This window comes from Scyliorhinus torazame, chromosome 4, assembly GCF_047496885.1.
Source record: "Scyliorhinus torazame isolate Kashiwa2021f chromosome 4, sScyTor2.1, whole genome shotgun sequence".
Lineage (NCBI taxonomy): Eukaryota > Metazoa > Chordata > Chondrichthyes > Carcharhiniformes > Scyliorhinidae > Scyliorhinus > Scyliorhinus torazame.
The window spans coordinates 42402573-42546294 of NC_092710.1; the positions used below are offsets into that span (position 1 = coordinate 42402573).

At 48.4% G+C, this 143722-nt stretch overlaps 1 long non-coding RNA gene across 1 annotated transcript; it reads left to right on the plus strand.

The window, feature by feature from the left end:
* Nucleotides 1-5346: 5346 nt before the first annotated feature.
* LOC140411592 (uncharacterized) lies at nucleotides 5347-57277 on the plus strand. Its single transcript, XR_011940885.1, has 6 exons — nucleotides 5347-5778; nucleotides 6118-6223; nucleotides 7415-7520; nucleotides 51361-51561; nucleotides 53450-53604; nucleotides 55777-57277. It is a non-coding gene; the product is annotated as an uncharacterized lncRNA (long non-coding RNA).
* The last annotated feature ends 86445 nt before the right edge of the window (nucleotides 57278-143722 follow it).

Genomic DNA, 143722 nt, shown 5'->3' on the forward strand with positions numbered 1-143722 from the left:
ACACAGAGCGAGGGAGGCGCACAGAGTGAGGGAGGCGCATAGAGCGAGGGAGGCGCACAGAGCGAGGGAAGCGCACAGAGCGAGGGAGGCGCACAGAGCGAGGGAGGCGCACAGAGCGAGGGGAGCGCACAGAGCGAGGGAGGAACACAGAGCGAGGGAGGCGCATAGAGCGAGGGAGGCGCACAGAGCGAGGGAGGCGCACAGAGCGAGGTACGCGCACACGGCAAGGGAGGCGCACATAGCGAGGGAGGCGCACAGAGCGAGGGAGGCGCACAGAGCGAGGGAGGCGCACAGAGCGAGGGAGGCGCACAGAGCGAGGGAGGTGCACAGAGCGTGGGAGGCGCACAAAGCGAGGGACGTGCACAGAGCGAGGGAGGTGCACAGAGCGAGGGAGGCGCACAGAGCGAGGGAGGCGCACAGAGCGAGGGAGGCGCACAGAGCGAGGGAGACTCACAGAGTGAGTGTGGCCCACAGAGTGAGGGAGGCGCACAGAGCGAGGGAGGCGCACAGAGCGAGGGAGGCGCACAGAGAGAGGGAGGTGCACAGAGAGAGGGAGGCGCACAGAGCGAGGGAGGCTCACAGAGAGAGGGAGGCTCACAGAGCGAGGGAGGCTCACATAGCGAGGGAGGCGCACAGACTGAGGGAAGCGCACAGAGCGAGGGAGGCGCGCAGAGCGAGGGAGGCTCACAGAGCGAGGGTGGCCCACAGAGCGAGGGAGGCTCACAGAGCGAGGGAGGCACACAGAGCGAGGGACGTACAGAGCGAGGGAGGTGCACAGAGCGAGGGAGGCGCACAGAGCGAGGGAGGCTCACAAAACGACGGAGGCGCACAGAGCGAGGGAGGCTCACAGAACGAGGGAGGCTCACAGAGCGAGGGACGTACAGAGCGAGGGAGGTGCACAGAGCGAGGCAGGCGCACAGAGCGAGGCAGGCGCACAGAGCGAGGGAGGCGCACAGAGCGATGGAGGCGCACAGAGAAAGGGAGGTGCTCAGAGCGAGGGAGGCTCACAGAGCGAGGGAGGCGCACAGAGCGAGGGAGGCGCGCAGGGCGAGGGAGGCGCACCGAGCGAGGGAGGCTCACAGAGCGAGGGACGTACAGAGCGAGAGAGGCGCACAGAGCGAGGGAGGCTCACAGAACGAGGGACGTCCCGAGCGAGGGAGGCGCACAGAGCGAGGGAGGCGCACAGAGTGAGGGAGGCGCACAGATCGAGGGAGGCGCACAGAGCGAGGGAGGCTCACAGAACGAGGGAGGCGCACAGAGCGAGGGAGGCGCACAGACCGAGGGAGGCGCACAGACCGAGGGAGGCTCACAGAGCGAGGGAGGCTCACAGAGCGAGGGAGGAGCACAGAGCGAGGGAGGTGCACAGAACGAGGGAGGCTCACAGAGCGAGGTAGGTGCACAGAGCGAGGGAGGTGCACAGAGCGAGGGAGGTGCACAGAGCGAGGGAGGTGCACAGAGCGAGGGAGGCGCACAGAGCGAGGGAGCCTAACAGAGCGAGGGAGGAGCACAGAGCGAGGGAGGCGCACAGAGCGAGGGAGGCGCACAGAGCGAGGGAGGCTCACAGAGCGAGGGAGGCGCACAGAGCGAGGGAGGCGTACAGAGCGAGGGAGGCGCACAGAGCGAGGGAGGCGCACAGAGCGAGGGAGGCGCACAGAGCGAGGGAGGCGCACAGCGCGAGGGAGGCGCACAGAGCGAGGGAGGGGCACAGAGCAAGCGAGGCGCACAGAGCGAGGGAGGCTCACAGTGCGAGGGAGGCGCACAGAGCGAGGGAGGCTCACAGAGCGAGCGAGGCTCACAGAGCGAGGGAGGCTCACAGAGTGAGGGAGGCGCACAGAGTGAGGGAGGAGCACAGAGCGAGGGAGGCTCACAGAGCGAGGGAGGCTGACAGAGCGAGGGAGGCGCACAGTGAGGGAGGAGCACAGAGTGAGGGAGGCGCACAGAGCGAGGAAGGTGCACAGAGTGAGGGAGACTCACAGAGCGAGGGAGGCTCACAGATCGAGGGAGGCGCACAGAGCGAGGGAGGCGCACAGAGCGAGGGAGGCGCACAGAGCGAGGGAGGCTCACAGAGCGAGGGACGCGCACAGAGCGAGGGAGGCGCACAGAGCAAGGGAGGCGCACAGATCGAGGGAGTCGCACAGAGCGAGGGAGTCGCACAGAGCGAGGGAGGCACACAGAGCGAGGGAGGCGCACAGAGCCAGGGAGGCACACAGAGCGAGGGAGTCGCACAGAGCGAGGGAGGCGCACAGAGCGAGGGAGTCTCACAGAGTGAAGGTGGCTCACAGAGCGAGGGAGGCACACAGAGCGAGGGAGGCGCATAGAGCGAGGGAGGCGCACAGAGCGAGTGTGTCGCACAGATCGAGGGAGGCACACAGAGCGAGGGAGGAGCACAGAGCGAGTGAGGCGCACAGAGCGAGGGACGCGCACAGAGCAAGGGACACACCAAGAGAGAGGCACGCACCGAGAGAGAGAGGGACACAGGGAGAGAGAGGGAGACACAGCGAGAGAGAGAGGGACACAGCGAGAGAGAGGGATGCACCGAGAGAGAGGGACACAGCGAGATAGAGAGGGAGACGCACCTTGAGAGAGAGGGACACACCGAGAGAGAGAGGGACACACCGAGAGAGAGAGGGATGCACCGAGAAAGAGGGACACAGCGAGATAGTGAGGGGGATGCACCGAGAGAGAGAGGGACACACCGGGAGAGAGAGGGACGCACCGAGAGAGAGGGACACAACGAGGTAGAGAGGGGGACGCACAGAGAGAGAGGGACACACCGAGAGAGAGAGGGACACAGCGAGAGAGAGAGGGACGCACCGAGAGAGAGGGAGACACAGGGAGAGAGAGGGAGACACAGCGAGAGAGAGAGGGACACACCGAGAGAGAGAGGGACACAGCTGGAGAGAGAGGGACACAGCGAGAGAGAGGGACGTACCGAGAGAGTGGACGCACCGAGAGAGAGGGACAGAGAGAGAGAGAGAGGGACGCACAGAGAGAGAGAGGGACACTGCAAGAGAGAGAGGGACACTCCAAGAGAGAGATGGACACAGCGAGAGAGAGATGGACACAACGAGAGAGAGATGGACACAGCGAGAGAGAGAGGGACACACCGATAGAGAGATGGACACAGCGAGAGAGAGAGAGGGAAACAGCGAGAGAGAGAGGTACACACCGAGAGAGAGATGGACACATTGAGAGAGAGAGGGACACACCGAGAGAGAGAGAGGGACGCAACGAGAGAGAGGGACACAACGAGAGAGAGGGACACAGCGAGAGAGAGGGACAGAGAGAGAGAGAGAGGGACAGAGAGAGAGAGGGACACAGAGTGAGAGAGGGGGACAGAGAGAGCGAGGGACAGAGAGAGAGAGAGAGGGACACAGAGTGAGAGAGGGGGACAGAGAGCGCGAGGGGGACAGAGAGAGAGGGGGACAGAGAGGGACACAGTGAGTGAGAGGCGGACACAGCGAGAGAGGGACACGGCGAGACAGGCAGAGAGAGGGGGACACAGAGGGAGAGGGACACAGAGAGAGTGACGCAGGTAGAAAGAGGGACGCAGTGAAAGAGGGGGATAGAGTGAGATAGATGGACACAGAGAGAGACAGGGACACAGCGAGAGAGAGGGACACAGAGAGAGAGAGACACAGCGAGAGAGGCAGACAGAGGGGGACACAGAGGGAGAGGGACACAGAGAGAGAGAGGGACACAGCGAGAGAGAGGGACACAGCGAGAGAGGGGCACAGCGAGAGAGGCAGAGAGAGGGGGACACAGAGGTATAGGGACACAGAGAGAGTGACACAGATAGAAAGAGGGACGCAGTGAAAGAGAGGGATAGAGTGAGATAGATGGACACAAGAGAGAGACAGGGACACAGCGAGAGAGAGGGACAGAGAGAGCGAGAGGGACATAACGAGAGAGAGGGACACAGCGAGAGAGGGACACAGCGAGAGAGGCAGAGAGAGGGGGACAAGGAGGGAGAGGGACACAGAGATAGTGACACATATAGAAAAAGGTGCACAGTGAAAGAGAGGGACACAGCGAGAGAGGGACACAGCCAGAGAGAGGGACACAGCCAGAGAGAAGGACACAGCCAGAGAGAAGGACACAGCCAGAGAGAGGGACACAGCCAGAGAGGGGGACACAGCCAGAGAGAGGGACACAGCCAGAGATGGGGCACAGAGGGAGAGAGGGATACAGAGATGGACAGAGAGAGGGGGCCACACAGAGCGAGGGACACACACAGAAAGAGGTACACAGCGGGTCAGGATGTGAGGTTTCAGGGACGTGAGTGGGTCAGGATGTGAGTGTTAGGGGACATGAGGGTGTGATGGTGTGAGGGTGCCAGGACGTGAGGCAGTCAGGACATTGGGGTTATCAAACTGACCGTTTTCATTGAATCCAAATTGTTTAATTAAAAATCCTAATCTCAGGAATTGACATCAGAGGATTTCAGTGAAAAATCCCTTTGAACCTCCTTGTCTAATAAAATGATGTTGCTGCCGATGACACTGTATTGATTCAGGAATAAACTTTACATCTCACAGTGAGAAAAAGTCAAATTGAATCCATATTTATAGAGCAACTCATTGAAGAAATCTGTCTGTGAACAACACGCAAAATATGAAGTTGAACTTTGCAATGAGCTTTGTTTTTGTGGCCAGGAATCTTCTCTTAAAATGGAGGCAGAAATGAAGTTGTGTTTAACTCACATTCTATGATTTCTTGCTGGTTTTTACTCATTCTATGGAAAGCCTTCCTAAGGCGACAGACGAATGGTCATTCTAAAGATGTGGGAAATTCAGAGGGAAACAAATGTTAAACCAAAGACAGAAATAATGACAGGACATTGTTGAATCTCTTGTTGACTGCTGAATTAACATAACCATAGACAGGACAAATATCTTCCTTAGCAGACACAGGAACCACACCGAGGGGGACATTCCTGACAGAACGTCGGGGGTGGGGTCTGTACACAGGTCACTGAGAAGATCTCAGTCGAAACTGTTTCTAATCATTTCCCAATACTATTTTAAATTATGATTCAATCCTATTGGAGGGGAGTGAGTGAGTGAGTGAGAGATATGGCAGATGCAGTATAACGTGGATAAATGTGAGGTTATCCACTTGTGTAGAAAAAATAAGAACGTCCCTGTCTAATAATTACATTTCATCCAATTTTTTCAGGCCTGCTCAGTGAACAACACTGGTGTGGGGAAGGCCAAGGTTTGGCTGAAGTCACATTCTTTGTGTGTGGGGCTGAGCAGCAAGGAGATCAGTATCTCTTGTCCATCATTTACATGTCAATAGAGAGCTGTCCTCTGAGACAGACATTCCACACATGGCAGAGACTAGGGGTGGAGTCTGCTCACAGCTCACTGAGGATATATCTGTGTCTGAGGGACTTCAGTTCACAAACCAAAAACTCACTACACTGAAAACATTACCCCTCTGCTTCAGTGTGTGTGTGTGTGTGTGTGTGTCGCTGGGTGTGTCAATCTGTCTGGTTTGAGCTGTGCATTTTGGGTGTTGACATGCTACTGATTGACTCGAGATTGGAAATGTTGGACTCCTGTTGTGCTGTTTTGTATATTTTATTAAAATGTCCCTGTTAATGCCTTTATAATCAATTTTATCTCCTTTTTTTCTCCAGAGGCATTTTTATTTGGAAAACTCGAAGGAGGTTGGGAATCCAGTGAGGAGGACGAGGGAGTGTGAATTCTTCCCGAGGGAGCGCTGGCTGAGGCCTGTTCCGCAGGCTTCACCCGGGTTATTACCCTGACTGAGGTTTAATTTTAATATTGCAGGGATCAAAGAGAGTGAGGGAGGGAGGGAGACAGAAATATGTATAAGAGGGATAGAGAGACAGCGAGAAACACAAGAGAAGGGGATTTTCACAGTAACTTCATTTCAGTATTAATGTAAGCCTAATTGTGGCAATAAATCGATTTTGAGTATTAATTGTCACTCAATCTTTTTTAACCTCTGGTTGAAAGCTGTGACTTATTTATATTTGGATGTTGCTGAGGGGTTGTAAAACTGAAAAGGGCACCCTGTGCTCTCGCTGTATTAAATAGTTTCAATCTTTTCCTGCGGTTTCGTAAATTTTCTCCCTCTTTTCCCCAGGAATTTGAACTTTGAAGACTGCAATGCGACCAGGAATCTTTGGACAAGGGATGTTCTCCAGAGGACAAGTGGATGGACTGAGGCCGACTCCACAGGCCGCACTCACGTCAGTTGTCTCTTTATTGCCACCCCGGCCTTGCACTTAGACACAAACACATTAAACCTTTGGTGGGCGGCAAAGAGTAAAATACAAATCTGGAATATGAAGCTGTCTAATGTTGTTCCAAAATAACAGGGGTTATATTAATTCTGAGTGTCCCAGGGGTGGGGGTGCGGGGTGGGGGGTGCGGTGGGCATTTCACTGTTTCAGCCACTCTCTGCAATCTGGTAGAGAGAGAGAGAGAAATCTCAGATCAGAAACTCTGAACTCAATTTTGAAAGTGGTCATCATTTGTTGGGCTCTCCCTGTGCCCAGGTTGCCTGCAGAATTCACAAAATTAACGATAGTGGGGTCACTTTTAAAATGAATCCATTGACTGTAAAGTAATCTCGATTGCCTGGAATTAAAGTCCCTTAACTTGAAGCGGCTATTCTTCTGGAATGAAGCCTGTGTTTTTGGCCAAGACAGAAGTATCAGGGTGAAATTAAATTCGCAGGAGGTCATTTGAATTCAGTTTCCTGTGGTTGTGAATGTTGGATTCCTGTGTGTGACCCTGTCTCTCTCTTTCTCCTTCCCAACTATTAGAATGATAGAGAGAGAGAGAGAGTGAAGTACAGAAAGAGTGTGGGGCTTGGGGGGTAATGGAGATTAGAGAGAGGGAGAGGAGAAAGACAGAGGGTGGAGGGGGAGGGAGGTCGTGAAAAAGAGAGGCTTTCTCTCCCTTTCTGTCTTCTTTCCATTCTTGCCTCTCTCTCTCTCTCTCTATCTCCCCAGCTTTCTGCCGCTATCTGTCCATTTCTCTCCAGCTTTTTAGTGTCTCTTTAAACCTTTAGTCTCAGAAAACCACCCCACAAACTGCAACGGGGAGTCTCATCACATCTTTCTGGGGAGACCCTGATTAGGGAAATAAATAGAAATAAATGCTGGGAGGGTGATGAGGGATAACGAGGGAGACAGAAATATGAATGAGAGGGATAGAGAGACCGAATGAGATAGCGAGAGAGAGAGAAAGAGAAACACAAGGGAAGCGGGAACTGTCTCTCAATCTTTTTTATTCTGTGGTTTATAACAGATTATTGTAGGTGGATGTTGCTGAGAGTTTGGGTGTGACTGAGAGGGGGAATCTTGGCCTCTTGCTGTGCGACAAGTTTAAACATTTTCCTGCGTTTCAGTTAATTTTCTCCCTCTTTTCCCCAGGAATTTGAACTTTGAACACTGCAATGCGACCAGGAATCTTTGGACAAAGGCTATTCTCCAGAGGACAAGTGGATGGACTGAGGCCTACTCCACAGGCCGCACCCACGTGAGTTGGCTCTTTATTGCCGCCCCGGCCTTGCACTTCGACACAAACATATTAACCCTTTGGTGGGTGACAAAGAGTAAAATACAAATCTGGAATATGAAGCTGTCTAATTTTGTTCCAAAATAACAGGGGTATATTAATTCTGAGCATCCCAGGAATGTGTGGTGGGGGTGGGGTGGGGTAGGGGCGGGGAGGGCGGGGGGATTTCACTGTCTCAGACACTCTCTGCAACCTGGTAGCAAATGTCAACGACACTCAACACTGCCGACTGCACCTTCTGGGATCTTTCTGTGTGGAACATCTTCAGGGATGTTCCAATCCACACATGACACGGCGGTGGGGGTCGGGTTGTTAGGTGCAGTGGGGAATGGGGCTCCCAGCAGGAGTGAGGGGGTGGGGGAGTGGGGGGGAGGAAGCACAGTGACCCATCTGGTTATGTCCAGATTGCTGCTGCTGTGGGATGTTGCTGTTCACTCACAGGCCTGTGGCCTTTGCCCGCGCAGCAACAGTGACTACAACTCTGAAAATAAAATAGCTCTCTCCCAGTGTTTGCGTGGGTTTCGCCCCCACAACCAAAGATGAGCAGGCTAGGTGGATTGGCCATGCAAAATTGTCCCTTAATTGGAAAAATGGATTAGGTACTGTAAATTTGTAAAAATAAATAAATAAATAAATATAGAGTACCTACTTCTTTAAACAAACAATGAAATAGCTCACGGACTGCAAAGTGGGTTCGAAGGTCTCGAATTTTAAAGTCTTAAACTTGAGTGATTGGGAACGAGGGAGTTAATGAACTCTTTCTGCATGCACTGACGGGATATACAGCCATGATCTCATCGCTGCTGAGAGAGAAATCCACCATCAGAAACTCTGAACTCAATTTGGAAATTGTCACCATTTTTGGGATCTCCCCGTGCACAAGTTGCCTGCAGAATTCCTGAAATGAACCAACAGTGGGGTCACTTTAATAGCGAATCCATCGGCTGTAAAGTAATCTCGAATTATAGTCCCTTAACTTGAAGGGGGTATAATTCTGGAATAAAGCCTGTGTTTTAGGCCAAGACTTAAATGTGAGGGTGAAATGAAATTGACAGGGGGCCATTTGAATTCAGTTTGCTGTGGTAGTGATTGTTGGATTCCTGTGTGTGACCCTCTCTCTCTCTCCTTCCCAACTACTGGGATGAGAGAGAGAGAGAGAGAGAGAGAGGACAGAAAGAGTGGGGTCGTGGGGGTGGGGGGTAAGAGTGAGATGTGAGAGAGAGGTTGGAGGGAGAGGGAGGTCGTGAAAAAGAGAGGCTTTCTCTCCCTTTCTACCTTCTTTCCATTCTTGCCTCTCTCTCTCTCGCTCTCTGTCTCTGTCTCCCCAGCGTTCTGCCACTATCTGTCCATCTCTCTCCAGCTTTTTAGTGTCTCTTCAAAACCTTTCATCAATGAAACCTTCCCACAAACTGCAGTGGGGAGTCTCATCACATCCTTCTGGGGAGACCCTGATTTGGGAAATAAACAGAAATAAATGCTGGGAGGGCGATTGTAAAAAGTCTCCTGCCGGACCAGGCAGCTGGTTTCCCAGTTTAAAGAGGGAAGTGTAACTCTTTCTGGGGACAGTGGATGTGTCTCCAGACTCAGAATACCCGTGGTGTTCAGGGGTGGGGGTATTTGTGGGGGGGTTAGGGGATGGAAAATAGAACATAACAGGCAAGAGAAGGAATATGTCTTCCCCCCGCCACCCCCAACCCCCCGCTCACCTGCCTGTCCCACCCTGCCAGGATCACATTGCTGGTTGTGGGATCCTGCTGTGCGTCAGTGGCCTGCAGCCTTTCCTGAACTGTCAACTTAGTGACGACGCACAATTTAAAATTGAACTGGCTCACTGAATGTGAAGCAGTCGGGAGGGGGTGAGGGAGTGGGTCTGAAATGAATAGGCCGCAGCCTGGGTACAGGTTTGTCCTCAATGGTGGTGTTTGTGTTTTAGACAGGGCGGTGGGATAGGAAGGATTTCTGAGGGGGGTTTGGGGTTAAATGTCTCTGCCTCAGTCACTCCAGCTTTCTATCTCTCCCTCTCTCTCTCTCTCGCTCTCTCCTACTTTCCAGCCATTTCTTTTTACATTTCATCTTGTACTAAATGTAAAATAGAACCCCAATGTGATTTGTCAAGAGATAAGAGAGAGTGGAGGGAGAGAGAGAGAGAAAAAGAGTGGGGGGAGTGAGAGAAAGAGAGAGTGGAGGGAGAGAGAGAGAGTGAAAAAGAGAGGGGGGAGAGAGAGAGTGTGGAGGGAGAGAGAGTGAAAAAGAGAGGGGAGAGAGAGAGTGGAGGTAGAGAGATATAGTGAAAAGGGGAGGGGGTCAGAGAAAGACAGGGTTGAGGGAGAGAGAGAGTGAAGAAGAGAGGGGGGGACAGAGAAAGACAGAGAGTTGAGGGAGAGAGATTGAAAAAGAGGGGGAGAGATAGAAAGACAGAGAGAGGACGGTGAGTGTGTGAAAAAGAGGGGGAGAGAGAAAGACAGTGAGGTGGGAGAGAGTGAGTGAAAAAGGGAGGGGTGAGAGAAAATGGGGAAACGGGGGGAGAGATGTGGGGTGGCGTGAGGGGGTGATCAGGCACAGGGTCTGGGGGTGGGGGTTCTGCTGTGCACAGTCACGGCCCAGTTACATTATCTTTTAGAAAGTGCGATTTTACACAATCCTGAGACAGTCGATGTGAAAATGTCCTGAGACAGCCCTGTCCTGTCCTGAGACAGTCGATTTGAAAATGTCCTGAGACAGCCCTGTCCTGTCCTGAGACAGTCGATTTGAAAATTTCCTGAGACAGCCCTGTCCTGTTCTGAGACGAGTCGATTTGAAAATGCCTCCAGAGGGAAAGAAACCCCGAGAGAGAAAGGGAGGGAGGGTGGGAGAAATTGCCTGTCTCACTCTTCCCCCTCGCATCCCCCTCCCCTCACCGAGCCTCTCTCTCCAGCTATTTCCCTCTATATTTCCTCTTCCAATAAAATTGTTAAAAACACCAATGTGATTTGTCGTTATTTGAATGGGGAGGCTGGTGGGGGTGGCGAATGTGTGTGTGTGTGTGTGTGTGGGCGGGGGGGGGGTGGGTGGGGCTGGTTAAGAGCGATGCAGGATCTGGGCTGGGCTCCTGTCCCCATCATGTTTATTTTTGTGGGATCCTGCTGTGCACACTGCAACATGTAAACATGAACGTATCGACTTTCATCATGTTGCCGAGGTGCTGGGATTGAATTTGTAAATGTGAGGCTGTGTAAGGGATTGTTTCTAATCCCGGAATATCTCCTGTGCTGAGGACGGACTGATTAGTGAAGTGTTGGTGATGGGGGTGGGGGGGTTAATTCAGCTCACTGAGTTCTCCAAATTCTCCAAACTTTGCCCCACTCCCCTCCCCCACTGTCAGCTTTAAAGAGGGACTTTTCATTGAGACAATTTGCCAATTGCACAGTGCCCGTGTTTGACCGGAATGTCACTGTTGTGTGTGGAAAGGCCCACCCAGGGCAGCGTTTGAATCGTATTGGACTAAGTTTGTCTGTCTCTTTCCCCATCTTTCTCCCTGAACCGGAGAAATGGGTGAAGAGAGAGAGAGAGAGAGAGCAAGGGAAACAGGAATAGAGAGCAGAATAGAGGTGGAGTTTGGTGGGAGGGTCAAAGAGGGGGTGGGGGGGGGGGGGTTAGACACCTGGGGGTCTCAGGGGAGTGCGGGGGGAGGGGGAGGAGGGGGGGGTGGGGTCTGTCACACCCTGTGGAGATTCCCGGATTTGGGAATAGGAATAAATGCAGGGAGGGCGATTGTAAAAAGTCTCCTAACGGACTGGGCAGCTGATTTGCCCAGTGTAAAGAGGGGAGGGTCACTCTTTCTGGGGACAGAGCGGATGTGTCTCCTGACTCGGAATCCAGATGCTGTTCAGGTTGGGGGTGGGGGGGGGCTCGGAGAGAGAGAGTGTTGGTACGTGGGTGAGGGAAGGACGATGACAGCAGACAGGGGAAGGAAACTGGTTTCACCCACGGCCCATTTTGTCTGTTTCTGACCCCCGATCAAGGGTTGATTTTAATATCTGACGGACAAAGAGAGCATGAGTGATGGAGGGTTGGGTTTGGAGGTGTGAATGAGGTAGGGATAGAGAGACAGAGAGAAACACAAGGGAAGGGGTCGGTCTCCCAATCTGTTCTCCTCTGGTTTGTAACGGTGATATTGTGTGTTTGAATGTTGCTGAGATTGTGTAACTGGGAGGCTGGGGGAGCTGGGCTGTTATAGGGAGAGACAGGGAGAGGTGTAGGAAAAGAGGGAGAATGAGGGTAACGGGGAGAGAGAGAGAGAGCTTCCTGGTATCTTGCTATGCATGTAACAAACTGGAATTGCAACAGTGAGCAAAGAAATGGATCACGGTCAGAAATATACTATTGAATTTTTGAATTAAAAGTTCCTAAATCTGTATACTGGAGGCAGAGAGGCAGACAAAGAGAGGGTGGACGGACAGAGAGACAAACAGGGTGGAGGGAGAGAGAGACAGACAGACAAAGAGAAAGTGGAGGGAGAGAGAGAGAGAGAGACAAAGAGGGTGGAGGAAGAGAGAAATATGTAAAAAGAGAGGGAGGGAGAGGGAGAGATAGCCAAACATAACAGATGTGGGATGGGGTGAGGGGGTCAACAGGCACGGGCTCTGGGGGTGAGGGTCTAGTGTGCAGTCCCTGCCCAGTCACATCTTGTTTAGAAAGTGCGATTTTACAGAAACTCCAATCCCGAGTCGGTATGAAGATGTTTCCTGAGGGAATGAGCAGATTCTTCCCAGTTGTACCTCTCTCTCTCTTTCTGTAGATTTGTTCCTGACCTGCATCCCCTCCCAGCTTTCCTCTCCCTCACGCTCTCTCTCTCCAGCTATTTCTCTCTCTATATTTCCCCTTCAATAAAATGATAAAAACACCAATGTGATTTGAAATTATTTGTATTGGGAGCCTGGCAGGGTGAGTGTGTGTGTGTGTGTGTGTGGGGGGGGGGGGGGGAGGGGGGTTTGTGTGCGTGTGTGGGGGGTGTGGGGGGGGGCGGGGTTAAGAGAGACGCAGGATCTGGGCTGGGCTCCTGTCTCCATCATGTTTATTTTCTGTGGGATCCTGCTGTGCACACTGCAACATGTAAACATGAACGTGTGGACTTTCATAATGTTGCCGAGGTGCTGGATTGAATTTGTAAATGTGAGGCTGTGTAAGGGATTGTTTCTAATCCCGGAATATCTCCTGTGCTGAAGACGGACTGATAGTGAAGTCACTGTCAGTTTTAAAGAGAGGCTTCCATTTAATCAGACAATTTCCCAATTGCACAGTGCCCGTGTTATACTGTGATTAATGTCACGGTTCCTTGTGGAAGCCAAGGGGACCGTTTCAATCGACTTTTACTGAGTTTCTGCTTGTCATATTCTCAGCCCCTCTCCCTCTCAGCCTCCCTCTCCCTCTCAGCCTCTCTCCCTCTCATCCTCTCACCCTCTCAGCTCCTCTCCGTCACAGCCCCTCTCCCTCTCAGCCTCTCTCCCTCTCAGCCTCTCTCCCTCTCAGCCTCTCTCCCTCTCAGCCCCTCTCCCTCTTAGCCTCTCTCCCTCTCAGCCTCTCCTTCTCTCAGCCCCTCTCCCTCTCAGCCTCTCTCCCTCTCAGCCCCTCTCCTTCTCAGCCCCTCTCCTTCTCAGCCCCTCTCCCTCTCAGCCTCCCTCTCCCTCTCAGCCTCTCTCCCTCTCAGCCCCTCTCCCTCTTAGCCTCTCTCCCTCTCAGCCTCTCTCCCTCTCAGCCCCTCTCCCTCTCAGCCTCTCTCCCTCTCAGCCCCTCTCCCTCTCAGCCCCTCTCCCTCTCAACCTCCCTCTCCCTCTCAGCCTCTCTCCCTCAGCCTCTCTCCGTCTCACCCTCTCAGCCTCTCTCCCTCTCAGCCTCTCTCCCTCTCAGCCTCTCAGCGCCTCTCCCTCTCAGCCCGTCTCCCTCTCAGCCTCCCTCTCCCTCTCAGCCTCTCTCCCTCTCATCCTCTCTCCCTCTCATTCTCTCTCTCTCTCTCAGCCTCTCTCCCTCTCAGCCCCTCTCCCTCAGCCTCACTCCCTCTCAGCCTCTCTCCCTCTCAGCCCCTCTCCCTCTCAGTCCCTCTCCCTCTCAGCCCCTCTCCCTCTCAGCCACTCTCCCTCTCAGCCCCTCTGCCTCTCAGCCCCTCTCCCTCTCAGCCCCTCTCCCTCTCAGCCCCTCTCCCTCTCAGCCCCTCTCCCTCTCAGCCCCTCTCCCTCTCAGCCCCTCTCCCTCTCAGCCCCTCTCCCTCTCAGCCCCTCTCCCTCTCAGCCTCTCTCCCTCTCAGCCTCCCTCTCCCTCTCAGCCTCTCTCCCTCTCATCCTCTCTCCCTCTCATTCTCTCTCTCTCTCTCAGCCTCTCTCCCTCTCAGCCCCTCTCCCTCAGCCTCACTCCCTCTCAGCCTCTCTCCCTCTCAGCCCCTCTCCCTCTCAGACCCTCTCCCTCTCAGCCCCTCTCCCTCTCAGCCCCTCTCCCTCTCAGCCCCTCTCCCTCTCAGCCACTCTCCCTCTCAGCCCCTCTCCCTCTCAGCCCCTCTCCCTCTCAGCCCCTCTCCCTCTCAGCCCCTCTCCCTCTCAGCCCCTCTCCCTCTCAGCCCCTCTCCCTCTCAGCCCCTCTCCCTCTCAGCCCCTCTCCCATTCAGCTCCTCTCCCTCTCAGCCTCTCTCCCTCTCAGCCCCTCTCCCTCTCAGCCCCTCTCCCTCTCAGCCCCTCTCCCTCTCAGCCCCTCTCCCTCTCAGCTCCTCTCCCTCTCAGCCTCTCTCCCTCTCAGCCCCTCTCCCTCTCAGCACCTCTCCCTCTCAGCCCCTCTCCCTCTCAGCTCCTCTCCCTCTCAGCCTCTCTCCCTCTCAGCCCCTCTCCCTCTCAGCCCCTCTCCCTCTCAGCCCCTCTCCCTCTCAGCCCCTCTCCCTCTCAGCCCCTCTCCCTCTCAGCCCCTCTCCCTCTCAGCCCCTCTCCCTCTCAGCTCCTCTCCCTCTCAGCCTCTCTCCCTCTCAGCCTCTCTCCCTCTCAGCCTCTCTCCATCTCAGCCCCTCTCCCTCTCAGCCTCTCTCTCGCTCTCAGCCTCTCTCCCTCTCAGCCCCTCTCCCTCTCAGCCTCTCTCCCTCTCAGCATCCCTCTCTCCCTCAACCTCTTTCGCTCTCCCTCTCAGCCTCTCTCCCTCAGCCTCTCTCCCTCAGCCTCTCTCCCTCAGCCCCTCTCCCTCTCAGCCCCACTCCCTCTCATCCTCTTTCCCTCTCAGCCTCTCACCCTCTCAGCCACTCTCCCTCTCATCCTCTTTCCCTCTCACCCCCTCTCCCTCAGCCTCTCTCCCTCTCAGCCTCTCTCCCTCAGCCTCTCTCCCTCAGCCACTCTCCCTCTCAGCCACTCTCCCTCTCAGCCCCACTCCCTCTCAGCCCCACTACCTCTCATCCTCTTTCCCTCTCAGCCTCTCTCCCTCTCAGCCTCCCAGCCCCTCTCCCTCTCAGCCCCAGTCCCTCTCAGCCCCTCTCCCTCTCAGCCCCTCTCCCTCTCAGCCCCTCTCCCTCTCTGCCTCTCTCCCTCTCAGCCTCTCTCCCTCTCAGCCTCTCTCCCTCTCAGCCCCTCTCCCTATTAGCCTCTCTCCCTCTTAGCCTCTCTCCCTCTCAGCCTCTCCCTCTCAGCCTCTCTCCCTCTCAGCCCCTCTCCCTATTAGCCTCTCTCCCTCAGCCTCTCTCCCTCTCAGCCCTTCAGCCTCTCTCCCTCTCAGCCCCTCTCCCTCTCAGCCCCTCTCCCTCTCAGCCTCCCTCTCCCTCTCAGCCTCCCTCTCCCACTCAGCCTCTCTCCCTCTCATCCTCTCACCCTCTCTCCCTCTCAGCGACCCTCTCTCCCTCAGCCTCTCTCCCTCTCAGCCTCTCCCCCGCACTCAGCCCCTCTCCCTCTCAGCCCCTCTCCCTCTCAGCCCCTCTCCCTCTCAGCCTCTCTCCCTCTCATCCTCTCTCCCTCTCATCCTCTCTCCCTCTCATTCTCTCTCTCTCTCAGCCCCTCCCTCTCAGCCCCTTTCCCTCAGCCTCTCTCCCTCTCAGCCTCTCTCCCTCTCAGCCTCTCCCCCGCACTCAGCCCCTCTCCCTCTCAGCCCCTCTCCCTCTCAGCCCCTCTCCCTCTCAGCCCCTCTCCCTCTCAGCCCCTCTCCCTCTCAGCTCCTCTCCCTCTCAGCCTCTCTCCCTCTCAGCCTCTCTCCCTCTCAGCCTCTCTCCATCTCAGCCCCTCTCCCTCTCAGCCTCTCTCTCGCTCTCAGCCTCTCTCCCTCTCAGCCCCTCTCCCTCTCAGCCTCTCTCCCTCTCAGCATCCCTCTCTCCCTCAACCTCTTTCGCTCTCCCTCTCAGCCTCTCTCCCTCAGCCTCTCTCCCTCAGCCTCTCTCCCTCAGCCCCTCTCCCTCTCAGCCCCACTCCCTCTCATCCTCTTTCCCTCTCAGCCTCTCACCCTCTCAGCCACTCTCCCTCTCATCCTCTTTCCCTCTCACCCCCTCTCCCTCAGCCTCTCTCCCTCTCAGCCTCTCTCCCTCAGCCTCTCTCCCTCAGCCACTCTCCCTCTCAGCCACTCTCCCTCCCAGCCCCACTCCCTCTCAGCCCCACTACCTCTCATCCTCTTTCCCTCTCAGCCTCTCTCCCTCTCAGCCTCCCAGCCCCTCTCCCTCTCAGCCCCAGTCCCTCTCAGCCCCTCTCCCTCTCAGCCCCTCTCCCTCTCAGCCCCTCTCCCTCTCAGCCTCTCTCCCTCTCAGCCTCTCTCCCTCTCAGCCTCTCTCCCTCTCAGCCCCTCTCCCTATTAGCCTCTCTCCCTCTTAGCCTCTCTCCCTCTCAGCCTCTCTCCCTCTCAGCCTCTCTCCCTCTCAGCCCCTCTCCCTATTAGCCTCTCTCCCTCTCAGCCTCTCTCCCTCTCAGCCCTTCAGCCTCTCTCCCTCTCAGCCCCTCTCCCTCTCAGCCCCTCTCCCTCTCAGCCACCCTCTCCCTCTCAGCCTCCCTCTCCCACTCAGCCTCTCTCCCTCTCATCCTCTCACCCTCTCTCCCTCTCAGCGACCCTCTCTCCCTCAGCCTCTCTCCCTCTCAGCCTCTCCCCCGCACTCAGCCCCTCTCCCTCTCAGCCCCTCTCCCTCTCAGCCCCTCTCCCTCTCAGCCTCTCTCCCTCTCATCCTCTCTCCCTCTCATCCTCTCTCCCTCTCATTCTCTCTCTCTCTCAGCCCCTCCCTCTCAGCCCCTCTCCCTCAGCCTCTCTCCCTCTCAGCCTCTCTCCCTCTCAGCCTCTCCCCCGCACTCAGCCCCTCTCCCTCTCAGCCCCTCTCCCTCTCAGCCCCTCTCCCTCTCAGCCCCTCTCCCTCTCAAGCTCTCTCCCTCTCAGCCTCTCTCCCTCAGCCTCTCTTCCTCTCAGCCCCTCTCCCTCTCAGCCTCTCTCCCTCCCTCTCCCTCTCAGCCTCTCTCCCTCTCAGCGTCCCTCTCTCCCTCAGCCTCTTTCCCTCACACCCTCTCAGCCTCTCTCCCTCAGCCTCTCTCCCTCAGCCTCTCTCCCTCAGCCCCAGTCCCCCTCAGCCCCTCTCCCTCTCAGCCTCCCTCTCCCTCTCAGCCTCTTAGCCCCTCTCCCTCTCAGCCCCTCTCCCTCTCAGCCCCTCTCCCTCTCAGCCTTTCTCCCTCAGCCTCTCTCCCTCAGCCCCAGTCCCTCTCAGCCCCTCTCCCTCTCAGCCTCCCTCTCCCTCTCAGCCTCTCAGCCCCTCTCCCTCTCAGCCCCTCTCCCTCTCAGCCCCTCTCCCTCTCAGCCTCTCTCCCTCTCAGCCTCTCACCCTCTTAGCCACTCTCCCTCTCATCCTCTTTCCCTCTCAGCCTCTCTCCCTCTCACCCTCTCAGCCCCTCTCCCCCAGCCTCTCTCCCTCTCAGCCCCTCTCCCTCTCAGCCTCTCTCCCTCTCAGCCCCTCTCCCTCTCAGCCCCTCTCCCTCTCAGCCCCTCTCCCTCTCAGCCCCTCTCCCTCTCAGCCTCTCTCCCTCTCAGCCCCTCTCCCTCAGCCTCTCTCCCTCTTAGCCTCTCTCCCTCTCAGCCTCTCTCCCTCTCAGCACCTCTCCCTCTCAGCCTCTCTCCCTCTCAGCCTCTCTCCCTCTCAGCCACTCTCCCTCTCAGCCCCTCTCCCTCTCAGCCTCTCTCCCTCTCAGCCCCTCTCCCTCAGCCTCTCTCCCTCTTAGCCTCTCTCCCTCTCAGCCACTCTCCCTCTCAGCCTCTCTCCCTCTCAGCCTCTCTCCCTCTCAGGCCCTCTCCCTCTCAGCCTCTCTCCCTCAGCCCCTCTCTCTCTCAGCCCCTCTCCCTCTCAGCCCCTCTCCCTCTCAGCCTCTCTCCCTCTCAGCCCCTCTCCCTCTCATCCTCTCTCCCTCTCAGCCCCTCTCCCTCTCATCCTCTCTCCCTCTCTCCCTCTCAGCCCCTCTCCCTCTCAGCCTCCTGCTGCCTCTCAGCCCCTCTCCCTCTCAGCCCCTCTCCCTCTCAGCCCCTCTCCCTCTCAGCCCCTCTCCCTCTCAGCCTCTCTCCCTCTCAGCCCCTCTCCCTCTCATCCTCTCTCCCTCTCAGCCCCTCTCCCTCTCAGCCTCCTGCTGCCTCTCAGCCCCTCTCCCTCTCTCCCTCTCAGCCCCTCTCCCTCTCAGCCTCTCTCCCTCTCAGCCTCTCTCCCTCTCAGCCTCTCTCCCTCTCAGCCTCTCTCCCTCTCAGCCCCTCTCCCTCTCATCCTCTCTCCCTCTCACCCTCTCAGCCCCTCTCTCTCAGCCTCTCTCCCTGTCAGTCTCTCTCCCTCTCAGCCCCTCTCCCTCTTGTTGATCTCCAAATTTCTTTCTCTTTCAGTCTGGCCTCAATAAAGGTTGAGACGGATTCGCACGTAAACAGAAGTTATTTATTTAGCTTGCAAGCTTAATCATCTTACAGAAATGTAAGAGACATCCAGCCTCTTTCATTCCAGAAAACGACTGAACTAACAGACAAAGGGATCTCTGCAAAATCAGTTCAAATGGTATCAAGTTTCACATACTCGACGGACATAGGTCAGCCTATGTCCCTCCTGACCTGTTCGATCTATTCTGATTGGCTCACTTCCAATCCCTTTCTCTGGCCCCTATCAATGAAGCATCACCCTCATAGACACACCTCTTCCTGCTTTTTCCATGCGGTCTCAAATTCCTTTGTCCCTAACTGCAAAAATCAAAGTGGCTTATTTCTACATTACATTAACTAGTAACTCTAAAGTAACTATTTTATATCACATTCGTCATTCCCTCCTTTTATCATTCCATGATAACCGAACTATCCAATCTATAGCTACGGTTCCTCATCTAAAAAGATCCGTCGCTGCATTTCCAATTCCTGTCTTAGCCCCCCTTCATCTGCTTCACCCTCATGGATTTTAACAGTTAAATTTTTGCTCGGTGATTGGGGCGGTGATCTGATCCAGTGCACCCAGCATTCTACCCATCACACATTTAAGGATGGCCAGGCCCACAAAGATGCAGCCGATAGCTACCACTAGATACATGGCCATATTTATCAACCAGTCCTTCCATCCTCCAAATCCCCAGTTACCCCAAGAGTCAGGATCCTGCATCCCGTCCAAGTGATCACGTATGCGATCCATAAATTTAGTAATGTTAGCAGTCAAGTCCTGAATCCCCATAATACACTTGCCCTGTACTATGGCGCATACCCCACCCTCACGGGCCAGAAGATAGTCAAGAGCATACCGGTTCTGCATTGCAAACAACCGTAGCTGAGACAACTCCTTAGTTATTGCCCCGAGGGCTCCCAAGGTTTCATTTCCCAAGATGGTAAGGCCGCAAATAAAATAATTCCGATCACTAACAGCCAAGGAACCCCCCACACCTCCCAGTATCAATACGCTCAGAATGCCCCACCCGGCTGAGTGGCCCCGGTTGGGTGCAAGAACCTGAGGTTTTTTCCAGTTCTCGCAAAATTCAGCAGAGACTGCCCGGCGTGCTAACTGATTATGCAGGTTCCACGCCGAAGGGCAGGGGACTGTGGTAGGGACTAGAGTCCCTATAGCAATTCGGCGGGGAAATGGGGTGACAAAACGTTGGTCGCCGTACCATTAAATAAAAAGTAGTATCCTTGTTCCGTGTGGAGACTAGCATCACAATCAGCATATCGGTTGCGTAAGGACCTCCCAGTAGCCCAGTTTATCCAATTTTGAAATGCCCATTCGGGCCGCCCAGCAATGCAGAAAGCCCTATTCCCAACAGTGATATGAGAGACATTCGCCCAGCCACAAAGGGGCTGGAGGCCAGCGTTCAATGGAACGCAAGTGATGTTGTAACAAACGCATTGGCCAGACGCCTGGGTGATATGGCACCTCCTGTCCGTACAGGTGGGAAACAGACATGTTATATTTGTGTCCACCTCTACCAGCAAACAGCCGTACACTTCACTGCTGAAGCAATTCTCGTACGACCGGGAATCCCTATTGGGAGTGAAGTGGCTAGGTATGTGCGCCCTCCACCGTCGCAGCCTATCGTACTGTGAGTGGGGATTACCCCAAGGAAGGGGAAGGCAAATAGCCGGTGGTGCTGAATCCGGATCGTAAGGAAGAGTGACTTGCTCGGGCAATGGCTCGGAACGCTGACAATGAACCACCGTTTGGGGAGTGCCCCAAAGCGGTGAAACAGAAAATAACCTAGACACCGCTGCGGGGTTTGGGTAGCAGACAACCCGTCCCTGGCCATACAGACGGTGGTAAATCTGGTAGAAGAGATTCATACTACCCGGGTTTTCCTCAGTTTGGCCTTTAATTAACTTAAGTGCATCTCCCGGTAACCTACGTTCTAGCTGTACTTCCCTTCTCACACGCCCCGTCCTCTCTCTAGTCCCTTTCTCTTTCTCATGGTCTCTTCCTACACTCTTCTGACAGCCTGATGTTACCTTTATTGTACCACTTTTAACACATTCAAAATCAAATTTACATGTATTCCAAAAACAAGGCAATGTCCATATAATGTTCCCTTCCCGTCGCCGGGGCCGGTGCAGCTGCTTCATGACTCCCGCATTCTCCTTAACTTTGATGACCTTCCATGAGTCGATACCATGTCCTCGTATATGGGGGCAGTGAAGAACATCACCTTTGCATAGGTGATGTATCCTTGTAGATTGGTTGGGGCTACACAGATACATAATATTCCCCTTTTCCATGTCCATCGCCAATAACACGCCAAGCGAAGTGAGGCCAAATATCAGACAGACGATGCGTAGCCACTCCATCATGCTCCACACCTGTAAAATAGCACTGGAGAAGGGAGGCAGGTTAGTATCCGACCTTTTACAGTAGTGGAGATGGACTCAATTTACAGTGATGTAGGTGGACCCAAGCACTTCGCCCCTCCACTTTAACTGCTGTGGGGGTGGTAAGGAGAACTTGGAAGGGCCCATCCCATCGCGGCTCCGACCCCTTCCTAGTCCAATTTTTGACCATTACATAACTACCGGGCTGGACTGAAAGTGAGCTAGGTACTGGGGCAATGGCTGGTGAGCCGCACGGACTGGGCCATGGAGTTCCTTGAGCACTTGCGTAAGGGCTAGAACATAGGTGGTCATTTCTTCAGTCATCTGATGAAACTGAACCAGTCTGGGAACCTGCAGGCTCCAGGGAGTTCTAAGAGGCCTGCCATAAAGAATCTTGGCGGGAGAGAGCCGGGCCGGTCCCGCAGGTGTAACCCGCAGCTGGAAGAGGGCAACGGGGAGCAACTTAAGCCATGTCAGTCCCGTGTCTGCTCTTAATTTAGCCAATTTAGTTTTGAGGGTCTGATTGTGTCTCTCAACCACCCCGGCTGCCTGCGGTCTGTAAGCACAGTATAACTGCTGGCGTATGCCCAACTGGGAGCAAAACTCCTTGTTAATTTGTCCAATAAAATGAGGCCCATTATCTGAACTTAACTGAGCTGGTATACCGTACCGGGGAATGATTTCCCTCATCAAGACTTTAACCACAGTAGCAGCTTTACTATAGATAGTCGGATACGCCTCAACCCATCTGCTGAACACATCCACAATGACCAAAACATATTTATAACATTGACACCTTTCCAACTCAATGTAATCCATTTGGAGCGTCTCAAAGGGACCACTGGGCAACGGGGTTTGCCCCTTCCCACAAGGGATACCTTTTCCGGTGTTATATTGCTGACAAATCAAACACCGATTACTGATACTTTGGGCCACCCCTGCATTTTAGGGTGCCACCAAGTGTCCAGCAACAAATCACTAGTCCCCCGAGCCCCACAATGAGTTGCAAAGTGTACACATTCAATGACCCATAAAGCCAGTACATCAGACATACAAGTCTGATGTGCAGGCGTGGTCCATAAAGAGGAAACAGAATCATATGTACAACCTAACCGTTTCCACATTTGTTTATCACTCTCAGGAGCGTCCTCCTGTAACCTTATGACGTCTTGGATGGTTGGCATTGGCTTGTCAGAAGCAGACACATTCATAGTAGATCGTTTAGTCTGACTTAACATTTTAGGCACCATCACTTGCTGAATTTGTGCGGCTGTGCGCGCTGCACAATCTGCTCGTTCATTACCAACGTCAACTGGGGTTGTACCATTCGTGTGGGCAGCGCATTTAATAACGGAAATCTGCGCTGGCAGAAGGAGGGCCTGCAGTAGGTCATTAACTAAACCCCGGTGGGATATTTGACCACACATAATCATGTCAGGTTGTTCTGACGAAATGTCACTCAAATCGCCCCTTATTGTGGTAGTTTCCTGAATCAAGGCTAAACAGTCGTGGCCAGGTGCGTCTTCATGGACAGGGGGACCACTAAGAAAACAGGCTGGATTGATAGTGGTACAGTATTTAAATGTCAGACGTGGATTGTTCAAAAGGTATATCTCATACCTATTCTGACGAGCTGCGGTAAGATGCTGACCATTCGCCCCATATCCCTGGCATGGTACTGGTCATGGACCTGACGTGTAATATGAGGGCTTACCGAAGCTGACTGTGGCCATAAATGTGGTGATATTGTAACAAAATCGGCTGTACCTTCTTTTCCCGTGACTGTGGCTGTAACCTTGACTGGCCATTCGGTCTCAAGTAATGGCCGGTATTTGTCCTCCAACTCCCTGTTTCGTCCAGTTCTGTCATAGGCCAGGGTAACGTGATGCAGTGATAGTGGCTGTTCAATGTCTAACGTCCACCACTGGGGGGTGATAGAAATATAGCACTGTTGTCTCATCCTCCTCTTCGCTGATCCACCCACCCAAAGTCACTATATTGGAGCTCCTGCTGGTAAACTACCATTTCTGCCGCTTGTTGGGATCGCAGATCATCCTTTTTCATTACATACTCAGTCTTAACCTTTGTAACTGAGCCTCCTTCTTGGCCTACACCCTCCTTCCAGTAAAATCTGACTGCCCTTGCCAGCTGGGAAGGGTCGTTCTCTGTCCAATTCATGTTATTACATTTCACAGCAGTAACCACAGAAGGTGGTAGGCAATGCATTAACATAGCACAGTATTGAGGGGAATTCTGACCATTTTGATACAGCAAATCGCCTGACTGCCCCCGGTAGATTTCATTAAAACGCCCCAGACATTCCTATGGCTCATCAATCTTCCTAGGTTTTAGGTCTAAGATAACAGAAAGATTTATGGGCCTTTGAAATGTGCTATTCAACGCATTCAAGATCTGTGTCCTTCTTTTCTCTATTTGCTCTCTTTTTTTTTAAAACTTAAAAATGTTTGAAAATTCAAATTGAATTACTGCAACTTGCAAGCTTAGCTCTGATCTCAACTCAGAACTAAATTTACAATTTGCTTAACACAAACTTGTATAACATTTACAACTTAATTATTTCTTTATCTTAACAATTTTTTCTTTTAACAAGTTTTTTTTCTGTTACATACACATAAGTATTAGCAAAATCAACTATCATAAGTATTAGCAAAATCAATTATCATCTCCAGATTGACACTTTTAAAATGGTGTCCATGATCTTCTTTAAGTTTCTATTAATCTCCAGATAAAATGAGATAAACCTTATTTCAAGTAAGTAAAATTTAAGATTCTGGCAATTTCAATCAATTGCTTTCGAAAATAATAACTTTTATCAAAGAGGTGGAGAAACCCACTGGTTTCCTTTAATTAATTCAAAACGTAACTTTGCTGGTGTTCACTGACTCAAAGGAAAGGTATCCGATTACACTACGGCTGCTGCTGTTATCTCAAAGCCTGAGTGAGAAGCACTGTCTGTTTTCAACTCCGCCTGCTGCTGTTAACCCTTTGAGAGACTTCTGCTTCAACCTCACAATCTCAACTAGACCTCGGAACTTTACAGTCCAAGGAGACAATTTTAGCTTAATCAACTATATATTTAAAACACTCACACATAGAGTTGAACCATCTTCAGATTTAAAAACAGTTATACTGGACTGAACCCCCATCTATTGAAGTCCCATCAGCCCCTGAACCCATATAATAGACTGAACCTTTATTATTTAAAGTCCCATCAGCCTCTGAACCCTAATAATAGACTGAACCTTTATTATTTAAGTCACATCAGCCTCTGAACCCCGATAATAGACTGAACCTTTATTATTTAAGTCACATCAGCCTCTGAACCCTAATAATAGACTGAACCTTTATTATTTAAAGTCCCATCAGCCCAAAACCCTAACCCAAGCCGAAACAACAATATGAAATCCCATCAATTAAAGTGCTAATCCCCAGACTGACCTGTGATTTCGTCGAGGCGGTCTTTCTGTGCCAACCGCGAGTGACCAGACTAATCAGACGATAAGAAGAGGGGAACAATCAATGCTGGTCGTTTTCCATTTCTACATTGAGGGCCCTTTGTTCCCGTCCTCCTGTTCATAATCAGTCTAATTCTGATTTCGCAGTTGGAACAGGATCGCCCAGAGAAATCCCGGTTTTCGGCACCAAATGTTGATCTCCAAATTTCTTTCTCTTTCAGTCTGGCCTCAATAAAGGTTGAGACGGATTCGCACGTAAACAGAAGTTATTTATTTAGCTTGCAAGCTTAATCATCTTACAGAAATGTAAGAGACATCCAGCCTCTTTCATTCCAGAAAACGACTGAACTAACAGACAAAGGGATCTCTGCAAAATCAGTTCAAATGGTATCAAGTTTCACATACTCGACGGACATAGGTCAGCCTATGTCCCTCCTGACCTGTTCGATCTATTCTGATTGGCTCACTTCCAATCCCTTTCTCTGGCCCCTATCAATGAAGCATCACCCTCATAGACACACCTCTTCCTGCTTTTTCCATGCGGTCTCAAATTCCTTTGTCCCTAACTGCAAAAATCAAAGTGGCTTATTTCTACATTACATTAACTAGTAACTCTAAAGTAACTATTTTATATCACATTCGTCACTCTCAGCCCCTCTCCCTCTCAGCCTCCTTCTGCCTCTCAGCCCCTCTCCCTCTCAGCCACTCGCCCTCTCATCCTCTCTCCCTCTCAGCCCCACTACCTCCCATCCTCTTTCCCTCTCAGCCCCTCTCCCTCAGCCACTCTCCCTCTCAGCACCTCTCCCTCTCAGCCACTCTCCCTCTCAGCCACTCTCTCTCTCAGCCTCTCTCCCTCTCAGCCTCTCTCCCTCTCAGCCTCTCTCCCTCTCAGCCCCTCTCCCTCTCAGCCTCTCTCCCTCTCAGACAGCGGGGGGGCTCTGTCACACCCTGTGGGGATTCCCTGATTTGGGAATGGAAATAAATTCGGGGGGGGGGGGGGATTTTAAAAAGTCTCCTAAAGGAATTGGCAGCTGATTTCCCAGTGTAAAGAGAGCAGTGACTTGATGACTTTGCATTTGTCCCTGTGTCTGTCGCTCTCTCTGTCGCTCTGTGTCTGCGTCATTTTCTCATTCTGTCGATACCTCTCTGACTGCCTACCTCTGTCTCTCTCTTTGCCTCTCTCTCTCCCTCTGTCTCTGTGCCAGTTTCTCATTCTGTCTCTCGCTGACTGCCTGACTCTGTCTGTCTCTCTCCCTCTGCCTCTATCTTCTGTCTGTCTGTCTCTCTCTCCCCCTGTCGGTCTGTCTCTACCTCTCTCTGACTGCCTGACTCTGTCAGTCTCTCTCTCTCTGCCTCTATCTTCTGCCTCTCTCTCTGCCCCTGTCGGTCTGTCTCTACCTCTCTCTGACTGCCTGATTCTGTCTCTCTCTCTCTGCCTCTATCTTCTGTCTGTCTCTCTCTCCCTTTCGGTCTGTCTCTGCCTCTCTCTGACTGCCTGATTCTGTTATTCACTTTTCCTCTCAACCTCTGCCTCTATCTTTTTCTCTGTCTGTGTCTCTCTCCCTGTCGGTCTGTCTCTACCTCTCTTGACTACCTGTCTCTCTCTTTACTTCTCTCTCACTCCCTCTGTCTCTGCCTGCCTGTCTGTGTGTCGTTGTGTCACTCTCTTTCTGTCTGTCTCATGTTTTAAAGTGCTCAACACAGCTGACATTGCAATAAATCCAGGTTCGAGTTAAATGCACTGGAAATATTTGGATTTGAGTTTTAGTGATTGTAGCGCACAAAGACTCCGAGAGACGAATAGAGTGAAGTCGATGAGGCTTTATTAAGCGTGACTGTTCCCCTGCAGTTCAGTAGTAGACTGCCTGCGGGGGAGGACTCCTGGTACTTATACTCCACCTTCAGGGCGGAGCTAGAGGTCAACGTCCAATCAGGACAAGGGATCTGTCAGCCAATGACATCACGGCTTCACAGTCCCACATGACCCCGAATGCATACTACCACATTCACCCCTTGTTACAAATGAACCCGGCGGGGTGATGCTTCGCATGGTGGTAAGGGTTTACAAGGCTGGTCCTGGGAGGAAAACTTTTGCATGTTATTACAGTATGTACAAGGTTTTTTTTTTGTTTCGAACTATTTACAGTAATCGTCAGGAAAAAAAAGACAAAATGTTCTCGTTAAAAGTCCACATATTGTAGTGTTAGATCGACGCCACGAGTCGGTCGGGTGGTCTGATCGTCCGTGTCGATCGCCTCGGCACCGGTGGTGGTGGTGCTTGTTCCGGTGTTGTCGTCTCCGGGAGCCTTACAGTTTCAGCTTGGGCTTCACTCCTGGTCGGGCCTGGGAGGAGGACCGCTCCTCCTGGGAAGGGGGCGGTCACGGGGTGCGGCGGTGGCAGGAAGGGGGTGATTGGTGTCGGGGGGTGTGTGTGTTGGCGGCGGGCGCCAGATCTCGCAGGGAGACCGTGTCCTGTCGGCCGTTGGGGTACTCCACGTAAGCGTACTGCGGGTTCGCGTGAAGGTGGTGAACCCTTTCGACCAACGGGTCCGACTTGTGCGCCCGCACATGTTTTCGGAGCAAGATGGGTCCTGGGGCCGCCAGTCAGGTCGGCAGCGATGTTCCAGAGGAGGACTTCCTGGGGAAGACAAGGAGGCGCTCATGAGGTGTTTGGTTAGTGCTAGTACACAGTAGTGACCGGATGGAGTGGAGGGCGTCTGGGAGGACCTCCTGCCACCGTGAAACTGGGAGGTCCCTGGACCGTAGGGCCAGTAGGACGGTCTTCCAGACCGTGCCGTTCTCCCTCTCTACTTGCCCGTTCCCCCGGGGGTTGTAGCTGGTCATCCTGCTCGAGGCTGTACCGTTGCGGAGCAGGAACTGGCGCAGCTCGTCACTCATGAAGGAGGACCCCCTGTCGCTGTGGACGTATGCGGGGCAACCGAACAGTGTGAATATGGTGTTCAGGGCTTTAATGACTGTGGCCGCGGTCATGTCAGGGCATGGGATGGGGAATGGGAAGCGGGAGTACTCGTCCACCACATTAAGGAAGTATATGTTGCGGTCGGTGGAGGGGAGGGGTCCTTTGAAATCCAGACTAAGGCGTTCAAAGGGGCGGGAAGCCTTAATCAGGTGCGCACCATCCGGCCTGAAAAAATGCGGTTTGCACTCTGCGCAGATGTGGCAGTTCCTTGTGACTGTACGGATCTCCTCTAAAGAGTATGGGAGGTTGCGGGACTTAATAAAGTGGTAGAACCGAGTGACCCCCGGGTGGCAGAGGTCCTCGTGGAGGGTTTGGAGGCGGTTAATTTGTGCATTGGCACATGTGCCGCGGGATAGGGCATCGGACGGCTCGTTCAGCTTTCCGGGACGATACAAGATCTCGTAGTTGAAGGTGGAGAGCTCGATCCTCCACCTTAAGATCTTGTCGTTTTTGATTTTGCCCCGCTGTGCATTATCGAACATGAAGGCTACCGACCGTTGGTCCATGAGGAGAGTGAATCTCCTGCCGGCCAGGTAATGCCTCCAATGTCGCACCGCTTCCACTATGGCTTGGGCTTCCTTTTCCACTGAGGAGTGGCGGATTTCTGAAGCGTGGAGGGTTCGGGAGAAGAAGGCCACGGGTCTGCCCGCTTGGTTAAGGGTGGCCGCTAGAGCTACGGCGGAGGCGTCGCTCTCGACCTGGAAGGGGAGGGACTCGTCGATGGCGCGCATCGTGGCCTTTGCGATATCTGCTTTGATGCGGCTGAAGGCCTGGCAAGCCTCTGTCGACAGAGGGAAGGTCGTGGTCTGTATTCGGGGGCAGGCCTTGTCTGCGTACTGGGGGACCCACTGGGCATAGTATGAAAAGAACCCCAGGCAGCGTTTTAGGGCTTTTGAGCAGTGCGGGAGGGGAAATTCCATGAGGGCACGCACACGTTCGAGGTCGGGGCCTATTATCCCATTGCGCACTACGTAGCCCAGGATGGCTAGCCGGTTTGTGCTAAAAACGCACTTGTCCTCGTTGTACGTGAGGTTCAAGGCTTTAGTGGTCTCGAGGAATTTTTGGAGGTTGGCGTCGTGGTCCTGCTGATCGTGGACGCAGATGGTTACATTGTCGATATATGGGAACGTGGCCCGTAACCCGTGTTGATCAACCATTCGGTCCATCTCTCGTTGGAAGACCGAGACCCCGTTTGTGACACCAAATGAGACCCTTAGGAAATGGTATAATCGCCCGTCTGCCTCGAAGGCTGTGTACTTGCGGTCACTTGGGCGGATGGGGAGCTGATGGTAGGCGGACTTGAGGTCCACGGTGGAGAAGACCTTATATTGGGCAATCCAATTGACCATGTCGGATATGCGGGGAAGAGGGTACGCGTCTAGTTGTGTGTACCTGTTGATGGTCTGGCTATAGTCTATGACCATCCTTTGCTTCTCCCCTGTCTTTACTACTACCACCTGTGCTCTCCAGGACTATTGCTGGCCTGGATTATGCCTTCCTTTAGTAGCCGCTGGACTTCGGACCGAACGAAGGTCCGGTCCTGGGCGCTGTACCGTCTGCTCCTAGTGGCGACGGGTTTGCAATCCGGGTTGAGGTTTGCAAACAAGGATGGGGGTTGCACCTTGAGGGTTGCAAGGCCGCAGATAGTGAGTGGGGGTATTGGGCCGCCGAATTTGAAAGTTAGGGTCTGTAGATTGCACTGAAAATCTAATCCCAGTAATGTGGGGGCGCAGAGTTGGGGAAGGACGTAGAGCCTGTAGTTTTTGAACTCCCTCCCTTGCACCGTTAGGGTAACTATGCAGAAGCCTTTGATCTGTACGGAGTGGGATCCTGCAGCTAGGGAAATCTTTTGTGCGCTGGGACGGATGGTCAAAGAACATCGTCTTACCGTGTCGGGGTGGATAAAGCACTCCGTGCTCCCGGAGTCGATCAGGCATGGTGTCTCGTGCCCGTTTATCAGCACCGTTGTCATCGTCGTCTGGAGCGTCCGGGGCCGTGCTTGGTCCAGCATCATTGAAGCCAGACGTGGTTGTAATGGTTGAGCGTCTTCTTCGAACCCCGTGGAGCCGTCGACACTGGGGTCCGTTGTTGCCGTCCAAGATGGCGTCGGGGGTGAACAAGATGGCTGCCCCCATGCATCGCACATGGCTGGGGGGGTCACAAGATGGCGGCGGGGGTGGACAAAATGGCCACCCCCATGCGTCGCACAGGTCTGGGGTGGTCCAAGATGGCGGCGCCCTTCCTCCCCTCGTGGTGGCCGGGACCCAAAATGGCGGCGCCTGCGGGTCGCACATGGGGCGCTGGGGGGGTTGGGGAGCGTTAGGAACACGCAGGACTCCCTCTTCTCTGCGGACAGCGGTGGCCGGGACCCAAAGTGGTCGCGCCAGCGGGTCATACATGGGGCGCGGGGGGGGGGTTGGGGAGCGTAAACGGCGTGCAGGGCTCCCTGTTCTCCGGGGAGAGCGATGGTCGGGACCCAGAGTGGTTGCGCCTGCGGGTCGTACATGGGGCGTTGGGGGGGGTTGGGGAGCGTAAACGGCGTGCAGGGCTCCCTGTTCTCCCGGGACAGTGGCGACCTCGCGGGACCGGCACACATCCGCGAAATGGCCCTTTTTCCCGCAGCTCTTACAGATCGCTGCGCGGGCCGGGCAGCGCTGCCGGGGGTGTTTCGCCTGGCCGCAGAAATAGCAGCGGGCTCCCCCGGTGCGACTTGGTGTTTGAACCGCGCAAGCCTGTGGGGTGTCCGGGGGGGGGGGTTGGGTTTGTCGCGACGGGTGCGTACGGAGCCCAATGGGCTGCCGCGCGGTCGGGGCCGTAGGCGCGGGTATTTCGTGCGGCCACGTCTCGGGAGGCTGCTAGGGCCCGTGCCTCTGAGAGTCCTAGCGACTCTTTTTCTAGAAGTCTTTGGCGGATTTGGGAGGAGTTCATACCTGCCACAAAAGCATCGCGCATTAACATGTCCGTGTGTTCATTTGTGTTCACCGGCGGGCAGCTGCAGGCCCGTCCCAAAATTAGTAGCGTGGCGTAGAATTCATCTATCGATTCTCCGGGACTTTGCCGTCTCGTTGCGAGTTGATAGCGGGCGTAGATCTGGTTTACTGGGCGAACATAGAGACTTTTTAGTGCTGCGAACGCCGTCTGGAAATCCTCTGCGTCTTCGATGAGGGAGAAAATCTCCGTGCTTAACCTCGAGTGCAGGACCTGTAGTTTTTGGTCTTCTGTGACCCGGCCGGGGGCCGTTCTGAGGTAGGCCTCGAAACAAGTCTGCCAGTGCTTGAAAGCGGCTGCTGCGTTCACTGCGTGGGGGCTGATCCTCGGGCATTCCGGGATGATCCTGAGCTCCATAGTCCTTTAGTCACGCTTAATAAATTGTAGCGCACAAAGACTCCGAGAGACGAATAGAGTGAAGTCGATGAGACTTTATTAAGCGTGACTGTTCCCCCGCAGTTCAGTAGTAGACTGCCTGCGGGGGAGGACTCCTGGTACTTATACTCCGCCTTCAGAGCGGAGCCAGAGGTCAACGTCCAACCAGGACCTGGGATCTGTCAGCCAATGACATCACGGCTTCACAGTCCCACATGACCCCGAATGCATACTACCACAGTGATGTACTGACTTTGCATTTTTCCTTTCTCTGTCTGTTTCTGTCTCTCTGTCTGTTTCTCCCTCCCTCCCATCTTTGTCTTCAGCTTGTGAAGTATCAGAGAGAGACAGAGAGAGAGAGTCAGAGAGAGAGACAGAGAGAGACAGAGAGAGACAGAGAAAGAGACAGAGAGAGACAGAGAAAGAGACAGAGAGAGAGACAGAGAAAGAGACAGAGAGAGAGAGACAGAGAGAGAGAGACAGAGAGAGAGAGACAGAGAGAGAGAGACAGAGAGAGAGTCAGAGAGAGACAGAGAGAGACAGAGAGAGAGAGACAGAGCACGAGAGACAGAGAGAGAGACAGAGAGAGAGACAGAGAGAGAGACAGAGAGAGACAGCGAGAGACAGAGAGAGAGTCAGAGAGAGACAGCGAGACAGAGAGAGACAGAGAGAGAGAGAGACAGAGCGCGAGAGACAGAGAGAGAGAGAGACAGAGAGAGAGAGACAGAGAGAGACACACAGAGAGAGAGACAGAGAGAGACAGAGAGAGAGACAGAGGGAGAGAGACAGAGAGAGAGAGACAGAGAGAGAGACACAGAGAGACAGAGAGAGTGAGAGAGAGACAGAGAGAGACAGAGAGAGAGGCAGAGAGAGAGACACAGAGAGATAGAGAGAGAGACAGAGAGAGAGAGAGACAGAGAGAGAGAGACAGAGAGAGACAGAGAGAGAGAGACAGAGAGAGAGACAGAGAGAGAGAGACAGAGAGAGAGAGACAGAGAGAGAGACAGAGAGAGAGAGACAGAGAGAGAGAGACAGAGAGAGAGACAGAGAGAGACACAGAGAGAGAGAGACACAGAGAGGCAGAGAGAGAGACAGAGAGACAGAGAGAGACAGAGAGAGAGAGAGAGACAGAGAGAGAGAGAGATGCCAGAGGGGCAGGGAGCGGGAAGAGGAGATTTTTGGATGAGGGTCTCTGCTGCACAGCCAAGGCAGATCCCCACCTCCCCACCCCATATTCCTCACCCCGCCATGGTGTCCACACTGTAAACCTAAATAGACGGAGGGAAAGGGCGGGGGGAGAAACAGGGTGAGGGAGAACCAAACTGAGAGGGGGTGGGGAACATTGGGGACTCAGTGGGGGAAATCGATGCTGGATCTTGGAGCGGTTGAGTCCTCCTCCGTTGTGGGGCTGCCCGTGGGATCGTGCTGTGCAGAATGGTCTTCATTGTAACTTTAGTCATTAGTACATTGACATTGGGGGGTAAGATTTTAGGTTTTAGTTCTGTAATCATGAAAATTAAACATGTCCAGTGTGGTGGGACACTTATTCTAAATGGGAAGACAGGAGATTTTCCGAGGACATTTCAATCCAGCTCTCACAAAGAGCCTGGAATTGGAAAGGCTGCGATTGAGGCCTGGCTTAATTTACCAATTGCACAGTGCCCGTGTTTTACTGGAATTAATGGGAAAGGAGAGAGAGAGAAAATGGGAAAGGAGAGAGAGAATGGGAAAGGAGAGAGAGAGAAAGGGAAAGGAGAGAGAGAAAGGAAAATGAGAGAGAGAGAGGGAAAGGAGAGAGAGAATGGAAAGGAGAGAGAGAAAGGAAAGGAGAGAGAGAATGGGAAAGGAGAGAGAGAAAGGGAAAGGAGAGAGAGAATGGGAAAGGAGAGAGAGAATGGGAAAGGAGAGAGAGAAAGGGAAAGGAGAGAGAGAATACAGTAAAGGGGGAGGGAGAGAGAGAAGGGGACAGAGATTGGTAACGGTGCCATGGAGTCTTGCTGGGCAGAGATGACCCAGAAAGTACTTCCCGAAAGAAGCAGCCGCTGTATTTTAAATCCATCCTCCACTTGTGAAGCTGGTGGGAGAGGGACGTGAATTGAAAGTTATTGAAAGTTGTTTGCGGTGAAGTTTTATTCCTGGATAATTCTGCTGCCAGTTTTCCCCACACAGGGATGAATTGAGGGAGTCAGTGCAATGTGCAGGAAGCATTTTGAGTTTATTGAGGTGTTGACTGGATTTCTCTCTCTGTCTCTCTGTCTCTGTCTGCCTGTCCACATTTTGGACCATCTGTGAATTTTGTGTTTATAAAGATCCACCCTGGATAATGTTGCTGTCCAGCTTGTTTTAAAGGATAAAGCTCTGGGGAGAATCAAAGGATGTGGGGGGGGGGGGGGGGGAACAGGTCACTGAGTTGGATGGTCAGCCGTGATAATGAATGGCAGAGCAGGTTGGAAGGGCTGAATGGCCTGCTCCTGGTTTCAGTGTTTAAATAGTTCCCCTGTCCGTGAGCAGGTTGTGTGTGTGTGTGTGGAATCGTGCTGTGTACTCACCTGGTCTGGCTCCCTATTACTTACAAACACCCGCGAGCTCACTGTAAATGTAAAAGATTGAGGGAAAGAGGGAGGCTGGGAGAGGGAGAGGCAGACAGAGAGAGAGAGATGGAGAAATGGAAGGAGGGTAGGGCAGCTGAACAGGGAGGGGCTGGGAGGGGGTGTGAGGGGCTCAGGAAGGGTAGTGGAAAGAGACAGAGTGTAAGTGGGGGGTGTCCACCTCTGCCGTGGGACTGTTACTGGGATCTTGCTGTGCAGAACTGCCTTCATTGTGACTGTAATTGATTCATTGACTGGAGATGGTTTGGGATGTGGTTGTGGAATGTTAAACATTAAAACATGTCCAGAGTGGCGGCACTTTATTCAGGATGATAAGACAGAACATTTTAAAGGACATTTCGATCGAGCGTTGACAAGGGCCTGGAATGTAAAAGGCGGTGACTGGAAGCGGGCTTAAATTGCCAATCAGAACGTTAGTCATGTCACATTTACATGGAAAAGGCCAGGGACCATTTTAATTCACTTTACTGAGTTTCTGAGTGCAGAATGTTCTTGTCTCTCTGTCTCTTCCAGATTTCTCTCTGTTGGAGAGAATTGGGCGGTTGCGACATCCAACGTGTGGTGACATTCAAGGCTCTGGGCCTAGTGCTGGGCAGAGGGATGAGAGCAGATTAGAGAATTTACACTTGTCTCTCCAGGCTTGGTGGGTGGAAGGGCCTGTTCTGTACGGTTTGATTCTGTGGAGATCCGGCTCAGAGAGGGAGAGGGAGAGAGAGAAATGAAATGAGAGAGAGGGAGAGAAATGAAATGAGTGAGGGAGGGAGAGAAATGAAATGAGAGAGAGGGAGGGAGGGAGAGAAATGAAATAAGAGAGAGGGAGAGAGAGAAATGAAATGAGATGGAGGGAGGGAGAGAAATGAAATGACAGAGGGAGAGAGAGAAATGAAATGAGAGAGGGAGGGAGAGAGATGAAAAGTGAGAGAGGGAGAGAAATGAAAAGTGAGAGAGGGAGAGGGAGAAATGAAATGAGAGAGAGGGCGAGAGAGAAATGAAATGAGAGAGGGAGGGTGAGAAATGAAATGAGAGAGAAAGAGAGATGGAGGCAGAGGTAAGTGATGGAAGTTGAAGGCTGGGGATGTGAAGGGGATCTGGAGGGGTGGGGGAGAGAGAGACAGAGTGTTGGAGGGGTGCCCTGCACCATCATGGTACTGCCAGTGGGATCTTGCTGTGTAGAATTGCCTTCATGGCTCATGTACACTGACTGGAGGGGTGATTGGATCTGATTGTGCAATTAGGACAGAGATAGGGGAGAGTGCAAAGCCAGAGGGAGAGGAGAGAGAGACAAGAGTCATGAATGGGGGGTTCCTGGTGTAGAGTCAGGGTCCAGCGCCCTCCCTCCCGGCCGACACAACCCGCCCCATATTCCTCGCATGGCAACAGTGTCCACACTGGGGGTGGGGAATGTTGGGGGCTGTGTGGGTGAAAGAGCCAGTGAGGCGATGGGGTGGGAGGGGGTATCCAGAGACAGCAAAGCAGAGGTGGACACTGGTTGGTGGGTCAAGGGAGGGGGGGGGATAAAGTCACAGGATCTGACGGTCTCCAGTGTGGGATCTTGCTGTGTGAGGCTGAGGGAAATATTGACGTGGGGCGGTGGGACTGGAGAATCAATCTCCACTTGGGAGAGGTGAGCTTTGATCAGGAATAGTCAGCGTGGCAGAGGGAGGCCGTGCTGAACCAATGGGACTGAATTATTTGAGGAGGTGACCAGATGAGGGTGGTGCAGTTGATGTAGTTTACCTGGATTGCAGCCAAGCCTCTGGCACATGGGAGACTGACAAAGATGTTAAATGCACAAGGGAGATCGGGTAACTTGGAAGCAGAACTGAGTTAGTGATAGGACACAGAGGGTGGTGGGAGAAGGCTGTTTGTGTGACTGGAGGCCAGTCATAGAGTTAAAGATGTTTACAGCACGGAAACGGTCCCTTCGGCCCAGCGTGTCCATGCTGCACAGTTTCTATCACTAAGCTAGTCCCACTTGCCCGCATTTGGCCCATATCCCTCTGTACGCATCCTGCCCACGGATGGGAGGGTTCCTGCCCCCCTAGACACCGCCCCACATTCCTCGCACAACAACTGCGGCAATTCTCACCTCAAGCACCTTTTTTTTCAAATCCGGCCGATACCACATTGCAGTGTGTGTGTGGGATCCTGCTGTGCAAGGATGAGGGACATATTGAAGTGGAGTAAGAGGGGGTAGTTTGTTTGGAGACAGGTAAATGTTTTCGGGTGTTTGTGGGATTGGACTGTTCGCTGCCACTGTACCATGGAACATACTGACTTCCAAGTGTTTGTGAGAGAGGGAGAGGCGACTGATGGAAGGGAAAGGGTCAGTATTAATACTGAATGAGGAAACAGCAGCAATCCTGGAGCCAGTGGCTTGGGAGACATCATCTTTGACTTTAATGCGTTTTTGACAGTAAAATTCTCTCGTCCCACATTGTTGTAATGAAGTAAAGATGCTCCATCTGTGCAGTAATTGAGTAGCAGGTGCTACATCGGTGTTGTAATTAGTTAGCGGGTGCCCCAATTAATCATTGTGCTCCCTCAGTGTTGTAATTGGGTATCACGTGCTCCGTCAGTGTTGTACTTGGTTTTCGGCTGCTCCGTCAGTGTTATAATTGGGTATCGGGTGCTCCCTCCATGTTGTAATTGGTTATCGGGTGCTCCCTCAGTGTTGTAATTGGTTATCGGGTGCTCCCTCAGTGTTGTAATTGGTTATCGGGTGCTCCCTTAGTGTTGTAATTGGTTATCGGGTGATCCCTCAGTGTTGTAATTGGGTATCAGGTGCTACCTCGGTGTTGTATTTGACTACCGGGTGCTCCCTCAGTGTTGTAATTGGTTATCGGGTGCTCCCTCAGTGTTGTAATTGACTATTGGGTGGTCCCTCAGTGTTGTAATTGGGAATCGGGTGCTCCCTCAGTGTTGTAATTGGGTATCGGGTGCTCCCTCAGTTTGTAATTGGTTTTCGGGTGATCCCTCAGTGTTGTAATTGGTTATCGGGTGCTCCCTCAGTATTGTAATTGGTTATCGGGTGCTCCCTTAGTGTTGTAATTGGGTATCGGGTGCTCCCTCAGTGTTGTAATTGGTTATCGGGTGCTCCCTCAGTGTTGTAATTGGTTTTCGGGTGCTCCCTCAGTGTTGTAATTGGTTATCGGGTGCTCCCCCAGAGTTGTAATTGACTATCGGGTGCTCCCTCAGTGTTGTAATTGGGTATTGGGTACTCCCTCAGTGTTGTAAATGGGTATTGGGTGCCCCCTCAGTGTTGTAATTGGGTATCGGGTGCTCCCTCAGTGTTGCAATTAGGTATCTGGTGCTCCCTCAGTTTGTAACTGGTTTTCGGGTGATCCCTCAGTGTTGTAATTGGGTATCGGGTGCTCCCTCAGTGATGTAATTGACTATCGGGTGCTCCCTCAGCATTGTAATTGACTATCGGGTGCTCCTTTAGCTTTTTAATTGGTTATCGGGTGTTCCCTCAGTGTTGGAATTGGTTATCGGGTGCTCCCTCAGCGATGTAATTGGTTTTCGGGTGATCCCTCAGTGTTGCAATTGGTTATCGGGTGCTCCCTCAGTGTTGTAATTGGGTATCGGGTGCTCCGTCAGTGTTGTAATTGTGTATTGGGTGCTCCGTCAGTGTTGTAATTGGGTTATCGGGTGCTCCCTCAGTGTTGTAATTGGTTATCGGGTGCTCCCTCAGTGTTGTAATTGGGTATCAGGTGCTCCCTCTGTGTTGCAATTGGGTATCGGGTGCTCTCTCAGTGTTGTTAATGGGTATCGGTTGCTCCCTCACTGTTGTAATTGGGTATCAAACAAAGAACAAAGAAATGTACAGCACAGGAACGGGCTGTTCGGCCCTCCAAGCCCGTGCCGACCATGCTGCCCGACTAAACTACAATCTTCCACACTTCCTGGGTCCGTATCCTTCTATTCCCATCCTATTCATATATTTGTCAAGATGCCCCTTAAATGTCCCTATCGTCCCTGCTTCCACTACCTCCTCCGGTAGCGAGTTCCAGGCACCCACTACCCTCTGCGTAAAAAACGTGCCTCGTACATCTACTCTAAACCTTGCCCCTCTCACCTTAACCTATGCCCCCTAGTAATTGACCCCTCTACCCTGGGGAAAAGCCTCTGACTATCCACTCTGTCTATGCCCCTCATAATTTTGTATACCTCTATCAGGTCTCCCCTCAACCTCCTTCGTTCCAGTGAGAACAAACCGAGTTTATTCAATCGCTCCTCATAGCTAATGCCCTCCATACCAGGCAACATTCTGGTAAATCTCTTCTGCACCCTCTCTAAAGCCTCCACATCCCTCTGGTAGTGTGGCGACCAGAATTGAACACTATACTCCAAGTGTGGCCTAACTAAGGTTCTGTACAGCTGCAACATGATTTGCCAATTCTTATACTCAATGCCCCGGCCAATGAAGGCAAGCATGCCGTATGCCTTCTTGACTACCTTCTCCACCTGTGTTGCCCCTTTCAATGACCTGTGGACCTGTACTCCTTGATCTCTTTGACTTTCAATACTCTTGAGGGTTCTACCATTCACTGTATATTCCCTACCTGCATAAGACCTTCCAAAATGCATTACTTCACATTTGTCCGGATTAAACTCCATCTGCCATCTCTCCGCCCAAGTCTCCAGACAATCTAAATCCTGCTGTATCCTCCGACAGTCCTCATCGCTATCCGCAATTCCACCAACCTTTGTGTCGTCTGCAAACTTACTAATCAGACCAGTTACATTTTCCTCCAAATCATTTATATATACTACAAAGAGCAAAGGTCCCAGCACTGATCCATGTGGAACACCACTGGTCACAGCCCTCCAATTAGAAAAGCATCCCTCTATTGCTACTCTCTGCCTTCTATGGCCTAGCCAGTTCTGTATCCACCTTGCCAGCTCACCCCTGATCCCGTGTGACTTCACCTTTTGCACTAGTCTACCATGAGGGACCTTGTCAAAGGCCTTACTGAAGTCCATATAGACAACATCTACTGCCCTACCTGCATCAATCATCTTAGTGACCTCCTCGAAAAACTCTATCAAGTTAGTGAGACACGACCTCCCCTTCACAAAACCGTGCTGCCTCTCACTAATACGTCCATTTGCTTCCAAATGGGAGTAGATCCTGTCTCGAGGAATTCTCTCCAGTAATTTCCCTACCACTGAAGTAAGGCTCACCGGCCTGTAGTTCCAGGGATTATCCTTGCTACCCTTCTTAAATAGAGGAACAACATTGGCTATTCTCCAGTTCTCCGGGACATCCCCTGAAGACAGCGAGGATCCAAAGATTTCTGTCAAGGCCTCAGCAATTTTCTCTCCAGCCTCCTTCAGTATTCTGGGGTAGATCCCATCAGGCCCTGGGGACTTATCTACCTTAATATTTTTTAAGACACCCAACACCTCATCTTTTTGGATCACAATGTGACCCAGGCTATCTACACCCCCTTCTCCAGACTCAACATCTATCAATTCCTTCTCTTTGGTGAATACTGATGCAAAGTATTCATTTAGTACCTCGCCCATTTCCTCTGGCTCCACACATAGATTCCCTTGCCTATCCTTCAGTGGGCCAACCCTTTCCCTGGCTACCCTCTTGCTTTTTATGTACGTGTAAAAAGCCTTGGGATTTTCCTTAACCCTATTTGCCAATGACTTTTCGTGACCCCTTATAGAACATAGAACAATACAGCGCAGTACAGGCCCTTCGGCCCACGATGTTGCACCGAAACAAAAGCAATCTAACCTACACTATGCCATTATCATCCATATGTTTATCCAATAAACTTTTAAATGCCCTCAATGTTGGCGAGTTCACTACTGTAGCAGGTAGGGCATTCCACGGCCTCACTACTCTTTGCGTAAAGAACCTACCTCTGACCTCTGTCCTATATCTATTACCCCTCAGTTTAAAGTTATGTCCACTCGTGCCAGCCATATCCATCCGCGGGAGAAGGCTCTCACTGTCCACCCTATCCAACCCCCTGATCATTTTGTATGCCTCTATTAAGTCTCCTCTTAACCTTCTTCTCTCCAACGAAAACAACCTCAAGTCCATCAGCCTTTCCTCATAAGATTTTCCCTCCATACCAGGCAACATCCTGGTAAATCTCCTCTGCACCCGCTCCAAAGCCTCCACGTCCTTCCTATTATGCGGTGACCAGAACTGTGCGCAATACGCCAAATGCGGCCGTACCAGAGTTCTGTCCAGCTGCAACATGACCTCCCGACTCCGGAACTCAATCCCTCTACCAATAAAGGCCAACACTCCATCGGCCTTCTTCACAACCCTATCAACCTGGGTGGCAACTTTCAGGGATCTATGTACATGGACACCTAGATCCCTCTGCTCATCCACACTTTCAAGAACTTTACCATTAGCCAAATATTCCGCATTCCTGTTATTCCTTCCAAAGTGAATCACCTCACACTTCTCTACATTAAACTCCATTTTCCACCTCTCAGCCCAGCTCTGCAGCTTATCTATATCCCTCTGTAACCTGCTACATCCTTCCACACTATCGACAACACCACCGACTTTAGTATTGTCTGCAAATTTACTCACCCACCCTTCTGCGCCTTCCTCTAGGTCATTGATAAAAATGACAAACAGCAACGGCCCCAGAACAGATCCTTGTGGTACTCCACTTGTGACTGTACTCCATTCTGAACATTTCCCATCAACCACCACCCTCTGTCTTCTTTCAGCTAGCCAATTTCTGATCCACATCTCTAAATCACCCTCAATCCCCAGCCTCCGTATTTTCTGCAATTGCCTACCGTGGGGAACCTTATCAAACGCTTTGCTGAAACCCATATACACCACATCAACTGCTCTACCCTCATCTACCTGTTCAGTCACCTTCTCAAAGAACTCAATAAGGTTTGTGAGGCATGACCTACCCTTCACAAAGCCATGCTGACTATCCCTGATCATATTATTCCTATCTAGATGATTATAAATCTTGTCTCTTATAATCCCCTCCAAGACTTTACCCACTACAGACGTGAGGCTCACCGGTCTATAGTTGCCGGGGTTGTCTCTGCTCCCCTTTTTGAACAAAGGGACCACATTTGCTGTCCTCCAGTCCTCTGGCACTATTCCTGTAGCCAATGATGACATAAAAATCAAAGCCAAAGGTCCAGCAATCTCTTCCCTGGCCTCCCAGAGAATCCTAGGATAAATCCCATCAGGTCCCGGGGGCTTATCTATTTTAAGCCTGTCCAGAATTGCCAACACCTCTTCCCTACGTACCTCAATGCCATCTATTCTATTAGCCTGGGGCTCAGCATTCTCCTCCACAACATTATCTTTTTCCTGAGTGAATACTGACGAAAAATATTCATTTAGTATCTCGCCTATCTCTTCAGACTCCACACACAATTTCCCATCCCTGTCCTTGACTGGTCCTACTCTTTCCCTAGTCATTCGCATATTCCTGACATACCTATAGAAAGCTTTTGGGTTTTCCTTGATCCTTCCTGCCAAATACTTCTCATGTCCCCTCCTTGCTCATCTTAGCTCTCTCTTTAGATCCTTCCTCGCTACCTTGTAACTATCCATCGCCCCAACTGAAACTTCACACCTCATCTTCAAATAGGCCTCCTTCTTCCTCTTAACAAGAGATACCACTTCCTTGGTAAACCACGGTTCCCTCGCTCGACGCCTTCCTCCCTGCCTGACCGGTACATACTTATCAAGAACACGCAGTAGCTGATCCTTGAACAAGCCCCACTTATCCAGTGTGCCCAACACTTGCAGCCTACTTCTCCACCTTATCCCCCCCAAGTCACGTCTAATGGCATCATAATTGCCCTTCCCCCAGCTATAACTCTTGCCCTGCGGTGTATACTTATCCCTTTCCATCATTAACGTAAACATCACCGAATTGTGGTCACTGTCCCCAAAGTGCTCTCCTACCTCCAAATCCAACACCTGGCCTGGTTCATTACCCAAAACCAAATCCAACATGGCCTCGCCTCTTGTTGGCCTGTCAACATATTGTTTCAGGAAACCCTCCTGCACACACTGTACAAAAAACGACCCATCTATTGTACTCGAACTATATCTTTTCCAGTCAATATTTGGAAAGTTAAAGTCTCCCATAATAACTACCCTGTTACTTTCGCTCATATCCAGAATCATCTTCGCCATCCTTTCCTCTACATCCCTAGAACTATTAGGAGGCCTATAAAAAACTCCCAACAGGGTGACCTCTCCTTTCCTGTTTCTAACTTCAGCCCATACTACCTCGGAAGAAGAGTCCCCATCTAGCATCCTCTCCGCCACCGTAATACTGCTCTTGACTAGCAGCACCACACCTCCCCCTCTTTTGCCTCCTTCTCTGAGCTTACTAAAACACCTAAACCCCGGAACCTGCAACATCCATTCCTGTCCCTGCTCTATCCATGTCTCCGAAATGGCCACAACATCGAAGTCCCAGGTACCAACCCATGCTGCCAGTTCCCCTACCTTGTTTCGTATACTCCTGGCATTGAAGTAGACACACTTCAAACCACCTACCAGAACACTGGCCCCCTCCTGCGTCGTCAAATCTGTGCTCCTGACCTCTATACTCTCATTCTCCCTTACCCTAAAACTACAAACCAGGTTCCCATGCCCCTGCTGCATTAGTTTAAACCCCCCCAAAGAGCACTAACAAATCTCCCCCCCAGGATATTTGTGCCCCTCAGGTTCAGATGTAGACCATCCTGTCTGTAGAGGTCCCACCTTCCACAGAAAGAGCCCCAGTTATCCAGAAATCTGAATCCCTCCCGCCTGCACCATCCCTGTAGCCACGTGTTTAAATGCTCTCTCTCCCTATTCCTCATCTCACTATCACGTGGCACGGGCAACAACCCAGAGATAACAACTGTTTGTTCTAGTTCTGAGCTTCCATCCTAGCTCCCTGAAAGCCTGCCTGACATCCTTGTCCCCTTTCCTACCTATGTCGTTAGTGCCAATGTGGACCACGACTTGGGGCTGCTCCCCCTCCCCCCTAAGGACCCGGAAAACACGATCCGAGACATCACGTACCCTTGCATCTGGGAGGCAACATACCAAACGTGAGTCTCTCACGCTCCCACAAAATCTCCTATCTGTGCCCCTGACTATAGAGTCCCCAATTACTAATGCTCTGCTCCTCTCCCCCCTTCCCTTCTGAGCAACAGGGACAGACTCCGTGCCAGAGGCCCGTACCCCATGGCTTACCCCTGGTAAGTCCCCCCCCCCACAAGTATCCAAAGCGGTATATTTGTTTCTCAGGGGAACGACCGCAGGGGATCCCTGCACTGATTGCTTTTTCCCAGTCCCTCTTACAGTTACCCACCTATCTCCAATCTTTGGTGTAACTAATTCCCTGAAGCTGCTATCTATGACCCCTTCTGCCTCCCGAATGATCCGAAGTTCTTCCAACTCCAGCTCCAGTTCCCTAACTCGGTCTTGGAGGAGCTGGAGATGGCAGCACTTCCTGCAGGTAAAGTCAGCAGGGACACTAACTGCATCCCTCACCTCAAACATCCTGCAGGAGGAACATTGTACTCCCTTCCCTGCCATTCCTCTAACTTTCTACCAAGATCTGGCTAACAACTAAATTAAATTTTTTATAAAAAATAATAATATAATAAAATATGGTACTTACCTCAGACCAATGGGTTTTATTATGAGGTTAGAGGAAGAGGGCGAGTGGGAGACACTACACGTGTAGTGTCTCGGGTTTCCTCTCCACCAGAATTTATTGGTGAGGGTCTTCCCAGACGTCCGCGGGTCGACTTCCTGTTCCCGCCTAAAACACTAATTTAAAAAAAAAACCTTCTAGCCCTCCTGACTCCTTGCTTAAGTTCCTTCCTACTTTCCTTATATTCCACGCAGGCTTCGTCTGTTCCCAGCCTTTTAGCCCTGACAAATGCCTCCTTTTTTTTTCTTTTTCTTTTTCTTTTTCTTTTTCTTTTTTCTTTTTCTTTTTCTTTTTCTTTTTTTTCTTTTCCTTTTTCGGGTGCTCCGACAGTGTAATTGGGTATCGGGTGCTCCGTCAGTGTTGTAATTGGGTATCGGGTGATCCCTCAGTGTTGCAATTGGTTATCGGGTGCTCCCTCAGTGTTGTAATTGGGTATCGAGTGCTCCGTCAGTGTTGTAATTGTGTATTGGGTGCTCTGTCAGTGTTGTAACTGGGTTATCGGGTGCTCCCTCAGTGTTGTAATTGGTTATCGGGTGCTCCGTCAGTGTTATAATTGGGTATCGGGTGATCCCTCAATGTTGCAATTGGTTATCGGGTGCTCCCTCAGTGTTGTAATTGCGAATCGAGTGCTCCGTCAGTGTTGTAATTGTGTATTGGGTGCTCCGTCAGTGTTGTAATTGGGTTATCGGGTGCTCCCTCAGTGTTGTAATTGGTTATCGGGTGCTCCCTCAGTGTTGTAATTGGGTATTTGGTGCTCCGACAGTGTAATTGGGTATCGGGTGCTCCCTTAGTGTTGTAATTGGGTATCGGGTGCTCCCTCAGTGTTGTAATTGGGTATCGGGTGCTCTCTCAGTGTTATTAATGGGTATCGGTTGCTCCCTCAGTGTTGTAATTGGTTATCGGGTGCTCCGTCAGTGTTGTAATTGGGTATCGGGTGCTCCGACAGTGTAATTGGGTATCGGGTGCTCCCTCAGTGTTGTAATTGGTTATCGGGTGCTCCCTCAGTGTTGTAATTGGGTATTGGGTGCTCTCTCAGTGTTGTTAATGGGTAGCGGTTGCTCCCTCAGTGTTGTAATTGGCTATCGGGTGCTCCCTCGGTGTTGTAATTGGGTATCCGGTGCTCCGACCGTGTAATTGGGTATCGGGTGCTCCGCCAGTGTTGTAATTGGGTATCGGGCGCTCCCTGAGTGTTGTAATTGGGTATCAGGTTCTCCCTCAGTGTTGTAATTGGGTATCGGGTGCTCCCTCAGTGTTGTAATTGGGTATCGGGTGCTCCCTCAGTGTTGTAATTGGGTATCGGGTGCTCCCTCAGTGTTATAATTGCCTATGGGGTGCACCGACAGTGTAATTGGGTATTGGGTGCTCCCTCAGCGTTGTAATTGTAAACCAGAGGGGCTGAAAGGGTCGCAGTCCTCAGCAACGGCAGGGAGCTGGATAGACACAATAGGTACAGCTGCTTCAGGAGGGACAGAGGTGCAGGAAAGGGGAGTTGCCTTTTTCATTCAGGGGAATTCACGGCAGTATGAAATAACTGAGGAATCATCCAGCGATGTTTTGTGGGTGGAACTAAGGATGGGATGGTGACCTCATTGGGATTGTACCCAAGTAGTCAACAGGAATTAGAAGATGAAACATGCAGGGAGATTGGGGAAACTTGCAGGAGTAATAGGGTGGTCACACTGGCGGATTTCTATTTTCCTAAAATAGTCTCTGTCAAGGTTGGGGAGGGTGGGGCGGTGGTGAAGGAAAGAGTGAGTGTGCAAGAGGTTAGGGGGAGTCTGAGGGAGAGAGAGTAGGGGGAGCCTGAGGGGGAGAGGGTAGGGGGAGTCTGAGGGGGAGAGGGTAGGGGTTGAGACAGAGGGAGAGAGGGTAGGGGGAGTCTGAGGGAGAGAGAGTAGGGGGAGTCTGAGGGGGTGAGGGTAGGGGGAGTCTGAGGGGGAGATGGTAGGGGTAGAGACAGAGGTGGAGAGGGTGGGGCAGAGACAGAGGGGGAGGGAGGGGGAGAGGGTAGGGTAGAGACAGAGAGGGAGAGGGTGGGGAGGGGAGACAGAGTGTGGGGGAGAGACAAGAGGGGGAGAGGGGGAGAGGGAGAGGGGGAGGGGGCAGAACCCAGCAATGGGTGGGGGGAAAGCCAGCAGGGGGGCAGAGAAAGACAGAGAGAAAGAGAGAAAAGACAGAGAGAAATAGAGAAAAGAACTAGAGAAAAGATAGAGAGAAGAAAGAGAGAGAGAAAAGACAGAGTAAGAGAGCAGCACTCTGAAGGGTGCGGGGGGGCGGGGGGTAGGTGCAATATGGTTAAGGGGTGTACAGAAGGGGTTGGGTGGGAAATGTCTAGTTTACCATGTTGATGGTTATGTTATTATTGCTTTTGTTATAAAAATTTTGCAAATACTTCAATAAAAATATATTTTTTTAAAACAACTAAATTGTAGCATCGTCTGGCAGTGTTTATAAAATGGGTTTTATAAAACAGATTGGGGGCAGTCCCAGAATGTTGCTGTGCCTTTATTATTTCAATAACACTTTGCTTTAATCAATTTCCAGCTTTCTCTTTCTCTCCCCGAGGAGAGTTGATTTTGAAGCTTGGACGACGCAAAGAGAATCTTTCCTCGGCGAGGAATCCTCAGACAGGAGTTCTAACCTGAGAGAAACAGAATAAATGTCAATGTGTCTTTGTCCGTCATTATTGGGGTTTCATTATTCTGATCGGCACTCAAGCGTTGGGCTCGATTTTGTTTTTTTGGGAGGGGGGGTCAGGAGTCTCAGTGACTCTGGGGGTGAGGCGGGGGGGGGAAAGAGGCAGGAGACAGTGTCTCTGGGGGGAGTGGGAGACCGGTGACATTTGCACACCAAGGGTTGGGTGAGTTATTCCAGTGAACAAGATGTCGTGTGGGAGCTGGAGGGAACGCAGCCTCAGGAGGGGATTAAGGAGGTGGAGTGGGGGAGCAGGAGGGAACGCAGCCTCAGGAGGGGATTAAGGAGGTGGAGTGTGGGAGCAGGAGGGAACGCAGCCTCAGGAGGGGATTAAGGAAGTGGAGAGTGGGAGCAGGAGGGAACGCAGCCTCAGGAGGAGATTAAGGAAGTGGAGAGTGGGAGCAGGAGGGAACGCAGCCTCAGGAGGGGATTGAGGAGGTGGAGTGGGGAGCAGGAGGGAACGCAGCCTCAGGAGGGGATTAAGGAAGTGGAGAGTGGGAGCAGCAGGGAACGCAGCCTCAGGAGGAGATTAAGGAGGTGGAGTGTGGGAGCAGGAGGGAACGCAGCCTCAGGAGGGGATTAAGGAAGTGGAGAGTGGGAGCAGGAGGGAACGCAGCCTCAGGAGGAGATTAAGGAAGTGGAGAGTGGGAGCAGGAGGGAACACAGCCTCAGGAGGGGATTGAGGAGGTGGAGTGGGGAGCAGGAGGGAACGCAGCCTCAGGAGGGGATTAAGGAGGTGGAGAGTGGGAGCAGGAGGGAACGCAGCCTCAGGAGGGTATTAAGGAGGTGGAGAGTGGGAGCAGGAGGGAACGCAGCCTCAGGAGGGGATTAAGGAGGTGGAGAGTGGCAGCAGGAGGGAACGTAGCGTCAGGGGGGGATTAAGGTGGAGAGTGGGAGCAGGAGGGAACGCAGCCTCAGGAGGGGATTAAGGAGGTGGAGAGTGGGAGCAGTAGGGAACACAGCCTCAGGAGGGGATTAAGGAGGCGGAGAGTGGCAGCAGGAGGGAATGCAGCGTCAGCGGGGGATTAAGGAGGTGGAGAGTGGGAGCAGGAGGGAACGCAGCGTCAAGGGGGATTAAGGTGGAGAGTGGGAGCAGGAGGGAACGCAGCCTCAGGAGGGGATTAAGGAGGTGGAGAGTGGGAGCTGGAGGGAACGCAGCCTCAGCAGGAGATTAAGGAGGTGGAGAGTGGGAGCAGGAGGGAACGCAGCCTCGGGGGGATTAAGGAGGTGGAGTGGGGGAGCAGGAGGGAACGCAGCCTCAGGAGGGGATTAAGGAGGTGGAGTGTGGGAGCAGGAGGAAACGCAGCCTCAGGAGGGGATTAAGGAGGTGGAGAGTGGGATTTGGAGGGAATGCAGCCTCAGGAGGGGATTAAGGAGGCGGAGAGTGGGAGCTGGAGGGAACGCAGCCTCAGGAGGGGAGTAAGGAGGTGGAGAGTGGGAGTAGGAGGGAACGCAGGAGGGGTCTGGTGTGTAATTAATTAAATAGTGCATTTGCAACTTCATTTCATTTGAACTCTCCCCCTGTGGGTCAGTGTTTTGTAAGGGGTGGATCGAAACCCCCAGCTCTGTATCCACATTGGCAAAAAAATGTGTACAATCAACCTGACCTGAGGATTATGTTTTTTTTCCAGGGGGGATATTTTTGGGGGAAGAATGTGGGGGGGGGGGGTGGGCGGGGATTATATTTGGGTGGAAAATATTTGGAGGGGGCGGTTAGGGGGGCAATTTGGGCCGGGCAATTTTTGGAGGACAAATTGGGAGGGTGGAATTTTGGGGGGCAAATTGGGAGGGGGTAATTTGGGGTGGGGAATTTTTTTGGGGGGGGCAATTTGAGGGGGGTAAATTGGGCAGGGGGAATTTGTGGGGGGCAAATTGGGAGGGTGGAATTTGTGGGGGGGGCAAATTTGGGGAGGGGCAAATTGGGGAGGGGGAATTTTTGGGGGTCACATTTTGGGGGGTGCAATTTGAGGGGGGCAAATTGGGAGAGGGGAAGTTGTGGGGGGCAAATTTGAGGGGGCAAATTTGGGCAATTTGATGGCTCAAATTTGGGGGGGAAATTTTTTTTTGTGGGGGGCAATTTGAGGAGGGCAAATTGGGGAGGGGGGAATTTTGGGGGCAAATTTTGGGGGGCAATTTGAGGGAGGGAATTTGTGGGGGGGGAAATTTGAGGGGGCAAATTGGGAGGGTGGAACTTGTGGGGGGGGAAATTTGAGGGGGCAAATTTGGGGGGAAATGGGGGCAATTTGAGGGTGTGAAATTGAGGGGGAAGTAATTTTGGCCGGGGGAGGGGCAAATTTGAGAGTGGGCAAATTGGGAAGGACGAATTTGTGGGGGGGGCAAATTTGAGGGTACAAATTGGGAGGATGGAATTTGTGGGAAGGGGCAAATTTGGGGAGGGGCAATTTGTGGGGCAAAATTGGGTGGCAATTTGAGGGGGGCAAGTTGGGAGGGTGGAATTTGTGGGGGGGACAAATTTGGGGAGGGGCAAATTGGGGAGGGGGGAATTTGAGGGGTCAAGTTTTGGAGGGGGGGCAAATTGGGAGAGGGGAATTTGTGGAGGGGGCAAATTTGAGGGCGCAAATTTGGGCAATTTGTGGGGGCAAATTTGGGGGGGAAATGGGGGGGCAAGATGAGGGGGGTAAATTGGGTGGAAATGGGGCAATTTGAGGGGGGAAATTGAGGGGGGCATAAAATTGGGGGGGACGTAATTTTGGAGGGGGGAATTTTGGGGGTCAAATTTTGGGGGGGCAATTTGGGAGAGAGGAATTTGTGGAGGGGGCAAATTTGTGGGGGGCAAATTGGGAGGGTGAAATTTGTGGGGAGGGGGCAAATTTGGGGAGGGGCCAATTGGGAGGGGGAATTTGTGGGGCACAAATTTGAGGGGGCAAATTTTTGGGGGAAATGGGGGGGCAATTTGATTGGGGGGGGAAGTAATTTTGGCCGGGGCGGGGAAAAAATTGAGAGCGGGCAAATTGGGAGGGGGGAATTTGTGTGGGGGGGGCAAGTTTGGGGAGGGGCAAATTGGGGAGGGGGGAATTTGGGGGGGCAATTTGAGTGGGGCAAATTGGGAGGGGGAATTTGTGGGGGGCAAATTTGAGGGGGCAAATTGGGAGGGTGGAATTTGTGGGGGGGGAGAAATTTTGGGGGGCAAATTAGGAGGTGGGAATTTGGGAAGGGGAATTTTTTTTGGGGGGGTCAATTTGAGGGGGCAAATTGGGCGGGGCGAATTTGTGGGGGGCAAATTGGGAGGGTGGAATTTGTGGGGGGGGGAAATTTGGCTAGGGGGAATTTTGGGGGTCAAATTTTGGGGGATGCAATTGGAGGGGGGCAAATTGGGAGAGGGGAATTTTGGGGACAAATTTCAGGGGGCAAATTTGGGCAATTTGAGGGCGCAAATTTGGGGGGCAAGTTGAGGGGGGCAAATTTGAGGGAGCATAAAATTGGGGGGGAAATAATTTTGGCCAGGGGGGCAAATTTGACAGTGGGCAAATTGGGAGGGAGGAATTTGGGGGGGGGGCAAACTTGAGGGAGGCAAATTGGGAGGGTGGAATTTGCGGGGGGGGGGATATTTGAGGGGGCAAATTTGGGGGGGAAATGGGGGCAATTTGAGGGCGGGAAATTGAGGGGGGCATAAAATTGGGGTGGAGAAGTAATTTTGGCTGGGGGGGGCAAATTTGAGAGCGGGCAAATTGGGAGGGGGAATTTGTGGGGGAGGCAAATTTGAGGGGGGCAAATTGGGAGGGTGGAATTTGTGGGGAGGGGGTAAATATGGGGAGGGGCAAATATGGGGAGGGGCAAATTGAGGGGGGCAAATTGGGCAGGGGGAATTTGTGGGGGGCAAGTTGGGAGGGTGGAATTTGTGGGGGACAAATTTGGGGAGGGGCAAATTGGGGAGGGGGGAATTTGGGGGGTAAAATTTGGGGGGGCAAATTGGGAGAGGGGAATTTGTGGAGGGGGCAAATTTGAGGGAGCAAATTTGGGCAATTTGTGGGGGCAAATTTGGGGGCAAGATGAGGGGGGCAAGTTGGGTGGGAAATGGGGGCAATTTGAGGGGGGCATAAAATGGGGGGGAAGTAATTTTGGAGGGGGGAATTTGGGGGCTCAAATTTGGGGGGGCAATTTGGGGAGGGGCAAATTTGTGGGGGGCAAATTGGGAGGGTGGAATTTGTGGGGAGGGGGCAAATTTGGGGAGGGGCAAATTGGGGAGGGGCAATTGGGGGGGCAAATTTGAGGGGGCAAATTGGGAGGGGGGAATTTGTGGGTGGCAAATTTGAGGGGGTAAATTTGGGGGGGCAATTTGATTGGGGGGGGTAATTTTGGCCAGGGGGGGAAATTTGAGAGCGGGCAAATTGGCAGGGGGGAATTTGTGGGGGGGGGCAAGTTTGGCGAGGGGCAAATTGGGGAGGGGGGAATTTGGGGGGGCAAATTTTGGGGGGCTCATTCCAATCTCACGGCCGGAACAATCGGGAAGGAACAGGGCAGCTGGTACAGGTGAATACCATAATATGGAAACGGCCGTCGAAGTCACTCACCATCCTGACTTTCACTGTCTCTGTATAGAAATCTTCGATCTCCCTCCCGAAAAGAACTGAGGGTGACTTACACCGCAATCATGCATGGGTTCAATTAAGCAGCTCATCACCTTCTCAAGGGTAATAAGGGAAGACCATAAGAGCTGGCCCAGCCATAAATGCTCACATTCCGGAAGTGAATATATGTTTTTTAAAAAGCAACACACATCTCGCTATCTCCATAAACTCATCGAGGCAGGGAAATTAACTTATTAATAGTAAGCTTATCCAGCCTCCAGGTCAATCCCTTCTCTGCAGCGTTTCGGCATCTAGCACGTTGCTGATAGCTATACCTGTTTCCAGGTCACAGGTTACTCCCTCTCCCTGTGCCCTCCACCAACTCCTACCACAAACTACACCACAGTAAAATCCTTAAGTCCAAAAAAGATCTCTATGCCTAGAATCAAATCAGCCGCATCGCTGCCTCCTACTGCTGTCTCAGCAAACCTTAATATAGCTGTCAAATTATTCAGCCACCACTTAATTCTATTTCAGCCGCTTAAAAAAATCAAAGTCTTAGTAACGTCCTCCAATGTATACAGTGTGCAGTGTCTCTATAAATTTCCTTAGCCCCTTCAATGATTTATTCAACAACAATAGCCTGTAAGCCTCTAAATCATCCCTATCACCAGAAACCTTTTTCCAGCCCTCACAACACCCCTTATTTTAAAATGTTGATGCAGTGTTTCTCACTCTGTCCATCGCTGTAAGTTCCTCCAGCCACTGCAATGTCCCTTTTCTCTGCCATATCCTCAAACTCTTGTCAGAATTTCGCTTGAGCGGAAGTGTTTTGCAGGAATGGGGCTTTCATTCATGGGGCTTTTCGAGTTGGTCAAATGATTGTTTTAATTTGAGTCGCACTTGAATTAAATTCTGTGCATCAGCAACGCAAAGTTCTGTACTTCCCAATCAGAAATAACATTTATTGCTCAAAGCCAAACTGAATTTAGATATTTAAAGAGCACAGCTCCGGAGAGAGGTTATTTGACATTTTGAATTGCATTACTCAATGGTGGCAGTAAAGTGAGATATATTACGAAAGCAATATGAAAAATGGTAATCTTGACTTATGCTGTTTTATTGCACAGTAACGTTGCTGGGAGAACGATTTCCTCATGTGGCCTGGATTCTATTATTTAACCTCCTTGCTAAATATGTTCTATTGTAACAGGGCATTTGCTCGCTGAGGTAATGAGAAAAACAACATTGTAACTTCCATATCCCCACGGAATTTGCAGAGAGTATAAATGAAAGGATTAGAGTGATTGCCTGCAACCGAAACGGACAAGTCACGACACACAGAAAATGCATTTACCAATTCAACAAGTGGAAAAAGTATTCTACACAGTCATTGCCATTATTGGCGTCCCTCGTAAGTGGTCATAACTTCGGAAATTGTGTGAATATTTGTGTAACGTGCTCTCTGCCTTTACTCTGTGTCTGATAATGTTATGTGCTGATCTCATGGTGACCTTTGTGTCCAGACAGAATAAGTATTATCATTTCGCTGATGGAGGAAAGTTCACTAATGTTACAAGATGTTATTTGTGCAAATTCTGTTTCAACCTTCTTGTCAAGTCCAATCTGCACAATAGATCCTCAGTGCTGACTAGACGCTACCATAATAGGAAATCGATACCCTTTTGTACGCTGCTTGTTCATGCTCAAAAGATTAAAGTACAGTGCAACCTGAAATCCCACGACGTGATCGCATAGGGAAAGAAAAAATGCTTTGTTAAGTAACTGAACAAAGTTTTATAGAGATGATTTCGCGCTGCAGGAAGGGACAGATCACTTCAAAGGGAATATGCTTGCAACATATAATACGTTGAAGGAAATATACTACCTGATACTGGAAATCACTGCAAGGGTTGGAACATGTTACAGAGATAGACAACACTGTAACCGCTCGAAAAGGTTGCAGTGATAGAGGACATTTTAGAGATTAGAGACATTAGACATTTTAGCTTATAGAGATCGGAACATTTGTAAAAGACATTATCACGGATGTGAGCGAACATCCATTTCGAAAGTTTGCAGGTTTTTGAGAACGCATTTAATTACAATAGGGATATTGTAATTTCTGGAATAATTTACAGAGATAGGGCACAATGTAACAGCCGCAACCAGTTAAAGGATAGGAGATACTGTCAAAGCTGGAGCAGGTTCCAAGGATAGAGAATATTGTATCAGCTGGAACAGCTTACAGAGATCGGGGATCGGAGAAAAAGTGTTTTATTTTCTGGTTACAGCTGGTTTGGCTAGTAATGGGGTTATGGTTCAATGTCACAGTGGTCAGCACTGCTGCCTCACAGCAGCAGGGACGGCTGTTCAATTCTGGCATTGGATGACTGTGTACAGTTTTCACATTCTACCCGTGTCTGCGAGGGGTTCCTCCGGGTGCTCCGGTTTCTTCCAAAATGTTAGGTGGATTGGCCATGGTGAATGCATGGGGATAGGGTAGATAGAGTGCTTTTTCAGAGGGATGGTGCAGACTCGCTTGGCCAAATACCTACTTTCTGCACTGCAGAGATTGTACGGATCAGGTGTTCATGTAGCTGAGGTCTGGATGCTCCTTTCTCTTTAATTTCCATTGCCCTCCGGGGCCAGGAAACACGGCGCTTCTGAGCTTGGAAAGAAAATCATCATTCAAATCACAGAGAATCGCAGAGTCATTGCCTAGTGTTAGATTATTGTTAGGGAAGCTGTTTAGGCTCCGAAAGATTAGGAAAAAAGAATTAAAGGGTAAGTAGATAATTAGATCTAAGTAAGAAGCAAAAGGAATTCGGAAGTCAAGTTATGTTAAGATCAGATACAATGCCGGAGCATAAGCAAACGAAAGGAAACTGCACCTGGCAAAGGGGAAGTACGTTGAAGCCATTGCGGGACAGCTCGGTCACATGGAATGCGTGTCCTGTAATACGTGGGAATTCTTGGGTGATTCAGCTGCCCGGCTACACCACCTTTATTGAAAGCTGCAGAAACCTGAACGCGGGAATCTGGATCGAGCGACAGCTGGAGCCAATATGAAACATTCTCCAGCTGAGAGCCACATCGATTATCCTTTCAAAGAAGTGATGACATGACAGTGTAAAGGCCTGACGGTGTGATGGGTGACCTCAAGGAGTCCAAGAGAAAGAGGTGCAATGGGCAGCGGTCCACTAGTGCTTCCTTTGTCAATCTGTTACATATATTCTTTTGCTGGTGCGGGTGTTACGTGCTCGGAGCTTCATACTCAGAAGCATATTTGTGCCCCACAGGCGATTGTGTTACAAAGGATAGAAGGAAGAAGAAGTGAGGAGCAGTCGTAATGGGATAATTAGCTAGCTGGGGAAGCAAACCGGCGTCGATGTGGCCAAGTCAATGACTGCAAGATGGATTTCAGCTTCCCGAGTGCGAGAGTTAAAGAGGCCAGGTGATGTTACAGTTAATTCCTCAGGGGACGTTGATCACACAGATAGAATTCGAGATTGGTACCAAGGGCCTGGTTAAGCAAGGGGGTAGGTTGCTGAGGCGATATTCTAGAAAGATAGGTCGGTGATCGTAGATCAGGAAATCGTATGCAGTAATCTTCAGATTGATCCAAATCACACGTGCAAAGTAAATGTAGAAAGAGGAGAATAAAATAATTAATTGCGTTGCCAGGAACATGGTTTAGGAGGGAGAACAGAAGATGATTGGTAAATTGGGAAGGTAGCATCTGTAATTGGTGGAAATTCTGTACATCAACATGACTGGGACAACGGACCTCGCATGTACAGTTGTTAGTGGTGATGAGAGGAGGGATGGGAGTGGGGTATTTTGGATTTGACAGTTAAGTTAGACTTTCAGAGGCATGAAGGAAGATGAGAGTATGCCCAATGATTTGTAAGTGGTGGGTGACTGAAAGATAAAAGATGTAAAGATTCAAAAGAGTGCAGCAGATGAAATTGACGGTTTAAACTTTATATTTGGAAATACAAATAGTCAGCAGGAGCAGCTGATGTGCTGAGGGAAGATAGACACACGCCAGTATGATATCATCGCTAGAACGAATCATAGAGGTCAACATAGCAACTCAAATTTCCCGGATGTTGTTTTTTAGGGCAGGATAACGGAGAGACAAATTGCTGGTTCAGGAATATTGGTGAGCGATTAAATTGCAGCTGCAAGGAGGCGTCTTTATATTAAATTAAACATCAAATGTTTGCCCAGGAATTTAGCCCACAAATCCAAAATGCCAATCACAATACTGGGGAGTGCTGCAAACCTAATTAGACGCCATAAATATGTAAACATTCTCTAAGCGCAAAAGAAAACAAGGAGACTGTAATAGACGATCTTTACCCAGACAAATACCAGCTGGGAAACGATTAGTTTGAGGAGGATAGGGGTCATAAAGGCCCTTACCGGAATGAGACAGGGTGCAGAACAGATTTACCGGGATCTTTCCTGGGTTGATCATTTCAGCTGTAAGGACATAACATAAGAAGTAGAAGCTGTATTCGGCAATTCAACCCAGCAGGCTCGCTCCGCCATTCAATATGATCATGGCTGGTCTCATCTTGGCCTCAGCTCCACTTTTATGCCATTTTTCCGTAACCCTTCAACCCATTACTAATTAAAAATCTGCCTATCTGCTACTTTGTAGAGGTGGTCAGGCTGGGGGTTTCCTGACAGCAAGGAAAGTTGAGGGAGGACATGATTAATGTGGTCTACATTATGAGCCACATGGATACGGTTGATTAGAAGGAACATTTCCGCTGAACTGAGGAGTTAGCACCCAGGATGCTTGGAGGAAAGCAGTGGAGCTGTAAAATGATGTAAGAGTTCTTTACTCAAAGTCTATTGACAGTTGTTTTTTCAGATGAAGCCCAATAAATCTTGTTTTCCTTAACCGGAGACAACCTGATCGAATATCAGGACATCCCATTTTGAACAAAATGTGACCAAAATGGGAATCAATGATGGGAATCCGAAAGGGTTGTCAGATTGTAATTGGAATTAAGTATATAAATGCTTTGTTAAAATGGAGCAACACAAATGGAATACCCGAAGATATAGACATAATAGATTACCAAAGTTAAATCCCTGAGCGTTCTCTCAAAAATTATCTTGTTAAGGCAAAGTGCATCTATTTGGGAACTGCCTTCGATTCAATTGTTTCCCAAAGTAGCTGCAGTCAAGAAATTCTGATATTTCCCGAAAACGAAAAAGACAATGAATGCAATTAAGTCGCTTTAAGAAAAAACAGAGAGGGAATTCCGGATGGACTGATCAGAGGTTTCCAATCCTCACTGGATACAGATGAATTGAGGTGGGATTAGAGTTCTGCTAAAGTTGTCGTCTTCTCTAAAAGATTACGAATTACAGTTTAAATCCCATGTCGGCGGTGGTAGAATTATTGGAATCAATTTTGAAGTTAATAAGAAATACATTCGAATTTATTAGAAGTTAAAATCGCCTGTATTATCACTGCATTGTTATCGCTGCTGCCTCAAATGAATCGATCTAAACCAGTGGCTTTGACATCTCCTAAATTACGACAGCAAATGTTTGCATTCAAAGTGAAAACGTTTTCATTATAATTCAGACTTTTTTTTGACAGCTTGATTCCTCCGGTCAGAGATACCTCTCCTTTTTCCACGCTTGAAATGTACGCCCGCCAGTTCATTCTAAAACACAACATCTTATATCCCAAATGATCTTCTTTATTCTGAGCTCAGATGTGTGCTCCAAAACATACAATTTGTCAACCTCAGTTTGCTTCTCTCTGGCCTCCATACTCCACAGAACTCGAGCGATTTTAAAATGCTTTTCGGGAAATACTTTGCCAGAGACGCATAACGATCCGTTCTTCCGATGAATATCCATGCACCATCTCTCTCTGAGAAATTCCAAGGACAACGTTTGGAATTGATTAGTTCAGTTTTTGCCATATTTTTTCAAATTTGAAATCATTCCTTCTTCGACCGCTCTGATTTGGATAATCGACGGAGCTCACACTTTCCTGACCCTAATCGCTGATCCATTGATTGCTGTAGAATGTATGCCTGGGAACACGTGGTGTAAACATTCTGGACACTTTAACTGTAGTTGTGCCGCTGTGTAGCTTGGATTTGTCCAGTTATTCTAATGTTGTGTAGAGTAAGTGCACGTGTCCAGCACAAGGTACCACCTAGACATATTTTACAGGACTGCGATGACGCTGTTGGTGCTATTTCCTCCTTTTTCCGTTGAACAATGTCAAATCAACATTTCTCCTTATTTGCAGCACTTTCGTCTTGTAGTATTGCATCACTGATTCTCCCTCGACTTCCATACCACCATGTCAGAGAATCTTTTGACCAGCTAACTTTATCGTGAGATTACATTCTCCCCTGCTCACGTGACCATTTCCCTTCCCTCCCCAATTTCCGAGCATGATTTGTCTACACTATGTGTTTTACCATCGCAATTAAATTCCATCTGCTAATGCCAACTTGCACGCCAGTGCTTCAGAAATGTGTTCATTATTCCAAATCAAGGGCTGTCCTTCACTGAGGACCTCGACCCTGTTCATCAAATTTCCTGATTTGATTCGCCAGTTCCACTGCCTCCATGAACCATGATATTACTCCTTGTTTCCCCAATTTGCATCCCAACAAACTAAACCTTGGTGGCATGTGACATGTTGAGCCATGCTCATCACTCATTGAACATTCCACTCTCTTCCTCTCCTCGTCCTCTGCAAGAACTCAACCTACGTTTTCTCAATTAAGGTCGGCATGTTTACATTTGCACTGAAAATTATTCCATCACTGCAAAAGTTGCAACATTTGTCCCTTCAACGCCATCGTTTCTTTTCTCCAGAGCTTGCCGGCAATGAATCGAGGGGACGCGGTCTGGGGAGCACTCGATCCTGTTGGAAACCTGATCTTGTAGTTATGTGAGCAATTTGAAGGCCGGATTTTAGATTGTGTCTTATTCCGGGTAGTTGAGATCAGAGCCCGTGGCAAAGGGAAAGGTTTGTTTATTTACACAGTCCAGATCGCAAATTTTGTTTCTATTTTGGGATATATGTCTACGTCTGTCAGCCTAATACTTACCGTTCTTTCAGACCTAATGATGTAACGTGAAATAAACGTATCAACTAAGTAAACAATGAGTTGTTCTTTCATATACTTTCCAAATTTAATTTAAGACCATAAGACCATAAGACATAGGAGCGGAAGTAAGGCCATTCGGCCCATCGAGTCCACTCCGCCATTCAATCATGGCTGATTTCAACGCCATTTACCCGCTCTCTCTCCATAGCCCTTAATTCCTCGAGAAATCAAGAATTTATCAACTTCTGTCTTAAAGACACTCAACGTCCCGGCCTCCACCGCCCTCTGTGGCAACGAATTCCACAGACCCACCACTCTCTGGCTGAAGAAATTTCTCCTCATCTCTGTTCTAAAGTGACTCCCTTTTATTCTAAGGCTGTGCCCCCGGGTCCTAGTCTCCCCTGCAAATGGAAACAACTTCCCTACATTCACCCTATCTAAGCCATTCATTATCTTGTAAGTTTCTATTAGATCTACCCTCAACCTCCTAAACTCCAATGAATATAATCCCAGGATCCTGAGACGTTCATCGTATGTTAGGCCTACCATTCCTGGGGTCATCCGTGTGACTCTCCGCTGGACCCGCTCCAGTGCCAGTATGTCCTTCCTGAGGTGTGGGGCCCAAAATTGCTCACAGTATACTAAATGGGGCCTAACGAATGCTTTATAAATCTTCAGAAGTACATCCCTGCTTTTATATTCAAAGCCTCCTGAGGTGAATGACAACATTGCATTTGCTTTCTTAATTAAGGACTCAACCTGCAAGTTTACCTTTAGAGAATCCTGGACTAGGACTCCCAAGTCCCTTTGCACTTCAGCATTATGAAATTTGTCACCGTTTAGAAAATAGTCCATGCCTCTATTCTTTTTTCCGAAGTGCAAGACCTCGCACTTGCCCACGTTGAATTTCATTAGCCATTTCTTGGACCACTCTCCTAAACTGTCTAAATCTTTCTGCAGCCTCCCCACCTCCTCCATACTACCTGCCCCTCCACCTATCTTTGTATCATCGGCAAACTTAGCCAGAATGCCCCCAGTCCCGTCATCTAGATCGTTAATATATAAAGAGAACAGCTGTGGCCCCAACACTGAACCCTGCGGGACACCACTCATCACCGGTTGCCATTCCGAAAAAGAACCTTTTATCCCAACTCTCTGCCTTCTGCCTGACAGCCAATCTTCAATCCATGTCAGTACCTTGCCTCGAATACCATGGGCCCTTATTTTACTCAGCAGTCTCCCGTGACCTTATCAAAGGCCTTTTGGAAGTCAAGATAGATAACATCCATTGGCTCTCCTTGGTCTAACCTATTTGTTATCTCTTCAAAGAACTCTAACAGGTTTGTCAGGCATGACCTCCCCTTACTAAATCCATGCTGACTTGTCCTAATCTGACCCTGCACTTCCAAGAATTTAGAAATCTCATCCTTAACAATGGATTCTAGAATCTTGCCAACAACCGAGGTTAGGCTAATTGGCCTATAATTTTCCATCTTTTTCCTTGTTCCCTTCTTGAACAGGGGGATTACAACAGCGATTTTCCAATCCTCTGGGACTTTCCCGGACTCCAGTGACTATTGAAAGATCATAACTAACGCCTCCACTATTTCTTGAGCTATCTCCTTTAGAACTCTAGGATGTAGTCCATCTGGGCCCGGAGATTTATTAATTTTTAGACCTCTTAGTTTATCTAGCACTTTCTCCTTTGTGATGGCTACCATATTCAACTCTGCCCCCTGACTCTCCGGAATTGGTGGGATATTACTCATGTCTTCTACTGTGAAGACTGACGCAAAGTACTTATTTAGTTCCTCAGCTATTTCCTTGTCTCCCATCACAAAATTACCAGCGTCATTTTGGAGCGGCCCAATGTCAACTTTTGCCTTCCGTTTGTTTTTAATGTATTTAAAGAAACTTTTACTATCATTCCTAATGTTACTGGCTAGCCTACCTTCATATTTTATCCTCTCTTTCCTTATTTCTCTCTTTGTTATCCTCTGTTTGTTTTTGTAGCCTTCCCAATCTTCTGACTTCCCACTACTCTTTGCCACATTATAGGCTTTCTCTTTTACTTTGATGCATTCCCTAACTTTCTTTGTCAGCCATGGCTGCCTAATCCCCCCTCTGATAACCTTTCTTTTCTTTGGGATGAACCTCTGCACTGTGTCCTCAATTACTCCCAGAAACTCCTGCCATTGCTGTTCTCCTGTCTTTCCCACTAGGCTCTGCTCCCAGTCGATTTTCGTCAGTTCCTCCCTCATGCCCCTGTAGTTACCTTTATTTAACTGTAACACCTTTACATCTGATTCTACCTTCTTTCTTTCAAATTGGAGATTGAATTCTACCATATTATGATCACTGCCTCCTAAGTGCTCCCTTACTTTAAGATCTTTAATCAAGCCTGGCTCATTACATAACACTAAGTCCAGAATGGCCTGTTCCCTCGTGGGCTCCATCACAAGCTGTTCCAAAAAGCCCTCCTGTAAACATTCAATGAATTCCCTTTCCTTGGGTCCACTGGCAGCATTATTTACCCAGTCCACCTGCATATTGAAGTCCCCCATGATCACTGTGACCTTGCCTTTCTGGCATGCACTTTCTATTTCGTGGTGCATTTTGTGCCCCTGGTCCTGACCACTGTTAGGAGGCCTGTACATAACTCCCATTATGGTTTTTTTGCCTTTGTGGCTCCTCAACTCTACCCACACAGACTCCACATCATCTGACCCTATGTCATTTAATGCTATTGATTTAATTTCATTCCTAATTAACAAGGCAACCCCGCCCCCTCTGCCCACCTCCCTGTCTTTTCGATAGGTTGTGAATCCCTGGATGTTTAAATGCCAGTCCTGAACCCCCTGCAACCATGTCTCTGTGATGCCTACCACATAATACCTGCCAGTCACAATCTGGGCCACAAGCTCATCTACCTTGTTCCGTACACTGCGCGCATTTAAATATAGCACCTTTAATTCTCTATTGACCGTCCCTTTTTGTTTTTTTAGTGTGGTGGACCTTGGTTTACTGAGCCTTTCCATACACTGTGTCATATTTTGTGGGATGGGGACTATCGTAACCTCTCCTGAGTTTTGTCTTTTCATGCTTTTTTGTATTCCTAAGCAGCTACGCTTCCCACTGATTACTTCACCTCTTGGTTCCCTGACTTTCCCTTCCCCCCCAATCTTTAGTTTAAAGTCCTATTGACCACCCTATGTATTCTTTTCGCCAGATCACTGGTCCCAGCTCGGTTCAGGTGGAGACCATCCCAACGGTATAGGTCCCCCCTTTCCCAAAACTGATGCCAGTGTCCCATGAAAAGTAACCCCTCTTTCCCACACCACTCTTTCAGCCACGTGTTAACTTCCCTTATTCTTGCCTCCCTATGCCAATTTGCACGTGGCTCGGGCAGTAATCCGGAGATTATGACCCTTGAGGACCTGTTTTTTAATTTGAATCCTAGCTCTTTATAATCTCAAAACAGGTCCTCTTTCCTAGACTTGCCTATGTTGTTGGTACCGACATGGACCACAACAACTGGATCCTCCCCCTCCCTCTCCAGTATCCTTTCAAGCCGATCAGAGATGTCCCGCACCCTAGCACCGGGCAGGCAACATACCATGCGGGCCTCTTTATCCTGCTCACAAAGGATACTATCTATCCCCCGGAGAATAGAATCCCCTACAGCTACAACTTGCCTATTTACTCCCTCCCCTTGAATGGCCTGCTGAACCATGGTGCCTTGGTCAGCTGACTCATCCTTCCTGCAGCCCTGTTCGCCATCCACACAGGGAGCAAGTGCCTCATACCTGTTGGACAGAGTCAAGGGCTGAGGCTCCTGAGTTCCTGACTGCTTGTTCCCTTCACCTGCCTGACTTGCAGTCACACCCTGCTGTCCCTGGCCACTGGCAGGATTTAAACTACTTACTCTGACAGGTGTGACTGCCTCCTGAAACACAGTGTCCAGGTAAGTCTCCCCCTCCCGGATGTGCCGCAGTGTTTGAAGCTCAGACTCCAGCTCATCAACTCTGAGCCGGAGCTCTTCGAGCAGCCAACACTTACTGCAGATGTGGTCGCTGCAGCTCGCAATGGGATCTGCCAGCTCCCACATCAAGCAGCTCAAGCACATCACCTGACCAGCCATCACTAATTAATTAATTAGTTTAATTTAAGTTTATGAGTTTAGCTGTGTTTTTATAAAAATTTGGGGCAGATTTGCTATCAGCCACTCAGATCACAGCTTCCCTCTGACGTCACTTTTGGGAAAAAAAATCTGGAAAACAGGAAGTTTCCGTTAGGTTTTTATACTCACAGAGACTGCTCCTCCTCCTCCAAACGGCTCCCGAAATTAGGCCCGAAGAAAGAGAGAGAACAAAACAGTAGGGAAAGCACCTTCTCCCACTCTTCACCGAATTCCCTCACTGCACCAAATTACCAAATTCTCACTCGGTCTGTATCTCTCTCACTCAGGCTGTGTGTCCTTGACCTGCGCAATGCTTACTAATGTGCGCTTTCTGTCTGTCTTTTATACAGACTTTAGGATGACTCACACTAAAACTTCAAAGAGAAGAAAACAATGTGTACCTTTGTGCCCCTTAACAGGCCTCAGGTGACTGCAGGTTAACTGCCTCTCAGCAATTAGGGTGGGGGCAGCTTCAGCCAATCAGACACTAATCTACACTGCACTTTTAACTGAAAAACAGCAAAATTAGATGAACCACTTACCTTTCCTGGTTACCTCAGTGCACCAAATTACCAAATTCTCACTCGGTCTGTATCTCTCTCACTCAGGCTGTGTGAGCCAATAGTAGGTTGATGTGACTAGAATTGAGTGTAAATTACGTTCTATCTCTGACCTCGTCCCTGACCCAGCTCAGTAGATGTTTGTGCTACTATTCTCTATTTCCTAACTGTATCAGATGTGGTGACAATTCTCCTCTCCCTTCTCTCTTTGCTAGTTAATTCACTGGCGGTTTTGATCCTGTCTCGGGGACGATGTGGCCTCTCCGCCTGCATTACTCGCTACCTTGTCTCCATGGCAACTGCGGATCTAATGTTCATTATTGCAGAGGTAATACTATGGCGATTTAGATCTTATTATTATCCACGATGTTTCCTGGATATCACTCCTATTTGTAGTGTAATCAGTGTATTGCGTCGTACAGCCAGAGACTGTTCTGTCTGGTTAACCGTCGCTTTCTCCTTTGATCGATTTGTCGCCATGTGTTGCCAGAAGCTGAAAACAAAATATTGCACAGAGGATACTGCCACTGTGGTCCTTCGTACAACGTGCCTTCTGCTCTGCGTAAAGAATATCCCCTTCTATTTTCAATACCAACCTGTGCGGATAATTGAAAATGTGCCTTTCTACTGCAAGACAAAAGAAAACTACGATACTGATATAGGGTGGGTGTGATTGAATTGGTTTGACACGATTTTAGTACCATTTCTCCCATTCGCTTTCATCTTGTTGCTCAATTCTTTTATAGTTAGACACATTTTAGTGGCCAGTCGTGTCCGTGAGGGCCTTATCGGTCAGAGAAAGGGGGAGAATCACAGTGACCCAGAGATGGAGAGCAGAAGGAAGTCTATGATCTTGCTCTTCACCATATTCGGTAGCTTCGTACTTCTGTGGTCAGTAACTGTTATTAATTTCTTATATTACAGAATTACAGGATCAGTGACAGCGGATTACCAGGGCTTCTTGTTCATATTTAGAATCGTTGGATATATGATGCGCAATTTGAACTGCTGCACAAATACATTTATTTATGCAGCGGTGCTCTCAAAATTCAGAAACAAGTTCAAGAATGCGTTTAAATCTCTGCTAAATTGAAGTTTGCCATCAATTAATTAAGGATATTGTTGTCAACAGTTCAAAGCATGTCCTTTCTTCCAGGTCCATCAATATAATATTTTCCCCCTAGAATTCGAAAGTCGACTGGCTGTGGACATGGAAATCCCCCGGTGTTTCTCACACAAAGGGTAATGTCCAAGCACCAGCTGAGTTTGAGACACTGGACTGTCGCCAATGAGAGAAGAAGTGTTGGCCGCCCAAATCCTCACGTATTTCCAAGTATTCAATAAATTAATGTCAGACCTGTTTGTAACCTCAACTCCACATTGGCGACTGCTTCCGGTAACTATCCACAGCCTCTATCGAAAAACATGGCCTTGTCAATTAGCTGCAATTGTAAACAGGGGCAGCTCGATTGAAGTGAGAGGTCCCTCAGCAAAATAACTGAACGTTGAAATTGCCCCATTTATTAAATGTCAGTGAGTGAGCCTCACTCATTCAAATTCACAGTGACAGATACTCCCAGTAATACATCGTCACAGCCGTCATATGTTCCACTCAAATGGCAATGCATACATACAATCCGGGTAATCTGTATAACACATCAATAACAAGGCAGTTCTCAGTTAAATATTTTTCAAAAATGCTAAATGTTTTTTTCATTTTCAATGTGAAATGATTTTTTTCCCCTTTATGTGACAAGCGAACTCTCTCTACTAATCTGATTCACTGCAATCCAACACCCTTAGATTGATGCACTGCAGGATCACACATAAAGTTGCAGTTTATAAATTAATCGAAATCATATGAATAAACACATGCTATCATTGAGTTCAGTTTGTTGTGATAGGATACCAATACAGCCGGCAGCAATGATGCAAGGGATATAGACCAACCAAATGTTGAGGACCTCCACTTGATTCAACCCCTACAACCGATAATTACTCTCAAAATGAATACCCCTAAAGTTCATACCGCCAATTCCCCTATAATGGAATTATGCATTCTGACGACGAAAACTGCCCAACAGATCAAGACCTTCCATGTGATACTGACTGTCATGCACATTAAGACCCTCGATTTGAAATTATTCGATCCAATCACGCCTATAGATCCAGTCCACCAGCTGATACTGACAAACCAAAAAATGTAGTAACTACAACCAACGCAAATCTGAAACTGCTAAACACCACCAGCCAATTCTGCAATTCCAACCAAGACAGTCAGCTACAGATCCTCCAAATAATGCAGCTAATTCGACCAATACCGACCCTCTAACAAATATTATCTAACCAATCAGTACTCTGTATCAAACTCCGTGCTGACCCTATGCTGGTATTGCTTGACAGAGATAGTGGAGAGGGAGATTTAATCTGCATTTAACCCAATCCTGTACCATTTCTGGCAGTGTTTGGTGGGGACAGTGTCAACGGAAAGTTTCCTTGTATCTTCTCTTGTTGCACATTGTCTGTGAGTTTTGAGAGTTGACAACATTGATGAGCAGAGTGAATGCTTCAAGTTAATATGTTCTGAAATGTTTCCCGTTTCTGCTGCTTTCAATTCACCATCCATTCGTCATTAACTGGGCTCCTCATCATGTTTTTCCAGGCAATTATATTTTCTTAGTGCTTGCAGAGGGTGTTCTAATGAAACGGACAAAATTCTGAAACAGATGAAGTGATGCGTTTTGGGAAAAATGTTGAGGAGAAAAAATATAAACTCAACAGCAGGAAGTAAAATGGGCGCAGGAACGTGGCAACATTTTGTACCTATCGCAATCTGTCTCTCTCGCTGCTTGTCTCGCAGTAGTTCCATTTGTCATCTGTTAACCTCTTCACCTCTGTCTATATGGAAATCCATCAATAAAATCCACAAGCTTAAGACAGCTATTTCAAGTTTCTTCATCGTGGTCAATTTATGTGAGAAAAGCACTAAGACATTCATTTCTCATGTTTTTTTTCTGAAGTCATAATTAAAGAGGATTAGAAATCCTCTCCCCTCCCAAATTCTTGTCCAAGCCCCACATTGATCCCACATCCATTTGGCCCCGTTTGGTGGTTGGGGGGTGGGGCGCGGAGTTTGATATTTGGAGAGAGTGTTGAGGTAAATGCGCTGCTGTCACAACGCACTCTGGCTTTAAAAGGCCTCCATTGATAACACTGGAGAAGTGAAGAGTAGAGGGGTAGCATTGTATCTTCCATTGATACTGGAACTGTTGCTCCATCTCCTCACCAATGCCAATAAGATGCAATGCGGCAATGTTAACAATGGGCTGCAGAGACGTCTTCATTACGCTTCCGCGCTAATGATACTCATCTCAAAGAAAATGTTGCGTTGCCATGGACGACCATCGATGGCAACGATGAGGTACCAGCGGAGACACGTGGTCATCTTTCATTGCGAGGAGAGACGGTCGCCGGCCATCTTGTGTTGTGTTGACGGCCGTCGGTCACCTGAGGAAGAAGCTGCCTCCGAAAGCTACTGATTCTAAACAAACCTGTTGGACTTTATCCTGGTGTTGCAAGACATCTTACTGTGTTGTTGGTGTTCACAGTCGGCGGCCATCGTGTGTTGGTTATGACTGTCGCCGTCCATCTTCCTTTTCCAGGAGAGGGGACGTTCGCAAGACGATGTCTCATGTGCGGTCCTCTGGGAGAAGGACCTTCCACATCTGCGCATAGATAGCTATATTTTAAACTTTCTTTTTGAAATGGTTATTATTAAATACTCACATTCTCGCCGACAGCCGTTCGGTTCCCTCAACAAATCACCAGGCAGAACACTAGAAGGTGGTCTGACACTATAAAACACATGAGGCATCAACACTCTGCCTCTTTCCACTGGTGACAACTGTAGTGACAGTCAGGGTGTAAAGGTCAGTTAGCACCTTCCATACGTGGCTCAGAGCTAGTCAGGTCCAGTTAGTTATAGTAAGCACACTTAGATTAGTAGAGTGTCAAACCCACAGCGCACTGTGTGCACTGCTTACCAATTTCAATAAAGTGTATTGAACTAACGTCAAAGTTTGGAATCTACTTTCAAGTACGTTTTCCAGGGGCATATGCATGCGCAACACGAACAAGAGAACGAAGCGGCCGAAAACCAAACTGCGCCGGTGCGAACGTCGGCTGAACGCACTGCGCATGTACGATGACACACAGAGCGTAATGACGTCAACATCATGACATGCCCGAACTGCGGCACTGCCCACTTCCCTGCAAAAGGCAGGCGATGGTTAAATTGTGTGAAGCCTGGACATTATGCAGCCTTGTGCAAGTCTGCACCACCAGCCAAGGGTCAGCGATCCAATTCCAATGAAAGCACGTTCAATGTGCACAGCAAGGTTTACTGATTTCTGATCCTGGTAGCAATACAAATCCAGAGGACGACTGTCTGGAGACCCCCTACCGTGTGGGCATCATCACTACATGTGAGTATGCCTCCTCAAATTCAGCAAGGCACCTATCTATACTCAATGTGGATTCCGCGGATGAATGGCGTGCTGTCATACACGTAAATCAATGCAGCATCCAGTTAATGCTGGACACTGGTGCTTCTGCCAATCTCATCTCGCAAGCTAATTTTGACCACATTAAAAAGCAACCCAAAATTCTTCCGCCAGCCTGCCAGCTCCTCGATTATAATGGCAATGCTGTAACTGCACTAGTATCTTGTCATCGATTCGTCACCAACAAGACACCATCAATGTTACACTGCGATTCAAAATCGCCAAGCCTGATAAGGCATCCTTGCTCGGTGCCCATGCATGCAAGCTACTCATCCTCGTACAGGAAGTCCATGCCATGCTTTCTTTCAACGTGTATCTTCAGCCTGACATTGATGACATCCTTGCTCAATATCCTGATGTGTTTGATGGAATGGGCAGTCTGCCACACTGCTACAAGATCCTACTCAGGCCTGAAGCCAAGCCTGTAATCCATGCCCCACGTCCGTTGCCGGCTCCCCTGAAGTAACATTTAAAGGCAAAGCTGCAGGAGCTCCAAGACCAGGGCATCATCTCCAAAGTCATGGAACCAACTGACTGGGTCAGCTCGATGGTCTGTGTGAAGAAGCCCTCAGCAGAGTTGCGGATATGCATAGATCCCAAAGATCTTAACCAGAACATAATGCGGGAACACTAGCCGATCCCGAAGTGGGAGGAACTGACCAGTGAGATGGCGCATGCCAAATTCTTCACGAAGCTAGATGCATCGCGTGGTTTCTGGCAGATACAACTGGACGGGTCCAGCAGGAAGCACGTTCAACACACCATTTGGCAGGTACTGTTACATCTGTATGTCGTTTGGCATTGTCTCAGACTCTGAAATCTTCCACAGGATCATGGAGCAGATGATGGAGGGCATTGAGGGTGTGCTTGTCTACGTAGATAATGTATTCATATGTCCCACGACCCCCGAGGAACATATATCTCATCTCAAACAAATCTTTCGACGTGTCCATGCAAACAGCCTCAAGCTGAACACGGCCAAGTACTCCTTTGGCATGTCAACCATCAAGTTCTTGGGCGACCAGATATCCCAGCAGGGTGTGCGACCAGATCCGGACAATGTCCAGGCTATTCACACCATGTAAGACAAGAAGCGGTACGAGGCTTCCTCGGAATGGTCATCGTCTTGGGAAAATTCATTCCCAACATGGCCTCACACACCACGGCTCTCAGGCATCTGGTGAAGAAGTCCACTGCATTCTAGTGGCTACCCACACATCAAGCAGAGTGGCTCGAGCTCAAAGCAAAGCTCACCACTGCTCCAGTACTAGCGTTTTTTGACGCGGACAGTGAAACAAATATCTCCACAGATGCAAGACAGGACGGCATTGGTGCAGTGCTTCTCCAGAGGGATGAATCCTCATCCTGGGCTCCAGTTGCTTATACGTCAAGAGCCATGACTCCTACTGAACAGAGGTACGCCCAAATAGAAAAAGAGTGCCTGGGCCTCCGAACCGGCATTGTAAAGTTCCATGACTACATCTACGGTCTACCAACATTCACAGTGGAGACTCTTGGTCCATATCATTCATTGAATGAATCATATCATTGAATGACATGAAGCCCAGGCTTCAGTGCATTCTCCTTCAACTCCGAAGGTACGATTTTGAGTTAGTATACACACCAGGCAAGGAGCTGATAACTGTGGATGCCCTGTCCCGCTCCATCACCTCGCCCTGTGAACAGGTTGGCTTCATCCGCCAGATTGAGGCACAGGTGCAGCTGTGTGCCAGCAACCTCCCGGCCTCCGATGAAAGAGTGATCAGCATTTGTGAAGAGACTGCCAAAGACCCTCTTCTGCAGCGTGTAATGCACCACCTTGCAAATGGCTGGCAAAAAGGGCAATGCCCTCAGTTTTTCAATGTGAAGGACGACCTGACAGTCATCGAGGGGATTCTCCTCAAGCTAGATCGTATCGTTAATCCTCACAGTCTGCAGAGCTGAGTGCTCAAACAAATCCACGAGCGACATCTAGGTGGCGAAAATGTAGACGCAGGGCCCGGCAGGCTGTCTATTGCCCTGGAATCAGCAAGGACATATCCAACATGGCCCTCAATTGTGCGACCTGCCAGCCTTTCCATCCTTGTCAAACAAAAAAAAACACTCCAAAAACACGAAATCGTGACCTCTCCGTGGTACAAGGTGGGAATCGATGTTTTTAATGCCAATGGGCGTGACTATGTGCTCATCATAGATTACTTCTCAAATTTCCCAGAAGTTATCAAGCTGTCTGACCTCACATCAAGGACAGTCATCAAGGCCTGCAAGGAGACAATAGCCAGGCATGGTATTCCACTCACTGTCATGAGTGACAATGGTCCCTGCTTTAAGAGTGGTCCAATTTCGCCAAGTCGTACCAATTGAACCACATCACCTCAAGCCCACACCACCTGCAGTCCAACGGGAAGGTTGAAAAAGGGATCCATATAGTGAAGCAACTGCTCTTCAAGGCTGCGGACTCTGCTTCTGACTTCAACATTGCGCTGTTGGCGTACAGGGCAACCTCTCTGTCCACTGGATTCTCTGGCTCAACTCCTCATGAATAGAGACCTGCCGACTACTGTTGTAGCCATACACTTACCAGACCTGGATCACCTCCCAGTGCTGCAAAAGGGGCAGCAACTCAGGAACAGGCAAAAGCCGACGTACGACGCTCATACTACCGATCTGCCTGTGCTATCTCCGGAAGATGCTGTTCGGATCAAGCTACCTGATGGTGGCTGGACAGCCCCAGCTGTTGTTGTTCGACAGGCTGCTCCAATATTGTTTGTAGTTCATAGGGCTGATGGCTCCCTTGTCAGGCGCAACAGAAGGGCACTGCACAAAGTTGCCTGCCCACCGCCGGATCCTACTATTCCATTTGTTGTTATGCCTCCTCGTGACACCTCGCACCACGAGGCCACCAATCTGGCAGCAGTCCCGCCTGTCAAGGCGCCGTCGTCCTCACCTCCACCTCTCAGGCGGTCCACAAGGGTCAGGCGCAAGCACCAAAGATTGGACTTATAGACATTTCTCTTGTAAATTTTGTCCTGTATCTGCACACTAGACACCTCTTATGTATATATTCATCCACTCGCTTTCATCCACTCGCCATTTAATGTAAATAGTTCTACATGTAAATACAGTCACATATGCTCCAAGCGACCAACATCTTTTTTTTTTAAAAGGGGGGGATGACATGATATGCTGTCATGCACATAATGAGATACAGACAGGCAGTGACAGACACCCAGTACAGCCAATCAACACACAGGACAGAACGCAACCAATCACCAGGCAGAACACTAGAACGTGGTCTGGCACAAAGAAAACACACAAAGCATCAAAACTCTGCCTCTTTCCACTGGTGACAACTGTAGTGACAGCCAGGGTGTATATATCAGTTAGCATCTTCTACACGTGGCTCAGAGCTAGTCTGGTCTCGTTAGTTATAATAAGCACGCTTAGATTAGTAGAGTGTTATACCCACAGCGAACTGAGTGCACTGCTTAACAAGTTCAATAAAGTGTTTTGAACTAACATCAAAGTTTCGAGTCTACTTTCAAGTACCACTGCAGCCAGTTGCAGTCCGTGTTGCTCCAGCGTGATTACCGTGACACCGGGAACCTCGTCTAACATGAACACCTCTGGATACAGAGGGGCAAATTAGAATTAAAAAATTTCCCAACCTGCACATATTTGGATTTCCATCAGCTCACCAAATCTTGGTGTAAGTTGGAAGCTTTGCAAAGGTATCTGGCAACAGTATGGAGACTTGGCGAAGCACGGAATCTTAGCGTATGGAGTGAGTTGTAGAGCTTTTCTATCGTCCAACTGAACACACTAATGGGGGAGTGTCTGAAATTGGGAATGTGCAATGGGGCAGGATTGGAAGGAGTACAAATATTGCAGATGGTTACCAGGCAGAAGGGGATTCCTGGAAATGTTTTAGATTGGTGTCAGTAGGTAGCATGGAGCAATTCGGTCATGGTGTAATTGGATAGCAAGATCCTAACAGAATGCAGTTCATCGGTTCGGCCTTTATGGTCTTTGTTGTATTTCTGAGGAGATCTGACATGATGTGTCGGAGCCTGCGGAACAGGGGAATGCGAGGTCAGACTCTGAAATAAGGAACCGGTTATACTATTTCCCTGTTATAAAATGCCCTGACTGAGAGTTTGTTATCCCTTTGGACGTGAGAATGTTAGGAGAGAGATGATGGAGAACATTCGGGGCGAGAGAATTTGGCTAAACCGTTTGCCAGCTGTCGGTGGAAAATGGAGGGGGAGTTGTGGAAGCCTTGTGGCAGGCATGTCCACGTGTACTGCTGTGCTTTAAAGGTGAAGGCAAATTTGTACTGGCACGCCTTTGCCAATGGAATGGACCAGAATCCATTACTGACATCCAATACCGTAAAGAATCGGGAATTTAGTCCCTGCTTGAGCACGATCTCGGGACTTGTGGCTACTGTGGGGGCTGCTGCGGGGGTGACTTTGTTGAGTTCCCGGTAATCGATGGTCAGTCGCCATGATCCATCGGGCTTTCTCACTGGCCAAATCGGGGCATTATTAGTGGAGGCTACTGATCTAAGTACGCCCTGCTCTAATAAGCTTTCTATGACCTTTGAGATTTCTCCCTCAGCCTCTTGGGGAAATCCATACTGTTTTTGGGGTCTAGGGTCAGGTCCTGTTATTTGTACGGAGCCAGTCATCCGTCCACAGTCGTGCTTGTGGGTCGCGAATACTGCCCTGCTCTTTTGCAGAACTGCCCTAACCTGCTTGTCCGTACTAAGCGTGGTCGGGTTGAACCAAAATTCGCCTACGGTGCTAATTTTGTTCATGTACTCTCCTATGTTGAGCGTTGCGGGGGCTCTTGTGGATTTTGCCATCTTCCAGACACACTGGTTGACTGGATCGAATGAAAGATTATGGGAATTCATGAAATCAATTCCCAGAATGTGTTCTGCTGCGTGGGGCAGGTCTACAAAAACTACGGGGTGCTTGGTGGTAATGGTGCCGATTTGAATGGGGACAGGGGCTGTGATGTGTCTCTGCTGTGAGTGGCCTGTAAAGCCACTGAGGGTGATGGTGGCTGTAGTGAGCTACATGTCTTTTTGAAACAGGGTGGAGGAATTTATTGTGGTGCGGGACCCTCCTGTGTCCCATAGAAACTTGATGGGCTGTCCCCGAATTTTCGCTGCAACTACCGGTCATCCTGACCTATCCCAAAGGGTGCCGCAGACCCAACTGGGGGAGCCCGTACACCGTCAGTCCGTTCCGGTCAAGTCCGTCTGATCTGAAGGGGCGCTAACGCTATGAATGTGCTCTGTCTTTTTCTTACTCAGAGTGCCCGTCTGCTGGGCTCTCTGTGGCTTTTTAGGGGCATTGCACTCTCTTGTGAAGTGTCCCAACTGTCCGCAGTTATAACACTCCTGTGACTTGGGTGGGGGCTGTTCTTTCCCTCATTCACCCATGCGGGGTTCTGGTAGGTTTTTACTGCCTGCATATCTGCGCCGGCCTGCTTTTCCTCGGTATTCTTAACTGCGGGTTTACTTTGAACAGATTGCCCCCAAGCGCGGGACAATCTTTTCACGACCCACTTCTCGTTATGGGCCTCCTCTGAGGGGTCATAACTCGCGCAAGCTGTCTGTCCTGTTTCTGTGGCATAGGAGATAAGGGTGCGGGTCCATTTGGCCACGTTGTCTGGGGACAAATGGCCACGGTCTAAGTCTCCAAAGACTGCTGCAAAGTGGATCCACAGGCGTCCAGCAAACGCTGTGGGGTGCTCGGATTTCTTTTGCCTACATTTGTTGAGGCCATCTATGGGGTCACCCCGGTTATACCCGATCGCATCCAGGATCGCGGTATGCATTTCTGCAAGGGTGCCTCCTCCTACATTCTGTGGATCGGGAAGGGCTGCTGCTACCGACGGATCTAAACTTAAAACCATGAGCTTTGCATGCTCTTGGTCATCCAGGGCGTACATGTCCGCCTGACGTCTAACTGTGGCAAATAAATGGTGGGGGTCTGAGTTGGGGAGGAACAGTGTGATTTTATCACACGCATCCCGTAATTGGGTCACTGTTAAGGGGGTGGAATATAGAAATTCCGCATCGTCTGGTGTGGCTGTGCGGCGGGTGGTTACTGGGTTTGTTGGAGCATGAACTATCTGCTGTGTGGGGGGTTGGGGTGCTTTTCTCTTTTGGGGCGTTCCCTGCGCACATGTCCCCTGAACATATCGCTGTGCTGTTTCATTCAGTTCTTCTCAATCAGGGCAGTCTTCCTGATCTAATTTTTTCCCAAAGGTTTCCTGAAAACCCTTTTGAACAGAAAGCAGTGATTGCAGCTCTGAAATTTGCTTCTGGTACTTTGCGTGGTCTAACGTGCTTTGTCTTTGTTCTGTGGTTGCAGCATGGAGTGCTCTTAATGCTGCCTTGAGGTCACTACACTGTTTCTGGAATGCCTCTACCTGTTTTTCCGTTTCCTCACGTACCAGGACTGCACGTTGCGTGTCCTGATAGGCCTTTTCGCATTGAGACTGGAAGCTGCTTAAATCCGTCAGACAAGACAGGTGAGCCCTTTTGGCATCATCCACCTCTCCATCTTTCGCTGCCAATTTCCTCCTCAATTCCATATTCTCCTTTTCTACCTCACTTACATCGACCTTACTCATCTGATGTATGCCCTCAACTTCTTTCCGGAGCGTCCTAACGACATCCTCTGTGCCTCGCAATTGTGCCAAGCAGGACACGATTTCCATCGGCTTGCGAGCTGTCCCTAAGCTCTTTTTGTGGATCTCGCTCAAGTTCTCCCACCAAGTATGTCCTATACTCCCGGGACCTGATTCCTCATTGACACAGAATTCATTCCAAAAGGGCCATCCTTTCCCTTTGAGATATTTCCTGATCTCTTCCTCCCAAATGGGACATTGTCCCACTCTACTGCTGCTGGATCTGAGACCGCAAATTCCTCAGGGTTCATGAGGTGCTGCATTGCCTGCATTGACATCTTTCCTATCCGGATGCTTCTTTTAAATTTGGAACAGGGGAGCTAAGGTGGTGCTGTAAATACGGGTATGGATTTCGTTACTTTCCGATACACAAACGTCCGACAGTTTTGACGCAACAAAACATCTATCGGTTTTACCTTATAGCCCTGTTAGTTACGCATGCATACAAACACTTCCGAATTATGAGTATTGATCAGAACTGCTTGGACACTTGGGGTTTTCTGTTTCCAATTTGATCTCTAATTCAAATTCTTGGATTCTCCCGGAGTGGTTTTCCACTTCTAGATCAGGTCCCGTCAGGATGTCGCCAAATAATGTTGCTAACTTTTGCCTTGCGCTGTTCTATCACCTTTGCTCTTGAGTCGCCAGGTATCTTTCTGATACCGCCACGTGGTTCAAGTCCGAGTAATGATCAATAATCCAATACACCGCTTAGTAAGAGTTAAATCAAAGCACATTTATTATACACAGTAATCACTACTCATGCATAAATTCTATGTCTAAGCTACTTCCTACAACTAACAGGCCAATACTTAACTTGGAAATGGCCCACCAGGTCAGGGAACCGAATGGCCTTCCGTTCGGGTTCTGAGCCTGCGGGACTCGAAACTGGCACAGATTGATAGCTAGGAGAGCCTATCTCGTTGCGAGCGTTGAAATAAGACTTACTGGATGTTTCGCAATGGCTGGACCGGTCACTGTCAAGGGGTGTTCGCGTTGCTGAGTGACCCGGTCAAGAACAAGAAGAAGCACAATTTGAACTTGGACTCTATTCTTATAGTTCCCAGGGGCTTCCCGCCTTTCGGGGCGGAGCCTGAACCTGGTTCCAAGTGATTGGCCTTTGTCCCAATCACTTGGTTCGATATTCTCCAATGCTGGAGCGGTTCCCTGATCGATGGGCGTTCTTGAGGTGGTCGTTCACCTCCCATTGTGTAGGCTTCTGCTGCCGCCGAAGAGTCTGGTTTGGCTTTATGTTTCTAAATGTTGTTCATTGTTCCCGGGGATTGCTCATTAGTATGCAGATGGCTGGTGTTTTGTTATGCTGATGGTTGCCGGAATTGATCTTGTCTGGCCTTTCCAGAGGTAAATCCACACTCAACCTGCAGCTGCTCGTTTGTGTCCTGTTGGCTGACTTTCCCATCAGCCTTTGCCGTTCGCCATTTTAAATCGGGAGTTAGCCATTTTAACAGGCTACACCCTACCCTGCTCCAGCACCGAACCGTCTGTGCATTTGCCGTCCAATAATAAAACAATAAATTTGGAAGGCGTACCCCATCGCCCAGCCTGGCGTCCACTCTGCAGTATCAACTTCCTAATCCTGGCCACCTTCCCTGTTCCAAAAAACAAGGAGACCAGCCTGTCCACTTCGTAAAAAAACACCTCGGACAAAAAGACCGGCAGGCATTGGAAAATTAACAGGAATTGGAGCAAATCATTCATCTTTACTGCCTGCTCCCGACATGCCAGCGACAGAGGAAGATTGTCCCACCTCAGCCAGCACCTACCCACCAAGATAAAGAAGTTAAACTTCCAAAGCCCTGCCCAATCCCCACCTGCACCCCTAAATCCCTATATATGAGTCAACGCCAGGCGAAATGGCAAGCCCATCCTCCCTCCCACTTCCGGAGGGAACACCACAAAATACATACTTTTCCCTAAATCAATTTGTATCCTGAATTCGTCCAGCATCTCTGGAGAAATCCAATTATACTCCTCACTGAAGAGCTTGACTCAGAAATATATAGCTACAAATCATCTGAAAAAAGGACACAACACTATCCATCCACTTCGCAATCATTCCACAACTCCGAGCACCTCAACGCAATAGCCAAGGGCTCGAGAACCAAATCCGACAGAAAGGGGAACATGGGGCATTCCCTGCCGCTTACCACAAACAAACAAAGAACAAAGAAATGTACAGCACAGGAACAGGCCCTTCGGCCCTCCAAGCCCGTGCCGACCATACTGCCCGACTAAACTACAATCTTCTACACTTCCTGGGTCCGTATCCTTCTATTCCCATCCTATTCATATATTTGTCAAGATGCCCCTTAAATGTCCCTATCGTCCCTGCTTCCACTACCTCCTCCGGTAGTGAGTTCCAGGCACCCACTACCCTCTGCGTAAAAAACTTGCCTCGTACATCTACTCTAAACCTTGCCCCTCTCACCTTAAACCTATGCCCCCTAGTAATTGACCCCTCTACCCTGGGGAAAAGCCTCTGACTATCCACTCTGTCTATGCCCCTCATAATTTTGTATACCTCTATCAGGTCTCCCCTCAACCTCCTTCGTTCCAGTGAGAACAAACCGAGTTTATTCAATCGCTCCTCATAGCTTATGCCCTCCATACCAGGCAACATTCTGGTAAATCTCTTCTGCACCCTCTCTAAAGCCTCCACATCCTTCTGGTAGTGTGGCGACCAGAATTGAACACTATACTCCAAGTGTGGCCTAACTAAGGTTCTATACAGCTGCAACATGACTTGCCAATTCTTATACTCAATGCCCCGGCCAATGAAGGCAAGCATGCCGTATGCCTTCTTGACTACCTTCTCCACCTGTGTTGCCCCTTTCAATGACCTGTGGACCTGTACTCCTAGATCTCTTTGACTTTCAATACTCTTGAGGGTTCTACCATTCACTGTATATTCCCTACCTGCATTAGCCCTTCCAAAATGCATTACCTCACATTTGTCCGGATTAAACTCCATCTGCCATCTCTCCGCCCAAGTCTCCAGACAATCTAAATCCTGCTGTATCCTCAGACAGTCCTCATCGCTATCCGCAATTCCACCAACCTTTGTGTCGTCTGCAAACGTACTAATCAGACCTGTTACATTTTCCTCCAAATCATTTATATATACTACAAAGAGCAAAGGTCCCAGCACTGATCCCTGTGGAACACCACTGGTCACAGCCCTCCAATTAGAAAAGCATCCCTCCATTGCTACCCTCTGCCTTCTATGGCCTAGCCAGTTCTGTATCCACCTTGCCAGTTCACCCCTGATCCCGTGTGACTTCACCTTTTGTACTAGTCTACCATGAGGGACCTTGTCAAAGGCCTGACTGAAGTCCATATAGACAACATCTACTGCCCTACCTGCATCAATCATCTTAGTGACCTCCTCGAAAAACTCTATCAAGTTAGTGAGACACGACCTCCCCTTCACAAAACCGTGCTGCCTCTCACTAATACGTCCATTTGCTTCCAAATGGGAGTAGATCCTGTCTCGAAGAATTCTCTCCAGTAATTTCCCTACCACTGAAGTAAGGCTCACCGGCCTGTAGTTCCCGGGATTATCCTTGCTACCCTTCTTAAACAGAGGAACAACATTGGCTATTCTCCAGTACTCCGGGACATCCCCTGAAGACAGCGAGGATCCAAAGATTTTTGTCAAGGCCTCAGCAATTTCCTCTCCAGCCTCCTTCAGTATTCTGGGGTAGATCCCATCAGGCCCTGGGGACCTATCTACCTTAATATTTTTTAAGACACCCAACACCTCGTCTTTTTGGATGACAATGTGACCCAGGCTATCTACACCCCCTTCTCCAGACTCAACATCTACCAATTCCTTCTCTTTGGTGAATACTGATGCAAAGTATTCATTTAGTACCTCGCCCATTTCCTCTGGCTCCACACATAGATTCCCTTGCCTATCCTTCAGTGGGCCAACCCTTTCCCTGGCTACCCTCTTGCTTTTTATGTACGTGTAAAAAGCCTTGGGATTTTCCTTAACCCTATTTGCCAATGACTTTTCATGACCCCTTCTAGCCCTCCTGACTCCTTGCTTAAGTTCCTTCCTACTTTCGTTATATGCCACACAGGCTTCGTCTGTTCCCAGCCTTTTAGCCCTGACAAATGCCTCCTTTTTCTTTTTGACGAGGCCTACAATATCACTCGTCATCCAAGGTTCCCGAAAATTGCCGTATTTATCTTTCTTCCTCACAGGAACATGCCTGTCCTGTATTCCTTTCAACTGACACTTGAAAGCCTCCCACATGTCAGATGTTGATTTGCCCTCAAACATACGCCCCCAATCTATGTTCTTCAGTTCCCGCCTAATATTGTCATAATTAGCCTTCCCCCAATTTAGCACATTCATCCTCGGACCACTCTTATCCTTGTCCACCAGTACTTTAAAACTTACTGAATTGTGGTCACTGTTACCGAAATGCTCCCCTACTGAAACATCTACCACCTGGAAGGGCTCATTCCCCAATACCAGGTCCAGTACTGCCCCTTCCCTAGTTGGACTGTTTACATATTGTTTTAAGAAGCCCTCCTGGATGCTCCTTACAAACTCCGCCCCGTCTAAGCCCCTGGCACTAAGTGAGTCCCAGTCAATATTGGGGAAGTTGAAGTCTCCCATCACCACAACCCTGTTGTTTTTACTCTTTTCCAAAATCTGTCTACCCATCTGCTCCTCTATCTCCCGCTGGCTGTTGGGAGGCCTGTAGTATACCCCCAACATTGTGACTGCACCCTTCTTATTCCTGATCTCTACCCATATAGCCTCACTGCCCTCTGAGGTGTCCTCTCGCAGTATAGCTGTGATATTCTCCCGAACAAGTAGCGCAACTCCGCCTCCCCTTTTACATCCCCCTCTATCCCGCCTGAAACATCTAAACCCTGGAACGTTTAGCTGCCAATCCTGCCCTTCCCTCAACCAGGTCTCTGTAATGGCAATAACATCATAGTTCCAAGTAGTAATCCAAGCTCTAAGTTCATCTGCCTTACCCGTAATGCTCCTTGCATTAAAACATATGCACTTCAGGCCACCAGACCCGCTGTGTTCAGCAACTTTTCCCCGTCTGCTCTGCCTCAGAGCCACACTGTCCCTATTCCCTAGTTCTCCCTCAATGCTCTCACGAAATAATGCATGATGCCCTGCATTCATACCATTTCTGTAGACGTTCCCCATTGGCTCCAAACATAGCAGCTGCCCCCCACAACACAAACTACAAAAAAGTCACAGATTTCGCCAACACCGCCATTAAATAACTACACTCCATCCGATCAAAATCCTTCTCCGCATCCAGCGATAGAACCACTTCCAGCTCCCACCCCTCTGCCGGAGAAAGCACCACGTTCAGCAACCACCTCACATTCGAGGGCAACTGCCTTTCTTGTATAAACCCCGGCTGATCCTCCCCATCACCTTTGGGAGTCAACCTTCCAACCTTAACGCCAGCATCTTTGTCAGTACCATGGCATTTATATTTGACATAGAAAAGTGCCTAAATAACCCACATTCCACCGGTTACTTTTCCTTCTTTAGCAACGGCGAGATGGTGGCCTGCCCCACTGTTTGCAGCAAGACACACCCCTAACTATCTCTTCCTGAAATATTCCCACCAAAAACGGCACCAGCCAATCCTTAAACCTTTCATCAAATTCCACTGGAAGCCTATCGGGCCCTTCGCCTTCCCTGTCTCATCCTCACAACCACGATTTCACATCCGCTTCCACAGCTCCTCCAAGTCTCCCCTCATCGCCATCCTCATCAGATCACCCAGAAACTCCGTCATCTCCCGCTCCCCCTTCGGTAGGTCGCACCTATAGATGTCCCTATAGAAGTGCCCAAACATCTTATTAATCTGTTCCAAAGCCATCACCAACTAAGGTGTCTTATCCCGCACCTGAACTATCTCTCTTGCCGCGATGACCCTCCAGAGTTGACTTGCAATATACGACCTGTCTTCTTCTCGTGCTCATAGACAGCTCCCCTCGTCCGTCCCAACTCATGTACCGCTTTCGCCATGAACAATAGGTCGAACATTCCCTGAACCTCCTTCTGTATCCCCATAAGCTGTTAGTTGGGGGGAATTGGAACGTGGTGTTGGAACTGAAGGTGGACAGGTCGCAGCTGCACTCGCTGACCCATTCGCAGGCGTGGGAAGGGGGGAACAAAGGTTTTGGCTGGGCTGATTAGTGAGATGGGAGGACCTGGTTCCTGGTCTCCCGTATACCTCCCATTAATGTCCAAGATTTATTCTATTAGTCGCTGGCGTTCCTCCCTCTCCTCGATGTCCACTTTATCCTTAAACGAGCTCACGCCTCACCACCACATCCTCCAGAGCATCCCAGATCACCTAGGTCTGAGATCTCCACCTTGCCATTAAACCCAAATACTCCTCAAACATCTTCCCTATCTTGCAACAGAAACTCCTGTCCGCCAGCAACCCCACATCCATTCTCCACCCCCGTATCTGAACTTCCCCTTCTTCATCAATCGAATGCAGAGTGTGATCCGAGATCACAATTGCCGAATACTCCAACCCGTTAACACCAGCAAACGGTGCCTTTTCCATCACAAAAATGTCACTCCTCAAAAACACCTTGTGCACCGTGGAGAAAAACGAAAACTCCAGCAGATCCCTCGGCGTAAAACCCTTCACGGATCGACCCCTCTCATCTCACTCATCTGCCCAGCTCCTTAGTTACCCCTACCCCGTCCCCGAATGGGTCAACGAGTGCAGCTGCGGCCTGTCCACCATCGGTTCCAAAACTATGTTCCAATCCCCCCCGCCCCCGACTATGAGCTCATGGGTATCCAAATCCGGGATGACATCCAAGGCTCTGTTCACAAACCCCGCATCATCCCAATTAGAGCCATATATGTTTATCAGCACCAGCAAGCTCCCCTCTGACGCACCTATCACATCACGCATCTGCCCTCGATCAGCAACCACCTCCCTCATGTGAAACCTCACCCTTTTCCCAGCAATATCGCCACCCTCCAAGCCCTACATTCGAGCACTGAACGAAACACCTCACTAACCCAACCATTCCTAAGCCTCACTTTATCGTTCACACTCAAGTAGTGGTGCTTTGCTTCCTCCTTCCCAACTCGGTGGGTCAGCCGCCTCTCCTCCACAGCGTCCAGCAGAGTCACCAGTGCGGTGTCCATCAAACAGGGATTTTGTCCATCTCGTTGACTGGGATGGGTTTGCGTGGGGAGTGAAGTGTGTATATGCGGCTGCAACGTGTCAGACTCTGAACTTTAATCGGGCCCATTTAACTAAATAGAAGAACACAAATTAACTCCTGGACAAATTAAAAAGTGGCCGCTCGCAAAGAGCAAACTGAGCATAGCCCAAAAGGAATAAAGAGGACTCGGAAATTAAAAGCCATCCGACCAAAATGTGAAAATGGGGGTCGATAAATCAGTCCAACCCATGCGGTGCCCACCGAGGACGGAAGGTCTCGTGTTTGCCCATGGAGACCACACGCGCCCTTTCCAGGGATGCCCATTCGCGAATGCGGCTGAGGAAGAGGAGCAGGCAGTCCGGCCAGACGACCCCCTTCGTCGCACGCTGCCTGGATTTATTTATGGCAAATTTTGCTCGGCCCAGGGGGAGGTTCACGAGGATGTCTTCCGGCTAGCCCGCCTGCCTCTGCACTGGATGCCCATAGATCAGGGTACGAAGTCTTACAACACCAGGTTAAATTCCAACAGGTTTGTTTCGATGTCACTAGCTTTCGGAGCGCTGCTCCTTCCTCAGGTGAATGAAGAGGTCTGTTCCAGAAACACATATATAGACAAATTCAAAGATGCCAAACAATGCTTGGAATGCGAGCATTAGCAGGTGATTAAATCTTTACAGATCCAGAGATGGGGTAACCCCAGGTTAAAGAGGTGTGAATTGTACCAAGCCAGGACAGTTGGTAGGATTTCGCAGGCCAGATGGTGGGGGATCAATGTAATGCGACATGAATCCCAGGTCCCGGTTGAGGCCGCACTCATGTGTACGGAATTTTGCTATAAGTTTCTGCTCGGCAATTCTGCGTTGTCGCGGGTCCTGAAGGCCGACTTGGAGAACGCTTACCCGGAGATCAGAGTGACATCGAAACAAACCTGTTGGTCTTTAACCTCGTGTTGTAAGTCTTCGTACTGTGCTCACCCCAGTCCAACGCCGGCATCTCCACATCATAGATCAGGAGCGTTGGGCTGGTGCAAACAAAACCTGAACAACAACCTTGTCAAAACCAAAATGGGAGTGCAAACGAGGACACACAACATAAACATGGAGCACGGACTCCACCAGGCCACAACACTGGCAGGTCACAGGTGAGTTCGCGAAGTGGTGCAGACGCTGTTTGTATGGCACCGCTGCGTGCATCACCCTCCTCCCAGTTCCCCCTGTGTTGTGGGGAGGACACCTCGGTCGAGGTACCTCGAGCGGGGACCTCCGCTATCGGAGGGCAACGAGGCACACCGAGGTGTGCCCGGACGGCGGGCGAGGTCAAAGAGGTGCAAAGTATGCAGCACAGACGGAGATCTGTACTATCTGAATCAACTTTCAGTTTCGGAGGAAGGGAAGAGTAGGAGAGGTTTAGGGACATGTTTCTTAAATGTCGGGTTTGTCGTTTTGCAGAAGCTTTTCGAGAATTTGCAGCTCCTGAGAGTGAAAATATTTAGGCACTGGCAGGGCCGTGACTTTCAATATAAGGAGCTTCCTTCCTTTCCCCTGGCACCATTTCCCAGCTCTCGGATAGGACCCAATCGTTGGCCTAGTTAGGGGAGCTAATTTCAATATATTTACCATGGAGCAAGCTTCATTGGAAGAAGTAAAGGGGAAATCCCTGTGCAGTGAATGTCCGGAGTCGAATTCTGCTTTGGTAGAAATTCCTGGTGCCGCCCAATGCCTGGAGCTGTATTTTTTGTATGTTGAAAAGATCAAGTGAATGCTGAAGGGATCTGTGGACGGGTTCAGCTCAAGCTGGCACAATGTTGTTTCCTGTTCAGCGACTGGTGGCCGTCAGCTTTCTTTTTTTGGGTGGGGCTTTTGGTTAAGGTTTGCTTTCTTTACTGACAGGTAAGGGGGAATGGTGAACTGATGTTCGGGTGGGTGTACTTTGTATTGAGGTTTGCTGTACTGTTATTACTGAGTTGTAATGAAAATATTTTCTGAATACAAATATTTAAGAAAAAATAAAACCCATCCACCATCTCCACCTGGACAATTCCGAGGACTCGGCTTGGAACAGATGTGTTTAATCTTCGCCCCTTTCTTTTCACATTTTAAATATTACCTTCATCACCTGCTCTCATTTGGGTAAAGAACAAAGCTCCCACTTTCTTGATTTTGATCGCGAGTTCATTGCTGTAAAATTGAGTTCTGTGAACATCTGGTATGAATGTTTCCGGACACTTTAATTGTAATAGTGTCGTTGTGGAGCTTGGATGTATCCAGTAATACTGGCGATGTGCTGAGTAAGTGCACATGTCCACCTCAGGGTGACACCTGGAAATATTTAACGTTGATCATTGTTTGTGCAATGTCCTTCATTGAATCCTTGAACAGGGAAATCGACAACTTTGCTCCTTATTTCGAGCAAATCGTTTCTTTTAATGTTGCATCACTGACTCTCCCTCGACTTCTCTACCACCATTTCAGAGAATTGGTTGACCAGCTCTCTGTCTCCCACTACTCACTTGACAATGTGAATTCCTCCATAATTCCCGACCATAAAAGGTCTTCTTTATCAGTTTCTCCACCTCCATTCTAGCCATTCTGGCAATGTCAGCTTGCGCACCAGTACGTCACCACTGCTTTAGTCATTTCCCATTCAGGAAAGCCTGCATTGTCATTACTAGTGCCCTCAACTATTCTCATAAAATTTCCTACTTCACTGTCTTCGACTGCCTCCATGAACCATGAAAACGTTATTTCTGTCCACAATTTCCAACGTAAGCCTTGATCGCACCTAATGTGTTCCGCTATATTCTTCACTCAATATGCATTCCACAATCTTGTTCTCTTTTTGTAACTCTTCCTTTCCTGACTCAATTAAGGTCAATTAGCAAGTTGGCCAATTAAAGCCAATTACCAAAATCCTTAACCCAGGAAATTATTTCATCACGACAGGCATTGTAACATTTGTGCCTTTAACTCCGTAAATTCCCTTCTGTAGGCATAAGGATTTCAACCACGTTGGGGGCACCATTGCTGCGTATTGCGCTGGTAGCGCTCTAAACTGGAGGAGACCTGATCATCGAACCATAGAACCACCGAACCAGAACAGTTCAGTGGGAGGCCATTTTCCCCATCGACTCTGCAACGACTTTCTGAAAAAAGCTCCCGACATAAACACACATAAACACACTCCCGACATTAACACACGCGCCGTTGTCCCGTTATCGCCTAACCTTTGGACACTAACGGGAACTTAGTATCGCCAATCACAAACCCGCACTTGTTTGGACTGTGGGAGGAAACCAGAGCACCCAAAGGAAACCCACGCAGAGGAGAAATGGCAAAATCCACACAGTCACTCAATGTCAGAGTTAAAAAGGCACCTGGCGCTGTGAGGCAGCAGTGTTAACTACTGTGAACCGTGCTGTCCTTGTGGTTATCTGAGCACAGTGAATGTCGGGATTTGGAGCTATCTCATTTTCCGATGTACAGTGAGGTCGCATTCTAGTGTAAAGGACAGCCCCGAATCATTTCCATTTTGGGGTACATGTCTGCATATATTAGTCTAATATGGAATACCAATCTCCCAAAGCTAAACCTGTAACATATATTAAACTTACAAATACACAAAACGTGTAAGTCGTCAACCTACCTTCTGAGAGTGAATGTTGCAAGATTCTGCCAAGCCATTTTAACCCGAGAGTAGATTCATTTAAATTGTGGCTGAATTCATTGAAATTTCAACCTCTGTCTCATTTCCTGACCCAGCTCAGTAGTTATTTATGCTGCAATTCTCTTCTACCTAACTGGAGGAAAGTTCATCAGTGGATTTCATATTATTCTCCCTTTTCTCTTTTCCAGTTAATTCACTGGCGAATTTGATCCTGTCTCGTGGAAGATCTAGCCTTTCCACCTTCACCACTCGCGACCTCATGGGCAGGGAATCAGACTTCATTTGCGGCGAAATTGTTGATTTTCTTACCCACGATGTTTCCTGGATATCAGTTCTATTCGTAGTGTTCAATCAGTAGCCTTCGTCGCGCAACTCCTTCATCAAATGAGACTCATTCGAAACAGACGAATTCGAAACAAATCTGTTCACTTTAACCTGGTGTTTTAAGACTTCTTACTGTGCTCACCCCAGTCCAACTCCGGCATCTCCACATACTGGGTCCTACAACCAGAGACCTTTCTGGTTTGTTCACCGGCACTTTCGCCTTTGATAGTTTTCTCGCTATTTGTTGTCCAAAACTGAAAACTAAATGTTGCACCAAACAGCCGCTGTGGTCCTTTCCACAACCTACATTTTGCTCTGTCTGGACAATATCAACTTCTTTTTCCAATGTGGCCTCTAAGGATAATTGAAAATGTGCCTTTCTACTGTAAAACAAGACGAAACTATCACACTGATCCAGGGCGGGTCGGCTTGGACTAGTTTGTCAGGATTTCCCTGCAATTGTTCCCATTCATTTTAATTTTTCTCCTCAATTATCTGACAGTCAGATACATGTTATTGGCAGTCGAGTCCGAAAAGGACTGACGGGGTCAGAGAAAGGGAGAGAATCACACTGAACAAGATATAGAGAGCAGAAGGAAGTCTATGGTTTTCCTCTTTACTACATCCAGCAGCGTCATACTTCGGTGGTTGGCAACTGTTATTAATTTACAATCTCATATGTGTTGGCCAATCTATCCATCAAGCATTCCCCCCCCCCCCCCCCCACCCCACGCATAAAAAAAAATACAACCTGAACTGATCGTAACCTCAACTCCACTTTGAACCTGCTCCCGATAATCATCCACCCCGGCCCCTCAACTTAACAAAACATGTCCCTGTCAAATTGTTACATATGTAAACGGCAACATCTCGATTGAAGAGAGAGGGGACGGAGTAAAAACAGGTTGGTGTTGAAGGTGAACCCATTTATTAAATGCCACTTTATCACCCACATTCACTCAAGTTCACAGTGACAGCTACTCCCAGCAATACATCGTCAGTGCGATCATAGGTCCCACTGCTGGTGACACAAACACACAAGAAATCTGGAAAATGTAGATATCACATGGATAAAAAAGATAACATTTTGCTTTATCAATAAATATTTTTATTCGCTTTTATCATTTTGTATTTGGCCAGTGGTCAGTGACATGAGCGTGTGACTATGCGTATATTAGGTAGAGGGATCCAAGAGGTCGTATTACAGAAGCCTCAGCCTTCGTCTAACAAGTTCGGGATTCTTGCTCCCTTGTGTGAATGAGAGCAGGAATGTGGGAATGATGAACGAACTGGCCGTGGAACACGGAGCCACTCAAATCAGGGAGAGAAGATAAATGTCTTCGTAATCCGAGAGGAGCTGCATTTCTTACTGTGTTCCATTAGTTTACAAACATTCATTATTTCAGGTGCTGTATGAGGTTGAGAGGTTGCATGGATTTGTGGTGTTGCATTTCGGTCCGGATACTGTATTAGTTCAAACTGCAGTGAGTGGTCACATATAATCCACTTTCATTACTTAAATCACACATTTGGAGAGTATATCCATATCCCAGAGTGCAATGGAGCACGGTAGCACAGTGATCTGCACTGCTGTCTCACAGCGCCAGTGACGTGAATCCGTGTCCCACCTCAGGATACTGTCTGTGTGGAGTTTGCACCGTCTCACCGTGTCTGCGCGGGTCTCCCCCGCGTGTTCAGGTCTCCTCCTACAGTCCAAAGATGTGCAGGTTGGCTGAAGTTACAGGGATGAGTTGGGGAAATGAGCATAGCGTGGTGTTTCGAAAGTTTAGTGCAGACCGGATGGCCCCCGTGACCTCCTTGTGACTCTTTGAATACTGACAGTTTTAAGTTACTCACTGCGTGGTCGCAGAAGAACGGAAACACAACTGAAACGTTCTGGGATGAAGCAATGCGACTGATGTTGTTTGAGAGAAACCTCATTGCTGAAGCTTACCACTTCCAAGTTGGTTGTTAATTCATGTGATCTGTGTTATCCAGTCTTTCGAGCCTCCCAGTGTTTCGCCACAGTGGCGCAGCGGGAGCTTGCTGGACCCATACGTTGATGAATCGAAATGATTCACTACTATTTCCATTCTCGATTGCACCGAAAGGAAACAGGTCGATCATTCCAGTCAAAGGAAAAAATGGCCAGTCACAGTACAGGCTGAAAGCAGTGCCTTTGTTTAGATATCAAACAACACAGATTCAACAATGCATTTGCGTTGCTCTTTGCCCAGTGTTCGCATTATTCCGCAATTCTTTCCTTCATAGCTGTAGTAACTCTCTCTTTTTACATTTCAAGCTAGTTTTCTGCCGCACTATAAATGTTCAGCCATCATTTTCAGCCATTCTTTGCAGTTTTTCTGCATTCTGCCCAATCTTCTAAATTGTCGCGAGTCATCAGAGAATTTGTTTTTTCATTTGTGTTCAGCTTTGTTATTTAGCCACAGATGGTACGAACTTCCCCCCAGAGTGTATCTTTCTCAGGAAGGTCCATTATAGCCACCACTGAGGCGCAGTATCCTGGTGCACATCTCCTCTGACATTATGTTGTGGTGTCCTTTAGCTCTACACTCTTAGTCGTCGGTAATTGATTCGCTTCGTCGTCAGACATAGATGTAGCCTGACTCTTCTATCAACATCTCTGTGCCTACCTCGAAGTCTCAAAAGAAGTTCAGGGATTTTAAAAAGCAAAGCTATTGGTGTGAAGACCCGGCAAAGGTGAAGCATGACTACAGTTTTGAATCTGCACTGGATTCTGCAATATCTGTCAGAAGGATAGTTCATATTAGTTTACATGAGTTTTCGGATATGTCGAATAAGACATTATACTACGCTGATGCATTCGGAGTGATCAATGAGGCTTGGAGGAATGAACATTACATCAAGGAGATTATTACTGAACTCAATTAAAATATATTGCAAAATCCAAATGTACTTTAGCTCTAAATCAGCTGGGAGGACAGGTGTGCTGACATTAATGTCCATGAAGTAATTAATAACACCAGTGTATAGGCCGTAATCCTCCAAAACCAAGCCATTGGGCTGCGGATATTCTGAGGACGTCAGAGGCCTTACTGAAAAAGCGAACCTCCTCTCAGCTCAAGCAAGGATCCCAAACATCAGGAGGACAAAGCAAGCACTTCAAGGATAATTTGAAGGTTTGCTTGAATAAATGGAACATAGACGCCAATATCAGCGAGAATTTTGCACAGAAGAGACCTACATGGAGGAACCTCCGAAATGAAGGGACACAATTTGGCGAGAACATCCAACGGCAAGAGGAGGCCCGGAAAACTTGCCTGAGAAAATAAATGCATGCAACGTTACGTCCAAGGACCGTTCCCACCTTTTGTAAACCCCTTGCAATGAGTGATTGAAGATGCGGCCTGAGCTCGGACTGACCAGTCACGCAAGGTCCCAATGGAACTGGGATCAGTAACACAGAGTACCTCCCTTGGACAATCATACTCGTTACCGAATGATCACTGCATTCTATCCATTATAGTCTATTTAATGGAATAACATGACCACAACAAACCAAACTTTAAACTACCTTTCACTTTAACTTCCTTTCACTTTATTTTCAATTTGAACATCTTTAGACGCTGAACACTTATAATATGAAACATTAACTTACGAAATTTAAAAGTTTATTGGATAAACATATGGATGATAATGGCATAGTGTAGGTTAGATGGCTTTTGTTTCGGTGCAACATCGTGGGCCGAAGGGCCTGTACTGCGCTGTATTGTTCTATGTTCTATGTTCTATGAAAGAAATACCTCCCGAGGTCTCCTGCCTCTACTCGATTATTCAGGACCGAGAAATAAAAGTGAGAATGTTTTCCAAAGCAGTTTGATATAGTAATTGTTGGCAAAGTGGCTCTGAGGGTAAGGGAGGAAGGCGGGATCAGGTTATTAAGTTCGATGATTAGCGGAGTCGATTGGAAGTACCTTATAGAGGTGCTGGAGCGGTTCGGGCTCGCAAAAGGATTGAACTCATGGGTGAAGTTCATGTACAACTCTCCCACGGCGAGTGCACGGAGAAACGACACCATCTCCTGGTGCTGCCAGCTGCACAGGGGCACCAGGCAGGGATGCCCGCTGTCTCCACTGCTGTTGCCCTGGCGATCGAAACATTAGCGTTCGCTCTCAGAACAGCAAAGAACAGGACAGCGATCCAAAGAGGCGAGTGAGAGCATAGAGTCTCACTCTACGCAGATGACCTGCTCCTCTATATCTCGGATCCACAAAGCATCACGCTCCTGAAAGGGTTTGGTGCCTTCTCGGGCAAGAAACCCAACATGAGAAAAAGTGAGATCTTCCCGGTAAAACCACAAGGGGGAGGGGCAGCACTGGTGGTACTTCCGTTTAAACAAACCCAACACAAATTCTGCTCCCTGAGGATCCAAATCGCTCATGGCTGGACGGGGATCTGCAAATGGAATCTGCCCAGTCTGACAGGGGAAGTCAAAAAGAACCAGCAGAGGTGGAACTCACTCTCACTCTCTCTGGCAGGGAGAGTACAGGTGATCAAAATGAATGTACTGCCCTGATACCTCTTACTACTTAGATCCATCCCGATCTACATCCCCAAGATCTTTCTCAACGCACTGGACAAATTAATCATGGCGTTTGAAAGGCGATAAGGGAGGGAGGGGGGTAGAATGCTAGGATCAAAAAGTAGGTCCTACAGAAAACAAAATCCAGGGGAGAGCTAGCCCTCACAACCCTACAATTCTACCACTGGACAGCGATGGCGGAAAGAGTTATGGGGTGGTTAAAGGAGCCAGAGGCCGAGTGGATGTGTGTGTAGGAGCCGTCCTGCAGGGAATCTCCCCCAGGCCCCCGCAATGGTGGCACTCCAACCCCGGCCAAGAAACCCTCCAGCAGCCCAGTGGTAATAGCCACCCTCCAGGTGTGGAACCAACTGTGGAAGAAATTCGGACTGACCGAAATGTCCGACAAAGCCCCCATGTGCAATAACCACAGATTCACACCAACACTCACCAACGCCACTTACAAAAGGTGGAGACAGGACGGGGGGGCATTGACAGTCACCGATCTATACACTGACGGTAGGGTCACAACACTGGAAGAACTGACGCAGAGATTCCAACAAGGTAAGGGTCACAAACTCAGAAACCTGCAGCTTAAAAACTTCCTACGGAAGGAGACAAGGACATACCCGTGACCAACATGACAGACACTATTAGAAGTGCTACTGGACACAGACATCCAAGGCAGAGGGAACTGTAGTGACATGTACGAATGACTGCTAGAGAGGGCCAACACCGAATTGGACATGACAAGGAGGAAATGGGAGAAAGACTTGGGGTTCGAAATAATGTGGGGAATTTGGACCGAAGCACTGCACAGGGTCAACTCTCCCTCCACATACGCGAGGCTCAACCTAACAAAGCTAAAACTGGTACATAGAGCACACTTGACCAGAACCCGAATGAGCACGTTCTTCCCAGAGTTGGAGGATAGAGGCAAACGGTACCAAGGAGGCCCGGCCAACCACGCCCACATATTCTGGTCTTGCCCCAGACTTGCTGGGTACTGGACAGCCTTCTTCGAAGCAATGTCCAAAGTGCTGGGGAAGAGGGTGGTGCCATGCCCGACAGTAGCGGTCTTCGGTTCATCAGACCAGCCAGATCTCTTCATGGGGAGGAGGGTGGATGCCCTTGCCTTTGCCTCCTTGATCGCCCGCCGCAAAATCCTGCTCGGCGGGCGGTCAGCAGCACCACCCAAAACTGCAGACTGGCTGTCCAACATTTCAGAATTTCTCCAAATGGAAAAAATCAAATTCACCGTCCGTAGGTTGGAATATAGCTTCCACAAAACATGGGAGCCATTCAGCCGACTGTTCCGAGGCCTGCTTGTGGCCAACACATAAACAAATAGATAGGCAGTAGCCAGGGGGAAATAGCCAGAACAAGATACAAAGCGGAAAGCGAGGGAGGACCGGGTATGGGAGGGGAGGGGGAGAGCAAGGTGAGGTAGCAAAACCCAGCAAGAACAGCAGTGAAAAAGGGGAGAAGGGAGGGGGTTGGGTCAAGGAGAGAGGAGCTGGAGGGGGGCGGGGGGGGGGGGACAGGGAGGATTATAAACTGAGCCAGCCAGATGGCAACATACTGTAAATAGAGATACCTAAGAAGGAACCTTTGTGACTGTACAATAAATGAAAACGAACAGCAATGTATGTAATTATGAAAATGGCAATAACATTTATTTTTTAAGTTCGAAATTAGTCATGATCATAATGAACGGGCTCGATGGGCCTTTTGGCCACCTTCTGCTCTTATTTTCTATGTTTCTATGTTACCTTAAATATAGTAGATTATGTAGATTGTTGTATGGTTGCATGGCACAATGAGATTATATTCCAGCCGCTTTGGAAACAACAGCTCCACCATGACGATCAAGGGCAATGTCTCATTGCTGCTGCCTTGAAAGCTTTCGGACGTTTCGGGAGGTTGCGATATTTTTCAACGCTAGATTAAAAGTCCACGAGCTCAGAAAATATAGTAGAAGTAAGATGCTCACAGCCTGAAACTAGCATCGGCCCATTGCCTGCCCAATCAGGGCGAAGCCACAGTTCACGGGATGGGGTATAAGCTTGTGTCCTTTCTTCACTATTGCGCTCATAACATTGTGTACAGCTAATTTGGCGCTTGACTGTTAACTCGTGACAATCTGGAATACGTATTCTTGACTCTTCAGGTTAGGCATTGGCCAGTATGAATATCTACCAATCACAATGGAACATTACATGACATTAGAACGAACGGGGGATTCAAATCGACCTGAAGGAAAACAGAACAGAAGTTAGGCCTCGTACAAGTCTGACCATGTGTTATCCAGATTGAATCTGATCCAACAATCGGAGGAAGCACCCTGTAATGAGTGAAGGCAATGAGCGTTTCCTTATTTAATGACAATCTCAACTATCGAAAGGGAAATACTAGCTGTTGGTGAGAATGACGAAACAATTTTGTTTTCAAACCATTTTGTACTTGTAATAATGTGTGAGCTTTGATGTGCATGTCTGGTTCCCAATAGTTTCCCATTGCTTCCGAGAGTTTTTACACACATACAATTATCTCACAAAAGATATTGATGAACTATTGTTAGGTGTTCATGATGAGTTGAATCCAACACAAAGTTAGTCCAAATAAATTTGTACAAGGATCTGGCCAAATTGAATATAATTGTACAGTTTTTGCCCCTACAGTAATGCGTTTAACGATGCTGAAGGCGACCTGCACCGGACTATATTTAATTAAAGGTATGAATTAACCAGGCCCTTAGTGAATGGCAGCTAACTGGAACATGGGCATATAGAATGCTTGCATGCTGCACTGGTGCAGAGTTCACTACGTTTACAGACGGATACAAGGCACGTCAACACAAAATATGATTGTGATCTATGCTGATGTTCACACTGAACTTCACCATGCTCTATTGGACCTGTGCACGATAACGTCAACATGCTAACATGGAGTATACCACCAGTGTCTGAGAGGAAAACCTGCACTGAATGAACTCGTTAGTATTTTATCCTCTTAATACCAACAATAACCGTACTTAACTGGGCCAGAAAGAATTAATCGATGGGCAGTAGTTTTAAAATCTCAGAGATATTTAAATATCAGAGATATTTAATTTACGTCAACACTTACTGAGTCGTAGCAGGAATGACAAAGTGACGGGGTTTTCTTTTCAGGAAAAATGTATTTATTGGCGCGGTCAGTAGCAGACACTATTAACCAGATCCAAAATCAAGATCCAAAATCCAATAATTCTTTCTTACAATCTCTCATCTTTCATACTCTCACACTGCAGTATAAATATTTCTCACTTTCTATGTCTTTTAGCTTTGACAAAGGTAATCTGGACTCGAAACGTGAGCTCTTTTCTCTCCCTACAGATGTTGCCAGACCTGCTGAGATTTTCCAGCATTTTCTCTTTGGTTTCAGATTCCAGCATCCACAGTAATTTGCTTTTATCCAAGCAGTTGGGTTGGCTGGCGAAAAAAAACACATAATGTATGTGATTCTGAAGCCTTTCTCTTCTTTACTTTGAACCGGGAGGCAGATCCGTGAAATCTAAAAGATTGCTTTCCGTCAAAGAAATGAACATCCGCCGAGAATCAGCTCCGTTAATATATTTGTTCTAATAAATTTAATGAAGGAAAAACGTCATATCAGCTAATTGTCTCCCTCGAGCCTGACATGAGGTATAATAGTAAACATTTTCAGGGAGCTGCAGAACGCGCTCAAAATGCACGGAGTACCAACAGGTCTCTTGTTTGCCATTTACTATCCTGTCATTGGAGCTATTGGTGTTCCAGGTAAAGTATGGTTGTTTGTCAATAGTTGCGAGAATTTTAGGCTGGAACTATCGGTTCCTTAATTTTTCCTGCAGAATGGCTTAACTATATGTGTGTCTTTTTTCATGTTTCATGTTCTGCATTCCTTCCCTTTGTCATCAGCGTTTGATTACGTTACCTGTTTCATGATTCCAATTATTTATTTTAGAACATTCTTGCGACTGATAGCTTTTCCTTGCTATATTTATTACAATTTCTCCCATTTTCTACAACCACCGAACGACGTGAATGGATTCAGTTGAGAACCTTTGTGACTGTACACTAAATGAAAACGAACAGCAATGTATGTCATTTTGAAAATGCCAATAAAATATTTTTTTTAAAGTTCGAAATTAGGCATGATCATAATGAACGGGCTCGATGGGCCTTTTGGCCACCTTCTGCTCTTATTTTCTGTGTTTCTATGTTATCTTAAATATAGTAGATTATGTAGATTGTTTACTGTGTGTGATTATTTTTAATGTGCTATTAGCGCTGTTACTGAAGGTAAACTATCAGATTATTAGCAAAATATTATTTTGTTTATATTAACCTGCTGACACTGATCCTCTGTGTGTAGTACGATAGCATTAACACGATGTAACTGTGGATATATTGTGTTGCTGCCATTGTCACTGCGGCTGATCTACCACGTTGATATCAGGAGATATGTGTCGATCTATTGTGGAATTAACTTCTATACTGACGGAATGATTTTGACAAATACTCAATTGATTTTGAGAAGCCAACCATTGAATGATCCCCGCGTGAATTTAATCAATTAGTTTATCGAAGGGCCAGAAGAAAGCACTGAGCTGTTGGCAGAAATTGTTGCCATGTGAATGTTTTAATCTCCAAATGCGACCTCGGAATCTGCCCGTCCTAGTGATCCACGCCCGAGATGCGAATTGCTGATTGATGAAGGAGCTCGGGTTTGACATACCCTTTTGCCAATATTTCTTCTTCAAAGTCATAGAAGCATGCTTTTTCATTGTCCTACCTACATTTGATGATGAAGTAGTAGAATTCCTGTTTTTCCACATGTTGCGTTATTGTTTGCTGATGTGCCACTGCCCTTCTGTAGTCGAAATGCACCTGTTGATTTCAATGTCATTTATGTTCCTTCTTCTTAATTTTGCCCGGTTGTAGAACTTTGCATTCTTCGGCATTTTGCTTGCCATATGTTAATTCAGAAACGCTGAAGCAATTATTAACATCAGTACTGATAGCCTTCTCTCTCTTTCTCTCTCTCGCTCTCTCTCTCACACACTCTCTTTCTATCTATATATCTCTCTTTCTCTATGTCTCTCTCTCTCACTGTCTTGTTCTCTCTCTAGTTTGTTGGTGTTGGAACAAAGATTGCATATTATTCACCCGGTCTCGCGCAAATATTCTTAGCTGCACGTGTGATGCAGTCTTGCAGAAGTCCTGGTATCCCCAGATGCATCATGTTTCACCTGTTGTTGGTCGCGCTGGTGGGCCGACTGTTATGGGCACGGCTGTAATATCGAACTGGATTTATCAAATTTATGCTCCATCCATTTTGTTGTCTCTCTAACCAAAATGCAGCCGTCCTGTGGGCGTGCATTTTGCAACCATTGACTGCTTTGAATGGTCAACGGTCAGTTTATGGTTATTTATTTCCAGATATCAAAAATAAAATATTCCACTCAGCACATGACTATGTCGGTAACCGAAAACGTCGGAGCAATGTCATGTGGAATTCAACCAAAGATTAATTTTGCTTCTGGGATTAATACTCATATACCCTCTCTCCATCTTATGAAATAAAATCGTCACATGTTACCTGCATTGATTATGTATCATTAAATCCATTCCAATTAAACCAGGTGCTGGTTTAGCACAGGGCTAATGAGCTGTCTTTTAAAGCAGCCCAAGGTAGGCCAGCAGCAAGGTTCAATTCCCGTACCAGCCTCCCCGAACAGGCGCCGGAATATGGCGACGAGGGGCTTTTCACAGTAATTTGAAGCCTACTTGTGACAATAAACGATTTCCATTTCATTTTTTCATTAACCACTGGCTTCTATTAATTCTGATCTTGCTGCGCAATGCATTGAGTGACCGCCACATGTTAGCAACTAAAACTCCCCAAAACCAGAGTGCTAAACAGGAAGAATGGAGAGAATCCGAGTGAACCAGAGATGGGAAAGCGGGGCACGCCCATGTGTTCACTCTTCACCATCTCAGGAAGCTTTAACTTACTATATTTGTTATCTTATTTAACCATTGCAGATGCCCGAATTTCGAATGCTGCTCACGGCTCAGTTTTCGATTCAAATTCCAAGGACAATCCATACTCTACTCATAATGTTAAATATTTTCCTCTCTGTCCAGGCGCAACCGGGCCTGCTGTGTTTCCTCAGCAGTTTTATTCTGCATTTCAGCATCCTACCTTGCACAGTATTTGCTTTTTATGCTGATTTTCGTGATTCAATATTTATTCTCATGGCAATCACACATATTTTTTAGTTATCGAATTCCAGCATTGAACAGTTCATTTATGGCTGAATGCCAAGTAAATTCAGAGCACGATTAAAGAATGTGGTGATTTATATACACAACCTATTTGTTAAGTTATTTAAAGTTTCAAAAATTGGACTTTAATCGTTACCTGTATTGAATGCGTGTAAAACGGAATGTTAACGAAATAGCTCTGGCACCTTGTTTGGCGGTTGCAGTATGTTGGGTCAGTTGACTGCATATCAAGTGGGCATCACATTGATACCAGTCTCACGGCGTGCGCTCCCTGTTTCTGCTGAGGTTCCTCCGCATTCTATGTGTTGTGGACATATTGGCAGTCTGGGATGTACTTGAATTTTGGCACCGAGCAGAAGATGAAATTTGAATTTCTTGTATTTAGACGAATAGAAAAAATAATGTCGCTGGTCTCTCTCTCTCCCCAAAACACGTCGTGACTTGGTATTTCTCTCACACGTAGGCTGCCTTTCTTTGTGTTACAGTGAACTTGGCAGTGATTGTGATCCTGTCTCGGAGAAAATGTGGTCTGTCCAGTTGTATCATTTATTACCTGGTATCCATGGCGGCGTCGGATCTCCTGGTCATGATCACTACCGTGATATTGAGCCGGGTTGCTGGGATTTATTTCCCCTCCAGTTTTCTCTCCATCACACCGGTATGCAGTCTCCGAGCTGCCTTAATCTATGCAAGTATTGACACGTCTGTCTGGTTAACGGTTGCTTTCACCTTCGATCGATTTGTGGCCATTTCATGTCAGAAGCTGAAAATAAGATATTGCACAGAGAGGACAGCGGGACTGGTGATTGGAATTGTGACAATACTGAGTTGCGCGAAAAGCTCCTTCATGTATTTTATTTCCGAACCGAGGTACGTAATTAACAATGTACCCTGGTTCTGCAACATAAAATCAACATATTATACGTCACCCGCATGGACGGCATACGATTGGATTCGTTCCATAATAACACCTTGTCTCCCATTCGTTCTGATTTTACTGCTCAATGCTCTGACTGTCAGACACATTCTAGCGGCCAATAGAGCCCGCAGGAGACTCCGGGCCCAGAGCAATGGGGAGAATCAGAGTGATCCAGAGATGGAGAAGCGGAGAAAGTCCATTGTTTTACTCTTTGCCATCTCAAGCAGTTTCATCCTAACATATTTCGTATTCTTTATAACAGTGCTGTATTTCCGAATTGCGAATGTTTCGTATTTCTCAAGTTCCAATCGATCGGCATTTATTCTGGAGCAGAGTGGATATATACTTCAGTCAATTAGTTCCTGCATTAACCCATTCATTTATGCAGGAACCCAGAGTAAATTCAGAGAGGAGTTAAAGGATGGGGTGAAATTTCCATTTCGTGTAATTGGTAGATTATTTAAATTTTGAAGAAAGTAAAACGTAACATGCACTGTAGGTAATATTACAACATTTATTATTTATTAAATTATAATAATTTATCTTCTGGACTTTCAACTACATGGCCGTGCTTCCGAGCTGTCCTTGGTGTTGGCTTCTTCCGCAGTATGTTGTTTGAAGAATGTAGAAGGAACGCTTCATCCGCGTTAAATGCAGCCTGGTAAAATGTTCGGACTTAATCTGCCTGGAGCACCTATCATGCATAGGGTCATGCCGTATGTGCTGTGCAGAAAGCACAGGTTTTTTTTAAGGCGTTTATGGGACTGATCACTCCTCTGAAAACCAATCTCGATCCCGAAGCAGCATATGTCGGGGGTTACCCCATCCATCTTTCATCGAAGTAAAGGGGCCATGTCTTATTTCAACTTAATATTATGAGTTGGACTCACGTTATCAAACATTTCAGGCCATTGGTCCCCTTTCAGCTTTGCAAGGTCCGTGGTTTCACCAGCCAACCCAATGACAGAGTGAAGTCCTTCTGTTGAGGAATCAGGACAACTAAAATATGCGAGCTTAGGAATTTCTCAAGAGAAAATGTACTTGAGATTTGCAACTGTTTTATCTTCTATAAATTCAATGTAATGTTAAATGTTGACGTAAATAAAAGCTGTACTCTGACAATTGTGAGTCTTACATGTTGATAATATAAATAATATAAATATAATAATAATAACAAGCCTCTGGAGGATTATGAATTGCATGTTATTTAAGTTAGTCTGGGAAAGAACGGTCTGCGATTATTCGTGAAATGCTTTGTAAGTGACACGAGAATAAAGCTCACCAAAACGCCGATGGAGGGTCTGGCCCCTGGGGTATTGCAAGAATTAAAAAAATTGTAAGGTCGAATTTTGTCTCCATCTTTTGCTGAATGATTATGCCTGATCACAATAGGCGCCTGTTCAAAGACGTTTGCAACAAGCAGTTAATTGGGAGTCTCAATGTGTTAAAATGGCGCGCAGGCGATTTAACGACCGCTGGTGGATACAGTCGTTTGGCATACGATTTGGCTCTACAAAATCTCAGGGCGCTTGCGCGATGGCTTGAAACTTTGCACGTGGATGTTTATTTTAGCAATGTTAAACAGAAAGGACGACAACTTGTCTATTTGACCTAAGTGACTAGTTTAACGTGTTAATCACCTAATGGTGTGCTCCCTGTTCGTTAAGTTAATGTCGCCCGCAGTGCTTGACGAAGGCGCAGGTTTATCAGCAGTGGAGACAATTGGCAGTGATGCCAGCTCAGGTTGTGTGAGTTATGGTCAGCTCCTTACTCCACACTTCCCGTCAATGTGGTCGGCGTCCTCGCGTGGCAACTCTCGCTTCGTCAACTTCAACAAAATTAGCAGCAGTGTATCTCAGCTTGTCTGGTAGAAGTGTGTCTGAAATATTTCAAATTTGCACAGGCAGTTACATCGATGATTTAGACATGTGTGTGTCTTCAAGCACGAGTATTTGCCTATTAGCACGTATTGTAACGCGAATCTGTCTCTGTGTGTGCGTCTTTCCTCAATCCACATAATTTTCCTCAGAACGTTGAACGCAAAGTGATGAGAGTGTTGACGAGAGCTTTTCGTTCAAAATCCGCGACCATACGGTAAACTAAATGCAGGTGAAAAGGTTCTTGAAGAAGAAAACATTTGTAAGAAACTAAACACTGCTAATTACTTTTGTTTTTAGAGTTCTGAATCTCTCTGCTCTAAACACAACACATTATAAATCAGTACTCCCTCAGGGAGGCAGCAGTTTTAACTCTTCAAGGGGTATTATTTCATAGAAGGGAATCTCTACAGTGCAGAATGAGGTAATTCCACCCATCGGGAGTGCACCACGCGATGCTCCGATACAGCACTCTACCTAGTCACAAACCAAAGAGAAAATGCTGGAAAATCTGAGCAGGTCTGGCAGCAGCTGTAGGGAGAGAAAAGAGCTAACGTTTCGAGTCCGATGACTTTTTGTCAAAGCTAACAGACAGAGAAAGTGGGAAATACTTATACTCTGGAGTGAGAATGAAAAATGAGTCATAGCCTCAGAAACCCAGGGAAACCGGGTACTAATGGCCACAGAAACCAAGGGGACAGAGTGTGAATGACAGTCCCCAGAGAGGACAAAAGATGTGAAAGGTCAAACAGCAGAGAAACTAACATCAGCGGGTGAACTGTAGATGTGGGGGAGGGGAAGCAAATAGGAGAAAGGTGAAGGAAAGGTGGATAAGATTGGGGGTGGGGAAATTAAATGTATATTGAGAAAGAAAGAAATGGTAAAAGACAGTTAAAATGAAATGAAAACAAATGGGTCGAAGTGGGGTAGAGCTGATCATCTGAAGTTGTTGAATTCGATGTTCAGGCCGGAAGCGTGCCCCCTCCCACAACTCCTTTACCAATACATTGATGATTATTTTGATGCCGCGTCATACTCTCAGCCTGGCCTGGAAAAATTCATCACTTCGCTTCCAGTTTCCACCCCTCCATCACTTTCACCTGGTCCATCTAAGGCACTTCCCTTCATTTCCTTGATCTTTCTGTCTCCATTTCCGGCAATGGACTATCCACTAATATCCACTAAAAGCCCACTGACTCCCACAGCTATCTGGACTACAGCTCTTCGCACCCTACACCCTGTAAGGACTCCGTCCCTTTCTCTCAACTCCTTCGCCTCCATCACATTTGTTCCGACGATTCCACTTTCCAAAATGGTGCTACGAAAATGTGTTCCTTCTTCCTCAACCATGATTTCCCACCTACAGTTGTGGACAGGGCCCTCAACAGTGTGCGGTCCATCGCCCGCGCCACTTCCCTCGCCCCCTCCACTCCCTCCCAAAAGAAGGATAGAGTCCCCGTCGTTCTCACATTTCAGCCAACCAGCCTCCATATGCAAAGCATAATCCTCCGCCATTTTCACCAACTGCAGCATGATGCCACCACCAAACACATCTTTCCTTTACTCCCTCTGTCAGCATTCCGCAGAGGCCGTTCCCTCCGAGACAATCTAGTCCATTCCTCCACCATGCCCAGTACCTCTCCCATCACCTATGGCACCTTCCCATGCAATCGCAGAAGGTGTAACACCTGCCCCTTTATCTTTTCCATGCTTAACATCCCAGGTCCAAAACCCATTCCAGGTTGAGCAGCGTTTCATTTGCATCTCTTCCAATTTGGTCTACTGCATTCGCTGCTCCCAATGTGGTCTCCTCTATATCGGAGAGACCAAACGCAGACTGGGGATAGTTTTGCTGAGCATCTTCGGTCAGTGCGCATTCAGGACGCTGACCTTCTTGTTGCTTGCCATTTAAAAAAAATGATCCTCCTCTCATGCCCACATGTCTGTTCTTGGCCTGCTGCAATGCTCCACTGAAGCGCAACGCAAACTGGAGGAACAACATTCAGTTAGGCACGCTCCAGCCTTCCAGTCAGAACATCGAATTCAACAACTTCAGATGATCAGCTCTACTCCACCTCCACCCATTTGTTTTCATTTCATTTTCACTGTCTTTTACCGTTTCTTTCTTTCTTAATCTACATTTAATCCCCCCCCCCAATCTTATCCACCTATCCTTCACCTTTCCCCTCTTTGCTTCCCCTCCCACTCCCCCCACATTTGCAGTTGATGTGGCAGGTTCGGGAGGCTTCCAGCGTCCCGGATGGCTTCATCTGCAGAAAGTGCACCCAACTGGAGCTCCTCACAGACCGCATGGTTCGGTTGGAGCAGCAATTGGATGCACTTAGGAGCATGCAGGTGGCGGAAAGTGTCATAGATCGCAGTTATGTAAATGTGGCCACACCCAAGGTGCAGGCAGAGAAATGGGTGACCTCCAGAAAGGGCAGGCAGTCAGTGCAGGAATCCCCTGTGGTTGTCCCCCTCTCGAACAGGTATACCCCTTTGGATACTGTCGGGGGGGATAGCCTATCAGGGGAAATCAGCAGCAGCCAGAGCAGTGGCACCACGGCTGGCTCTGATGTTCAGAAGGGAGGGTCAAAGCGCAGAAGAGCAATAGTAATAGGGGACTCTATAGTCAGGGGCACAGATAGGCGAATCTGTGGACGTGAAAGAGACTCCAGGATGGTATGTTGCCAACCCTGGTGCCAGGGTCCAGGATGTCTCTGAACGGGTAGAGGGCATCCTGAAGGGGGAGGGCAAACAGGCAGAGGTCGTTGTACATATTGGTACTAACGACATAGGCAGGAAGGGGCATGAGGTCCTGCAGCAGGAGTTCAGGGAGCTAGGCAGAAAGTTAAAAAACAGGACCTCTAGGGTGTAATCTCGGGATTACTCCCTGTGCCACGTGCCAGTGAGGCTGGAAATAGGAAGATAGAGCAGCTAAACACGTGGCTAAACAGCTGGTGTAGGAGGGAGGGTTTCTGTTATCTGGACCACTGGGAGCACTTCCGGGGCAGGTGTGACCTATATAAGAAGGACGGGTTGCATCTAAACCGGAGAGGCATATATATCCTGGCCGCGAGGTTTGCTAGTGTCACATGGGAGGGTTTAAACTAGTATGGCAGGGGGGTGGGCACGGGAGCAATAGGTCAGAAGGTGAGAGCATTGAGGGAGAACTAGGTAATAGGGACAGTGGGGCTCTGAGGCAGAGCAGACAGGGAGAAGTTGCTGAACACAGCGGGTCTGGTGGCCTGAAGTGCATATGTTTTAATGCAAGAAGTATTACGGGTAAGGCAGATGAACTTAGAGCTTGGATTAGTACTTGGAACTATGATGTTATTGCCATTACAGAGACCTGGTTGAGGGAAGGGCAGGATTGGCAGCTAAACGTTTCAGGATTTAGATGTGTCAGGCGGGATAGAGGGGGATGTAAAAGAGGAGGCGGACTTGCGCTACTGGTTCAGGAGAATATCACAGCTGTACTGCGGGAGGACACCTCAGAGGTCAGTGAGGCTATATGGGTAGAGATCAGGAATAAGAAGGGTGCAGTCATAATGTTGGGGGTTTACTACAGGCCTCCCAACAACCAGCGGGAGATAGAGGAGCAGATAGGTTGACAGATTTTGGAAAAGAGTAAAAACAACAGGGTTGTGGTGATGGGAGACTTCAACTTCCGCAATATTGACTGGACTCACTTAGTGCCAGGGGCTTAGACGGGACGGAGTTTGTAAGGAGCATCCAGGAGGGCTTCTTAAAACAATATGTAGACAGTCCAACTAGGGAAGGGGCGGTACTGGACCTGGTATTGGGGAATGAGCCCGGCCAGGTGGTAGATGTTTCAGAAGGGGAGCATTTCGGTAACAGTGACCACAATACAGTAAGTTTTAAAGTACTGGTGGACAAGGATAAGAGTGGTCCTAGGATGAATGTGCTAAATTTGGGGGAAGGCTAATTATAACAATATTAGGTGGGAACTGAAGAACATAGATTGGGGGCGGATGTTTGAGGGCAAATCAACATCTGACATGTGGGAGGCTTTCAAGTGTCAGTTGAAAGGGTTTCAGGACCGGCATGTTCCTGTGAGGAAGAAGGATAAATACGGCAATTTTCGGGAACCTTGGATAACGAGAGATATTGTAGGCCTCGTCAAAAAGAAAAAGGAGGCATTTGTCAGGGCTAAAAGGCTGGGAACAGACGAAGCCTGCGTGGAATATAAGGAAAGTAGGAAGGAACTTAAGCAAGGAGTCAGGAGGGCTAGAAGGGGTCACGAAAAGTAATTGGCAAATAGGGTTAATGAAAATCCCAAGGCTTTTTACACGTACATAAAAAGCAAAAGGGTAACCAGGGAAAGGGTTGGCCCACTGAAGGATAGGCAAGGGAATCTATGTGTGGAGCCAGAGGAAATGGTCGAGGTACAAAATGAATACTTTGCATCAGTATTCACCAAAGAGAAGGAATTGGTAGATGTTGAGTCTGGAGAAGGGTGTGTTGATAGCCTGGGTCACATTGAGATCCAAAAAGACGAGGTGTTGGGTGTCTTAAAAAATATTAAGATAGATAGGTCCCCAGGGCCTGATGGGATCTACCCCAGAATACTGAAGGAGGCTGGAGAGGAAATTGCTGAGGCCTTGGCAGAAATCTTTGGATCCTCACTGTCTTCAGGGGATGTTCCGGAGGACTGGAGAATAGCCAATGTTGTTCCTCTGTTTAAGAAGGGAAGCAAGGATAATCCAGGGAACTACAGGCTGGTGAGCCTTACTTCAGTGGTAGGGAAATTACTGGAGAGAATTTTTCGAGACAGGATCTACTCCCATTTGGAAGCAAATGGACGTATTAGTGAGAGGCAGCACGGTTTTGTGAAGGGGAGGTCGTGTCTCACTAACTTGATAGAGTTTTTCGAGGAGGTCACTAAGGTGATTGATGCAGGTAGGGCAGTGGATATTGTCTATATGGACTTCAGTAAGGCCTTTGACAAGGTACCTCATGGTAGACTAGTACAAAAGGTGAAGTCACATGGGATCGGGGTGAGCTGGCAAGCTGGATACAGAACTGGCTAGGTCATAGAAGGCAGAGAGTAGCAATGGAAGGATGCTTTTCTAATTGGAGGGCTGTGACCAGTGGTGTTCCACAGGGATCAGTGCTGGGACCTTTGCGCTTTGTAGTATATATAAATGATTTTGAGGAAAATGTAACTGGCCTGATTAGTAAGTTTGCAGACAACACAAAGGTTGGTGGAATTGCGGATAGCGATGAGGACTGTCAGAGGATACAGCAGGATTTAGATTGTTTGGAGACTTGAGCGGAGAGATGGCAGATGGAGTTTAATCCGGACAAATGTGAGGTAATGCATTTTGGAAGGTATAATGCAGGTAGCGAATAGACAGTGAATGGTAGAACCCTCAAGAGTATTGAAAGTCAAAGAGATCTAGGAGTACAGGTCCACAGGTCATTGAAAGGGGCAACACAGGTGGAGAAGGTAGTCAAGAAGGCATACGGCATGCTTGCCTTCATTGGTCGGGGCATTGAGTATAAGAATTGGCAAGTCATGTTGCAGCTGCATAGAACCTTAGTTAGGCCACACTTGGAGTATAGTGTTCAATTCTGGTCGCCACACTACCAGAAGGATGTGGAGGCTTTAGAGAGGGTGCAGAAGAGATTCACCAGAATGTTGGCTGGTATGGAGGGCATTAGCTATGAGGAGCGGTTGAATAAACTTGGTTTGTTCTCACTGGAACGAAGGAGGTTGAGGGGAGACCTGATAGAGGTCTACAAAATTATGAGGGGCATAGGCAGAGTGGATAGTCAGAGGCTTTTCCCCAGGGTAGAGGGGTCAATTACTAGGGGGCATAGGTTTAAGGTGAGAGGTGCAAGGTTTAGAGTAGATGTACGAGGCAAGTTTTTTAGGCAGAGGGTAGTGGGTGCCTGGAATTCGCTACCGGAGGAGGTGGTGGAAGCAGGGGCGATAGTGACATTTAAGGGGCATCTTGACAAATACATGAATAGGATGGGAATAGAGGGATACGGACCCAGGAAGTGTAGAAGATTGTAGTTTAGTCGGGCAGCATGGTCGGCACGGGCTTGGAGGGCTGAAGGGCCTGTTCCTGTGCTGTACATTTCTTTGTTCTTTGTTCTTTGTTCATCCTCTGATCTTAGTTTCTCTGCTGTTTGACCTTTCACATCCTTTGTCCTCTCTGGGGACTGCCATTAGCGCTCTTTTCCCTTGGTTTCTGTGGCCATTAGTACCCGGTTCCCCTGGGTTTCTGTCGCTATGACTCATCTTGCATTCTCACTCCACAGTATAAATGTTTCCCACTTTCTCAGTCTGTTAGCTTTGACAAAGAGTCATCGGACTCGAAACGTTAGCTCTTTTCTCTCCCTGCAGATGCTGCCAGACATGCTGAGATTTTCCAGCATTTTCTCTTTCGTTTCAAATTTCAGCATCCGCATTAATTTGCTGCTACCTAGTCCCAATCCCCCGCTGCTGTCCCCGTTAACCCAACTAACATTTGGGCAATATTAGCTTTGCAAATGGACCTAACCTTAATATCTTTCTACTATGGGAGGAAACCTGAGCACCCAGAGAAAACCCACGCAGCGACGGGAGAAAGTGGAAACTCCACACAGACAGTATATCGATCTCTTTATCCAACCGGTGTTCATGGCACTTTCAGGCAGTAGTTCTAACCACTGTGCCACCGTGCCTCTTCAATTTTTCATTTCTGCAACTCATACATTGATCATTGGGATAGGGGGTGAATTACACATGGAAATTATCGGCCATCGTGTGTAATCATACAGATTTTTGTGAGACAGTCAGCCATCTGAGGAATCACGTACATTCACAAAGAGCCCAAAGCCATTAGGGGAAATGAATTCCAGGCTGATTCCTCTAATGGCAGGACTGACGAGAGATTAAGTTAGTTCGGATTATATTCATCAAAGGTTACAAGAGTGAGAGGGCATTTCATAGAAATTTGCAAAATTCTAACAGGATTAGACATGGTAGATTCAGAAAGAATGTTGCTGATGGTGGGGAAGTTCAGAACTAGGGGTCATAGTTTGGGGAGAAGGGGTAAATCATTATAGGATTGAGGTGAGGAGAAATGTCTTCACCCAGATAATGGTGAATCTGTGGAATTTACTACCACATGAAGTAGTTGTTGCCACGAAGTTGTGTAATTTAAAGATGGAATTAGATATAGCTCTTGGGGCTGAAGGGATCCAGGGATGTGGGGGAAGGCGTAATCAAGGTATTGAACTGGGTGATCAGCCATACGGGGCCGAATGGCCCTCATGCTTCAATTCTCTATGTTCCTATGTATACATCTAAATAATAAAACTATGAGAGCAAAGTCACAAGCTGTTGAAATACATGTATAATAATAATATAATAATTACACACCGAATTTGTTCGGTCATGAGCATCGCATACTGTGTCAGCATTTTTGCCCATCCTTAATTGCCCATGTAATAGTTAATCACACTTATTGTTGTGGGCCAGGAGACACATGTAGGCCAGAGCAAGTAAGGATGACAGACTGCCTTCCCTAAAGAACATTAGTTAATCAGATGGCTTTTTTGCATCAATCATTAGACTTTCAATTGCAAATTGTTACTGAATTTAAATTTCACCATCTGCAGTGACAATCACACTGTCCCACCACCTTCCAACACGACATCTCCCATACCACTGACATAAGTTATGTGACGAACTTAAACACCCTCAAGGACCTGTGATGAGGAACAACCCTCCAGAAAGGGCTGGGTTGTTTCCTGCTGGAAGGAGAGGTCACAGCAGATTAGGCCCCAAGCTAGGAGGAGATAAAAGGGCTCGGGTAAAATATTTATTTATTTAAAACTCTACAAATAAAAACGATCGAACATTAAGCAATAATCTGTGCATATGATAAATAGTTATGAATTTGATGGAAATCGGTGACCCAGGGATAGGGCTGCATTAGAGGTTGTTCTGTATTAGATGTGAGTGCTGCATTAGAGATAAATGCAGTAATAAATATGAGTGCCGTTTCAGAGGTGAGCGCTATAATAGAGGTGTGCAGTATTAGGGTTGAGTGCTATGTTAGAGGTCGGTGCAGTATTATTGGTGAGTGCTTTATAAGAGGTGAGTGGAGTATGGGGGGTGAGTGCAGCATTAGGGGTGGGTTCTGTGTTCGGGGTGAGTTCTGTATTCGAGGCAAATTCTGTATTACAGGTATGTTCTGTATTAGAGGTGAGTGCAGTATTAGAGTTGAGTGTAGTGTTGGAGGTGAGTTCAGTATTAGAGGTCAGTGCAGTATCAGGGGCGAATGTTGTATTAGAGGTGAGTGCAGTATTGGTGGTGAGTGCTGTATGAGGGATGAGTTCAGTATTAGAGGTGAGTGTTATATGAGAGGAGAGTGCTATATTATGGATGAGTGCTGTATTAGAGGTGAGTATTGTATTATGGGTTAGTGCTGTATTAGAGGTGAGTCTTGTATTGGAGGCGAGTGCTGTATTAGAGGTGATTGCTGCATTCGAGGTGAGTGCAGTCTTAGAGGTGAGTGTGGTATTAGAGGTGAGTGCTGTATTAGGGGTGAGTGCTGTATTAGAGGTGAGTGCTGCATTAGGGATGAGTGCTGCATTAGGGATGAGTGCTGCATTAGGGTGAGTGCGATATTAGAGGTGAGTGCTGCATTAGAAGAGAGTGCTGCATTAGAGTTAAGTGCGGTGTAGAGGTGAGTGCGGTATTAGAGGCGAGTGCTGTATTAGAGGTGAGTGCTGTATGAGAGGTGAGTGCTGCATTAGGAATGAATGCTGCATTAGGAGTGAGTGCTTTATTAGAGGTGAGTGCTGCATTAGGGATGAGTGATGCATTAGAGGTGAGTGCTGTATTAGAGGTGAGTGCTGTATTAGAGGTGAGTGCTACATTAGGGATGAGTGCTGCATTGGAGGCGAGTGATGCATTGGAGGCGAGCACTTTATTAGAGGTGATTGCTGCATTAGTGACGAGTGCGGTCTTAGAAGTGAGTGCGGTACTCAAGGTGAGTGCTGTATTGGAGGTGAGTGCTGTATGAGAGATGAGTGCTGCATTAGGGGTGAGTGCTGTATTAAAGGTGATTGCTGCATTAGGGATGAGGGCTGCATTAGGGTGAGTGCTGTATTAGAGGTGAGTGCTGCATTAGGGATGAGTGCTGCATTAGAGGTGAGTGCTGTATTAGAGGTGAGTGTGGCATTCGAGGTGAGTGCTGTATTAGGGGTGAGTGCTGTATGAGAGGTGAGTGCTGTCTGAGAGGTGAGTGCTGTATGAGAGGTGATTGCTGCATTAGAGGTGAGTGCGGACTTAGAGGTGAGTGCGGTATTAGAGGGGAGTGCTGTATTAGGGGTGTGAGAAATGAACATTCTTTGTTGTTTTTGTGTTGTTTTTACATTTATATACTCTGGTTCACAATTAAGATGTCAACAGTGAAGCATGATGGGAAATTAACATGTCAAGTTCTGAGTAAGCTGTAGTGAGCAAATTATTATAACGATGTACCAGCATGACCTTCGGGGAAGAACGGAATGTACAATAACAGAACTTGCTAAGCAAGGGGGAGATAGCAGGTGCAAGCAAAGAGCCTCATTCTTATCTTTAACTGCCAAATCACTGTGTAAGGGCGAGACCAAATAAGGGAACTGCCCTGTCTATAGTGGATGGGATGTGTTTCTCAGGGATGGTTTCCCACGGATTGTATTTTCATGGATTGTATATAAGAAAGTGATGCTGTGTGTATTATTTGTGCCTGCTATTGCTTACTCGAGGCACCCGTTCTTGCAAGATCGATAATAAATACTTCTTCAGAATTTGACTAAGTCTAAATCTTTTAATAAGTGAGCGGTGTTTCTCACAGGGGTGAGTTCTGTATTAGAGGTGAGTGCTGTATTGGAGGCGAGTGCTGTATTAGAGGTGATTGCTGCATTAGAGCTGAGTGCGGTAGTGGAGGAGAGTGATGTATTAGGGGTGAGTGCTGTATTTGAGGTGAGTGCTGCATTGGGGATGAGTGCTACATGAGGGTGAGTGCGGTATTAGAGGTGAGTGCTGCATTAGAGTGTGTGCAGCATTAGAGGTAAGTCTGGTTTACAGGTGAGTGCGGTATTAGAGGTGAGTGCTGTATTCGAGGTGAGTGCTGCATTAGGGATGAGTGCTGCATTGGAGGCGAGTGCTGTTTTCGAGGTGAGTGCTGCATTAGGGATGAGTGCTGCATTGGAGGCGAGTGCTGTATTAGAGGTGACTGCTGCATTAGGGGTGAGTGCTGTATTAGAGGTGAGTGCTGTCTTCGAGGTGAGTGCTGCATTAGGGATGAGTGCTGCATTGGGGATGAGTGCTGCATTAGGGGTGAGTGCTGTATTAGAGATGAGTGCTGCATTTGGGATGAGTGCTGCATTAGAGGTGAGTGCTGCATTAGGGATGAGTGCTGCATTAGAGGTGAGTGCTGCATTGGAGGCGAGCGCTTTATTAGTGGTGATTGCTGCATTGGAGGCGAGTACGGGCTCAGTGGTGACTGCGGTATTCGGGGTGATTGCTGCATTACAGTTGAGTGCGGTGTTAGAGGTGAGTGCTGCATTAGGGATGAGTGCTGCATTAGAGGTGAGTGCTGTATTAGAGGTGAGTGCTGCATTAGGGATGAGTGCTGCATTAGGGGTGAGTGCTGTATTAGAGATGAGTGCTGCATTAGGGATGAGTGCTGCATTAGAGGTGAGTGCTGCAATGGAGGCGAGTGCTTTATTGGAGGTGATTGCTGCATTAGAGACAAGTGCGGTCTTTGAGGTGACTGCGGTATTCGATGTGATTGCTGCATTAGAGGTGAGTGCGGTGTTAGAGGTGATTGCTGCATTAGGGATGAGTGCTGCATTAGAGGTGAGGGCTGTATTAGAGGTGAGTGCTGCATTTGGGGTGAGTGCTGCATTGGAGGTGAGTGCTGCATTAGACGTGATTGCTGCATTAGGGGTGAGTGTGGTATTAGAGGTGAGTGCTGCATTAGGGCTGAGTGCTGTTTTGGAGGCGAGTGCTGTATTAGAGGTCATTGCTGCATTAGGGATGAGTGCTGTATTAGAGGGGAGTGCTGCATTAGGGATGAGTGATGCATTAGAGGTGAGTACTGTATTAGAGGTGAGTGCTACATTAGGGGTGAGTGCTGCACTGGAGGTGAGTGCTGCATTAGAGGTGATTGCGGCATTAGAGGCGAGTGCTGTATTAGAGGTGAGTGCTGCATTAAGTGTGAGTGCTGTATTAGAGGTGAGTGCTGTATTAGAGGTGAGTGCTGTATTAGAGGTGAGTGCTCCATTAAGGCTGAGTGCTGCATTAGAGGTGAGTGCATTAGTCAAGGTGAGTGCATTAATCGAGGTGAGTGCGATATTAGAAGTGATTGCTGTATTCGAGGTGTGTGCGGTGTTAGAAGTGAGTGCGGTATTAGAGGTGAGAGCTGCATTAGAGGTGAGCGCGGTATTAGAGGTGAGTGCTGAATTAGGGGTGAGTGCTGCATTAGGGGTGAGTGCGGTATTAGAGGTGAGTGCGGTATTAGAGGTGAGTGCAGTATTAGAGGTGAGTGCAGCATTAGGGGTTGAGTGCTGAATTAGGGGTGAGTGCTGTATTAGAGGTGAGTGCTGTATTAGAGGTGAGTGCTGCATTAGAGGTGAGTGCTGCATTAGGGGTGAGTGCGGTATTACAGGATAGTGCTGCATTGGAGGTGAGTGCTGCATTAGGGGCGAGTGCGGTATTAGAGGTGACTGCTGTATTAGAGGTGAGTGCAGTTTTAGAGGTGAGTGCTGCATTAGAGGCGAGTGCTGCATTAGGGGTGAGTGCGGTATTAGAGGTGAGTGCTGTATTAGTGGTGAGTGCAGTATTAGAGGTGAGTGCTGCATTAGGGATGAGTGCTGCATTGGAGGCGAGTGCTGTTTTCGAGGTGAGTGCTGCATTAGGGATGAGTGCTGCATTAGGGATGAGTGCTGCATTGGAGGCGAGTGCTGTATTAGAGGTGAGTACTGCATTAAGGGTTAGTGCTGTATTAGAGGTGAGTGCTGTCTTTGAGGTGAGTGCTGCATTAGGGATGAGTGCTGCATTAGGGATGAGTGCTGCATTAGGGGTGAGTGCTGTACTGGAGATGAGTGCTGCATTAGGGATGAGTGTGGCATTAGAGGTGAGTGCTGCATTAGGGACGAGTGCTGCATTAGAGGTGAGTGCTGCATTGGAGGTGAGCACTTTATTAGAGGTGATTGCTGCATTAGAGGCGAGTGAGGTCTCAGATGTGACTGCGGTATTCGAGGTGATTGCTGCATTGGAGGTGAGTGCTGCATTAGGGATGAGTGCTTTATTAGGGGTGAGTGCTGTATTAGAGGTGAGTGCTGCATTAGGGATGAGTGCTGCATTAGGGTTGAGTGCTGCATTAGGGTGAGTGCGGTATTAGAGGTGAGTGCTGCATTAGAAGTGAGTGCTGCATTAGAGTTAAGTGCGGTTTAGAGGTGAGTGCGGTATTAGAGGCGAGTGCTGTATTAGATTTGAGTGCTGTATGAGAGGTGTGTGCTGCATTAGGAATGAATGCTGCATTAGGGGTGAGTACTTTATTAGAGGTGAGTGCTGCATTAGGGATGAGTGATGCATTAGAGGTGAGTGCTGTATTAGAGGTGGGTGCTGTATTAGAGGTGAGTGCTACATTAGGGATGAGTGATGCATTGGAGGCGAGCACTTTATTAGAGGTGATTGCTGCATTAGAGACGAGTGCGGTCTTAGAAGTGAGTGCGCTATTTAAGGTGAGTGCTGTATTGGAGGTGAGTGCTGTATGAGAGATGAGTGCTGCATTAGGGGTGAGTGCTGTATTGGAGGTGAGTGCTGCATTAGGGATGAGGGCTGCATTAGGGGTGAGTGCTGTATTAGAGGTGAGTGCTGCATTAGGGATGAGTGCTGCATTAGAGGTGAGTGCTGTATTAGAGGTGAGTGTGGCAGTCGAGGTGAGTGCTGTATTAGGGGTGAGTGCTGTATGAAAGGTGAGTGCTGTATGAGAGGTGAGTGCTGTATGAGAGGTGATTGCTGCATTTGAGGTCAGTGCGGTCTTAGAGTTGAGTGCGGTATTAGAGGGGATTGCTGTATTAGGGGTGTGAGGAATGAACATTCTGTGTTGTTTTTGTGTTGTTTTTACATGTATATACTCTGGTTCACAATTAAGATGTCAACAATGAAGCATGATGGGAAATTAACATGTCAAGTTCTGAGTAAGCTATAGTGAGCAAATTATAATAACGATGTACCAGAATGACCTTCGGGGAAGAATGGAATGTACAATAACAGAACTTGCTAAGCAAGGGGGAGATAGCAGGTGCAAGCAAAGGGCCTCATTCTTATCTTTAACTGCCAAATCACTGCGTAAGGGAGAGACCAAATAAGGAAGCTGCCCTGTCTATAGTGGATGGGATGTGTTTCTCAGGGATGGTTTCCCACGGATTGTATTTTCATGGATTGTATATCAGAAAGTGATGCTGTGTGTATTATTTGTGCCTGCTATTGCTTACTGGAGGCACCCGCTCTTGCAAGATCGATAATAAATACTTCTTCAGAATTTGACTAAGGGTAAATCTTTTATTGAGTGAGCAGTGTTTCTCACAGGGGTGAGTGCTGTATTAGAGGTGAGTGCTGTATTGGAGCCGAGTGCTGTATTAGAGGAGTTTGCTGCATTAGAGGTGAGTGCGGTATTAGAGGTGAGTGATGTATTAGGGGTGAGTGCTGTATTAGAGGTGAGTGCTGCATTGGGGATGAGTGCTACATGAGGGTGAGTGCGGTATTAGAGGTGAGTGCTGCATTAGAGGTGTGTGCAGCATTAGAGGTAAGTCTGATTTACAGGTGAGTGCGGTATTAGAGGTGAGTGCTGTATTCGAGGTGAGTGCTGCATTAGGGATGAGTGCTGCATTGGAGGCGAGTGCTGTTTTCGAGGTGAGTGCTGCATTAGGGATGAGTGCTGCATTGGAGTCAAGTGCTGCATTAGCGGTGAGTGCTGTATTAGAGGTGAGTGCTGTCTTCGAGGTGAGTGCTGTATTAGAGATGAGTGCTGCATTAGGGATGAGTGCTGCATTAGAGGTGAGTGTTGCATTAGGGATGAGTGCTGCATTAGAGGTGAGTGCTGCATTGGAGGCGAGCGCTTTATTAGTGGTGATTGCTGCATTAGAGGCGAGTGCGGGCTCAGAGGTGACTGCGGTATTCGGGGTGATTGCTGCATTACAGGTGAGTGCGGTGTTAGAGGTGAGTGCTGCATTAGGGATGAGTGCTGCATTAGGGGTGAGTGCTGTATTAGAGGTGAGTGCTGCATTAGGGATGAGTACTGCATTAGAGGTGAGTGCTGCAATGGAGGCGAGCGCTTTATTGGAGGTGATTGCTGCATTAGAGGCGAGTGCGGTCTTTGAGGTGACTGCGGTATTCGATGTGATTGCTGCATTAGAGGTGAGTGCGGTGTTAGAGCTGAGTGCTGCATTAGGGATGAGTGCTGCATTAGAGGTGAGTGCTGTATTAGAGGTGAGTGCTGCATTTGGGGTGCGTGCTGCATTGGAGGCGAGTGCTGCATTAGACCTGATTGATGCATTAGGGGTGAGTGTGGTATTAGAGGTCATTGCTGCATTAGGGGTGAGTGCTGTATTAGAGGTGAGTGCTGCATTAGGGATGAGTGATGCATTAGAGGTGAGTGCTGTATTAGAGGTGAGTGCTACATTAGGGGTGAGTGCTGCACTGGAGGCGAGTGCTGCATTAGAGGTGATTGCGGCATTAGAGGCGAGTGCTGTATTAGAGGTGAGTGCTGCATTAAGGGTGAGTGCTGTATTAGAGGTGGGTGCTGTATTAGAGGTGTGTGCTGTATTAGAGGTGAGTGCTCCATTAAGGATGAGTGCTGCATTAGAGGTGATTGCATTAGTCGAGGTGAGTGCATTAGTCGAGGTGAGTGCGATATTAGAGGTGATTGTTGTATTCGAGGTGAGTGCGGTATTAGAGGAGAGAGCTGCATTAGAGGTGAGCGCGGTATTAGAAGTGAGTGCTGAATTAGGGGTGAGTGCTGCATTAGAGGTGAGTGCTGTATTAGAGGTGAGTGCTGCATTAGGGATGAGTACTGCATTAGAGGTGAGTGCTGCAATGGAGGCGAGCGCTTTATTGGAGGTGATTGCTGCATTAGAGGCGAGTGCGGTCTTTGAGGTGACTGCGGTATTCGATGTGATTGCTGCATTAGAGGTGAGTGCGGTGTTAGAGGTGAGTGCTGCATTAGGGATGAGTGCTGCATTAGAGGTGAGTGCTGTATTAGAGGTGAGTGCTGCATTAGGGATGAGTGCGGTATTAGAGGTGAGTGCTGCATTAGGGGAGTGCTTCATTAGATGTGAGTGCGGTATTAGAGGTGAGTGCGGTATTAGAGGTGAGTGCAGTATTAGAGGTGAGTGCAGCATTCGGGGGTGAGTGCTGAATTAGGGGTGAGTGCTGTATTAGAGGTGAGTGCTGTATTATAGGTGAGTGCTGCATTAGAGGTGAGTGCTGCATTTGGGGTGAGTACGGTATTTGAGGTGAGTGCAGTATTAGAGGTGAGTGCTGCATTAGAGGTGAGTGCTGCATTAGGGGTGAGTGCGGTATTAGAGGTGAGTGCTGTATTAGAGGTGAGTGCAGTATTAGAGGTGAGTACTGCATTAGAGGTGAGTGCTGCATTAGGGGTGAGTGCGGTATTAGAGGTGAGTGCTGTATTAGTGGTGAGTGCAGTATTAGAGGTGAGTGCTTCATTAGGGATGAGTGCTGCATTGGAGGCGAGTACTGTTTTCGAGGTGAGTGCTGCATTATGGATGAGTGCTGCATTAGGGATGAGTGCTGCATTAGAGGCGAGTGCTGTATTTGAGGTGAGTACTGCATTAAGGGTGAGTGCTGTATTAGAGGTGAGTGCTGTCTTCGAGGTGAGTACTGCATTAGGGATGAGTGCTGCATTAGGGATGAGTACTGCATTAGGGATGAGTGCTGCATTAGGGATGAGTGCAGCATTAGGGGTGAGTGCTGTACTGGAGATGAGTGCTGCATTAGGGATGAGTGCTGCATTAGAGGTGAGTGCTGCATTAGGAACGAGTGCTGCATTAGAGGTGAGTGCTGCATTGGAGGCGAGCGCTTTATTAGAGGTGATTGCTGCATTAGAGGCGAGTGCGGCCTCAGATGTGGCTGCGGTATTCGAGGTGATTGCTGCATTAGACGTGAGTGCTGCAAGAGGGATGAGTGCTGCATTAGGGGTGAGTGCTGTATTAGAGGTGAGTGCTGCATTAGGGATTAGTGCTGCATTAGAAGTGAGTGCTGCAATGGAGGCGAGCGCTTTTTTTTAGGTGATTGCTGCATTAGAGGCGAGTGCGGTCTTTGAGGTGACTGCGGTATTCAATGTGATTGCTGCATTAGAGGTGAGTGCGGTGTTAGAGGTGAGTGCTGCATTAGGGATGAGTGCTGCATGAGAGATGAGTGCTGTATTAGAGGTGAGTGCTGCATTAGGGATGAGTGCTGCATTAGAGGTGAGTGCTGTATTAGAGGTGAGTGTTGCATTGGAGGCGATTGCTGCATTAGACGTGATTGCTGCATTAGGGGTGAGTGTGGTATTAGAGGCGAGTGCTGCATTAGGGCTGAGTGCTGTTTTGGAGGCGAGTGCTGTATTAGAGGTCATTGCTGCATTAGGGGTGAGTGTTGTTTTCGAGGTGAGTGCTGCATTAGGGATGAGTGATGCATTAGAGGTGAGTGCTGTATTAGAGGTGAGTGCTACATTAGGGGTGAGTGCAGTATTAGAGGTGAGTGCTGTATTAGAGGTGAATGCTCCATTAAGGATGAGTGCTGCATTAGAGGTGAGTGCATTAGTCGAGGTGAGTGCGTTAGTCGAGGTGAGTGCGATATTAGAGGTGATTGCTGTATTCGAGGTGAGTGCGGTATTAGAGGTGAGAGCTGCATTAGAGGTGAGCGCGGTATTAGAGGTGAGTGCTGAATTAGAGGTGAGTGCTGCATTAGAGGTGAGTGTGATATTAGAGTTGATTGCTGCATTAGAGGTGAGCGCGGTATTAGAGGTGAGTGCAGCATTAGGGGTGAGTGCTGCATTAGGGGTGAGTGCTACATTAGGGGTGAGTGCGGTATTAGAGGTGAGTGCGGTATTAGAGGTGAGTGCAGTATTAGAGGTGAGTGCAGCATTAGGGGGTGAGTGCTGCATTAGGGGTGAGTGCTGTATCAGAGGTGAGTAACTGTCTTCGAGTTGAGTGCTGTATTAGAGTTGAGTTTGATATTAGAGATGATTGCTGCATTAGAGGTGAGCGCGGTATTAGAGGTGAGTGCAGTATTAGAGGTGAGTGCGGCATTAGGAGGTGAGTGCGGAATTAGGGGTGAGTGCTGTATTAGAGGTGAGTGCTGTATTAGAGGTGAGTGCTGCATTAGAGGTGAGTGCTGCATTAGGGGTGAGTGCGGTATTAGAGGTGAGTGCAGTATTAGAGGTGAGTGCTGCATTAGAGGTGAGTGCGGAATTAGGGGTGAGTGCTGTATTAGAGGTGAGTGCTGTATTAGAGGTGAGTGCTGCATTAGAGGTGAGTGCTGCATTAGGGGTGAGTGCGGTATTAGAGGTGAGTGCAGTATTAGAGGTGAGTGCTGCATTAGAGGTGAGTGCTGCATTAGGGGTGAGTGCGGTATTAGAGGTGAGTGCTGTATGAGAGGTGAGTGCAGTATTAGAGGTGAGTGCTGCATTAGAGGTGAGTACGTTGTTAGAGGTGAGTGCTGCATTAGGGATGAGTGCTGCATTGGAGGTGAGTGCTGTATTAGAGGTGAGTGCTGCATTAGGGATGAGTGCTGCATTGGAGGCGAGTGCTGTTTTCGAGGTGAGTGCTGCATTAGGGATGAGTGCTGCATTGGAGGCGAGTGCTGTATTAGAGGTGAGTGTTGCATTAAGGGTGAGTGCTGTATTAGAGGTGAGTGCTGTCTTCGAGGTGAGTGCTGCATTAGGGACGAGTGCTGCATTCGGGATGAACGCTGCATTAGAGGTGAGTGCTGTACTGGAGATGAGTGCTGCATTAGGGATGAGTGCTGCATTAGAGGTGAGTGCTGCATTAGGGATGAGTGCTGCATTAGAGGTGAGTGCTGCATTGGAGGCGAGTGCTTTATTAGAGGTGATTGCTGCATTAGAGGCGAGTGTGGTCTCAGATGTGACTGCGGTATTCGAGGTGATTGCTGCATTAGAGGTGAGTACGTTGTTAGAGGTGAGTGCTGCATTAGGGATGAGTGCTGCATTAGAGGTGAGTGCTGTATTAGAGGTGAGTGCTGCATTAGGGATGAGTGCTGCATTAGGGGTGAGTGCTGTATTAGAGGTGAGTGGTGCATAAGGGATAAGTTCAGCATTAGAGGTGAGTGCTGCAATGGAGGCGAGTGCTTTATTGGAGGTGATTGCTGCATTAGAGGCAAGTGCGGTCTTAGAGGTGACTGCGGTATTCGAGGTGATTGCTGCACGAGAGATGAGTGCGGTGTCAGAGGTGAGTGCTGCATTAGGGATGAGTGCTGCATTAGCGGTGAGTGCTGTATTAGAGGTGAGTGCTGCATTTGGGGTGAGTGCTGCATTGTAGGCGAGTGCTGCATTAGACGTGATTGCTGCATTAGGGGTGAGTGTGGTATTAGAGGCGAGTGCTGCATTAGGGCTGAGTGCTGGTTTGGAGGCGAGTGCTGTATTAGAGGTCATTGCTGCATTAGGGGTGAGTGCTGTATTAGAGGTGAGTGCTGCATTAGGGATGAGTGATGCATTAGAGGTGAGTGCTGTATTAGAGGTGAGTGCTGCATTAGGGGTGAGTGCTGCACTGGAGGCGAGTGCTGCATTAGAGGTGATTGCGGCATTAGAGGCGAGTGCTGTATTAGAGGTGAGTGCTGCATTAAGGGTGAGTGCTGTATTAGAGGTGAGTGCTGCATTAGGGATGAGTGCTGCATTAGAGGTGAGTGCTGTATTAGAGGTGAGTGCTGCATTAGGGATGAGTGCGGTATTAGAGGTGAGTGCTGCATTAGGGATGAGTGCTTCATTAGATGTGAGTCCTGCAATGGAGGCGAGCGCTTTAATGGAGGTGATTGCTGCATTAGAGGCGAGTGCGGTCTTAGAGGTGACTGCGGTATTCGAGGTGATTGCTGCATTAGAGGTGAGTGCGGTGTTAGAGGTGAGTGCTGCATTAGGGATGAGTGCTGCATTAGAGGTGAGTGCTGTATTAGAGGTGAGTGCTGCATTTGGGGTGAGTGCTGCCTTGCAGGCGAGTGCTGCATTAGACGTGATTGCTGCATTAGGGCTGAGTGTGGTATTAGAGGAGAGTGCTGCATTAGGGCTGAGTGCTGTTTTGGAGGCGAGTGCTGTATTAGAGGTCATTGCTGCATTACGGGTGAGTGCTGTATTCGAGGTGAGTGCTGCATTAGGGATGAGTGATGCATTAGAGGTGAGTGCGGTGTTAGAGGTGAGTGCTGCATTAGGGATGAGTGCTGCATTAGAGGTGAGTGCTGTATTAGAGGTGAGTGCTGCATTTGGGGTGAGTGCTGCCTTGCAGGCGAGTGCTGCATTAGACATGACTGCTGCATTAGGGGTGAGTGTGGTCTTAGAGGCGAGTGCTGCATTAGGGCTGAGTGCTGGTTTGGAGGCGAGTGCTGTATTAGAGGTCATTGCTGCATTACGGGTGAGTGCTGTATTAGAGGTGAGTGCTGCATTAGGGATGAGTGATGCATTAGAGGTGAGTGCTGTATTAAAGGTGAGTGCTGTGTTAGAGGTGAGTGCTTCATTAGAGGTGCCTGCTGTATTAGTGGTGAGTGCAGTATTAGAGGTGAGTGCTGCATTAGGGATGAGTGCTGCATTGGAGGCGAGTGCTGTTTTCGAGGTGAGTTCTGCATTAGGGATGAGTGCTGCATTGGAGGCGAGTGCTGTATTAGAGGTGAGTGCTGCATTAAGGGTGAGTGCTGTATTAGAGGTGAGTGCTCCATTAAGGATGAGTGCTGCATTAGAGGTGAGTGCATTAGTCGAGGTGAGTGCATTAGTCGAGGTGAGTGCGATATTAGAGGTGATTGCTGTATTCGAGGTGAGTGCGGTATTAGAGGTGAGAGCTGCATTAGAGGTGAGCGCGGTATTAGAGGTGAGTTCTTTATTAGAGGTGAGTGCTGTATTAGAGGTGAGTGTGATATTAGAGTTGATTGCTGCATTAGAGGTGAGCGCGGTATTAGATGTGAGTGCAGCATTACAGGTGAGTGCTGCATTAGGGGTGAGTGCTGTATCAGAGGTGAGTGCTGTCTTCGAGTTGAGTGCTGCATTAGAGTTGAGTGTGATATTAGAGATGATTTCTGCATTAGAGGTGAGCGCGGTATTAGAGGTGAGTGCAGTATTAGAGGTGAGTGCAGCATTAGGGGGTGATTGCTGAATTAGGGGTGAGTGCTGTATTAGAGGTGAGTGCTGTATTAGAGGTGAGCGCTGCATTTGAGGTTAGTGCTGCATTAGGGCTGAGTGCGGTATTAGAGGTGAGTGCAGTATTAGAGGTGAGTGCTGCATTAGAGGTTAGTGCTGCTTTAGGGGTGAGTGAGGTATTAGCGGTGAGTGCTGTATGAGAGGTGAGTGCAGTATTAGAGGTGAGTGCTTCATTAGAGGTGACTGCTGTATTAGTGGTGAGTGCAGTATTAGAGGTGAGTGCTGCATTAGGGATGAGTGCTGCATTGGAGGCAAGTGCTGTTTTCGAGGTGAGTTCTGCATTAGGGATGAGTGCTGCATTGGAGGCGAGTGCTGTATTAGAGGTGAGTGCTGCATTAAGGGTGAATGCTGTATTAGAGGTGAGTGCTGTCTTCGAGGTGAGTGCTGCATTCGGGATGAGTGCTGCATTAGGTGTGAGTGCTGTACTGGAGATGAGTGCTGCATTAGGGGTGAGTGCTGCATTAGAGGTGAGTGCTGCAATGGAGGTGAGCGCTTTATTGGAGGTGATTGCTGCATTAGGGGTGAGTGCTGTATTAGAGGTCATTGCTGCATTAGGGGTGAGTGCTGTATTAGAGGTGAGTGCTGCATTAGGGATGAGTGATGCATTAGAGGTGAGTGCTGTATTAGAGGTGAGTGCTGCATTAGGTGTGAGTGCTGCACTGGAGGCGAGTGCTGTTTTCGAGGTGAGTTCTGCATTAGGGATGAGTGCTGCATTGGAGTCGAGTGCTGTATTAGAGGTGAGTGCTGCATTAAGGGTGAGTGCTGTATTAGAGGTGAGTGCTCCATTAAGGATGAGTGCTGCATTAGAGGTGAGTGCATTAGTCGAGGTGAGTGCATTAGTCGAGGTGAGTGCGATATTAGAGGTGATTGCTGTATTCGAGGTGAGTGCGGTATTAGAGGTGAGAGCTGCATTAGAGGTGAGCGCGGTATTAGAGGTGAGTGCTTTATTAGAGGTGAGTGCTGTATTAGAGGTGAGTGTGATATTAGAGTTGATTGCTGCATTAGAGGTGAGCGCGGTATTAGATGTGAGTGCAGCATTACAGGTGAGTGCTGCATTAGGGGTGAGTGCTGTATCAGAGGTGAGTGCTGTCTTCGAGTTGAGTGCTGTATTAGAGTTGAGTGTGATATTAGAGATGATTTCTGCATTAGAGGTGAGCGCGGTATTAGAGGTGAGTGCAGTATTAGAGGTGAGTGCAGCATTAGGGGGTGAGTGCTGCATTAGGGGTGAGTGCTGTATCAGAGGTGAGTGCTGTCTTCGAGTTGAGTGCTGTATTAGAGTTGAGTGTGATATTAGAGATGATTGCTGCATTAGAGGTGAGCGCGGTATTAGAGGTGAGTGCAGTATTAGAGGTGAGTGCGGCATTAGGAGGTGAGTGCGGAATTAGGGGTGAGTGCTGTATTAGAGGTGAGTGCTGTATTAGAGGTGAGTGCTGCATTAGAGGTGAGTGCTGCATTAGGGGTGAGTGCGGTATTAGAGGTGAGTGCAGTATTAGAGGTGAGTGCTGCATTAGAGGTGAGTGCTGCATTAGGGGTGAGTGCGGTAATAGAGGTGAGTGCTGTATGAGAGGTGAGTGCAGTATTAGAGGTGAGTGCTGCATTAGAGGTGAGTACGTTGTTAGAGGTGAGTGCTGCATTAGGGATGAGTGCTGCATTGGAGGTGAGTCCTGTATTAGAGGTGAGTGCTGCATTAGGGATGAGTGCTTCATTGGAGGCGAGTGCTGTTTTCGAGGTGTGCTGCATTAGGGATGAGTGCTGCATTGGAGGCGAGTGCTGTATTAGAGGTGAGTGTTGCATTAAGGGTGAGTGCTATATTAGAGGTGAGTGCTGTCTTCGAGGTGAGTGCTGCATTAGGGATGAGTGCTGCATTCGGGATGAGTGCTGCATTAGGGGTGAGTGCTGTACTGTAGATGAGTGCTGCATTAGGGATGAGTGCTGCATTAGAGGTGAGTGCTGCATTAGGGATGAGTGCTGCATTAGAGGTGAGTGCTGCATTGGAGGCGAGTGCTTTATTAGAGGTGATTGCTGCATTAGAGGCGAGTGTGGTCTCAGATGTGACTGCGGTATTCGAGATGATTGCTGCATTAGAGGTGAGTACGTTGTTAGAGGTGAGTGCTGCATTAGGGATGAGTGCTGCGTTAGAGGTGAATGCTGTATTAGAGGTGAGTGCTGCATTAGGGATGAGTGCTGCATTAGGGGTGAGTGCTGTATTAGAGGTGAGTGCTGCATAAGGGATAAGTTCAGCATTAGAGGTGAGTGCTGCAATGTAGGCGAGTGCTTTATTGGAGGTGATTGCTGCATTAGAGGCGAGTGCGGTCTTAGAGGTGACTGCGGTATTCGAGGTGATTGCTGCACGAGAGATGAGTGCGGTGTCAGAGGTGAGTGCTGCATTAGGGATGAGTGCTGCATTAGCGGTGAGTGCTGTATTAGAGGTGAGTGCTGCATTTGGGGTGAGTGCTGCATTGTAGGCGAGTGCTGCATTAGACGTGATTGCTGCATTAGGGGTGAGTGTGGTATTAGAGGTGAGTGCTGCATTAGGGATGAGTGCTGCATTAGAGGTGAGTGCTGCAATGGAGGTGAGCGCTTTATTGGAGGTGATTGCTGCATTAGGGGTGAGTGCTGTATTAGAGGTCATTGCTGCATTAGGGGTGAGTGCTGTATTAGAGGTGAGTGCTGCATTAGGGATGAGTGATGCATTAGAGGTGAGTGCTGTATTAGAGGTGAGTGCTGCATTAGGTGTGAGTGCTGCACTGGAGGCGAGTGCTGTTTTCGAGGTGAGTTCTGCATTAGGGATGAGTGCTGCATTGGAGTCGAGTGCTGTATTAGAGGTGAGTGCTGCATTAAGGGTGAGTGCTGTATTAGAGGTGAGTGCTCCATTAAGGATGAGTGCTGCATTAGAGGTGAGTGCATTAGTCGAGGTGAGTGCATTAGTCGAGGTGAGTGCGATATTAGAGGTGATTGCTGTATTCGAGGTGAGTGCGGTATTAGAGGTGAGAGCTGCATTAGAGGTGAGCGCGGTATTAGAGGTGAGTGCTTTATTAGAGGTGAGTGCTGTATTAGAGGTGAGTGTGATATTAGAGTTGATTGCTGCATTAGAGGTGAGCGCGGTATTAGATGTGAGTGCAGCATTACAGGTGAGTGCTGCATTAGGGGTGAGTGCTGTATCAGAGGTGAGTGCTGTCTTCGAGTTGAGTGCTGTATTAGAGTTGAGTGTGATATTAGAGATGATTTCTGCATTAGAGGTGAGCGCGGTATTAGAGGTGAGTGCAGTATTAGAGGTGAGTGCAGCATTAGGGGGTGAGTGCTGCATTAGGGGTGAGTGCTGTATCAGAGGTGAGTGCTGTCTTCGAGTTGAGTGCTGTATTAGAGTTGAGTGTGATATTAGAGATGATTGCTGCATTAGAGGTGAGCGCGGTATTAGAGGTGAGTGCAGTATTAGAGGTGAGTGCGGCATTAGGAGGTGAGTGCGGAATTAGGGGTGAGTGCTGTATTAGAGGTGAGTGCTGTATTAGAGGTGAGTGCTGCATTAGAGGTGAGTGCTGCATTAGGGGTGAGTGCGGTATTAGAGGTGAGTGCAGTATTAGAGGTGAGTGCTGCATTAGAGGTGAGTGCTGCATTAGGGGTGAGTGCGGTAATAGAGGTGAGTGCTGTATGAGAGGTGAGTGCAGTATTAGAGGTGAGTGCTGCATTAGAGGTGAGTACGTTGTTAGAGGTGAGTGCTGCATTAGGGATGAGTGCTGCATTGGAGGTGAGTGCTGTATTAGAGGTGAGTGCTGCATTAGGGATGAGTGCTTCATTGGAGGCGAGTGCTGTTTTCGAGGTGTGCTGCATTAGGGATGAGTGCTGCATTGGAGGCGAGTGCTGTATTAGAGGTGAGTGTTGCATTAAGGGTGAGTGCTATATTAGAGGTGAGTGCTGTCTTCGAGGTGAGTGCTGCATTAGGGATGAGTGCTGCATTCGGGATGAGTGCTGCATTAGGGGTGAGTGCTGTACTGTAGATGAGTGCTGCATTAGGGATGAGTGCTGCATTAGAGGTGAGTGCTGCATTAGGGATGAGTGCTGCATTAGAGGTGAGTGCTGCATTGGAGGCGAGTGCTTTATTAGAGGTGATTGCTGCATTAGAGGCGAGTGTGGTCTCAGATGTGACTGCGGTATTCGAGATGATTGCTGCATTAGAGGTGAGTACGTTGTTAGAGGTGAGTGCTGCATTAGGGATGAGTGCTGCGTTAGAGGTGAATGCTGTATTAGAGGTGAGTGCTGCATTAGGGATGAGTGCTGCATTAGGGGTGAGTGCTGTATTAGAGGTGAGTGCTGCATAAGGGATAAGTTCAGCATTAGAGGTGAGTGCTGCAATGTAGGCGAGTGCTTTATTGGAGGTGATTGCTGCATTAGAGGCGAGTGCGGTCTTAGAGGTGACTGCGGTATTCGAGGTGATTGCTGCACGAGAGATGAGTGCGGTGTCAGAGGTGAGTGCTGCATTAGGGATGAGTGCTGCATTAGCGGTGAGTGCTGTATTAGAGGTGAGTGCTGCATTTGGGGTGAGTGCTGCATTGTAGGCGAGTGCTGCATTAGACGTGATTGCTGCATTAGGGGTGAGTGTGGTATTAGAGGTGAGTGCTGCATTAGGGATGAGTGCTGCATTAGAGGTGAGTGCTGCAATGGAGGTGAGCGCTTTATTGGAGGTGATTGCTGCATTAGGGGTGAGTGCTGTATTAGAGGTCATTGCTGCATTAGGGGTGAGTGCTGTATTAGAGGTGAGTGCTGCATTAGGGATGAGTGATGCATTAGAGGTGAGTGCTGTATTAGAGGTGAGTGCTGCATTAGGTGTGAGTGCTGCACTGGAGGCGAGTGCTGTTTTTGAGGTGAGTTCTGCATTAGGGATGAGTGCTGCATTGGAGTCGAGTGCTGTATTAGAGGTGAGTGCTGCATTAAGGGTGAGTGCTGTATTAGAGGTGAGTGCTCCATTAAGGATGAGTGCTGCATTAGAGGTGAGTGCATTAGTCGAGGTGAGTGCATTAGTCGAGGTGAGTGCGATATTAGAGGTGATTGCTGTATTCGAGGTGAGTGCGGTATTAGAGGTGAGAGCTGCATTAGAGGTGAGCGCGGTATTAGAGGTGAGTGCTTTATTAGAGGTGAGTGCGGTATTAGAGGTGAGTGTGATATTAGAGTTGATTGCTGCATTAGAGGTGAGCGCAGTATTAGATGTGAGTGCAGCATTACTGGTGAGTGCTGCATTAGGGGTGAGTGCTGTATCAGAGGTGAGTGCTGTCTTCGAGTTGAGTGCTGTATTAGAGTTGAGTGTGATATTAGAGATGATTTCTGCATTAGAGGTGAGCGCGGTATTAGAGGTGAGTGCAGTATTAGAGGTGAGTGCAGCATTAGGGGGTGATTGCTGAATTAGGGGTGAGTGCTGTATTAGAGGTGAGTGCTCTTTTAGAGGTGAGTGCTGCATTTGAGGTTAGTGCTGCATTAGGGCTGAGTGCGGTATTAGAGGTGAGTGCAGTATTAGAGGTGAGTGCTGCATTAGAGGTTAGTGCTGCTTTAGGGGTGAGTGAGGTATTAGTGGTGAGTGCTGTATGAGAGGTGAGTGCAGTATTAGAGGTGAGTGCTTCATTAGAGGTGACTGCTGTATTAGTGGTGAGTGCAGTATTAGAGGTGAGTGCTGCATTAGGGATGAGTGCTGCATTGGAGGCAAGTGCTGTTTTCGAGGTGAGTTCTGCATTAGGGATGAGTGCTGCATTGGAGGCGAGTGCTGTATTAGAGGTGAGTGCTGCATTAAGGGTGAATGCTGTATTAGAGGTGAGTGCTGTCTTCGAGGTGAGTGCTGCATTAGGGATGAGTGCTGCATTAGGGATGAGTGCTGCATTAGGTGTGAGTGCTGTACTGGAGATGAGTGCTGCATTAGGGGTGAGTGCTGTATTAGAGGTGAGTGCTGCATTAGGGATGAGTGCTGCATTAGAGGTGAGTGCTGCAATGGAGGCGAGCGCTTTATTGGAGGTGATTGCTGCATTAGGGGTGAGTGCTGTATTAGAGGTCATTGCTGCATTAGGGGTGAGTGCTGTATTAGAGGTGAGTGCTGCATTAGGGATGAGTGATGCATTAGAGGTGAGTGCTGTATTAGAGGTGAGTGCTGCATTAGGGGTGAGTGCTGCACTGGAGGCGAGTGCTGCGTTAGAGGTGATTGCGGCATTAGAGACGAGTGCTGTATTAGAGGTGAGTGCTGCATTAAGGGTGAGTGCTGTATAAGAGGTGAGTGCTGTGTTAGAGGTGAGTGCTGTATTAGCGGTGAGTGCTCCATTAAGGATGTGTGCTGCATTAGAGGTGAGTGCATTATCCGAGGTGAGTGCATTAGTCGAGGTGAGTGAGATATTAGAGGTGATTTCTGTATTCGAGGTGAGTGCGGTATTAGAGGTGAGAGCTGCATTAGAGGTGAGCGCGGTATTAGAGGTGAGTGCTTTATTAGAGGTGAGTGCTGTATTAGAGGTGAGTGTGATATTAGAGGTGATTGCTGCATTAGAGGTGAGGTCAGTATTAGAGGTGATTGCATGGCTACGGGTGAGTGCTGCATTAGGGGAGAGTGCTGTATCAGAGGTGAGTGCTGTCTTCGTGGTGAGTGCTGTATTAGAGGTGAGTGTGATATCAGAGATGATTGCTGCATTTGAGGTGAGCGCGGTATTAGAGGTGAGTGCAGTATTAGAGGTGAGTGCAGCATTAGGGGTGAGTCCTGAATTAGCAGTGAGTGCTGTATTAGAGGTGAGTGCTGTATTAGAGGTGAGTGCTGCATTGGAGGTGATTGCTGCATTAGCGGTGAGTGCGGTATTAGAGGTGAGTGCAGTATTAGAGGTGAGTGCTGCATTAAGGGTGAGTGCTGTATTAGAGGTGAGTGCTCCATTAAGGATGAGTGCTGCATTAGAGGTGAGTGCATTAGTCGAGGTGAGTGCATTAGTCGAGGTGAGTGCGATATTAGAGGTGATTGCTGTATTCGAGGTGAGTGCAGTATTAGAGGTGAGAGCTGCATTAGAGGTGAGCGCGGTATTAGAGGTGAGTTCTTTATTAGAGGTGAGTGCTGTATTAGAGGTGAGTGTGATATTAGAGTTGATTGCTGCATTAGAGGTGAGCGCGGTATTAGATGTGAGTGCAGCATTACAGGTGAGTGCTGCATTAGGGGTGAGTGCTGTATCAGAGGTGAGTGCTGTCTTCGAGTTGAGTGCTGCATTAGAGTTGAGTGTGATATTAGAGATGATTTCTGCATTAGAGGTGAGCGCGGTATTAGAGGTGAGTGCAGTATTAGAGGTGAGTGCAGCATTAGGGGGTGATTGCTGAATTAGGGGTGAGTGCTGTATTAGAGGTGAGTGCTGTATTAGAGGTGAGCGCTGCATTTGAGGTTAGTGCTGCATTAGGGCTGAGTGCGGTATTAGAGGTGAGTGCAGTATTAGAGGTGAGTGCTGCATTAGAGGTTAGTGCTGCTTTAGGGGTGAGTGAGGTATTAGCGGTGAGTGCTGTATGAGAGGTGAGTGCAGTATTAGAGGTGAGTGCTTCATTAGAGGTGACTGCTGTATTAGTGGTGAGTGCAGTATTAGAGGTGAGTGCTGCATTAGGGATGAGTGCTGCATTGGAGGCAAGTGCTGTTTTCGAGGTGAGTTCTGCATTAGGGATGAGTGCTGCATTGGAGGCGAGTGCTGTATTAGAGGTGAGTGCTGCATTAAGGGTGAATGCTGTATTAGAGGTGAGTGCTGTCTTCGAGGTGAGTGCTGCATTCGGGATGAGTGCTGCATTAGGTGTGAGTGCTGTACTGGAGATGAGTGCTGCATTAGGGGTGAGTGCTGCATTAGAGGTGAGTGCTGCAATGGAGGTGAGCGCTTTATTGGAGGTGATTGCTGCATTAGGGGTGAGTGCTGTATTAGAGGTCATTGCTGCATTAGGGGTGAGTGCTGTATTAGAGGTGAGTGCTGCATTAGGGATGAGTGATGCATTAGAGGTGAGTGCTGTATTAGAGGTGAGTGCTGCATTAGGTGTGAGTGCTGCACTGGAGGCGAGTGCTGTTTTCGAGGTGAGTTCTGCATTAGGGATGAGTGCTGCATTGGAGTCGAGTGCTGTATTAGAGGTGAGTGCTGCATTAAGGGTGAGTGCTGTATTAGAGGTGAGTGCTCCATTAAGGATGAGTGCTGCATTAGAGGTGAGTGCATTAGTCGAGGTGAGTGCATTAGTCGAGGTGAGTGCGATATTAGAGGTGATTGCTGTATTCGAGGTGAGTGCGGTATTAGAGGTGAGAGCTGCATTAGAGGTGAGCGCGGTATTAGAGGTGAGTGCTTTATTAGAGGTGAGTGCTGTATTAGAGGTGAGTGTGATATTAGAGTTGATTGCTGCATTAGAGGTGAGCGCGGTATTAGATGTGAGTGCAGCATTACAGGTGAGTGCTGCATTAGGGGTGAGTGCTGTATCAGAGGTGAGTGCTGTCTTCGAGTTGAGTGCTGTATTAGAGTTGAGTGTGATATTAGAGATGATTTCTGCATTAGAGGTGAGCGCGGTATTAGAGGTGAGTGCAGTATTAGAGGTGAGTGCAGCATTAGGGGGTGAGTGCTGCATTAGGGGTGAGTGCTGTATCAGAGGTGAGTGCTGTCTTCGAGTTGAGTGCTGTATTAGAGTTGAGTGTGATATTAGAGATGATTGCTGCATTAGAGGTGAGCGCGGTATTAGAGGTGAGTGCAGTATTAGAGGTGAGTGCGGCATTAGGAGGTGAGTGCGGAATTAGGGGTGAGTGCTGTATTAGAGGTGAGTGCTGTATTAGAGGTGAGTGCTGCATTAGAGGTGAGTGCTGCATTAGGGGTGAGTGCGGTATTAGAGGTGAGTGCAGTATTAGAGGTGAGTGCTGCATTAGAGGTGAGTGCTGCATTAGGGGTGAGTGCGGTAATAGAGGTGAGTGCTGTATGAGAGGTGAGTGCAGTATTAGAGGTGAGTGCTGCATTAGAGGTGAGTACGTTGTTAGAGGTGAGTGCTGCATTAGGGATGAGTGCTGCATTGGAGGTGAGTCCTGTATTAGAGGTGAGTGCTGCATTAGGGATGAGTGCTTCATTGGAGGCGAGTGCTGTTTTCGAGGTGTGCTGCATTAGGGATGAGTGCTGCATTGGAGGCGAGTGCTGTATTAGAGGTGAGTGTTGCATTAAGGGTGAGTGCTATATTAGAGGTGAGTGCTGTCTTCGAGGTGAGTGCTGCATTAGGGATGAGTGCTGCATTCGGGATGAGTGCTGCATTAGGGGTGAGTGCTGTACTGTAGATGAGTGCTGCATTAGGGATGAGTGCTGCATTAGAGGTGAGTGCTGCATTAGGGATGAGTGCTGCATTAGAGGTGAGTGCTGCATTGGAGGCGAGTGCTTTATTAGAGGTGATTGCTGCATTAGAGGCGAGTGTGGTCTCAGATGTGACTGCGGTATTCGAGATGATTGCTGCATTAGAGGTGAGTACGTTGTTAGAGGTGAGTGCTGCATTAGGGATGAGTGCTGCGTTAGAGGTGAATGCTGTATTAGAGGTGAGTGCTGCATTAGGGATGAGTGCTGCATTAGGGGTGAGTGCTGTATTAGAGGTGAGTGCTGCATAAGGGATAAGTTCAGCATTAGAGGTGAGTGCTGCAATGTAGGCGAGTGCTTTATTGGAGGTGATTGCTGCATTAGAGGCGAGTGCGGTCTTAGAGGTGACTGCGGTATTCGAGGTGATTGCTGCACGAGAGATGAGTGCGGTGTCAGAGGTGAGTGCTGCATTAGGGATGAGTGCTGCATTAGCGGTGAGTGCTGTATTAGAGGTGAGTGCTGCATTTGGGGTGAGTGCTGCATTGTAGGCGAGTGCTGCATTAGACGTGATTGCTGCATTAGGGGTGAGTGTGGTATTAGAGGTGAGTGCTGCATTAGGGATGAGTGCTGCATTAGAGGTGAGTGCTGCAATGGAGGTGAGCGCTTTATTGGAGGTGATTGCTGCATTAGGGGTGAGTGCTGTATTAGAGGTCATTGCTGCATTAGGGGTGAGTGCTGTATTAGAGGTGAGTGCTGCATTAGGGATGAGTGATGCATTAGAGGTGAGTGCTGTATTAGAGGTGAGTGCTGCATTAGGTGTGAGTGCTGCACTGGAGGCGAGTGCTGTTTTCGAGGTGAGTTCTGCATTAGGGATGAGTGCTGCATTGGAGTCGAGTGCTGTATTAGAGGTGAGTGCTGCATTAAGGGTGAGTGCTGTATTAGAGGTGAGTGCTCCATTAAGGATGAGTGCTGCATTAGAGGTGAGTGCATTAGTCGAGGTGAGTGCATTAGTCGAGGTGAGTGCGATATTAGAGGTGATTGCTGTATTCGAGGTGAGTGCGGTATTAGAGGTGAGAGCTGCATTAGAGGTGAGCGCGGTATTAGAGGTGAGTGCTTTATTAGAGGTGAGTGCTGTATTAGAGGTGAGTGTGATATTAGAGTTGATTGCTGCATTAGAGGTGAGCGCGGTATTAGATGTGAGTGCAGCATTACAGGTGAGTGCTGCATTAGGGGCGAGTGCTGTATCAGAGGTGAGTGCTGTCTTCGAGTTGAGTGCTGTATTAGAGTTGAGTGTGATATTAGAGATGATTTCTGCATTAGAGGTGAGCGCGGTATTAGAGGTGAGTGCAGTATTAGAGGTGAGTGCAGCATTAGGGGGTGAGTGCTGCATTAGGGGTGAGTGCTGTATCAGAGGTGAGTGCTGTCTTCGAGTTGAGTGCTGTATTAGAGTTGAGTGTGATATTAGAGATGATTGCTGCATTAGAGGTGAGCGCGGTATTAGAGGTGAGTGCAGTATTAGAGGTGAGTGCGGCATTAGGAGGTGAGTGCGGAATTAGGGGTGAGTGCTGTATTAGAGGTGAGTGCTGTATTAGAGGTGAGTGCTGCATTAGAGGTGAGTGCTGCATTAGGGGTGAGTGCGGTATTAGAGGTGATTGCAGTATTAGAGGTGAGTGCTGCATTAGAGGTGAGTGCTGCATTAGGGGTGAGTGCGGTAATAGAGGTGAGTGCTGTATGAGAGGTGAGTGCAGTATTAGAGGTGAGTGCTGCATTAGAGGTGAGTACGTTGTTAGAGGTGAGTGCTGCATTAGGGATGAGTGCTGCATTGGAGGTGAGTGCTGTATTAGAGGTGAGTGCTGCATTAGGGATGAGTGCTTCATTGGAGGCGAGTGCTGTTTTCGAGGTGTGCTGCATTAGGGATGAGTGCTGCATTGGAGGCGAGTGCTGTATTAGAGGTGAGTGTTGCATTAAGGGTGAGTGCTATATTAGAGGTGAGTGCTGTCTTCGAGGTGAGTGCTGCATTAGGGATGAGTGCTGCATTCGGGATGAGTGCTGCATTAGGGGTGAGTGCTGTACTGTAGATGAGTGCTGCATTAGGGATGAGTGCTGCATTAGAGGTGAGTGCTGCATTAGGGATGAGTGCTGCATTAGAGGTGAGTGCTGCATTGGAGGCGAGTGCTTTATTAGAGGTGATTGCTGCATTAGAGGCGAGTGTGGTCTCAGATGTGACTGCGGTATTCGAGATGATTGCTGCATTAGAGGTGAGTACGTTGTTAGAGGTGAGTGCTGCATTAGGGATGAGTGCTGCGTTAGAGGTGAATGCTGTATTAGAGGTGAGTGCTGCATTAGGGATGAGTGCTGCATTAGGGGTGAGTGCTGTATTAGAGGTGAGTGCTGCATAAGGGATAAGTTCAGCATTAGAGGTGAGTGCTGCAATGTAGGCGAGTGCTTTATTGGAGGTGATTGCTGCATTAGAGGCGAGTGCGGTCTTAGAGGTGACTGCGGTATTCGAGGTGATTGCTGCACGAGAGATGAGTGCGGTGTCAGAGGTGAGTGCTGCATTAGGGATGAGTGCTGCATTAGCGGTGAGTGCTGTATTAGAGGTGAGTGCTGCATTTGGGGTGAGTGCTGCATTGTAGGCGAGTGCTGCATTAGACGTGATTGCTGCATTAGGGGTGAGTGTGGTATTAGAGGTGAGTGCTGCATTAGGGATGAGTGCTGCATTAGAGGTGAGTGCTGCAATGGAGGTGAGCGCTTTATTGGAGGTGATTGCTGCATTAGGGGTGAGTGCTGTATTAGAGGTCATTGCTGCATTAGGGGTGAGTGCTGTATTAGAGGTGAGTGCTGCATTAGGGATGAGTGATGCATTAGAGGTGAGTGCTGTATTAGAGGTGAGTGCTGCATTAGGTGTGAGTGCTGCACTGGAGGCGAGTGCTGTTTTTGAGGTGAGTTCTGCATTAGGGATGAGTGCTGCATTGGAGTCGAGTGCTGTATTAGAGGTGAGTGCTGCATTAAGGGTGAGTGCTGTATTAGAGGTGAGTGCTCCATTAAGGATGAGTGCTGCATTAGAGGTGAGTGCATTAGTCGAGGTGAGTGCATTAGTCGAGGTGAGTGCGATATTAGAGGTGATTGCTGTATTCGAGGTGAGTGCGGTATTAGAGGTGAGAGCTGCATTAGAGGTGAGCGCGGTATTAGAGGTGAGTGCTTTATTAGAGGTGAGTGCGGTATTAGAGGTGAGTGTGATATTAGAGTTGATTGCTGCATTAGAGGTGAGCGCAGTATTAGATGTGAGTGCAGCATTACTGGTGAGTGCTGCATTAGGGGTGAGTGCTGTATCAGAGGTGAGTGCTGTCTTCGAGTTGAGTGCTGTATTAGAGTTGAGTGTGATATTAGAGATGATTTCTGCATTAGAGGTGAGCGCGGTATTAGAGGTGAGTGCAGTATTAGAGGTGAGTGCAGCATTAGGGGGTGATTGCTGAATTAGGGGTGAGTGCTGTATTAGAGGTGAGTGCTCTTTTAGAGGTGAGTGCTGCATTTGAGGTTAGTGCTGCATTAGGGCTGAGTGCGGTATTAGAGGTGAGTGCAGTATTAGAGGTGAGTGCTGCATTAGAGGTTAGTGCTGCTTTAGGGGTGAGTGAGGTATTAGTGGTGAGTGCTGTATGAGAGGTGAGTGCAGTATTAGAGGTGAGTGCTTCATTAGAGGTGACTGCTGTATTAGTGGTGAGTGCAGTATTAGAGGTGAGTGCTGCATTAGGGATGAGTGCTGCATTGGAGGCAAGTGCTGTTTTCGAGGTGAGTTCTGCATTAGGGATGAGTGCTGCATTGGAGGCGAGTGCTGTATTAGAGGTGAGTGCTGCATTAAGGGTGAATGCTGTATTAGAGGTGAGTGCTGTCTTCGAGGTGAGTGCTGCATTCGGGATGAGTGCTGCATTAGGGATGAGTGCTGCATTAGGTGTGAGTGCTGTACTGGAGATGAGTGCTGCATTAGGGGTGAGTGCTGTATTAGAGGTGAGTGCTGCATTAGGGATGAGTGCTGCATTAGAGGTGAGTGCTGCAATGGAGGCGAGCGCTTTATTGGAGGTGATTGCTGCATTAGGGGTGAGTGCTGTATTAGAGGTCATTGCTGCATTAGGGGTGAGTGCTGTATTAGAGGTGAGTGCTGCATTAGGGATGAGTGATGCATTAGAGGTGAGTGCTGTATTAGAGGTGAGTGCTGCATTAGGGGTGAGTGCTGCACTGGAGGCGAGTGCTGCGTTAGAGGTGATTGCGGCATTAGAGACGAGTGCTGTATTAGAGGTGAGTGCTGCATTAAGGGTGAGTGCTGTATAAGAGGTGAGTGCTGTGTTAGAGGTGAGTGCTGTATTAGCGGTGAGTGCTCCATTAAGGATGTGTGCTGCATTAGAGGTGAGTGCATTATCCGAGGTGAGTGCATTAGTCGAGGTGAGTGAGATATTAGAGGTGATTTCTGTATTCGAGGTGAGTGCGGTATTAGAGGTGAGAGCTGCATTAGAGGTGAGCGCGGTATTAGAGGTGAGTGCTTTATTAGAGGTGAGTGCTGTATTAGAGGTGAGTGTGATATTAGAGGTGATTGCTGCATTAGAGGTGAGGTCAGTATTAGAGGTGATTGCATGGCTACGGGTGAGTGCTGCATTAGGGGAGAGTGCTGTATCAGAGGTGAGTGCTGTCTTCGTGGTGAGTGCTGTATTAGAGGTGAGTGTGATATCAGAGATGATTGCTGCATTTGAGGTGAGCGCGGTATTAGAGGTGAGTGCAGTATTAGAGGTGAGTGCAGCATTAGGGGTGAGTCCTGAATTAGCAGTGAGTGCTGTATTAGAGGTGAGTGCTGTATTAGAGGTGAGTGCTGCATTGGAGGTGATTGCTGCATTAGCGGTGAGTGCGGTATTAGAGGTGAGTGCAGTATTAGAGGTGAGTGCTGCATTAGAGGTGAGTGCTGCATTAGGGGTGAGTGCGGTGTTAGAGGTGAGTGCTGTATTAGAGGTGAGTGCAGTATTAGAGGTGAGTGCTGCGTTAGAGATGAGTGCTGTATTAGAGATGAGTGCCGTATTAGAGGTGAGTGCTGTATTAGAGGTGAGTGCTGCATGAGAGGTGAGTGCTGCATTAGGGGTGAGTGCGATATTAGAGGTGAGTGCTGTATTAGAGGTGAGTGCAATATTAGAGGTGAGTGTTGAATTAGGGATAAGTGCTGCATTAGAGATGAGTGCTGTATTAGAGATGAGTGCTGTATTAGAGGTGAGTGCTGCATTAGAGGTGTGTGCTGCATTAGAGGTAAGTGCTGCATGAGGGGTGAGTGCGGTATTAGAGATGACTGCTGTATTAAGGTGAGTGCAGTATTAGAGATGAGTGCTGTATTAGTGGTGAGTGCTGTATTAGAGGTGAGTGCTCCATTAGGGATGAGTGCTGCATTAGGGGTGAGTGCTGTATTAGCGGTGAGTGCTGCATTACGGGTGAGTGCGGTAGTAAAGGTGAGTGCGGTATTAGAGGTGATTGCTACATTAGAGATGAGTGCGGTGTTAACGGTGAGTGCAGTATTAGAGGTGAGTGCTGTATTAGGGATGAGTGCTGCATCAGAGCTGAGTCTTGTATTAGAGGTGAGTGCGGTATTAGAGGTGAGTCCTGCATTAGAGCTGAGCTCGGTATTAGAGGTGAGTGCTTTATTAGAGGTGAGTGCTGTATTAGAGGTGAGTGCGATATTAGAGGTGATTGCTGCATTAGAGTGGAGCGCGGTATTAGAGGTGAGTGCAGCATTAGGGGTGAGTGCTTAATTAGGGGTGAGTGTTGTATCAGAGGTGAGTGCTGTATTAGAGGTGAGTGCTGTATTAGAGGTGAGTATGATATTAGAGATGATTGCTGCATTAGAGGTGAGCGCGGAATTAGAGGTGAGTGCAGTATTAGAGGTGAGTGCAGCATTAGGGGTGAGTGCTGAATTAGGGGTGAGTGCTGTATTAGAGGTGAGTGATGTATTAGAGGTGAGTGCTGCATTAGAGGTGATTGCTGCATTAGAGGTGAGTGCTGTATTAGAGGTGAGTGCTGTATTAGAGGTGAGTGTGATATTAGAGATGATTGCTGCATTAGAGGTGAGCGCGGTATTAGAGGTGAGTGCAGTATTAGAGGTGAGTATGATATTAGAGATGATTGCTGCATTAGAGGTGAGCGCGGTATTAGAGGTGAGTGCAGTATTAGAGGTGAGTGCTGAATTTGGGGTGAGTGCTGTATTAGAGGTGAGTGATGTATTGGAGGTGAGTGCTGCATTAGAGGTGATTGCTGCATTTGGGATGAGTGCTGTATTAGAGGTGAGTGCAGTATTAGAGGTGAGTGCTGCATTAGAGTTGAGTGCTGCATTAGGGTGAGTGCGGTATTAGAGGTGAGTGCTGTATTAGAGGTGAGTGCAGTATTTGAGGTGATTGCTGCATTAGAGGTGAGTGCAGTATTCGAGGTGAGTGTTGCATTAGGGATGAGTGCTGCATTATAAGATGAGTGCTGTATTAGTGATGAGTGTCGTATTAGAGGTGAGTGCTGTATTAGAGGTGATTGCTGCATGAGAGGTGAGTGCTGCATTAGGGGAGAGTGCGGTATTAGAGGTGTGTGCTGTATTAGAGGTGAGTGCAGTATTATAGGTGAGTGTTGCATTAGGGATGAGTGCTGCATTAGAGATGAGTGCTGTATTAGAGATGAGTGCTGTATTAGAGGTGAGTGCTGCATTAGAGGTGAGTGCGGTATTAGAGGTGAATCCTGCATTAGAGGTGAGCTCGGTATTAGAGGTGAGTGCTTTATTAGAGGTGAGTGCTGTATTGGAGGTGAGTGTGATATTAGAGGTGATTGCTGCATTAGAGATGAGTGCGGTTTTAGAGGTGAGTGCAGTATTAGAGGTGAGTACTGTATTAGGGATGAGTGCTGCAGCAGAGCTGAGTGTTGTATTCGAGGTGAATGCGGTGTTAGAGGTGAGTGCTGTATTCGAGGTGAGTGCGGTATTAGAGGTGAATCCTGCATTAGAGGTGAGCTCGGTATTAGAGGTGAGTTCTTTATTAGAGGTGAGTGCTGTATTGGAGGTGAGTGTGATATTAGAGGTGATTGCTGCATTAGAGGTGAGCGCGGTATTAGAGGTGAGTGCAGCATTAGGGGTGAGTGCTGCATTAGGGGTGAGTGCTGTATCAGAGTTGAGTGCTGTATGAGAGGTGAGTGCTTTCTTCGAGGTGAGTGTGATATTAGAGATGATTGCTGCATTGGAGGTGAGTGCGGTATTAGAGGTCAGTGGAGTATTAGAGGTGAGTGCAGCATTAGGGGTGAGTGCTGAATTAGGGGTGAGTGCTGTATTAGAGGTGAGTGCTGTATTAGAGGTGAGTGCTGCATTAGAGGTGAGTGCTGCATTAGGGGTGAGTGCTGTATTAGTGTTGAGTGCAGTATTAGAGGTGAGTGCTGCATTAGAGGTGAGTGCTACATTAGGGGTGAGTGCGGTATTAGAGGTGAGTGCTGTATTAGAGGTGAGTGCAGTATTAGAGGTGAGTGTTGCATTAGGGATGAGTGCTGCATTAGAGATGAGTGCTGTATTAGAGATGGGTGCCGTATTAGAGGTGAGTGCTGTATTAGAGGTGAGTGCTGCATTAGAGGTGAGTGCTGTATTAGGGGTGAGAGCAGTATTAGAGGTGAGTGTTGCAAAAGGGACGAGTGCTGCATTAGAGATGAGTGATGTATTAGCGTTGAGTGCTGCATTAGAGGTGAGTGCTGCATGAGGGGTGAGTGCGGTATTAGAGGTGAGTGCTGTATTATAGGTGAGTGCAGTATTCGAGGTGAGTGCTGTATTAGGGGTGAGTGCTGCATTCGGGATGAGTTCTGCATTGGGGGTGAGTGCTGTATTAGAGGTCAGTGCTGTATTAGTGGTGAGTGCTGTATTAGAGGTGAGTGCTCCATTAGGGATGAGTGCTGCATTAGTGATGAGTGCTGTATTAGAGGCGAGTGCTGTATTAGAAGTGAGTGCTGCATTAGGGGTGAGTTCTGTATTGGAGGTGAATGGTGTATTCGAGGTGAGTGCGGTATTAGAGGTGAGTGCTGTATTAGGGGTGAGTGCTGCATTAGGGATGATTTCTGCATTTGTGTCAGTGCTGTATTAGAGGTGAATGCTCCATTAGGGATGAGTGCTGTATTAGGGGTGAGTGCTTTATTAGAGGTGAGTGCAGTATTATAGGTGAGTGTTGCATTAGGGATGAGTGCTGCATTAGAGATGAGTGCTGTATTAGAGATGAGTGCTGTATTAGAGGTGAGTGCTGCATTAGAGGTGAGTGCGGTATTAGAGGTGAATCCTGCATTAGAGGTGAGCTCGGTATTAGAGGTGAGTGCTTTATTAGAGGTGAGTGCTGTATTGGAGGTGAGTGTGATATTAGAGGTGATTGCTGCATTAGAGATGAGTGCGGTTTTAGAGGTGAGTGCAGTATTAGAGGTGAGTACTGTATTAGGGATGAGTGCTGCAGCAGAGCTGAGTGTTGTATTCGAGGTGAATGCGGTGTTAGAGGTGAGTGCTGTATTCGAGGTGAGTGCGGTATTAGAGGTGAATCCTGCATTAGAGGTGAGCTCGGTATTAGAGGTGAGTTCTTTATTAGAGGTGAGTGCTGTATTGGAGGTGAGTGTGATATTAGAGGTGATTGCTGCATTAGAGGTGAGCGCGGTATTAGAGGTGAGTGCAGCATTAGGGGTGAGTGCTGCATTAGGGGTGAGTGCTGTATCAGAGTTGAGTGCTGTATGAGAGGTGAGTGCTTTCTTCGAGGTGAGTGTGATATTAGAGATGATTGCTGCATTGGAGGTGAGTGCGGTATTAGAGGTCAGTGGAGTATTAGAGGTGAGTGCAGCATTAGGGGTGAGTGCTGAATTAGGGGTGAGTGCTGTATTAGAGGTGAGTGCTGTATTAGAGGTGAGTGCTGCATTAGAGGTGAGTGCTGCATTAGGGGTGAGTGCTGTATTAGTGTTGAGTGCAGTATTAGAGGTGAGTGCTGCATTAGAGGTGAGTGCTACATTAGGGGTGAGTGCGGTATTAGAGGTGAGTGCTGTATTAGAGGTGAGTGCAGTATTAGAGGTGAGTGTTGCATTAGGGATGAGTGCTGCATTAGAGATGAGTGCTGTATTAGAGATGGGTGCCGTATTAGAGGTGAGTGCTGTATTAGAGGTGAGTGCTGCATTAGAGGTGAGTGCTGTATTAGGGGTGAGAGCAGTATTAGAGGTGAGTGTTGCAAAAGGGACGAGTGCTGCATTAGAGATGAGTGATGTATTAGCGTTGAGTGCTGCATTAGAGGTGAGTGCTGCATGAGGGGTGAGTGCGGTATTAGAGGTGAGTGCTGTATTATAGGTGAGTGCAGTATTCGAGGTGAGTGCTGTATTAGGGGTGAGTGCTGCATTCGGGATGAGTTCTGCATTGGGGGTGAGTGCTGTATTAGAGGTCAGTGCTGTATTAGTGGTGAGTGCTGTATTAGAGGTGAGTGCTCCATTAGGGATGAGTGCTGCATTAGTGATGAGTGCTGTATTAGAGGCGAGTGCTGTATTAGAAGTGAGTGCTGCATTAGGGGTGAGTTCTGTATTGGAGGTGAATGGTGTATTCGAGGTGAGTGCGGTATTAGAGGTGAGTGCTGTATTAGGGGTGAGTGCTGCATTAGGGATGATTTCTGCATTTGTGTCAGTGCTGTATTAGAGGTGAATGCTCCATTAGGGATGAGTGCTGTATTAGGGGTGAGTGCTTTATTAGAGGTGAGTGCTGCATTACGGGTGAGTGCGGTAGTAGAGGTGAGTGCGGTATTAGAGGAGATTGCTACATTCGAGGTGAGTGCGGTATTAGAGGTGAGTGCGGTATTAGTGGTGAGTGCAGTATTCGAGGTGAGTGCTGTATTAGGGGTGAGTGCTGCATTAGGGATGAGTTCTGCATTAGGATCAGTACGGTATTAGAGGTGAGTGCTCCATTAGGGATGAGAGCTACATTAGGGGTGTGTGCTTTATTAGAGGTGATTCCTGTATTAGGCGTGAGTGCGGTAGTAGAGGTGAGTGCAGTATTAGAGGAGATTGCTACATTCGAGGTGAGTGCGGTATTAGAGGTGAGTGCAGTATTAGGAGTGAGTGCTGTATTAGAGGTGAGTGCAGTACTAGAGGTGAGTGCTGTATTCGGGGTGAGTTCTGCATTAGGGATGAGTGCTGCATTAGGGGTGAGTGCTTTATTAGAGGTCAGTCCTGCATTAGGGGTGAGTGCGGTAGTGGAGGTGAGTGCGGTATTAGAGGAGATTGCTACATTTGAGGTGAGTGCGGTTTTAGAGGTGAGTGCAGTATTAGTAGTGAGTGCTGTATTAGAGGTGAGTGCAGTATTAGAGGTGAGTGCTGTATTAGGGGTGAGTGCTGCATTAGGGATGAGTTCTGCATTAGGGTCAGTGCTGTATTAGAGGTGAGTGCTGCATTAGGGGTGAGTGCTGCATTAGGGGTGAGTGCTGTATTAGAGGTGAGTGCTGCATTAGGGGTGAGTGCGGTAGTAGAGGTGACTGCGTTATTAGAGGAGATTGCTACATTAGAGGTGAGTGCGGTATTAGAGGTGAGTACAGTATTAGATGTGAGTGCTGTATTAGGGGTGAGTGCAGTTTTAGGTGTTCGATGGAATGTCTTGGATTTTGATGAATATTTTAGTGAATGAAATGTGTAGCTGAGATAAGTTAGGTAGCGGATTTCTCTTGGTGATATTTATTTCCAACTTCTTAAGGGAACAAAATTGGACAATATAGCCAGCGGCTAAGACAGACAATTAAGCAAGATTTTGGGAGGGAGTATTTTGTGAACGAATAGGCGAGAGTACAGGGGGCATCTGCACTGAACAATTGGACTTGCTTTGCGATTTGACCAAAAGCTTGACACGAAATGCTTAATATGGCCCAAAGAATAAGAACACATTTTAAGATGTTCGAGGCCCTGATGAATACTCCAGCAGAAACTAACGTTAAGACAATTGGTTTTACTCCAACTGCTGATTGTCTTGTTGGATTCAAATTAAAGTGTCAGAAAAATAACCTTTGGATTGGGCCGAATGAGGACAAGGGAGAAAAACAGTACTAAATAAAGATTCACTAAATGATGGATACAGATGAAGGTTGAGCCGTAGAATCGTTTCATTCCATGCTGGATCTACTGTTTTTATATCCAATTACAGGCAATTATATGAAATGTAAAAATTAGTCACAAAGGGAAAATAATGTACAAGGGAGGTTGATTAACTAACACTAAGTAGTAACGGGATGTGCTGCTCGACTCATCGATCCACAGTTCCAACGCACAACAGCAAAAAACCGCACAGGCCTCCTCAGAATACAAACACTGGACACAACCGACAGAGTACCCTTCTTCGTCCAGTACATCCCCGAGTAGAGAATCTATGACATCTTCTCGGGAGTCTTCAACATGCCATCGATGACGATGAACATCTTGCCAAGGCCACCCCCACACCCCCACTAGTTGCCACCAAACAACCGTGGAACCACAAACGGACTACTGTTTGCAGAAAACTAATCAGGCTTCAGGAAAACAGCGGCCACAACACAAAGAACAAAGATTAAAGAACAAAGAAACGTAGAGCACAGGAACAGGCCCTTCGGCCCGCCAAGGCTGCGCCGACCCTGCTGCCTGTCAAAACTAAATTCTTCTACACTACCGGGGTCCGTATCTTTCTATTCCCATTCTCTTCATGTATTTGTCAAGATGCCCTTTAAACATCACTATCGTCCCTAACGTTTAAGGGGCATCTTGAGAAATACATGAATAGGATGGGAATAGAGGGATACGGACGCTGGAAGTGTAGAAGATATTAGTTTAGACACCACAGAACCCTGCCATGGGTACCTCTGCAAGACGTGCCAGATCATCCACATGGATACCACCATTACACGTCAGAAAACCACCCAGCAGGTACGCTGTGCATACTCTTGGGACTCAGCCAGCGTTGTCTACCTCATGCACTACAGGAAAGGATGTTCCGCTGGCTTGGTACATTGGCGAGGCCATGCAGAGGATGTGACAATGGATGAGTAGAGATCGCGCAACAATTACCAGGCAGGAATGTTCCCTTCCATTCGGGGAACACTTCAGCAGTCAAGGGCATTCAGCCTCTGCTTTTTGGGAAAGCATTCTCCAAGCCGGCCTTCAGGACGCGAAAATGCAGAATCACAGAGCAGGAATTGATAGCCAAGTTATGCATGCAAGTGAAAGGCCTCAGCCGGGCACTTGGATTCACGTCTCACTACATTTAACTACATTTAACCCTCCCACCATCGGTCCCTGGCTTGCGACAATTCATACATCTTTAAACTGTGATTGTCCCTCTCTCCAGTAACACCGTCTGCACCTGTAAAGACTTAAATGCCTGCAAGGACTCGCATTCAAAGCATCATCTTGCATCATTAGTTTTGCCTATATACGTTGAGTTTGTGTAACCTAACTCTTCACTCACTTGATGAAGGAGCTGCGCTCCAAACCTAGTGATTCCAAAGAAACCTGTTGGACATTAACCTGGTGTTGTCCAACTTTGACTGCCCACCCCAGTCCAACGCCGGTATCTCCACATCATAACTTAGACTAGGGCAAGGACGAAAAGAAGGGACTGCCAGGGGAAATTCAAAAACTTTGTAAAATCAGGGAAAAACCAAATGTTAGTCAAATGCTATTATCCAAGGATTCTTTAAACACCATGAGATCCTATATCACTGATATAAGTTGTCTGCTGGACGTACACCCTCTAGGGTCTGCGATCAGCAAGAATCCTTCAGGGAACACAGAACATACTGTAAGTTCTATGCTTCTATACACTGCAGAAGGAAACAATTATGCCCATCGAGTCTGCACCGATCCACGTAAGCCCTCACTTCCACCACTTCCCTGCAACCCAGTAACACCTCCCAACCTTTTGGTCACTAAGGGCAATTTATCATGGCCAATCCACCTAACCTGCACGTATTTGGACTGTGGGAAGAAACCGGAGCACCCGGAGGGAACCCACACAGACACGGGGAGAACGTGCAGACTCCGCAGAGACAATGACCCAGCGGGGAATCGAACATGGGACTCTGGCGCTGTGAAGCCACAGCGCTATCCAGTTGCGCTATCGTGCTGCCTTCGTTATGCTCTTTGAGAAGGACAGGAATTGAGTCAGAACAGATTAGGACTCTAGTTAGGAACAGGGAACGAGTCCTTTGTGAAAGATTTAGTAATATAACTTAGATGTAAACAGGATTTGAAATTTATCAATGTGATTAACTGATAGATATAATGGAAATCTGCGACATATTTGCGACATCAAAATTGGTGCTGTGTGAGGGATCTCCAAGACTGCGTTCTGCATGCTTGACCCTTGAGTGAATGATGAAAATCTGTACCTGAGACTCTTGTGGTTAGTTTTTAGACAACCACGGCAATAATGCCCAGAGGGAATCAATCATTGTTCGAGCTGTGGTCGGCTAAGAGGCTATCCTGTTTTCATGCCCATAGCTCAAAATCCAACCAGTAGGTAAAAACGTATTCTGTTTATTTATTGTCAGCAATGGTTAAGTTTGTAGCATCATGGCCCTGAACCTGAAGGTTCCGAATTCAAAGCCCAATAGGGAACACTTCAATGAATCATCGGGATAGTACTGAGGAAGCGCTGCACTGTTAAAAAATCCACACTGAAGGGGTACTCCACTATCCGAGGTTCCAATAATAAGAATAATTAACAAGGCATAAGCAGTATTGTCGGATGCCCACTACTGATCATGCAGTCAATTCTGGCGAATAGTAGCAATATGGGAGGATCCGTTCAGTTAGCATGGTCAATAACACTGCAGCCCTGCAAACGGATGGTCTGTGCTGATAGAGAATCTCACTGTTGGAGCTACAGTACAGAAGGTGGGCTGAACTATCAGAGATTTAATAGTGAGGCAATAATCTTTCAGGGTCAGTTTGAGAGATTTATCCATTGTTGGTAGGTCAGCAAAGCGGGGGAGCTGCGCCTTCGGCTTTACTTGAAGCAAGTTGGGCCATGTTGCCATTTTTCGATATGACCTTTCGAACCAACATCCCTTAGGCCAATATAACCCCTATTCCAGAATTAGTGGGCCTGGTTTCTGCAATGTCATCAATGACTAATAGTAATCCTGAAACCATCAACTAACAAAACTAGAAGTGATGTCTTAATTTCAGGGGGTGGGTTAGTTTTGGTGCTGAGTTAATTTCACACACTGCGTTAGTTGAATTGTGAAATGCTTACTCATACAATCCAATTTAATCCCCTCTGTGTATTATCCTTTCGAAAGGGCTGCATAGTGCCTTTGGGCAAGGCAGGGAGGGGTCATGTATCATTTAGCCTTTAATTGCTGATTGTTCAGAATCTAGTGAAGGACATCGCTCGACCTGTATGGGTTTCAGGGGTGGGACTGATGGTGTATGGTGCTTTTAAAATACAACCTCATTACTGGGAAGATATAGATTCCAATTTTCATTTGAAATTGAATTCAATTGCAATTGTTCAATCTTTGTTGTTTTCCAAGTTCACATGTGAAATGAATGTTTTTAATTGTAAAACAGGCTCAGCATGATGTCATTTCGGATTCTTGAAACGAAAAATATGTGGCAACATTCAACGCCCCAGGGATGCCCTATGATGTATAAGTGATCGGCCCTGGGAAATAACTGAATCATGTTTAGCTCAAAGAGGTTTGTTGCGGGACAGAAGCATAGATCATTTGACGCAAAAAAATGCATTTTCCGACTGGTATAATTCGGAAAATATGCAACAATGTTCTCGCTGCTATCGGTGTTCCTGGTAAGTGACTTCAATCAAGAATTCGAAATGTGTATGTTAGCGGCTCTCTGCATTTAGCTTCTGACTTATAATGGCACTTGCTGACCTCCAGGACACCATTATGCAGACAGTGGGACAGTAACAGTATTTCCAGGATACAAAAAAGAACTGTTTAAAGATTGGCGTTTTACGATATTGCTACTGAGAATAGAATTATGTTTGTAGTCTTGAGGTTCACAAGAATGATCCCTGGAATGAAGATATTGTCGTATGAGGATCAGTTGAGGGCTCTTGATCCGTTCTCGTTGGAGTTTAGAACGATGAGGGGGATCTTATTGAAACTTGCAGCACACTGCAAGGCCTGGATAGAGTGTATGTGGAGAAGATACTCCTACTTGTAGGAAAAACAAGAACCAGAGGACATAGTCTCAGATTAAAGGGACGATCCTTTCACATAGGGGTGAGGAGGAATCTATTTGGCCAGATTGGAATGAATCTGTGGAACTCTTTACCACAGAAGCTTGTGGAGGCCAAATCACTGAGTACCTTTAAGACAAATCGATTGGTTCTTCATTAATAATGGGATCAGGGGTTAGAGGGAGAAGGCAGCAGAATTGGGATGGGAGAAATATCAGCCATGATTGAATGGCGGAGCAGACTCGATGGACCGAGTGGCTTTAGTCTGCTCCTACCTCTTATGAACTTATGATATCAGGTTATTGACTTCAGTGCAACATTCGGACTAGTGAATTTGATTCCAGAGCAAAAATCTAAGGCAAGGTATTTTTGTGATTACTGTAGAATTATCCGGAGTGTCACACACTTACTGGAGGAGAACATTTGTTATGGGCCAGTGTTTAGAAACACCAAAGTATATTGTTAAGTCCACCTGACCTAGAACCTTTGTGTTGAATTTGACTAGGATGAGCACAAGAGCCTTCTCTTCAGGTGTGACTCAACTTGCTTCCCAGATACTTTACTCAAACAAGCTTGATCTAAGAACTTCATTAACATTTATATAAGCACACAGAAATAATTGTTTTATCAATTAGAATATACCCCACTGCTAC